Here is a 141,757-nt window from a genome sequence, read left to right as displayed (position 1 = left end):
TTGTCCCGGCTCTGGTTGGGGTTGTGTGGGTGGCAACAATTCGATGTGTCTCCCTCACACCAATGTTTCTCTCTCTCTCTTCCTCCTTCTCTCCCTCCCGCTCTATCTGCAAAAAATGCAAAAAAAAAAAAAACAATGTCCTAGGGTGAGGATTAAAAAAACAAAAGAACACAAACATCCACTAAACGTGGTCTTTTGGGCGTAACATTTGGGAGATGCAGGAGCAGATGTCTGGTTGGAGTCGAGAATGATCAGGGAGATACATTCAAGAGTGAATGACAGGAGCATAATAAACTCTTTCAAAGCGTTTCGCTGAAAAGGGGATGGGGAGCAAGAGGGAAATTTGGAATCAAAGAAGGGTTTTGTTTCAGATGGGAAATTTCATAGCATGTTTGTCTGTGGATGCGAAGGAGCCAGGGTTTAGAAGGAAAGTTGACGCTGCAGGACAGAGAACGAGTTGCTACAGTGTGTCTACTGCAGAGAGGAGGTGGTGGCCTTGGAAGGGACAGCTCATCAACTGCACCAGGAAGGAAGCAGGTCTGGACAGACCCGGCCTCGCACACCTGGGATGTTCCATGTACGTGCAAATGGCACTCTGCCGCCACCTGATCCCAGAGAGGCTCAGCTGCTGCTGTGCCGTCTTCTGGCCCAGACCGCTCTGCTGACTCACGGCAGACCTGCGGCGTGCACGTGCGTCTCCGTCCCTCCCAGGCTGCCTCCCAGCCTGCTGCCCACCTGGCCTTTCCCTCGCTGGCCTCCATTCTCCGCACTCCCATCCCTGAGACGTCCAGCAAGGTGCCAACACGTGGGGCAGGCACTGAAGGGCAGGACGGCGAGGCCATGCCCGTGGGGACACGGGGACGCTTCAGGAAGCCAGCAGCCTGGGAACTGGCCGCCTGCACAGCCACACAAAGGCAGGCGCCTCTTGCCAAAGGTTAATAATTGTCTGAATAAAAAATTAAAACACTGCGAGTCCCATCCTCCGCTTCCTCTCGTCTTTGGAGCAAGCCCCTGCCACTGCTATGTCCCCAGAAACCAGAGGAGCGAGGCCGAGCCAGAGACAGGGGCAGTGATTCCATCTTTTTTCTTTTTCTTTATTGGTTTTATAGAGAGGAAGGGAGAGGGAGAGAGAGAGAGAAATGGCGAGAGAGAACATCACTTGGCCGCCTCCTGCATGCCCCTCACTGGGGATCGGGCCCACAACCTGGGCATGTGTCCTGACCGGCAATCGAACTGGCGACTCCTGGCGCATGGGTCACACTCAGCCACTGAGCCACACCGGCCACGCTGGTTTCGTCTTCTTAAGACGAACTGCCACACGCAGAGCTCAGCTGGCTGGGGAGCCCGGACAAGGAAAAGCCTCAGCCAGCGCTGCGTCTCCCGCCACCAGGGACTGTCCTGTCTGCCACTGTCCAACAGCCCATGTCCCGGCGGGACGCGACAGTCACCGCAGTTAGCCGGAAAGCAGTTGCTCACTGGCTGGTAACTGTTTCTGAGCAGTGGGAGACAATGTGACGTCCCCACCTGTAATGAGGCAGAAAGAGCGAGACGTCTGACTTCTCACCAAAACCTAGTGGCTGTGTCCCTCGCTCCTCCTCTGCTCGCCCTCCGGTTTTCCCTTCCTCTCCGCCTCGGGCTACCTTCCTTTGCTGCTTCCTCGGACCCTCTGCCTCGGACTAATTCTCTCTCTTCGCTGCCTTTCATGCTTTCTCTGCTCACCCCTCTTTCTTCTAAGATGAGATGAGACTGTAGGCATCACTATTTGCTAATTAGCCTCTATAGTATAGAGACTATACTGTAAAAGTTAGAATCAAGCCTTGAGCAGAAATCATTGGATAACACTATAGAGAGATGATACATAGACAGGCGGACTGATATACACATAGGTTTATATATAAGCCATATAATATGCCCAGAGTAATAATTAAATAATAGGATAATGTGCTATGTACGTACTGTGTGCCAGATGTTTTTCAAAGCACTTTCGCAAGCATTAAAACACATTTAATCCTCAGAATAACCCTAAAGCCAGGCGCTATTATGATCCCTTGTTTACAGATTAAAGAAATAGAGGCACAGGTAAGTGGCCCAAAGTCACACCGTTTTGTGTTTTGCAGAGTCAGAATTCAAATTGAAGTAGTCTGGATCCAAAACCTGGGCCGCTGAGACAGAGAGGCTGCGTGACTTGCCTAAAGTCACAGAGCGGAGACTTTGGAGGGCCAGGATACAAGCTCAGGAAGGTCTGATCCCAAAGCCAACTCCTGCCTCCGTCAGAGGGCAGTCCCCATGGTCCCTGCTCCGAACTCGGAACGCAAAAGAGATGGGCACCCTACACTCTACTGTGTGAGTCCTTGTCAAATTTTCTGTTTCTTTATAGGTGACCCTTGATGAATCATGTTCTCCCTGTAGATCCCCGACGTCACTAGGAATTTTTAAATTCCCCACCCCTTTGCCTACCTGAATCACCTCTCTTCAAAGAATACATACAATTGAGTACACTTCCAACTAAAGTTGCCATGATCCAGTACTAATGTGTTTTGTCCTTCGAAGATTCCTTAGTGCCAGTGAGTCACATGTGTAGATCACTGAACCAACACATTTGCGTGCCCACGGGGCAGAGATAAAGTGCTCTCCAGCCCCCAGGAGGCACGCGCCTGGCCGGGCAGCCAAGGCAGGGCTCTTACCTCTCAGTCAAGGTGAAAAAGTAATAGGAGCCTCACAGCTGGAATACTGCCATGGGAGCTCGGGGAGTAGAAGGGTCCTGGAAGACTTCCTAGGAGAGGAGGCACAGAGGTGAGATCCTAAGATGCACTGGCCTTGGATTCTTCCTTTCTTGTGGAGGCTCAGCACTGCCTTTGGCCACCCTGCAGACAGGAGGCGATAGAAGGCTGTGGAGACTGCACAGGCTCCATGCTGTGCCTGGATTTTTATTACTGTGAATCTCTCTGTGCCCACCTGACCTGTGTTATTTTGTTTAAGATAGTTGAAGAAAAACATGTTAATAGTTTCTGTGTGTTTTTTTTCTGGTGGGTTTTCGTTTTTTTTTGTTTTTTTTTAATTTCCTACTTGTCTCAATACTAGAAAAATAAGGCAGGTCTCTTAAAACAACATTTTTTATCACATCTCTCCTAGACTTAAAACTCAGTGCCTCCCCACCCCTCATGCCTGCAGGATCCTATCCAAACACATCAGCTTGGCCGTGAGGTCATCTGTGAGCTGGCTCCGAAGGACTGTCTGGCCTGAGCGCCCAGAGGACTGCACCCCCATCACCCCAGGTACACTGCGGGGGACCGCGCCCAGGGGACTGCACCCCCACTCACCCCAGGTACACTGCGGGGGACCACGCCCAGAGGACTGCACCCCACTCCCTCCAGGTACACTGCGGGGGACCACGCCCAGGGGACTGCACCCCCACCCCCTCCAGGTACACTGCGGGGGACCACGCCCAGGGGACTGCACCCCCACTCCCTCCAGGTACACTGCGGGGGACCGCGCCCAGGGGACTGCACCCCCACTCACCCCAGGTACACTGCGGGGGACCACGCCCAGGGGACTGCACCCCCATCACCCCAGGTACACTGCGGGGGACCGCGCCCAGGGGACTGCACCCCCACTCACCCCAGGTACACTGCGGGGGACCACGCCCAGGGGACTGCACCCCCACTCCCTCCAGGTACACTGCGGGAGTGACCGCATGCTGAACACAGAATGTTCAGAGGTTTGATGAAGGAAGAGAGTAAAAGAAACACCCCAGGTAGCGGAGGAGGAAATTTTTAAAGCATAATGCATTCTTGCCCATATACTGCGTAGAGACTTTATGTGGTGACTTAATCAAAGCTTCAGTTTTTTTTGTTTTTTGTTTTTTTATCCTCACCGGAGAACATTTTTCCATATTTTATTCAGATAGAGTGGGAGGGAGAGAGAGAGAGAGAGAGAGAAACATCGACGTGAAAGGGACACATCGAGTGGCTGCCACCCGCACAACCAACCAGGGCCGGGGACAAACTGCAACCGAGGTACGTGCCCTTAGCGGGAACCGAACCCGGGTCTCTCAGGACCGCAGGCCAATGCTCTAACCGCTGAGCCAAACCGGCCAGGGCAAAGCTTCAGTTTTTTAAAACTTCGTTTTAAACTTCATCTCTATATGAAATTCAAGTTTTCTATTTTAGAGCCACACATCCAGTAAGAACAGTGAACCCCAAGCAGAATAAATATAAATAAATCCTTATCCAAACACATCATAGTCAAACTGCTGAAAAGATAGAGAAAATATCTGTAAAGTGTCGAGAGAAAAATGCCACCTCATATATGGAAGGGACAATAACAAGAACGATAGCTGGTGTGTCAGCGGAAACCAGGGTGGCCAGAAAGCAAAGGAACAGCATCTTTGAATTGCTGGAGGGGAATCAGTTACCAAGGTGTTTCTATCCAGTGAAAATATCCTTCCAAAGTGAAAGTGAAAGAAAAACATTTTCAGACCACAAAAGCTAAGAGAATCTGTCTCCAGCAGACTTCACTACAAGAACTGCTCCACCAAGTTCTTCAAGCAGAAGCGCAACAGAATCAGATGGAAACCTAAACCTGTGGGAAGAAATAAGAATGATAATGATAACTGTGAGGGTAGGTATTTATGTCATTTTAGTCATCTTTGTATTTTATTTATATATTTTAAAAGACTATTGAAAGTACAATAAATACAATTTATTGTGAGGTTTAGAACATACATAGAAAGATAATCTGTAACAACAAGATACACAAGGCAAGAAGAAGGTAAAAGGAAAACCACTGTTTCGAATTTCTTGCATGTGAAAGTATTATTTGAAGGTACAGTGATGAACTAAAGATACATGCTATAAATTCTAGAACAATCACTAAAAATAGCACACACACACAAAATGTAGCTAAAAATAATAATGATATTCTATTGAATACTAAAAGTTACTTGAGTCACCCCAGAAAACAGTCAAGAAAGGAGGAACAGAGGAACAAAAATAGATGAGACCAATAAAAAACATATACCAAGATGGAAGATCAATACTTTCATTAAATGTAAATGGACTGAGAACTGCAATTCTAAACCAGAGAGTTTTGAGTAAAAGTTTTATAAGATCTAACTATATGCTATCTGTGTAAGAACACTTTCAATATCAAAACTGACAGATTAAAAATAAAAGTATTTTTTAAAAAGATAAAGCCAGTAGACACTAAGCGCAAGAAAGCTGTTGTGTCTGTATTAATATTAGACAAAAAAGATAAAGTGGACCAATTTCTTGAGAAACACAACTTACTAAAACCAACACAAGAAAACATAGAAAGTCCAAATAGCCTTATATTTGTTAAATAAATTGAATTCTTAATCAATAACCTTCCCACAAAGATGATTCCAGGTCAAGATTGTTTAATGAATTGTAACACTTAAAAATATAAATAAAACCAGCCCGGCTAGTTTGAGTCAGTAGTTAGGCATCTTCCCAGGCACCACAAGGTTGCCAGTTTGATTCCTGGTCAGGGCACATGCCTGGGTTATGGGTTTGATCCCTAGTAGGGGATGTGCAGGAGGCACCAATTGATGTTTTGCTTTCACATCAACGTTTCTCTCTCTCTCTCTCTCTCTCTCTCTCTCTCTCTCTCAAAAAATCAATAAAAAATCTTAAGCCTGGCCAGTGTGGCTCAGTGGCTGAGCATTGACCCATGCACCAAGAGGTCACAGATTCAATTCCAAGTCAAGGCACATGCCCAGGTTGTTAGCCAAACCCCCAGTGGGGGGCATGCAGGAGGCAGCCAATCAATGATCTCTCTCATCAATGTTTCTATCTCTCTCTCCCTCTCCCTTCCTCTCTCTCTAAAATCAATAAATAAATCAGGAAAATAATAAATAAAACCAGTTTTAGAGAAATTCTGTCATAAGTTGAGCTCCCCAAGAAATGGGCCTTGAGAAGTGGTTCATTGGAGGATGCTCTTGGGGACAACACCTATAATGGAGCAGAGGAAGAAAGACTGAGAAGGAGACGTTGAACCGAGAAGGAGAAGTTGAACAAGGAAGTTGAAAAAGACTGAGAAGGAGAAGTTGAACAAGGATGGAAGTTGAACAAGAACAAGAAGGAGGAGTTGCAGCAGAGGTTTCAGCCTCCTTAAAATTGTCCCAAACAGAGGAGGGGTCCAGACCCACTGTAGTCTATATCAACCTAGTCACTCGGTGCAGACTAGGCAAGAGGGCTGCGTTTGTCCAAGGGCAATTCCTGGGGAGGGATCAATAGCAGGCGCCATTCCCAGAAGCTGGAAAATGAATCCTTCATTTTCAAAAAGGGGTATCTGGAATAGATGGGGGTACCACAGGATCTATTATAAACTTTTTCAGAAAGTAGGAAAGGAAGAAACATTTTGCAACTTATTCTGAGGCCAGCAAAAATTCAATAACAAAAACTGAAAAATACATGACAAGAAAGAAAATTACAGGCCAATATTCCCCTTGAGCATACATGCAAAATTCCTTAATAAAATGTTAGCTACTTAAATCTGCAATATAGTAAAGGATAATACATCATGACCAAGTACTATTTATCCCAGGCATTTGAAATTGATTTAATATAAAAAAGAAAGCAATGCAATTCACCATACTAGAAGAATAAAAGATAAAAATCACATAATCATCAAAAAAGATGCAGAAAAGGCATTTGACAAAACTCAGTTTCCATTCATAATTTCTTTTAGTCCTCAGAAAACTAGAAATAGAAAGGAGATTTCTCAATCTGATAAAGGGCATCTGTGAAAAATCTACAGCTAACATCCACTTAATAGTGAAACACTGAATGTTTTCTCCCAAAGATCGAGAACAAGTCAAGGATGTCTGCTCTCACTATTCCCATTTAGCATTGTACTGGAAGTCTTATCCACTGCAGTAAAGCAATTAAAGGAAATAAAAAGCACAAAGATTGGAAAGAAAGACAAAAAGATATCTTTATACACAAATAAAATTATTGTTTATATAGAAAACTCTAAGGAATCTACAGAAACACTAATAAAACCAATAGGTGAATGTAACAAGATCACAGGAAGCAAGACCAGTACATAAAAATTAATTGTATTTCTATGTACTAGAAAGGAACAACTGGCATATTAAATTTTTTAAAACAACATAATTAAAAACAGCATCAAAAATTAATTATCAAAGAATGAATCTAACAAAAGATGTGCAAGACCTCTCTATTAAAAATTAAAGATCTAAATAAATGAGGAGATACCATGTCCATTCTCTCAAATTTATTTATAATTCAACACAATCTTAATTAAAAACTCAGCAGGCTGTTTTGAGGAAACTGCTATGCTGATTTTAAAATACATGGACATGTGGAGAGATTCCAAAATGGTGGTAGAGTTAATGGAAGGTACACAGACCATCTCCCAGGACCAAACTAGAATCACAACTAAAATAAAGACAAATCATCAGAGAAAAGCAACAGAAAAGAAGCTGGAGAGGACCCATATAACCAGGAACAGAAAAAGGACACTAAATTGAGCCTGGTAGAAATTTCAGAGGCACAAGACGGTGGGCTGAGAGCCCACAGACAGAAGCTGTTTAGCTGTGAGCAGCTCCCTTGAGGTTAAAATCCCAAGCTGGCTTGACAGCACAGAGGGCCAAGACAGAGCACTAAATTAGCTACAGTCACTCGCCTTGGGCTCTGGCAGAGGGAGGGCGGACTGGACTGGAACTGTGCAGAGACTCAGGAGCTTGGAGAGGGGAGTTTTTTGCTGAATCACTCCCTCACAGGACAGTAGCCATATTACTCAAAGGACCCCTTCCCAGAGCCCTGGGGAGAAGCAACAGCCCCTCCCTCAAGAATTTAACACCCCCAGATGAGGCCATACAAAAACAAATTGAGGTACATTAACAGCCAGCATCTACCCCACTCTCTGAAAATCCTCTTACCCTGAACACCTGAGGGAGTTTTTTATTCAGTTGAGGGTTATGACCAAAGACTCATCAAATAACTGAGACTAATAGGCTCCAGGCAAAAAGCTAGAGGATAACAACTTTTCCTGGGTTTGCAAATCAACCTAGGAAAGTAAGACTTGACAGTGGTGTTTAACATGGGTCCTCCCAAACTCATCCAAACCCAGTAGAGGAAGACACAAACAGCAGAACACCAACACCCACAGGGAATATTTTTCAGGCTCCAAAACCCACCGAGACAGCCAAAATAGTGAAACACAGAAACAAATCCCACATGAAAAAAAAAAACAAGAGAACTCTACCAAAGAAGAGATAAATGAAATGCAGTTAAGCAAGTTATCAGAGGTAGAGTTCAGAGTGATGATAATGAGGAAGCTCAAGAGCATGAGTAAAGAGCTTGACAGCATGAGTAAAGATAAAGAAACATTAAAAAACAACCAATTGGAAATGAAGAATGACATAGCAGAAATAAAGAACACAAGGGAAGGAATAACCAGTAGAGTAGAGGAAGCTGAAGACCAAATCAGTGAATTAGACGACAGGGTAGAAAATATCACCCAATCGGAAAACCAAAAGGAAAAAAACATTAAAAAACAGGGAGACAGCTTAAGAGAACTGTGAGACAGCTTAAGAGAACTGTGAGACAACTGGAAATGTAACAATATTCACATCATAGGAGTTGCAGAAGAAGAAAAAAGTAAGCAAGTGGTTAGAGAATATATTTGAAGAAACTGTGACAGAAAACGTCCCTAACTTGATGAAGGAAAAAGGCATTCAACTTCAAGAAGCACAGAGAGCCTCAAGTAAGAAGAACCCAAACAGCCCACCCAGTGTGGCTCAGTGGATTGAGCATCTTCCCATGGACTGAGAGGTCTTGGTTCAATTCCTAGTAGGGGCACATGCCTGGGTTGAGGGGTTTGATCCCCAGTGGGGAGGCATGTAGGAGTGCAGATGATTGATGTTTCTATCTCTCTTTCCCTTCCTCTCTCTCTCTAAAAAAATCAATAAGAACATATTAAGAAGAACCCAAACAGACACACACCAAGACACATAATAATCAAAATACAAAAAATTAAAGGCAAAGAGAGAATCCTAAAGGCAGCAAGAGAAAAGCAACAGGTTACCTACAAAGAAACCCCCATAAGGCTATGAGCAGACTTCTCAACAGAAACAATACAGGCTAGAAGGGAATGACATGAAGTAATCAAGGTAATGAAAAGCAAAGATCTGAATCCAAAACTACTCTATCTAACAAGGCTATCATTCAAAATAGAAGGTGAAATAAAGAGCCCCCCCCCCAAAAAAAAAAGCTGGAGTAGCAATGTTCATATCTGATAAAATTGATTTCAAAATGAAGGCCATAACTAGAGACAAAGAAGGCCACTACATAATATTGAAAGGATCTATCCAACAGGAAGATATAACCTTGGTAAACATATATGCACCCAACATAGGAGCACCAACATATATTAAAAATCTTCTGGAGGACCTCAAAGGAGAAATCGACAGCAATACAAACATAGCAGGGGACTTCAACACCCCGCTGACATCACTGGATGATCCTCCAGACAAAAAATTAACAAGGAAACAGAGACTCTAAATGATGCACTAGATCAAATGGATTTAATAGATATCTACAGAGAATTACACTCCAAAACTACAGAATTCACATTCTTCTCAAGTGCACATGGGACATTTCAAAGATAAACTATATGTTAGGACATGAACTAAGTCTCTACAAGTTCAAGAAGATTAAAATCATATCAAGCTTCTTCTCAGATCACAATGGCATGAAACTAGAAATCAATTACAGCAAAGACATTTGAACACATAGAGGCTAAATAGCATGTTATTAAACAATAAATGGGTTACCAAGGAGATCACAGAAGAAATTTAAAACTTCCTGGAAACCATCAAAAATGAACATACAACAACACAAGATCTATGGGACGCAGCAAAAGCAGGTCTGAGAGGGAAGTTCATAGCACCACAGGCCTACCTCAAGAAACAAAAACGATTTCTAATTGACTATCTAACCTCACAACTTAAAGAACAAGAAAGCAAATAAAAAAGAAAAACCCACAGCAAGTAGAAGGAAAGAAATAGTAAAGATCAGAGCAGAAATAAATGACATAGAAACCAAAAAACAATTCAAAAGATCAATGAACCAAAGAGCTGGTTCTTTGACAAGATAAACAAGATTGATGGACCCTTAGCTGGACTTACAAAGAAACAAAGAGAGAGAACCCAAATAAACAAAATCAAAAATGAAAGAGGAGAAGTAACAACTGACACCACAGAAATACAAAGGATCATTAACAAATACTACGAACAATTATACAGCAACAAATTGGACAATCTAAGCAAAATGGACAAATTTTTATAAACATAGCCTCCCAAAACTGAACGAGGAAAAGACAGAAAACTTGAGCAGACCAATAACAGCTAAGGAAATTGAAGATGTAATCAAGACTCTCCAAGCAAACAAAACCCCGGGCCCGGACAGCTTTATGGGGCAGTTTTACTGAACATTCAAAGAAGAACTAACACCCATTTTCCTCAAACTATTCCCAAAAATTCAAGAAGAAGGAAAACTTCCAAACTCGTTTTATGAGGCCAGCATAATTCTAATTCCAAAACCAAATAAAGACACTACAAAGAAAGAAAACTACAGGCCAATATCCCTGATAAACATAGATCCTGAACAAAATATTAGAAAATCGAATCCAGCAATACATTAAAAAATTATTCACTATGACCAAGTGGAATTCATCCCAGGGATGCAAGGCTAGTACAATATTCACAGATCAATGAATGTGATACACCACATAAGCAAAATAAAAGAAAAAAAACCATATGATCATGTCAATACACAATGAAAAAGCATTCGACAAAATACGGCACCCATTTCTGATAAAAACGCTCAGCAATGTGGGAATACAGGGACCATATCTCGACATAATAAAGGCCATATATGAAAAATCTACAGCCTACATCATACTCAAGAGGCAAAAACCAAAAGCAGTTCCCTTAAGAACAGGAACAAGACAGGGACGTCCACTTTCGCCACTCTTATTTAACATAGTACTGGAAGTCTTAGCCACAGCCATCAGACAGGAAGAAAAAATAAAAGGGATCCAAATTGGAAAGGAGGAAGTGAAACTGTCATTATTCGCAGATGTCATGATATTGTACATAGAAAACCCTAAAGACTCCATCAGAAATCTGCTAGATTTAATTAACAGATTTGGCAAAGTAGCAGGATAAAAAATTAACATCAAGAAATCAACAGCATTCTTATACACCAGTAATGAATTCACAAAAAGAGAAAATAAAAAAACAATCCCAGTTACCATTGCGGCAAAAAGATTAAGATACCCAGAAATAAACTTAACCAAAGAAGTAAAGGATCTATTTACAGAAAACTACAAGACATAAAAAATAAAATAAAATAAAGGAAGATATGAAAAAGTAGAAGCATATACCTTGTTCATGGATTGGAAGAATTAACATCATTAAAGTATCCATACGACCCAAAACAATCTATAGATTCAATGCAATCCTTATTTAAAAACCAATGGCATATTTCACAGAACTAGAACCAATACTTCAGAAGTTTATATGGAACCAAAAAAGACCCCAAATAGCCACAGCAATCTTGAAGAAGAAGGACAAAGTAGGAGGGATCACAATACCAGACATCAGGTTATACTACAAAGCCATTGTAATCAATACAGCCTGGTACTGTCACACAAACAGTCATATAGATCAAAGGAACAGAACAGAGAACCTGGAAATTGACCAAAGACATTATGTTCAATTAATATTTGACAAAGGTGACAAGAGCATACAGTAGAGTAAAGACAGCCTCTTTAATAAATGGTGTTGGGAAAACTGGACAGTTACACACACAAAAATGAAACTAGACTATCAACTTACACCATACACAAGAATAAACTCGCCCTGGCCGGTTTGGCGCAGCGGAAAGAGCGTCAGCCTGTGGTCCAGAGAGACCCGGGTTCGGTTCCCGCTAAGGGCATGTACCTCGGTTGCAGTTTGTCCCCGGCCCTGGTTGGTCGAGCAGGTGGCAGCCACTCGATGTGTCCCTTTCACGTCGATGTTTCTCTCTCTCTCTCTTCCTCTCTCTCCCTCCCACTCTATCTGAACAAAAAAATGGAAAAATGTCCTCGGGTGAGGATAAAAAAAAAAAAAAAAAAAAGAATAAACTCAAAATGGATAAAAGACTTATATGTGACTCATGAATCCATAAAAATCTTGGAAGAAAATGTAGGCAACAAAATTTCAGACATCACACGCAGCAGAATTTTCATTCATACAATGCCTAGGCATGAGAAACAAAGGAAAACATTAATACATAGAACTATATCAAACTAAAAAACTTCTGCACAGCGAAAGAAACAACCATCAAAATGAAAAGGGAACCCACTATATGGGAGAGCATAATTGCCAATGATACATCAGATAAGGTGTTAATGTCCAAAATATATAGAGTGCTCATACAACTCAACAAAAGGAAGACAAAGTACCCAATTTTAAAATGGATAGAGGACTTAAATAAACACCTCTCCTAAAAGGACATACAAATGGCCAAGAGACATATGAAAAAATGCTCAACGTCACTAATCATCAGAGAGAATCAAATTAAAACTATGAGATATTACCTCACACCTGTCAGAATGGCTGCTGTCAATAAATCATCAAACAGCAAGTGCTGGCGAGGGTGTGGAGAAAAGGGGACTCTAGTACACTGCTGGTGGGAATGCAGATTGGTGCAGCCACTATGGAAAACAATATAGTTTCCTAAAAAAAAAAAATTTAATTAAAAATTGATCTGCCATTTGACCCAGTGATCTCACTTCTAGGAATATATCCTAAGAAACCTGAAACACCAATCAGAAAGAATATATTTACCCCTATGTTCATAGCAGCACTATTTACAACTGCTAAGATCTGGAAACAGCCCAAGTGTCCATCAATAGATGAGTGGATAAAAAAGCTGTGGTACATGTACACAATGGAGTACTATGCAGCTGTAAGAAAGAGAGATCTCTTATCCTTTGTGAAGACATGGAGGGACCTGGAGAGCATTATGCTAAGCGAAATAAGCCAATCAGAGAAAGACAAATACAACATGATCTCACTTATTTGTGGAATATAATAAATAAAATAAACTGATGAACAAAATAGACCCAGAGACATAGAAAGGAGTACGGTTCAGACTAACAAACCTCAGAGGAAGGAGGCAAGGGGGGTGGATAGATAAACCAAAGAACTTATATGCATGTATGCGTAACGAATGGACATAGACAACAATGCTGGGGGTGGGGCAGAATGGGGAGGAGGGTGTCTGGTGGGGGGGGGAACATCTGTAACAAAAATAAATTAATAAAAATTGAAATAAAATAAAATATATGAACATGTGCCAGGCTGGTGTGGCTCAGTGGTTGAGCACTGATCCATGAACCAAGAGGTTGCAGGTTCGAATCCTGGTCAGGGCACATGCCCGGGTTGTGAGCCAAATCCCCAGTGGGAAGCATGCAGGAGGCGGCCAATAGATGTTCTCTCATCGATGCTTCTATCTCTCTCTCCCTCTCCCTTCCTCTCTCTCTCTCTAAAATCAATAAAGAAAAAAAAGTTTTTAATTTAAAATATATGGACATGTAAAGAGCTAAGGAGGCCAGAAAAGTCTTGAAAAGGAACCAGGCTGAAGGACTTTCACTGCGTGATTCTAAGGCTTACCATGACACTGCAGTAATCAAGACAGTATGGATCAGTGTAAGGCAAGGCTACAGGGAACTTAAAGTGAGACAGATAAATGAGAGACAATCAAGATTACCAGGCATATTTTTAAAATAGATTATAAAAATAAAAATACAATTTAAATTGAAAACTCAGTAGATAGATTAAATTAGAAACAGCTAAAAGGATGATCAGTGAAACAGAAAAGACTTGAAGAAAATGTCCAAAATATCCATGAGATACAAATGGAAGTAGGAAAAACAAAAAGGAAAAGTGAACAGTAATAGAGAATAGAAAATACTGAACATATGCTAATTAGAATTTGAAGTGAGAGAACAGAGTGAGTGATGAAGCGGCTATATTCGAAGAGATAAAAAGGAAAAGGCTAAGATTCTACCAAAACTGATGAAAGACATAAAACTAAAAATTTAAGAAAGCCCAAGCAGGATAATTTTTTTTAAATCCCTGTCTTGATACATCAAAGACACATTTCAGAATACCCAAGATCCTAGGATGTTGGCTCCATGGTGGGAGGGAGCACCACCCACGTAATAACCATTAGCAAATACTTGTGCAGTGAATGAATTAAACAGAAAACGTTCAAAGTCCGAGAAAAGGGATCCATTACCTACAAAGAAATATTTAGATTGATAACTGACTTTGTAGCAACAATGTAAGCCACAGGAAAGTGAATTAATATTTTCAAAAGTGCTGAACTAACTGCCAACCTAGAAATCCGTGCCAAGAAAAAACTATATTTAAATAAATAAAGGTAACATAAAGGCATTTGTGGAGAGAGAGAGAGGCTATTAACCAACAGACTTCGACAAAGTAAACGTTTAAAGGACGCACTTCGCAAGAACAGGAACTGGCTCCAGAGGAAGGCTTCAGATGCAAGAATAGGAAAAAATAAATAGTAAATATAAACAAAAACTGATTTTATTAAACACATTAATGTCTAATACGTGGGGTTTACAAAAACAAGAACTAAAATACTGAAAAATGACAAATAAGCCTGGAGACATGTAATAATATTCTCAGAACCTTGCTTTCTTCAAGAGGCAGGTAAAGATGTTAACTTTAAAATACTGTCCGATATATATTATATTTGTATATGTTGTAGTCTTATATCTTGTAGAATTATAAAATATTACATATTATTATTTATATTTCTATGGAAATCAAAAATAGAAACAAGTTTAGTGTGATGTCTAAACAAGCGAAGGTACAGCCCTGGTCAGTTTGGCTCAGCAGTTAAGCGTCAGCCTGCGGACCAGAGAGTCCTGGGTTCAGTTCCCGCTAGGGGCACATACCACAAAAAAAAAAAAAAAAAAGGTAAACAAGCAAAGGTACAAAGGAAATAAGAATAAAAATATCTCATGGCAAAATAAAATAGGAACAGAAAGGAGGAAAAACTAGAAAAACTGAAATGCATAAAAAGTTTAATTTGATGGCAGAAATGAATCTAAATATATAAATCCTAATAAACCTAAATGGGTTAAACTCTCCGGTTAAAAGACAGAGACTGTAACAATAGATTAAAATCCAATTCTATAGGTTGGGAAAGGGTTCTGTTCTGGTACAATCTCTTGGGTCAGGATGGGGTGGGACGAGAAGATGGATGAATATTCACCGATATCCTACTTGATATTCAAAAGGAATTAATGTGGCTTACAAAGATGCATGCAGCGAAACAGAATTTTTACGATGAAATCAAAACTAAAGAAAAATAGGGTGAAAATGTAAGATGAAGTCAGATTAGCTCACAATGCACCCATAAGGCCTTGCTGGAAGTTGGTTGGTGAGCTAACTCTGAGACTTCTAAAGCAAACGCAGAGGAAAACATGGGCGTTATTTTTACAGTCCCAATGTCCAAAGCATTAAATACAAACCAGTCAGGAGAATGGCCGCTTTCCCTGGTGCAGAGACCTGGGAGAAATTATAGGGAAAGTATGCAAAGACATAAACACCACTTTCAACATATCCCTATAATAAATCCAAGGATCTATTTTTCTGTTCTAGTTTCTTATAATGTCCTTCAATGAAAGCCAATATGAAAGCAATTTTACAAGGTCCAACAAAGTAAAATCCAAATACACAGCTCTCTAGTGTCCCACTTGATCAAAGGACAAAACCGGTAAGAAGTGGATAACTGTTTGGGGTTGTGGGCCACTAAGAACCCAGTGAAGACACACGGGTGTCAGGAACATTTGCTGTCTCAGTGCCCTGCCCACGAGGTCTCACTGGTTTGTTACCCTTGGATCCCATTAGAGCTGCAGAACAGCAGCAACAGTAACAATAACAGCAGCAGGCAAATGCTTACCCAGTACCATGTATCAGGCACTTTTTTAAGCACTCGGCCAAGTTTTGTAAATCCCTCCCTCACGCACACACGTCTCCTCAGCAAGCGTGTATAGGTTTTCTTTCCTTAGACAAAGAGTAGGCTTTAACAGGCCAAGCAGTAGGTTTTTTAAGAAGTGGAATAAGACAGAGATGCCCTGTTTCCTCTTAGGAAGCTAAGCAGCCTGGAAGGAAAGGGACCAGAAGCAGAAAGGCCAGTGGGCAGAGGCTGCGGCAACCTGAGCGCGAGGCAGTAGAGAAACCTGGAGAGTCAAGGATGTCAGACCAGTGTGACGAAAGGGGCCTTGCACAGGTTGCTTTCTTCTTCTGTCCTGGGTCTCCCCTTCTGTAATTGCAGGGCCGTCTCTGATCCTCTGATCGTGTGAGCGGCACCTGGGCACAGCAGCGGTGCACGGTGGGCAATGCTTATGATGTGTGTTGATCGGTTTAAACCATGGTCTTGAGGCACTGCCCAGCCTTCTGCACAGAGGAAAGATTAAATTACAGCCACCGCAGCTGTGCTCTTGGGTGGCTTTTCTTCATCTGTCCAGAAGTTTTAGAGAGGCTACCGGGTGCCATACACTGAGCTGGGGACCCTGAAATAAGAGGCACAGCCCCGAGCCTGGAAGAACACCCAGTCTGCAGCCCCCGGCCTGGGAAGGAGCCTCTCCTCCAGACGCTCACGGGCCAGCCTGAGACACAGAACTACCGAAGCAGGGAAGACCCGCTGAGGGCGTGCTGCCTGGAGACTCCCGGGAGGGCCGGTGGATTCCGGTGCTGCCGCTTAGAAACAGATTGTTAATCACTGGAAAGCCCACCGAGATGATTTTGTTCTCGAAAACAAGCAAATCGTGAAACCTTATTACACGGGGAGAAAAATGTCAGAGGGATTTGAATGCCATTAAAATATAATCAGGACTCTTAAGCACATGGGTTTTTTTTTTTCATTGCCTATGAAAACATAAGCTTTTGTCAAAAAAGAACTAAATAGCTAAATGCCAATGTCACCCATGAGAAGTGGCCTGGTGGGACAGAAAGGACCGTGGAGAAGGACTTTATCGCCTGTCCTACCGAAGTGACAACATCTCTGCAGAATGTTCATTTTCCCACGTCTAAAACACCTGTAACGGTTTCTGCCCTGCTTTTTCCCACGAACTCCAGAGCAGCCGGTCATTGAACACCTGCAATGTGCCAGACATGCCACTAGGAGGTCCAACTGCATTGATCACCTCCATTCACAAGGACAGGGCATTATTATTTCACTGTGAGCGAGACCACAGGGAGTTGACTTCGCTCCCTGAGTTCAGAGGACCGCGTGGGGCGGAGCTACGTTCTGCACCCAGACCTGTCTTGCTTTAAAACCTGTGCAGTCGAAGTCGTGTCCAGGAGTCCAGGACTCCGAGGAAATAAACCTGGTAGACACACACCTGAGGGGCAAGTCGACACCATCCAGTCTTTTGAACAATGTCCTCTCCTGACCCAGGCAACTCTGCAGCCAATATTAAGGATCCAGATGTCAGAAGAAAGACATTGGTTCTTAGCGCTCACCACTCAGTTGGCAGGTGCTCATGCAGAAACAGTCACGAGTGATAAAGTTGTCTAAATTAAAACCTTACCTCCCGGCCTCCGGTGCCCTCTCTTGCCTCAATCCCCCCCAAGAGCTTTCCACCCCACCCCCATCTCCACGGAGCCAAGCACGCACACAGACCCACACAGGATCCCAAATTAGCTCAACCTGCCTCCCAGCTGCCGGATGAGCCTAATTAGACCAAATTAATAATTTATTCAAGCAAAATGAGACATGCCAAGAATCTCCGGGGAGGCTATAAAATGATAATGCCGTCTTATTAGAGAAATGTGTCAACAGCCCATGCAGACACTGATTCTGGGACAGAAACAGGAGGCCGGCAAGTTTGACATCATTCACCCTCTGAGGCCAGCACCTGGGTCCTCCCACCTGCACGCTTCAGGCAGGACATCACCTGTCCCAGGAACGCACCTCCGCTCCCCCTCCTCCTGCCCCTCCTCTCCCTCCCTCCCTGTCCCTTCCTTCCCCTGACACTTCATTAACCCAAACTCCCCAGATCACTCTCCCTCACCAGAAAGGGAGGCTGATGACAAGCTAATATTTCCATGTCACACACTGAGTGATTCTTACATAAAAATTAACCAGCACTTGACAAAGTCATAATTACTAACTAATGATGCATTATGCAATTTCCATAATTAGCCGTGTTATTGATATTTCCTTCCGACCACAGAGCCAGTGGGGCCACCTTTATTTATAGCGAGAGAAAAGGCTAGTCTGTGTGTAGGCTGAGAACTTTTGGGAAACATTTTCCTTGGAACACCCTCGGGGGCCCAGCTCACAGCCCTGTGGCCCGTCCCCTCCGGAGCTGCTTCCTCTTGACGAGCAACAGGGACACACCGATCAGTGAGCACAAGGGTCCGTTTGAGGACACTGAATTTCTCACATGTCCCAGCTGTCTGAGGCATGTCACGTAAGATGTGGACGTTGAAGACTTTTATAGAACTTTGCAAGCAGCCTTCTTCACTGACCATGCGCACAGCATCCCTCCTGGGAGCTGTGTCTGTTAATCCATTTCCCAGGTGACAGGACTGAGGCCTGGAGAGGTGAACCGATGTGCCAAGCGCACAGTGAACATGCAAAGCTGGGATGCAAATTCCCATCTTCTGATGAAAACCTGGGAGTTTGCCCTGGCCGGCTGGCTCAGTGGGTTGCAGCGTTGTCTCATACACCAAAAGGTTGCATGTTCGATCCCCAGTCAGGGCATGTGCGGGAGGCAACCAGCCGAGCAATGTTTTTCTCTCGCATCGATGTTTCTCTCTCTCCTTCCTCTTTCTCTAAAATGAATAGATGTATATCCTCGGGTGAAGATTGGAAAGAAAAGAAAAGCCTGGGGTGCTGCGGTGTCTCGTGGGGTCAGACAGCCGACTGTTGTGAGGATTAAATAAATCCCTACTCATATGATGAATTATATTATCATGTGTTACATTATGTGACCTTGCACTGTCCTTAGAGTGCCCTACACTTCACCTGTGCCAGCTCCTGTCACCCTTATCAGGTCCAGACATCACACCTGACTCCCCCACCAAAACACAAAGCCCATGGGAGCAAGACATCGCCGAAAACCCCCCAATCCAGGGAGCAGCGTGACACACCCCCTCCGGCCACGGGTCTCCCTGAAGGCGACCTCCTTGGAGAGCCTCCCCTGACAGCCTCTCCATAGCCCCGCCCACGACACTACTCCAGGCCACCTGGCTTCCCCTTGAGTATCCATCCTGTCTCTGTAACTGTCGATAGGTTTTCGTTAGCTTATTCTCTATCTCCTCGGGAGAATGGAACCGAATGGAGCTCCCCTGGAGCAGGGCTTGTTTCCCGGGTTCTCCCCCAAGGCAGGGGGCCTGGCCCAGTGCAGACCAGGGACTACGGCGAGTGAGTGAACAGCGCTGGCGGGAATCAGATGAGATCGGGGATGCACCCAGCGTAGCAAAGCGCCTTGTTAGGGGCCAGGGCTCAGGAACTGCTCATGGCTCTTTCTACCACCACGTCCACTGTAACTGCTCTTCCTGAGCATGACCTGCACCAGCTCTGTGCCTGGCACAGTGCGTGGCACAGCTCACACAGTCAGAGCCAGAGCCAAAGCTTTACACACAGTTTTCACACGAGCTTCACGAAGACCCCAGGAGGTAAGTATTATGATTATGTCCAGTTTACAGATAAAAAAAACTGAGGCACAGAGAGGTAAATTAACTTGTCCAAGGTAACACAGCTAAGTGGCAGAGCCAGGACTAGAACCCAGGATCCATCACGTTGTCACTAACTAAACAGCTTCCGCCTTGTGGAGACAAGTAAGGCAGAGGCTCTGCCCCCAGAAAGTGGACCAGATACACAAAATAAGGTTAGAGCGCCACACGTGATGCTAACCTATCAAGTAAGTACTGATGCATCGCAGGAGTGGGGAGCCGGGGTCAGCCTGGATTCACCCTCATGTAAGCTAAGAGGTCATTTAAGTCATAATTACAACTTCCTGCCACTCCAGATAAAAAAAATGTTTAAAGGCAACCTTACCTAAGATCTTTTCCTTAAAAGATGGTGGGGGGAGAGGTAGACATGCAGGGCAGGGCAGAGGGGGACTCTGGCCCTCACATGGCCATTTCTCTTCCACCCATGAGAGGTGTTCTCGCTTCCCTCTCCTCCTCCCACCTCCGAGCAGAGTCCAGGCATCCCGGAGGGGCCAAGAATTGAATCAAAATTACATTTCTCTGATCGTTGCTTGGGCCAGTGAAACGTTCGCTCTCATTGGCGCCTGGAGGCTCAGGGTCCAGGGGCGGGTTCACAATAATAGTGCTACGTATTCATAGCCCGCTGTTCAGCAAGAGGCGCCTGCCAACATTACCTTGCAGCGCCCATACTCTTCACTGGTAGCTGAGTCCTCAGACACAAACTGGAACGAGGCCCCCGAGCCTCATGAGAACTGAAAGAAGCTTCTAAAACTTTCTTGATCAAAGGATTAGGGCTCTGTATCAGCAGCAGCATTTCCTTGACCCTCACCCTCCTGTCTGAAGGTCTCAGCGCCTTCACCCATGAGATGGAGCTCAACGAGGGGAAGGCAGAGGGGCTCTGTCAGCCAGGGATGCTTTCAGCGGCCAGTAACAGAGCGTCAGACCAATATAAACAAACAAGGGGCTGCCAGAATCAAGTCAGCATCTCAGTGATGTCAAGATTGCGTCCCCGCAATCCTCCAGCCCAGTGGTTCCCAGCCTTCCTGATGCTGCGACCCTTTCATACAGCTCCTCCTGTTGTGGTGACCCCAACCATAAAATCATGTTCGTTGCTACTTCATAACTGTAATTTTGCTGCTGTTACATCTTAGGCGACCCCTGTGAAAGGGTTGTTGACCCCCAAATGGGTCGCGACCCACAGGTTGAGAACCGCTGCTCCAGTTGTTTCCCTCATGGTTATAAAACAGCTGCTGCAGCTCAAGGCATTGTGCTCACATTCCAGGTAGGACAAAAGGCAGAGGAGAGCAAAGACAACTCTATCTGTCCCTTTCACCAATAAAGCAAAAGCTTTCTCAGGAGCCCTACCCCCACACCCAGCAGATGTCCACTTACAACTCATTGGCTAAAATGGGATCACACACCTAGCTCTACTTAGATTAATCATCAAGGGGAAAAATGTTCAGAGTGGGTGCTGGGTTAACCAGCTAACAGTGCAGGCAGTGAAAAGAGCATTGTCGAGTTGGACAACTGAGTTCTTTTGTCATCTGGGTCTGAGGTCTTGGTTTCGCACCTGTAAAATGGGGAGCATTGACCAGATGATCTCTACTCTGACACTAAGTCAGCTTATGACTTCTACAGAAATGCCCGGCACTGGCGCAGAAGAGCAGTGGGCTGTGACCCCCAGCTCATCGCCCCACGCTGCAGCTGTCAGTCCCGAGCAGTGGGCGCCGGGAGCCTAGACCGAGAGGGGAAAATCCAGGCCATTGCGAAATCGGAGGCACTGGGGAGTCAAGGCTCCTGGGTTCCCTTTCATTCTTCATACTGCTCACTCCCCAAGGCTTTGGATGTACCCAGTGCAGAGTCTTCCAATCAAAAGTCATGTAACCTGCAATAATAATGTCAAACATTGAATGAAACTTCACTATTCACCTTCCCCTGGGTTATCTTATCAAATCCGAACAATCCCATCATGCAGGTGTTACTAATACACCCATTTGATAGATGAGTAAACTGAGGCTCCAAGGCCTGCCCTTGCCCGAATTCACAGAGCGAGGGAGTGGAGGGGCTGGGGTTCGAACCCAGAGAGTCTTGCCAAGAGCCCAGGCTCTTAACACAACATAAACTTTCTCCCCTACCCATTTGTTACCTTGTCGTTGCCATGACAACCCCACAGGGTTTGCATAGTCCTCGCCTTCCACAGGTGAGAAAGCAAGTCTCTGAAGCATCACATGACTATCCTAGAGTGACCGGCTGTGGAGGGCAAATGGGAATGGGGCGCTCGCTCTGAGCCAGGCTCTTGCCACAACGCCATGCTGTGCGGGAACCTGCCTGGGAGGCTCCTTGCCTTTGGGGTGGCCCCGTGTCAGCCCTGCCAGCGTGGAAGCCTCCAGATGCAGGGTCAGCATCGACTGTCAGGATGCTAACTCCAGAGCATCCTGCTAACTCTGAAGTTTCCAGCCAGTAATAGCCTGCGGAGGGCCATCCTGAGCAGGCTTTGCTCCTTTGGGGGTTCCTGTGGAAGGCAGGGGTGTCGGAAGAGCGACTTTATGACTAGAGGTTGACTGTCACCACGGATCAACCCCTGCCTCAACCAGTGTGCTGGGGCCCAGGTGAGCGGCGATGGGGTACAGGAAGGGAGCTCCCTCTGTGACCCTCAGTTTCGACAGGAGCAGAAAACACACTGGACGATACATCCTGGGAGGTAAAACCCCACAGGCTGGTCTGAGGCGTTCTGGAAGCTGGACCCTTCAGGGCCACCATGGACAGCTGTGCAGTCCCTCCAAATGCCGTGGCCCTGGCGCCCCCTGGCTCCACAGCAGACCGCGTCTGGCCTCACGCAGCCCTGGGGGAGGGACGGGCACTTCCTTCCTGGAGGCTTCGGGACCATGGGGAACTCCTTCCCGTGGAGAGGACGCTCAGGAGACCACAGCTCCTGTCAGCACCGCCTGCCTCCTTCCAGCTGCACATCCCTAGGGGCAAATAACGAGGATGTCCCGGAACCAGGTGGGCTCCTGGCAAGGCCCCTCCCCCCTGCCCCGGCCCAGCACTCACCACCTCACAGCTGCCAACCTCTGGAGATGCCCAAGGCCAGGGCATCTGCCCTTTATCTCATTTGCATTGGTCCCCAGAGCAGCCCAGGATACCCTGGTCTTCTGGTCTCCCCCTCGTTAGCCCTTCAGGTGGAGATGTTACCTCCCCCCCCCCCCGCCCCCGTTCCTGCTTTACTTCCTCCACGGCTCTCGCCCCCTTGAGATTCTGTTTCACTCATGGACGTGTCCACCCCCGAGGGCAGGGGTCTCAGTGCCTTAACCCCCGCGCCTAGCAGGTTACTGAGACCTGTGCGGCCCGCGGGCAGTGGTGGACCCGATGCACCAGCGGGTGAGTGTGGATGAGTGTGGTCATGGGACCTGACAGAATCGCGGGGCCTTTCTTACTCCGCTTCGCAAGGACAGAGACACCCCGCCTCCCGGTTTGGGCTGCTCCAGGACACGGGGGTCCAGTCGGTTTCTCCGCGGCCCTCTGCAATTTCCCATCAGGCCTGCGAGAGGGCTGCCAGCCCAGAGCCTCGGGCTCGGGTGACAGTGTCCAGAGACAGGAGGGGGCAGCCTCTGCCTTCCGCCCCTTTTCCAGGAGGAGGAGATGTTTCCGAGTCGCCCCAGCGGCTTCACTACCTAGCGTGCCGGCCACGCGGCCACCCACCCCTGGCCGGAGGGGATGGTGTCCAGCCCACACCAGTGAGCACCCACTGCCCATCCCCCCGGTGGGGAGGGGCCTCCGGGCTACCTGGGCCCCCATTACCTGAGGAAGCCTGGACGCTGGCAGAAAGGAGGGGGAAGGAACTACCTGTGAGGGAGGCTGCGCGTGGAGGCCTTAATGTTAAAAGCATCCGCGCTTTGCACGTGGGCAGCACGGCTCATGGCCCCGGCTTCCCTGCCCCTTCCTCTGGGCCTCCTGCGGCAGGGCGGGCCGCAGTGTCGCCAGCTCTACGGGAGGAAACCAACATCACCAGGTAGCGACAAAGCCAGAACTGACCGCCACGCGTGGCAGACACCCAGTCAGGGCCCTGTCCACGGTGTTCCAGTCTCCTTGGCGAGGGTTACTTTGTGAAGAAAGCTCCTTTCCTTGGGAGAACCTGAAGTCAGTCCCTCTCCCCCTCCCCCCTCCCCCTCCCCCTCCCCCTCCCCTTCCCCCTCCTCCCTCTCTCTCTCTGTCTCTCTCTCTCTCTGTCTCTCTCTCTCTCTCTCTCTCTCTCTCTCTCGACCTGCCACATCATTGCTTTTATTCCACTAACCCCTATAAATCCGAGCTGCCCTGGGGCCTTGCCCTCACACAGCACTGTGTTTGAGAAAGTGTATTCAAACTAAGAGTGTCTCCAGTGTGTTTTTTTCTTCTGAGAAGCAACATCCATCCTAACTTGAAGTCTCTCGCAAAACTTCTGGTAAAGGACATTCTATTTGTTTTGTTTTTTTATTTTTTTTCTTTATTGATTTTAGAGAGAGAGGAAGGGAAAGGGAGAGAGAAACATCAGTGAGAGAGAACACCGATTGGCCGCCTCCTGCATGCCGCCCACCGGGGATTTAGCCCACATCCTGGGGATGTGTCCTGACCAGGAATCGAACCAGCGACCTCTTGGTGCATGGGTCGAGGCTCAACCACTGAGCCACACCAGCCGAGCAAAGGACTTTCTATTTGTAACACACAACGAACATCTTACAATCCTCTTTCCCCAATTCTCTCAACATCTCCCATGAACCCCCCCCCCAAAAAATCCTCTTCCCCTTTCTCCAAACCTCCCCAAATTCTTACCCTACCACAGCTCGTTTTCACGCTTGTCTTTCTCCCATCTTCTCTCAACTCTCAGATGCATTCTCTGCTTGGAGCGGTATCTCTTCCCTCTCTTCCCGACATAAATCAAGCCAGCAGCCTGTGCCTGCCCTGACACATTGCCGCAGCCCTGCACCAGGGCCTGGGCACCGACCAGACAAAGACAGCGCCCCTGGGAGGGAGGGAGGCGCCGTGACAGGTGCTGATGGATTTCTTGTCCCAGTCACAAGTCACAGGTTCAAGAGCTCCTCCCGCCAGAGCTGCCTCTCGGAGCCCCTGGTGAGGAAGGACACCGCGAAGGAGAAAACCTCCACGTGCCTTTTCAGGGCCTAAAAGGCAGTTCCCTCCCGGCCGGTGTGGCTCAGCAGTTAGAGCGTCGCCCGCGGACCAAAGAGCCCCAGGTTCGATTCCGGCCAAGGGCATGTACCTCGGTTGTGGTTAGTCTCTGGCCCCAGTTGAGGTTGTGTGGGTGGCAGCCAATCGATGTCTCTCTCTCTCCCTCTCTCTCTCCCCCTTCCTGCCTCCCTCCCACTCTGTCTGAAGATAAATGTAAAAATATCCTCGGGCGAAGATTAAAAAATAAATAAATAAATAAAGGGCAGCTCCCTGCAGATTTTCTCACCTAACCCTCACAGCAAGCCCGTGAGGTGACTGTCACGCCCGCCCCCATTTTACATGAAGAATCCGAGAACCAGCCTGGTGTCTCCCTAGGACAGAGCCAGAGGAGGCCTGGAACAACTCTGGCACGTAGCTGCTGCATCAGCCCGTGCCCGCTGGTGTGCACGCACCATGGAGGGGAGGGCGGCGGGGTGAAGGACCCCAAAACCCACACGTCTCACCCATCACGTTGTCCCCAAGACAGCCGCACTTCAGAAACTTCCCCAAAGATCTCTCCTCTGAATTTCCGTCTCAGGTCACCGTTCCCTGGCTGAGATGTGGGACCAGGATGAAAGGTGATTTCCCGACAGGAACTCCAGAGTCCATTTGACAGTGGCCCTGGGTTCAGCTGGTAATCCCACCGTCAGGTCCCACCTGTGCCCCTGCAGAGTGAGCACTGAGCCCCGGCGGGGTGGATCTAAGCACTTGACGCTCACAGCACCGGTACCCCCTGGAAGCCTGCTCAAAATGCAGACTCCCGAGTCTCTTTCCCTACCACTAACCCTGGGTTTGACCACATGACTGGCCTTGGCCAGTGGACCGCGAGTGGACGAGAAATGGGCGGAGACCCTACATGTGCTTACCTGGTTTGACTTGCTCCTTGAGCTCCATCACTGCCCAGAGGGGAGCTGGGATGGATGCTGGTCCCAGACACTGGAGCAGACCTGAGCCTGGAGCCACGCCCACCACCCCCAAACCCGGAAGAGCCCTCCAGAAGCACAGCTGGCCCACAGGCCCAGGCCAGAGAGGCAAGTGCCTGTTGCTCCATGGCACGAGTGTGGGGTGCCTCAGAGACACCTGACCACACCCGAGTGACTGACGCAGGAAGCACCCCCTCGGCTGCTTAGCATGGTCTTCTCCTGGAACCCTCACAACAGACCTGCCAGGTAGACATCGGGGTGCTTTTCACAGATAAGGCGACGGAAGCTCACAGAGGCTGTGCTCCCAGATTAACATGACCGATAGCGACAGAGTGACAAGACCAGATGTTGATACTTACTGGCTCATTACATCGTGATGCACAGTCCTCTTAGGATACGTGTATATTTTTTTAGTTAGAAAAAATAAAATCTTTAGCCCGGCCGGTGTGGCTCGGTGGATTGAGCGTCATCCCACGGACTGAGAGGTCCCAGTTCAATTCCCAGTCAGGGCACATGCCCAGATTTCGGGCTCGGTCCCCAGTGAGGGGCGTGCAGGAGGCAGCCGATCGGAGTTTCTCTCTCACTTCGATTTTCTATCTCTCTCCCTTCCTTTATCTCTAAAAAATCAATAAAAATATATTTAAAAGAAAGAAAACCTTTCAAGGGGCCCAGCTCTGGCGGTTGGAGGGCTGTCATCGTAGATCCATTGTGGCACAGTGCGGTGCACGGTGGGCTGCGGCTTCAGCCAGGGGGAGACAAAGGCACTTCAGCTCCCGCCAGGCTGCGGGGAGCCCTGATGTCAGGGTCGATGTATGGGAAAGGTCATACATGCACCCCCATTGCTAATCAGCATTGTTCCAGGCAGATCCCAAAGGTGGCCTGTCCAGATGCCATCCCTCCCCTCCCCCCGGTTAGTAACACACCAGTTTCATTCAGGGGGACAATTGCCCAGCTCAGGGGATGAACCGCTACTGATTGGCCCCAGCTAGTCACGCAATCTTACTTCCCTTTGCTAGGTTCAGGTGTAGGCATTTGACCTCCGCTCTGGAAACGATGCTCAGGGAAGTCTACAGTTATTTCTGGAAAAGCTGTTTCTCCCTAACAAGAGAGGGACGCGCTCTCGCTTACTGCGGTGTCATTGTGGCGAGAACCCGATGCTCAACGCTGAAGCAACCATATCTCAATCATGACACGAGACATCGCCCAACACGCCGGGAAGGACAGAGAAGACAGACAGAGAGATCTGGCTCCACGATGACATCGCTGAGTTGTTTTGTTTTGTTTTTATCCTCACCTGAGGACATTTTTTCCATTTTTTATTCAGATAGAGTGGGAGGGAGAGAGACAGAGAGAGAGAAACATCGACGTGAAGGGACACATCGAGTGGCTGCCACCCGCACGACCAACCAGGGCCGGGGACAAACTGCAACCGAGGTACGTGCCCTTAGCTGGAACCGAACCCAGGTCTCTCTGTGCCGATGCTCCAACTGCTGAGCCAAACCGGCCAGGGCCGCTGAGTTGTTTAAACAGCCATGTGAGCACCTAATTTCCCGTCCCTCAAACAATTCTTCCTAGCTTCGAGCGGCCAGCCGTGGGGTTCTCTATCACCAGCAGCGCACGCGTCTGTTCAGTCGCCTACGGCCACGTGAAATGACCCGGGCTGGCCGTCGCAAACATGCACGCTTGTCTCAGCGCTTCTGGGGGCCAGGAATCTGGACGCGGCACAGCTGGCCCTGGGCTTCAGGATGATGCAGAGGCTGCAGTCAAGGTACCTGCCAGGCCTGGGGTCTCATCGCAAAGGACTCTGGTTGTGGCGGGTTTGGTTCCCTGCCAGGTGGGCCTCTCCTCGGGGCAGCTTACAACGGCAGCTGCACCATCCAAGCCGTGAAAACAACCAAGTCAGAATCGTCCACACTCTGTTCGCAAAAGTCACAGCCCTTCACTTTGCCGTATCCCATTGGTCAGAAGCAAGTCACAGGTCCCACCCACGCACATGGGAGGAGTTAGACACAGTCCTGACTACCAGGAGGGGGCGATTATTAGAATCTTCCTAGAGCCTCCCACAGCAACACCCTTACTGACACATCCATGAACCAAATTCACATTACAATTCTCCCTGTTGGCCAGTTTGGCTCAGCGGTTGAGCTTCAGCCGGAAGACCATAGAGTCCTGGGTTCGGTTCCCATTAGGGGCACATACCACACACACACAGAAATTCTCCTTGCCTGAATCCTGAGTCAAACAACCCAACTCCTAAAATATGCTTTTGAGGCACTCAGGAAATTCTGAATATATTAGATGATCTGAAGACAAGAGTGTAGATTTTGTTAGGTGTGCTAATGGCATTGTGTTGTGTAAGAAAATGGGCGTTTTTTCAGAAATACGTGCATGGTAAAGCATGTTGGGAGGCAGTGATACCTGAGGTTTGCTTTCAGGCATTTCAGTCGGGAGAGAGAAAGAAAGAATTGGCAGAACAAGGATGGTCATTGTTGAATCTGAGTGATGAACATGGGAAAATTCATTGCACAATATCTCAACTTCTGAGTTTGGTTTGGTTCCCACTAAGGGCATGTACCTCGGTTGCAGTTTGTCCCCGGATCTGTTTGGGGTTTTGTGGGTGGCAGCCAGTGATGTGTCTCTCACATCAATGTTTCTCTCTCTCTCTTCCTCCCTCTCTCCCTCCCACTCTGTCTGAGGATAAATGCAGAAATGTCCTCAGGTGAGGATTTAAAAAAAAAAAAACAATATATTGCAGATCTGAATCCCCCACCAAGCTAAGAGCTTCTTGAGGGGGAAAAAATGGTTTCTCATCCATTTCAGTATCCACAGTAACTAACACAGGCCTTGGCACAGGTAAGTGCTAAATAAATGTTTGTTGAATAAATAAATGGTTGAATGGATAAAGAAATGAATGAAAAACATCTAGTGCCTTGCAGCAATATCTGTGCACCCAATTTCGATCTGCCGATCAGCTAGAGATGAGTCTTGGAAGGGCTCCAGCTTACTAAGTAATTTCTGCAACCCAGCCACTCCCTGCTCTGCCATCCAAGTCTTCCTTGGTCCAAATATGGGATCATCACAAATCCCAACACAGAAGCGACCCCAGGACAGTGAAATTAAGACAAACCACCAAGTGCAATTACGGTGTGTGGCTCAGAAATAAGCACCAAAAACAATTCCTAAGGAGCAGCTTCAGAAAGAACCGTTCCTTTTATGTTTTGTTTTGTTTTTCTAATCTTCATCTGAGGACATTTTTGCATTCATCTTCAGATAGAGTGGGAAGGAGAGAGGGAGGAAGAGAGAGAAACATCGACGTAAGAGAGACACATCAACTGGCTGCCACCCACACGACCCCAACCGGGGCTGGGGACAAACTGCAACTGAGGTACGTGCCCTTAATGGGAACCGAGCTCGGGTCTCTCTGGACCACAGGCCGATGCTCTAACCGCTGAAACCAATCGGCCAGGGCCAGAAAGGTCCATTTCTTAGACAGAACAACAGGGCTCTGTGATAGGAAGGTAAATCTGGGCTCACTAGCAATAGGAATTCTCTTTCATGTCTCTGGACCTATTCTATTCTTCAGTTTATTTTGTTCATTAGATTCCACATATACGTGAGACCGTGAGATATTTGTCTTTCTCTGACTGGTTTATTTTGTTTAGCATAATACTCTCCAGGTCCATTCATGCTGTCGCAAAGGGTAAGAGATCCTTCTTTTTTACAGCCGCATAGTATTTCATTGCATAAATGTACCACAGCTTTTTTTATCCACTCATCAGCAATAAAAATAAATTTTCTTATCCCGGCCAGTGTGGCTCAGCAGTTGAGCACTGACCCATGCACCAAGAGGTCACCAGTTTGATTCCCAGTCAGGACACATGCCCAGGTTGTGGGCCAAATCCCCAGTGGGGGGCATGCAGGAGGGAGCCAATCAATGTTCTCTCTCATCAATGTTTCTACCTCTTTCCCTCTCCCCTCCTCTCTCTCTAAAATCAATAAAGAAAAAAAATTTTTTTAATAAAATTTTTTTTTAAAAGGAAGGCTTTTCTTTAAAAGTTAGAGTTGTTATGCCCTGGCCGGTTTGGCTCAGCGGTTAGAGCATTGGCCTGCGGTCTGGAGAGACCCGAGTTCAGTTCCCACTAAGGGCATGTACCTCGGTTGCAGTTTGTCCCCAGCCCTGGTTGGGTTGTGTGGGTGGCAGCCACTCGATGTGTCCCTTTCACTTCCATGTTTCTCTCTCTCTCTCTCTCTCTCTCCCCCCTCCCTCATTCCCTCCCTCCCACTCTATCTGAACAAAATATCAAAAAATGTCCTCAGGTGAGAATAAAAAAAAAAAGTTAGAGTTGTATGATATTGGAACAGGCTGCCTCATAGAATCAAGAGTCCCCTTTCATCCCAAAGGTCACAGTCATTTACTGAGCACCTGCTGATCCTGGAGTTGGATTAGTATGGGCCAGAGTATGGAAAGGAAACTACCCCCTGGGGATGACATACTGGGTAAGCCACGGCAAAGTCTAGGCGAGTCCCAGCGCTGCAGATGGGTCCCCTTGATCTACACTCCCAGACGTCGAGCCAGATGACTTTAAATATAAGACTTTTTAACCCTGATGATCCTTCTCCAGTTAATTTCATGTAGGGCTGGTGGCTTCCAGGGAGAGACTGGAGAAGGTACTAGCTATCCCCTGTCAAAGGACAGCCGGTAACGTCAGTAAACTAAATATATCACAAGAAAACTGGGGTGGGGGGGACATAGACCTGAACCTTTGCTCACCCTCCTTCCCCCGCACCGAGGCCCCTTTCCCGGCTCAGGGGCACCAGCACCGCTCACCCTGCGAGCCAGCGTCACCCCTCCGTCACAGCGTCCCTGGCCCTCCTGACGTTGGCCTGTACAGCACTCAGTGATCGTGGGAACAACAGCGCACATCAGGCACTCCGCTGTGCATGTGGTCCTCCCGGGCACTGCTATCTCCACTTTACAGAAAAGGAAACTGAGGTAAGGCATCTTGCCCGAGGAGGCGGCAGGGCCCAAATTCCAAGCCTGGCCGTCTGACCCCAGAGCTCGCGACCTTGCCACTCTCACGGCACGTTGACACTCCATCACCTGAACTGCCTGTTGCTTTGTCTCCCCCCAGCAGACTCTGCGCTCTGCAGGGCTGGACTCTGTCTGGTCTGTGCGTCCGTCTCCGCATCTTGTGCTCCCAATGCCGAGCTCAGCGCCTGGCGCGTCCTGGGCCTCACAAAGACTTGGGGAATGAACGAACGAACGAACGAACGAACGAACGAATGCCTCAGCCTCACACCGGCAGCCACCTGGCACGGTGATCGGAAAATCTGCAGCCCCTTTGCCTACGGTTATTAACAAAGAATCTCCGTGTGGGATCATGAAAGTTACAGCATGTGCCGTCTGTCCACACAGCCTCCCTCTGTCTCCGTACCTGCCCCTCTGAGTGAACAGACAACGCACACTGAGATTTACTAAAAAGGCATTTAATTCAGCTCACACGTCTGCCGCCCAAGCCTGTTACTTGCGGTAATCTATTCCGTGCGTTACCATTCTGAGTTCCAGTGCAGGGAGACGCTGGTGGCTTGGTACGACGTTCCCCCCTCTCACCAGCTGAGTTACTGTCTGCTTTTGTAGAATAAATTGCTATAAATTGAGTTACCAGCACTCTAAAATGGGGAAATATATTCTCAATGCTATACGGGCAGCTGACAACATTATGGAAATACACAAAGTGTGTCCAGGCTGTTGCGGATGGTGATGAGTTGTGATGGATGGGGGGATGGAGCCGGCCGCAGGCAGAAAGCCACGCTGCGTCTTCTCCTCCACGGCGACGGCGGCCTCTCCCAAGGGAGCTCGAGAGGAGAGGTGCACACTAGGAAGATTGGAGCTATGAGGATAGCCTGACCCTGCGGCCCAGGGGTTGAGCGCTGACCAGGAGCATGCCCAGGAGGTCGCAGGTTCGATTCCCCATCAGGGCACATGCCCAGGTTGTGGGCCCGATCCCCAGTGGGGGGCGTGCAGGCGGTGGCCAATCGATGCTCTCTCTCATCAATGTTTCTGTCTCTCTCTCCCTCTCCCTTCCTCTCTCTCCAAAAATCAATAAAGAAAAAAAAGTAAAAAAAAAAAAAAAAAGCTATGAAGACAAACAAGGGGGCTGATCACTGGGGAAACCAGCTTGGGAAATCAAATGAGAGCAGCCCAGCTCTGGCTGGTTTCTCCGTGCTGAGAGCCTCGGCCTGTGGACTGAAAGGTTGCAGGTTTGATTCCCGGTCAAGGGTTGAAAAACAGCGACCCAAAGGGGAGACCGAGGAAAAGGTCAGGGCAGTGGCTGCCGGTGCTCACCCCTCACCCGTTCGTTTAGCCTCCGTTTACCATCAGCTCACCGTGAGCTACAGACCAGGGGTCACGGTCAGAGAGAGCAGAGTCCATAGCCCATAGCCAAAGGGGAGGCACCCATGTCCCATGAAAATGTACTCTCTGTACTGCACAGGACTGTCAGTGTCCCAGGCTCCCAACACCGAGTTACTCAAGTGTTTGCGTGAGCCAGGGTGAACACAGATTTTGGAGGACCTGAAGCTTATTTAGAGAGCCCTGTTACGTAAAAATAATGCAAAATTTACTCTCTCTATATATACACATATATTTTAGAGGGTTCCCAAGCAAATGAGAGACCCTGAAGCTTCTTTTTTGGCTTTTATGGCAATTCTTCCTCTGGCCACTCTTAAGACGGGAAACTACTTCTAAACTGGGTCAGCAGCACCCTCTAGTGGACACATGGAGGAAGGCCTCAAAGAAACCAGCCCCTCTCTGAGACACCTACCTGCACATCCTCAAACCAGGCAGGTCCACTTGGCCATCTGCTTCCAGGACATTTCTCGTCAGCCTGCAGCCCCGCCCTCCCAATCCCAGATTGTATAATCATGATTAGAGACAGAGATCAGCATCTAGATGGACAGCTATTCGTAGTCGGATGTGAGGCAAGGAAGTACCCTTCTGAGTTTCGATTTCCTTTTCTGTAAGTACGAGGTGTCTGCAGACCCATCTCTACCCTTAGACGCCACTGGCACCTACTTCAGAGCCAGGTTCCAAGGATTTCATCAGCTGACTCCCATGAAAGTGCTTTGTGCAAGGGGCGTTTTGATATGTAAGTTATTTTTCAGGGAAATGTTGTTGCCGTTGACATATTTTTCCACCCTTCTGAAGAAATCATCTCTACTGCGTACTTGAGGCCCCAATTAAACTGAGTAGGTTAGAGAGTGTGAGTGTACCTCATGCACCGCTCTGCAGAGCCCCGAAGAGTGAGGAGGAGTTTAGTCACCTCCAGAGCACCCCCGCCAGCATTTCCCTGTCTCCTGGGCCATCACAGGCTTTTTTTTTTTTTTATCCTCACCCAAGGACATTCTTGCATTCATTTTTCCAGATAGAGCAGGAGGGAGAGAGGGAGGAAGAGAGAGGGAGAAACATCGAAGTGAGAGAGACACATCGAGAGGCTGCCACCCACACGACCCCAACCGGGGCCGGGGACAAACTGCAACCAAGGTACGTGCCCTTAGCAGAAACCGAACCCTCGACTCCGACTCTCTGGTCCACAGCCGATCCTCCCACCACTGAGCTAATCTGGCCAGGGCCATCACAGGCTCTTCTAAGAGTCAGGGTGAGTGAGCAAATGGCTGGAGAGGGGCTCTACACAGATGCGAAATGAATAAAGCTAAGTGAGCATTTTCTTTCTTTCTTCTGACTGTATTTTGACATAATTTCAGATTTAGATAAAAGTTCCAAGAACAGCACAAAGACTTACCAGGTACCCTTCACCCGAATACCCCCCTCACCCAGGTGCATATGTACCTCCCGTGCCTTCCCTTCTCTCTGCCCCCCTCTCTCCACAGAGATGAGTGAGTCCCAGGTGTCTGCCGAACCATCTGGGGCACGCTGCAGGCATGATGCTCTGCCCCCAAGTCTTCAGTGCATATTTCCTCCGAGCAAGGACATTCTCTTACATAACCACAGCCCAGTTTTCAAAATCAGGCAATTATCCTAAATACAATACTACTGTCCACAGCATGCGCCTTAGATTTCACCAGTTGTCCCAATAATGTCATCTATACAAAAGAAAATCCAGGACCACGCATTGCATTCAGCTGGTATGTCTTTTTGGTCTCCATTAATTTGCCAACAGTTCTCCAGTCTGTGCGTGCGCGCGCGCGCGCATGCACACTCCCAATGCCTACACACATATCATGACATTTTAAAAGACTTTTTATGCCCTGACTGGTTTGGCTAAGCGGTTAGAGCACCAGCACTGGTCTTCAGACCAAAGGGTCTCGGGTTCGATTCTGGTCAAGGGCACATACGTGGTTGCCATTTCAATCCCCAGCCCCAGGCAGGGTCATGCTGCAGGAGGCAACCAATCTAATGTGTGTCTCTCACATCAATGTTCTCTCTCTCTCTCTCTCTCTCTCTCTCTCTCTCCCCTCTTCCCCCCACTCTCTCTAAGAAAAAAGTCAATGAAAAAATATCCTCAGGTGAAGATTAACAAAAAATAATAATAAATAAAATAGACTGTTTAAAGAGCAGTTTTGAGGGGGCAGTACAGAGATTTCCCATACATCCACTGGCATTGACATTTTTTAAGAGTACAAGCCAATCATATGGTAGAATGTTCTTCATCTTGGATTTGTCTGATGTTTTTTTCATTATAGATTCAGATTAAGCATCTTTGGTAAGAATAGCAAAAATGTGTAGTGCCATCACTTTACTGTGTGACCTTGGGCATAACTTAACCCTTCTGGATGGCACTCTCCTCGTCTGAAAAGTCAATAGGATGAGGCCAACCAGGTACCAAAAGGAGACTGTGTATCTCAAGCTACCAAGGTAATGAATTGGCGTCCGTAAACATGTTCTTCAGTTTGCTGGGTAGCATGGAAAATTGCCAGATACATCCACCACATTGATTTCTCTTACACTGGACTTCACCAGGAGATTGCAACTTTGAGAATATTTTGAATACACTAATAAAATCAAGAGGTTATTAGTGTTATTTGGGGAAGTCTGGGTGAAAGAGGTACCACTGTCTCCATCATCTAGGATCAACCTTAATTAGCCATCTCATAGATAGGCGGGATGGAGAGGAGAGAGAGAGATGGAAGTCCCCAAATCAGACCCAGAATAGAACTCAGGAAACCAAGGGTACAAAAATGCAGAAGTCCACTCAACCACTTTGAAAAGCAACTTCGCAATATCTGGCAAAGGTGAAGTTGTGCCCTTGGGTACAGCATTTCCACTCCTAGGAGTCTTCTCAAGGGAATTCTCACACCGTTGCACAGGAGACATCAACCTGATTGTTGTGCTGAATGGATACAATGTAAAGGCCCAGAGTGGCCCTGGCCAGTGTGGCTCAGTTGGTTGAGCATCCTCCCATGCACTGAGAGGTCACAGGTTCGATTCTCTGTCAGAGCACATGCCGGGGTTGCGGGCTCAATCCCCAGTAGGGGGCGTGCAGGAAGAAACCGATTGATGTTTCCCTCTCCCTCTCCCTTCCTCTCTCTCTAAAATCAATCAAAAACATATTTAAAATAATAAATAAATAAAGGCCCAGAGTGATAAAAATGAATCACTAATATCTGGTACATTGCCACAATAGAACACTACATGCTATGAACATAAGTTGCCTGGATGCACATGGCAACACAGAGCAGAGACATAACTGTGTGTGTCTCACAGTTTGTTTCTGATGGTGGTGTCGTATGCCTTTTCTTTCCCGGTCAACCACAGACTTATCCATGTGGCCCATCTCCTCCAAGTATGACCTTTTGAAAAATAAACCTTTTATTTGGAATAACATTAGACTTACAAAGATAGTAGAGAAAGTTCTCACATCCCCCTCCACACAGTTTCAGATCCCTCTGGTGTCTGTTATCTCACATTACTGCTGTTCATTTGTCAAGTCTAAGAAACCCACATCAGTAAATTACTATTAACGAAACTCTAGACTTGCGATTTCACCCTGCAGACACCTAATGGATGATAAGGGAACACAAGAACAATTCTCTACATATCTGTACGCGTCTACTTTGGTTTGGTTTGGTTTTGCATTTGACAGACCTAAAATTGTACATATTTAAGGGGTTCAACATGTTTTGGTATATATACATTTATATTTATATACATTGATTGTGAAATGATCAATCAAACTAATCCACATATCTATCACCAAGCATAGTTAGCCTTTGATCAATGTGTTCCCTTTTCCTCACTCCCCAGCCTCTGGTAACCACCCATTCTACTCTCTGTTACTGTAAATGTGAGGCTTTTATTTTTTGTTTTGTGGACATTTTTAGGTTCCACATATAACATCATGTGGTTTTGCTTTCTGTGTCTAGTTTATTTCACTCCGCATACTGTCCTCCAGGTTCACTTCCTGCTTTTATATGGTTGAATGATACTCCGTTGTATTTTTTTTTATCCACTCATCTGTCAACAGACACTTAAGTAGCTTGCATGTCTTGACTATTGTGAATTATGCTGCAATGAACATGAGAAGGCAGATATCTCTGCAAGATACTGATTTTGGAACTTCCGGTCAGGATGGCGGGTAGGTAAACGCGGTGTCGCGTCCCCCACAACCATATCCAAGTTACAACTAAACTACAGAGCAACCATCATTCAGAACCGCCTGAAATCAAGCTGAATTAACTACGGAATTAAAGCAGCAGCCACATGGAGACTGGGAGGAGGGCGGAGGGGACGGGCTGGTCCCACACCCACGTGTGGTGGATAAAAATCAGGAGGACACCTCGGCTGGGAAGGTCCTCCCTGAGGACTGAGGGGTCCCCGTCCCACACCAGGCTCCCCGCTCAGGGTTCCAGTGCCAGGAAGAGAATCCCCATCACTTCTGGCTGGAAAACGAGTGGGAACTGAGGCTCAGGGAGGCTGATGCGGCCGGAGCCCCAGGCAGCTCCTTAAAGGGCCCGCGCACGGACTTATCGGACTCTCTCCCTCTAAGCTTGGAGGGGAGGCAGCTCGAGGGGCACCAGAGACATACAGGGAAGAACTGAGCTGTTTGGCATTGGAGCGAGGACTGGAGAGGGAGCCTTCTCGGACACAAACGTGCTGTCAGAGGCCTTTGTTCCTTTGGTGAGCCCTTCCCTGGGGTGGCAGACAGAAGCTATATCTGGGACTCCAGCAACCTGGCTCACACTGGTAGCCCCGCCCTGGTGATTCCCTGAGGCCCCGCCCCACCCAACTTTCAGGCCCACCCAAGCTGTTGCCAATTGCTTAACCATAGGATTGGCCTGTCTTGGATCCTGCTTCAGGTTTTCCTAAATTGTTTCAAACAAGCAGCATCTGGTCTCAGCTAGCCCTATACCTCTTGTTAAGTAATACACTGAAACAAACACAGGGAGGCAGCCAAAATTAGGAGACAAAGAAACAAATAAAAGAACAGAACAAAATTCCAGGAAAAGAACTAAGCGAAATGGAGATAAGCAACCTAACAGATGCTGAGTTTAAAATACTGCTTATAAGGATGCTCAGTGAACTTAGTGAGAACTTCAGTGAACTTAGTGAACTTAGTGAGAACTTCAGTGAACTTAGTGAGGGACTCAAGAGCATAAAAAAGGACCAGTCAGAAATGAAGGAGGCACTAACTGAAATAAAGAATAATTTACACAGATTCAATAGTAGAGTAGGTAAAGCCAAGAAGCAAACCATCGATTTGATATATAAGGAAGCAAAAATCACCCAATCAGAACAGCAAAAAGAAAAAGAATCCAAAAAAAATGAGGATAGTGTAAGGAGCCTCTGGGACAACTTCAAGCGTGCCAACATTCGCATCTTGGGGGTGCCAGAAGGAAAGAGAGAACAAGAAATCGAAAACCTATTTGAAACAATAATGGCAAAAAACTTCCCTAACTTGGTGAAGGAAACAGACATACAAGTCCAAGAAGCACAGAGAGTCCCAAACAAGATGAACCCCAAGAGGCCCACACCAAGACACATCATCATCAAAATGCAAAAGTTCAAGACAAAGAGAGAATCTTAAAAGCAGCAAGAGAAAAGCAGTTAGTTACCTACAAGGGAGTTCCCATTAGACTATCAGCTGATTTCTCAACAGAAACTTTTCAGGCCAGAGGGAAAGGCAAGAAATATTCAGAGTGATGAAAAGCAAGAACCTACAACCAAGATTACTCTATCCTGCAAAGCTGTCATTTAGAATCTATGGCCATATAAAGAGTTTCCCAGACAAGGAAAAGTTAAAGGAGTTCATCACCACCAAACTGTTATTATATGAAATGTTGAAGGGTCTTTTTGAAGAAAAAGATAAAATATATGAACAAACAAAATGGCAATGAATACGTATCTATCGACAATTGAATCTACAAACAAAATGAACAAGCAGAACAGACACATTCTCATAGATTCAGAGAACATTTTGTTGGTTACCAGATGGGAGAGGGGTTGGGAGAATGGGTGAAAAAGGTGAATGGATTAAGAAGTACAAATGGGTTGCTAGAATGACAAACCTCAAAGGGAAAGGGGTTGAGGGGGTAGGAAGAAATAAACAAAGAGCTCATATGCATAACCAATGGACACAGACAACAGTGTGGGGAAAGGCAGGAGGGGGGCGGGAATACGGAGGAGGGAGTCAATGGGGGGAAAATGAGGAACATCTGTAATAAATTAAACAATAAAGATAAAAAAAATAAATTAAAAAAAAAAAAGATACTGATTTTGCTTTCTTCGGACATATACCCGGAAGTGGGATCGCTGGATCATGTCGTAGTTTTAGTTTCCTTTTTTTTTTTTAGGAACCTTTACTGTTGTCCACAGCGGCTGCACCAATTTACGTTTCCACCAACAGTGCACAAGGGTTCCCTTTTCTCCACACCCTCGCCAACATCTGTTATCTTCTGACGTTCTGATGATCGCTGTTGCGAGGGGACAGCTCACTGTGGTTTTGATGTGCATTTCCCTGATGGTGAGCGACACTGAGCACCTGCTCTCTTACCTGTTGGCCTTCTTTGGGAAAACGTCTATAAAAGGTCCTTTGCCCACTTTTAAATCAGGTTGCTTGCTTTTTTGCTACTATGTTGTATGAGTTCTTTATATATTTGGGATATTAACCCCTTTTTAGACATAGGGTTTGCCAATATTTTCTCCAGTTCAGTAGGTTGCCTTTTCACTGTGATCTTTCCTTTGCTGTGCTGAAGTTTTGAGTTGGATGCTGTCCCGCCTGTTTAGTTTTGCTTTTGTTGCCTGAGCTTTTGGTGTCAGATCCCATCCGCCCTCCAAAAAAAATCCTCCCAAGACCAGTGTCAAGGAGCTCACCCGTTTTCTCCTGGAAGTTTTTTGGTTTCAAGTCTTACAGTTAAGTCTTGAATCAATTTTGAGTCTGTTTTTGTGTGTGGTGTAAGAGAAGGGGAAGGCACCCGCTTTGGGTTCCAAGGTCCCTCTTCCCCCCAACTTTCAATATCTTCTTACATTTCTTTTACATATAATGTCAGTTTATAGTTGTAATTAGCAGGAGGAATAGAGAAAAGTAAGTATATCTACATCTTCCCAGGTGACTTCTTGAGTTTCTTTTATATCTTTCATGTGTCTGCTTAACAGGCTTAATCTTTCCTCTGCCTTCCTGATCATGTGGAATGTAATTACTGTTTTTAACATCCTTGTCTACTAATTCTATCATCTGTCTTTTCTGAGTCTGTATATTGATTTTTCTTCTCCTTATGGGTCATGTTGTTTTGCTTCTTTGTATGCCTGGTAATGTTGACCGAATGCCAGTTATTGTGAGAGTTACCATGTTGGGTACTGGACATTTTGTAGTCCTATAGATGGTCTTATACTTTGATACAGTTAAGCTGCTTGGAAACAGTTTGATCCTCTCAAGGTTTATGTTTAAGCTTTGCTAGGTGGGGTCACAGCAGCCTTTATTCTAGGGCTAAGGTTCCCCCACTACTGAGTGTTCTAGCAAATAGCTCATGGATGATGAGGTTTTTCCATTCTGGCCAGTGAGAACCCAAACTATTCTCAGCCCTGCATGGACTACAGAGACTATTCCCTCTGGTTTTTGAGCAGTTCTTCCCTGGGCCTTAGCTAGTTTCTTTGCACACATGCGCTGTTCAGTCCTTAGCTGACCATTCAAGGGCAATGCTCTGAAGGTGCGGTGGACTGAGCAAACCAAACCCATACACCGTCTAAACTCTCCCAAGCAGTTTCCACTTCTGAGTCCCGAGTCCCAAGAAAAATGATCTGTCCCAGTCTTCATTCAACAACTTCTAATCAAAAGGAGTCCTCGAGGAACAGGGCAATGAGGTATGGAAAGGGACTGTTGCGATGCACCATGGGAAGTCAGTAGCTGAAGCATGTTTCCACGTGTGTGGAAACCCCAGAGCGTGACTGGGAGAGGAGGCACCGAGCTACTGTAATAACCCAATGAGAGATGAGGTCATCTATTGGGGATCATCTTTTTCCCCATTCGTATCATGGTTTTTATGGACTTGTTTTACATTTCCCACAAAACACACACACCAAACACACACACACACACACACAAATAGTAAGCTCCTCAAAAGCAGGAACGGAGTGTTACTTGCCTCACTACAGGGGATTTATTATTTGTCTTTCCAGATTAGAGTCCTCCATTCTTTTGTGGAACTACTCCTGCCCCATTCCAACCTCATGGTTCTGCCAGGAACAACAGTCCATCATAATACTGGATGATCACATGACCCTGAGCTAACCAATCAGAGTTCTTCCCTGGGATTTTTTTTTTCTCCCATAAGGCTGGTGTGGGAAAGCCTTTCCTCTCTGGCCAGGAGACTATCAGGATGTAAGCCTGGGCTACCTGTGGCCATGATTCCGGGCCCATGGGGACTGCCAGCTGAGAGAATAGAGCCAAGGGAGAGGGATTTGATTACCTGGACCCAGTCATCATGAGGCGAGCTTCTCTCTGGCTGTTAGTGTTATTTAACATAAATTTCTTCTTGTCTCTTAAGGTAGTTTTCATTAGGTCCCATCACCACCAAAGGGCCCTGACTAATGTACTAATGCCCATCACTGCACCATCATCCGTCAGGCATGGTATAAAGAAGCTGTTCAAAACACAGCTGAAAAGGGCAAAGCATGAAAAAAATGGCCTAAAGAAGAGAACGTTCAAATTAAGCACAACTGGATGGGCCATCCCCTGCTACTGCCATGCACTGGGCAGTGTTACTTGGGTCAGGTGGACCAGAGAACAACTCCAGCCCTGGGGACACCCAGGCTTCACACATCTCAGATGCCATCCTCACTCACCACAGGGCAAGGCATCCTACTCACAAAACCCACTCTGACCAAGTCCCTCTCCATCTTGGGCTACCATGAGGATCCTCCTTTCCCTCTTTCCCAGTTTCAGAAACAAAAGAACCCTGGTAGGATGTTCAACAGAGAATATTTTTCCACTGAGGTTCAGAGAAAGGCCTTGCATCTGCTCCAGGAGCTATGACCTCCTGGCTCCCACCACCCATCCCTGCTGGCTGAGCTAGCCTGCAGCATACTTCTCATCAGAGAAGCCTCCTCTGGTCACTATTTTAAAGAACAACCCTTGCTCGGCCGGTGTGGCTCATTGGTTGAGCATCAACCCATGCACCAAGAGGTCGCGGTTCGATTCCTGGTCAGGGCACATGCCCGGGTTGTGAGCCAAATTCCCAGTGGGGGGCATGCAAATTCCCAGTGGGGGGCCAATCAATGTTCTCTCTCATCGATATTTCTATCTCTCTCTCCCTCTCCCTTCTTCTCTCTCTAAAATCGATAAAGGGAAAAAAATTGTTTAAAAAAAATAAAGAACAACTCTTCCCACCTCCAATCCCTCTGGCATTTTTCTCCACCTTTGATCATCACCCAACATGGTATCTATTTATTTTCTAACCTGCAACCCAACTAGAATACAAGCTCCAGGGGGTCAAAGACTCTCGATTTTGTTCACTGTCCTATTCTCAACACCTACGACAGTGCCTAATGTTGTTTTCCATAAATATTTGTTGGATGAATGGATGAATGCACATGCAGTGATACAAGACCAGAAGCAAGTCAACAGAGCAGGATGAAGTGATCTGCCTTCAGGTCTACAGGAGGTTAAGCTGAGCAATAACATGACAGGTCCACCCTCAGGTGGGATAAAAGGAAGAATAGGACAAATGGAACTCAGGAGGTTTTGGATTCAAGCTAGTGATATAGTTGAATGGAAAGCTATTATTCTTGCCTACCTAGCACCCATTCACCCTTCGGACAATAATCCTTGATTTTCCTTGAGTCCACCCTACTTTGGCCACTGAGCATGTGATCTGATCTGGCCAACCACATACCCCACACCTTTGCTCATAGTGACTGCTTTCTGTTTGGAAACATGATCCAATTCAGCAAGAAGAAGAATACTATGACATCTACTGAACAAACAGGAAAAAGAAACTTTCTCTCCAGTGACACTGCTAGTAGTAAAGTCTCAAGCTGTGAGTCACCACCTGGAACCTGAGCATAAGCCAACTCAGAAGAAAGCACCCTAGAGAGATGTCGAGAGACCTGAGTCCCTCCTTGGGACCTAGCCACGCCCGAAGGTACTGGACATTTCAATAATGTCAGCCAATACAACTCATTTTCTGGAGAATTACTTTGCATTGGGTTTCTGTCACTTATAACCGAAAACATTCTGACCAATACTTAAGAACAAGAGGAAAACATTGTTTTTATCCTCACCCAAGGATATATTTTTCCATTTATTTTCAGACAGAGTGGGAGAGAGAGAGAAAGAGGAGAGAGAGAGAGAGAGAAGAAAAACATCAATGTGAGAGAGACACATTGATTGGTTGCCTCCCACACAACCCCGACCAGGACCAGGGACCAAACCACAACTGAGGTACGTGCCCTTAACCAGAATCGAACTCTGGCCCAAGGGCTTATGCTCTAACTGCTGAGCCAAACCTACCAGGGCGAAAATATATTCTTAAGACTGTTAAACAGCTCACAGGGAAGCTTAAGGCCAGGCAAGGTGTCCCAGAAGTACAACCCCGTACCTTTTGGTGAAACTCACTGCCTGTCTTTAGTGAGGAGGATGGAGGTTGAGAAAAAGGCGGTAATGGTGCTAGATTTATTTATTATTTGCATTTACATTTTGGTAATAAATTCAACAACTTTGTCTTGGGTGTATTAACATCTCAGCATCTCACAGTTACAAGAGCAGTGGTTAAACAGAATCCAATATTCTACCCAGTGCAGAGGGAGAGAGACTATGGTGTGGTGAAGATAGCACTGAATCAAGAGTCCAATAATCTGGCTTCTTTTTAATCCTTATCTGATCACTAATTGGCAGTGTGGTCTGAGATTAATCATCTTGCTTCTCTTGGTCTCAATTCCTAAGTATGTAACATGAGCAGTATGACTACAACACCTTTAGGCACGTGTCCAATTCTGGAATGGCAAGCTTACTAGAACAAGGGTTCCTAATCTTTGATGGGGTCTAAGCACCAGAAAAATACTTATGTGCATGAACACATAATATTGCATAGAGTTCCATGGAATTCACAACTCTAGAAGCCAATCTACATCTCTGATCTCTCTGCTCTATAGTAACTAGGACACTCCTGCTTGGATTCCTCTGGTAACAGGAAGCTCACCACTTCACAAAGTAGCCAAAAACAGTTGAACTGCTCTAGAAAAACAACCTCATCTTCATATTGAACCAAGATCTGCACACTTGGTCCACATTCTCTAGAGGAAATCAGAAAGCCCCAACTCTTTTCTGTGTATGACATCTCTCCGTTTCTCCAAAGACCATTTCTAACTTTTAAATGCAAATAACTTATGAGGATAAATACAGATGATTTGTCAAGCCAAGTATTTTACCCTGCACTGTTATAAAGATGAGTTCTCCCACCCCCACCCCAAATACGCCAAACACCCAAATGTAGGTGACCCATTCCAAATAGGCACCACTGCTATTAATACGCGCGGATCTAGCTTTTGCAAAGAGGGGAAACATCTGGAAGGAAACAGTAAGAGCACTGCATTAAGAATCAGAAGACTCGGGCGGTATCCTGCCTCCCACTCCAACTACCTGTGTAGTTAGGCAAGTCACGTAACCTCTCTGAGCCCGTCCCTCGTTTGCAAACTGTGACAAACCTACACCAGAAGGATGCGGGGAGGATTCTCGCAAATGCTCGGTCTACACCGCCCCGGCTCGGCCAGCGCCGCGCTCCATTCGATGCGCTCGGCGCTCCGTCGGCAGCGGGATTCCCCTCCGCCGGCCGAGCCTGCGCTCTGGGCTCGACTGAGGCGCCCTGGCCGCTCGCGCTCCACTCTCCTCTCCAAGATGGCGGCGGGCGGCGGCGCGGAGGCGGGATCCGGCCGAGCGGAGTGAAGGTAGCGGCGAGCGGAGCCCCCGCGAGGCCGGGCCGGGCCCCCACCCCGAGGCGGCGGCGGCCCCGCCCCGCCGCCACCCGCCTCCTGGGGCCCGCGACACCGCTCCGGGGGCGCCCCAGGCCCGTCGCGGCCTAGCCCGGGGGCCGAGCCGGGGACTGGAGTAGCGGCCGCAGTCCGCCCCCGGGAAGGGGCTGGAGCGGGCCGAAGGAGGAGGGCGGGCGGGAGCTGTTCAAACGGGGAAGGCGGGAAAGCTGCGGGGCCGGGAGGGGGCGTGCGGCCGCCCCGGGGGCCTCGGGCCGGGGCCGCCCCTCCCCCTGCCCGGGCCGTCTCCGCCCTCGGGGGCGCCGGGAGGCCGCCGGGGCCGCGGGAACCCGGGTTGGGGCCGCGCTGGGGCCCCGGGCCGTGGGGTCCCCGGGAATGTCACGGCGAAAGGGCCACGGAACCGGGGCGCCGGGAGGCGGGGTCCTCGGCTGCAGGAGCGGAGGCGGGAGCTTCTTTTCCTCTTCCCAGAGCTTTGTTGAAGTGCTGGGGGAACCCCGTCGGCTCGTCGCGGGGGCCGCGGAAGTGGGGGTTCTGGGGGCTGTCAGTGTAGGTCCCGGGTGCGGGGGTGCTCTCCGCTTGGGACCCTTCCGGAGCGCGCCTCTTAGAGGGTCTCCTCCCGAAGGGCCCAGTCCCCGCAGCTAGCACCTGTGGAGTCGCTGGAGTCGCCCTCCTGCAGAAGAGGAGGAACATCTGCCGCCTTCTCGCCGATGGTGAAGCTGGGCTGGTTCTGTGCTCCTCAGGGCAGAAGAAAGAAAACAGTCCACAGGAAAGCCTGTTGATTGGAGGAGGCTTGTCAAAATCTGTCTTGCTGGTGGTGTGGAAATGTGTGTTGTCGGCCTGTCCGTGGTCGTGGCTGTTTCCCGGCCCCGCGAGGAGAGGATTCGACCCCCACCCGGGCTGTGAGCATCTCCGCGGTTTCCAGAGCTGGCAGGGGCTGTGAGTGCTGCATAGGTAGGTTCTTGGAGAAGGGAGTGGCAAGAACTCAGAGTCGCACTGTGCAGAGATTGGAGGAAATCTCGACAGAAAATGAGAGGACATCACCTGCTGGTACCCTAGAAGTCACAACAACGAAAATTCAGAAACTGGCCACACCTGGATGTGCATCTTCCTGTCCCTGCACTGACTGGCAGCTTCAGTTCCCGAAAGGTGTTCTGCAAGAAGAGAACAGCCTTGGCTCTCATCCTGGACTGGACCTGGATTTCAGGACTTCGCTTGCTGCCCGGTTTCAGGGGCTTCTTTTGTCCCCTCTTTCAATATTCATTTGCATTCTGGGATGAAGAGGCTTGGTAGTGATTGCTGGGGCAGCTCAGGTTACCACAAAAGAAATCACCTGAAACTTTTTTTTTCTCCCAGTATAATTTCAAAATGACAAAGTACTATTGAGGATTTTTGGTTTTTCCCTAATTACTTTGGTGATACAGAAAGCTATGCCTGAACATGACGGAAGTACTTATCAACAAGAAGAAAAGTTCTGCCTCTGCTTTTTTTATATCCTGAAAGTTCCAACAGAGCCATTTAACAAGTTGCACATTTCATATGTAGACATTTTTTATGATGGCATATTTCTTCCATAAGCAATATATTAAATAATGAACTTTCACATATGTTGTCATTTCATAGCACACTAAGAGGAACAGAGTTGTAAAATTATGCCTGCCTCTTGAAGTTGACAACATTTAATTTTAGAAACTCCAAAATTGTAGATTTCAGGAGAAGAATGGGTTTTAACACCTGTTTTACATTTGCCAACACTTAATGTCATTCTGGCCTCTATTTTCTAATGTAAAAATCAAACCTGATATTTTTCATTTTTATTAATCCTCACAATCTGCTGCCTAACCCTGAACTGTGAATTTATCCTGGATAATATTCAAGACCGGGAAGGAATATCGGGAGTCACCTGATCTTATATATATGTTGCCCTAAGTCTGCCTTTCTTCCGCACTGTTGCTTGAGACTTCTTTATCTGGTTTCATCTTTCTTTTGTGAGTCAGCAACCAAAACTAACCCCTAAGCTGCAATAATATTCTGATTTTAAAGTACCTAGAAATTCAAGGTCCATCGGTTCCCTGACTGTGTGACATAGTCCATTGTGGCTAATTTTAGTTTTTTAAGCTCCTGGCTGTCCCAGATTTTTAGTGAATTGGACTTGCCTTCAGGCCTCGTTCATATTTTCTTTTTTTAACAGGTTATTTAATCCTGTAATTTATAAAATGTTCTTCAGTGTTGTTGTGTTTTTTTTTAATGAAAAGTTAAGTAGTAACAGGCCTAATTCTAAGGCATAATGCTAAAACTAGCACATGCTTTTTGGTTTGGCCTGTGGATCAACTCTGTTTTATGTTAGTTTTGATGTTACCAAAGGGAAGACCTGGCTATAAGGCTCAGAACCTGCCCCTGTTTCGTGTAGTAATGCATTTGTTGTTGACAACAGATGGTAGCCATACTGATGATGTAGATTAATTAAGGTCCCCCCCCCCCTCCAATTCTCAAACATTCTTTGCCAAAATTCATTTGGCAGGGGAAACATCGGGTGGAAAAGGGAGGACAGTAATTTTTGTTTGAGAAAGTTTAATGCTTAAGGCTAAACATGAAAAACTGGCTGCATTGTATACATGAGACCTGACTTTATATTGCCTTCATTTCCTATGAAAAGGCCTTTCAGCAAGCAGTTTTTCAGTTTATCTTTAAAATAATTCAGTTCATTTTCTTTCTTTTCTTCACTCTAGCTTCTCTTACCTTGATCAAGTCTTCATTCCACTTCTTAGAGAAGTAAAGAAATGCTTTTTTATGTTTCTTAATCTTACTTGTAAATCATTCTGGGTAATACTTTTTTCTTTCTCCTTTCAAATTAGGCATATCTGTGCATTGTATTTTATCTGACTTGTGCAATTAAGTCTTTCATTTATTTTAAATGTAACTCTCATGGAGTTTTCCTTATTCATGTTTTCTTTTACGAAAGTTTCATATTTCATTATTATCCATACCTACATGAAGGGATTGGTAATGTCTCGTTGAAGTATCCTTCAGCATTTCTAAATTTCATTATAGTAATGAAGTCAAAATTTAAGTAAATGATCAATCAGATCAACTTTTAAGCATTTTTCTAACTGGATGAGAACATTTTCAATATATTTACAATATAATTTTGTAATTTCCTAAAAAGACTTTTCCTGCAGGAATGATGACACTGCCTGTCCTTAAAGTATTTGAATAACTTTACCATAGAGTATAGTTCATGGCTTGTCATCTTCAAAGTCAAAATGGACATGTAAACTTGAATGCCAAAAAAATAACGTTAACAAATTCAAGACGAAACGTAAAGCATGTATGTTACAGTAATTCTTCAAATTAGTGAAAATCTTAATCATATTTCATCACCAGTGGACAAATGATCATTCTTCCTTTGATCTAGTCTTTAAAAGGCTTGATGGTGTTGAAAGCTGTCACAGGGCCAACTAATATAAGAAGTGTACCTACTTTTACACTTCTGTGATTTGGGCAAATTCATATAGCCCAACCAGATGCATACAAAAATATGCTTTCAAGGTCTTTAATATTCCCTATAATGTCTTCATTATGTCTGCCTAAATGGCAGTGCAATAGATTTTAGCCTGTTACCAATCCAAATGGTAGGATTTTGTGGTCTCGAATGTGTGGTATAATCTGTCTTCCTCTGCATCCTGCTTTATCTGCATTTTGTAACCATGATTGAACCTATCCCTCTGACTTAATGTCGGTTTTTACTCTGTCTCAGTGTTGTCAATCTTGTTGGCATTTCAGAAATTCTCATTAATTTTGAAGTAATTTTTATGTGGGAGGTATTTTATATACTTCCCCCAACAATAACTTTAATTCATGAATCAAATCAAATTAAGTCCAGTGCACTTCATGCAGTTTCAACCCCAGTATATTTACAAACAGAATGAGGAGGTGACAAGACACTCCTTTATTACTTGCTGCCCTTCCAGTCTGCCCTTGGATCACTGCGTATTTCCATCTGGAAGGTTGCATCTCCACAGTGATTTCGCATTACAGGAAGGTTTTCCTTCTTTGTTTCTCAGACCTGGTCCTGTAGACGGAAAGGAGCCTGGACACAGTGACACATTCTCAAAGGCCCTGCAGGATCACCATGGCTTATGATGACGCTGTGAAGAAAGAAGGTATGACCCCTTAATCTGAGAAGCATTTCAAAGGGGGTATCCTCTTCAATCCTTGCAGCCCATGGACATAGAGACCAGGACTGGCCATCACAGCCTGGACTCCCAAGTGATGATCCAGAGCACTGTTAAGCCTCCGCATCATCCCCAGACTGGGCCCATGGAAACGAACACCAAGACAGGGTTCCAACACAAGAGTCTGAAAAATAGTAGTCTATTGGGGCGATCCCTTGCAGCACTCGTGGTCCTTGCCAGCTCCAGGGTGCAGGAGTCTGGGGATAGGAATCACATATTGGACTCCCACAGAGCAGCACAGCACGTGAATCCTTATTCTTTTCAGCCTTACCTCTGCAAGTCTGTGTCCACCTGCCAGATCACAACTAAGAAACTATGTCTGAGGATGCACATTGGGTCTTTGCATAGCATAGAAGCCTTGCTTCTTCAGGTTTGACTCTTGTATTTGCAGCCAAGTCATCAGAAAGATTCTTGTCCCCTTGGATCTGGCCTTGTGTTCCAGTGGACTTACTGAAACATTATTTTAATTTGGAAATGGAGGGACTGTTGCATTACACATGTAGTGGTTTAGTTGTTACTTACTTGACTTTCTCATTTCCTTTTCTTGCCCAAATGAACCTGTGCTTCTCAGATTGCTTTGATGGTGATCACAGCTTTGAGGACATAGGACTAGCAGCTGGCCGAAGCCAACGAGAAAAGAAACGTTCTTACAAAGATTTTTTAAGAGAAGAGGAAGAAATCGCTGCTCAGGTCAGGAATTCTTCCAAGAAGAAGTTAAAGGTAAATTCTAAACATTTGAGTCAGGAAAGTTTTATTTATTTATTTATTTTTTAAAATTTTTTTATCCTCACCCGAGGACATTTTTCCATTTTTTTATTCAGACAAAGCGGGAGGGAGAGAGAGGAAGAGAGAGAAACATCGACGTGAAAGGGACACATCGAGTGGCTGCCACCCGCACAACCCAACCAGGGCCGGGGACAAACTGCAACCGAAGTACATGCCCTTAGCGGGAACCAAACCCGGGTCTCTCTGGACCACAGGCCGATGCTCTAACCGCTGAGCAAAACTGGCCAGGGCGAGTCAGGAAAGTTTTAAATTATCACATATCATCTCCTAATATTTGAAGAAAGAAGTTTCTTTTAAAAATGTTTTTAAAAGAAAAATGAACAACATTCGTGTTTATTTTTATTTTGTTTTATTTTGTTTTCCAAAGTCAGAGATAATCAAAAAACAAGATTAGTTTCAAGCTGCTTTTGCCTAATCCTCTTATTCATTGGCCAATTGTTCCTCTTTAATTCCAGGATAGTGAACTTTACTTCTTGGGGACGGACACGCACAAGAAGAAGAGGAAGCACTCCTCTGATGATTACTACTATGGAGGTGAGGATGGGAAAGGGCAACAGGTGGGATAAACTCATCACTGGTTCTTGGAGTCGGGGTAGGGGAAAGGGATCCAGATGTTGCTGACTCAGTGGCCTATTTAACAGGACAGTGGTTCTTGTTCTGAGTGCCGATAAACCAGTGTGAAGGAGGAGAGAGGTGGAGGGCTGGTATTTTGGAGGATTCAGCATAGAAGAACAGTCTTCATTTGTGATACACCAGGTACCAGGTTCCTTCTCTCCCCAATCATCCACTTATCTTGTGCCCATTGTTATCTAGCATTCCTTTGCCATATGTAGTCCTGGGGCCTCTGGCCTGCACCTGTGGGTTAAGTCTCAGTCCAGTGCACATCCACTCACAGACCAGCTTTTCTTAGCTATGCTGTGCACATAGCTGACAAGACTAACTCTTTACTAGAATAGGTTTGTCTTGAAGACAGAAACAAACAATATTCTGTCTGGAGTATAATCTAAATTGTAACTCTAATTGACCCTTGAACAACGTGGGGGTTTGGAGTACTGACCCCTGCACAATTGAAAATCCACATATAGCATTGACTTCCCCAAAATTTAACTGCTAATAGCCTGTTATTGACCAGAAGCCTTACCAATAACATAAACAGTTGACACATATTTTGTATGTTATATGTATTGTATACTTTATTCTTACAGTAAACTAGAGAAAAGAATGTTATTTAAAAATCATAAGCAAGAGTAAGTACATTTATTGTATTTATTGAAAAAAATCTGCATGTAAGTGGACCTGTGCAGTTCACACTCATGTTGTTCAAGGGTCAACTGTACTCGTAATCCTACAGCTATAGTCCATTCTTCTGGGTATGCTCTCTTTGGTTGCTTGTGAAGACTCTGAAGAAAAACAACTCTAGTGGTGAGAACTGTCTCCAGGGTCAGAGGCAGGATCTACCAGGCCAAGAAGCATGGGCATCATCTCTGAATGTTAGAAACCAGTTGAAGGGCCTTCCTTTAAATCACTCCTGTTAGCTTCTTCCTCGTCTTAGTTGGGTGTTTGGGGTGAGAGAGGAAACTTGGTGGAAGTTGCTTTGTCATGTGGACACTACTTCTCTTTATTATTTCTAGATATTTCGTCTTTGGAATCGTCACAGAAGAAAAAGAAAAGGTCCAGCCCACAAGCTGCTGATACAGCTATGGACCTGTTGAAAGCTATCACTTCCCCCCTGGCAACAGGCTCCAAGCCCTCCAAAAAGACGGGAGAAAAGTCCTCTAGTTCTTCAAGCCATTCAGAGAGTAGAAAGGAACACCACAGGAAGAAAGTAAGTGGAAGCAGTGGGGAACTATCCCTGGAGGACAGTGGTTCCCACAAATCCAAAAAAATGAAACCGCTCTATGTGAACACTGAGACACTGACCCTTCGTGAGCCAGATGGTTTAAAGATGAAACTTATTCTCTCACCAAAGGAGAAGGGAAACAGTTCAGTTGATGAGGAGTCTTTTCAGTACCCCTCTCAGCAAGCAACTGCAAAAAAGTCCTCTAAGAAATCAGCTCGGGATGAGCAAGGTGCTTTACTCCTAGGACACGAGTTACAGAGCTTTCTGAAAACAGCCCGGAAGAAGCACAAGTCATCCTCAGACCCACATTCGTCTCCTGGCCCTGAAGGCTGTGCGTCAGATACCTCCCAGTTCCCAGAATCCCACAGTGCTAACCTGGATCTTTCAGTGCTTGAACCTATCCTAGTAGAATCAGACTCATCCTCTGGAGGGGAGCTAGAGGCTGGCGAGTTGGTGATAGATGATTCTTACCGGGAAATCAAAAAGAAAAAGAAGTCAAAGAAGAGCAAAAAGAAGAAGGACAAGGAGAAGCATAAAGAGAAACGCCACTCCAAGTCCAAGAGAAGTTCAGGACTTTCTGCTGCAGCAGTGGGAGAGATCACAATGACACCTGGCCCTCCTCCCAGCATCCCCTACCCTGGAGCAGCTGCCACTCCCCCGCCGCTTCCTGGCCTCCACACAGATGGGCATAGTGAGAAAAAAAAGAAAAAAGAGGAGAAGGATAAAGAGAGAGAAAGAGGAGAAAAGGTAAAACATTTTTTAAAGTGTGGTGGGGTTAGATGAAGCAGGGTGTGGCTCAGTTGGTTGGATCATCATCCCATACACCCAAAGGTCACTGGTTCAATTCCTGCTCAGGGTACATACCCAGGTTGCAGGTTTGATCCCCATTCAAGGCATGTATGGGAAGCTACTGATTGATATTTCTCTCTGTCTCTCTTCCTCTCCCTTTCTTTCTCTAAAATCAATTTTAGAAAAACATCCTGGGGTAAGGATTTAAACAAGAGAGAGAAGAAGCAGGTTTTTCCTTGATAGTAGTATGTGAATGTGGAGTGACACAAAGTATCAAATATTACCAATGGCTGAGTCTGGTACAAAATAGCAATGTTAATTATTCATGGATTTTCTATTTTAATAGAGTTGTCTCGTTGTGTCAAGTATAGGTGGGGCGGAGAAAGCTTAATAGGAAGTAGCATTGCAAAACAACTGAATTCGAGTCCTATGTTTCTAGCTGACAGTACATCTTTCTACCTGGATGCCTTGGGTACCTCACACCCCCAAACCTACATCTGCTCCTTTTTCTCCTTCTGTATTCCCCAATTCCTATCAATCAACCCGAACTCAAAACTATGTGCTTACATACACTGTGTGGGAACTGACCTTGTTCCCGTGCATTCTTACCACCATCCCTCTGCCCGTTTTCTTCAGTGCCCTTCGTCCCTTCTCGCATATTGAAGCTGTGCCTTCCCTTCAAGACCTAATCAAGTGCCGCCTCTTCTAAGACATCCTGACCCTCTGGTCAGAATTGGCTTCTTTTTTATTTAAATTGATTTGAGGGGGAAATCTATTTGTTCCACTTATTCATGTATTCATTGATTGCTTCTTGTATGTGCCCTGACCGGAGATCGAACCCGCAACCTTGGCGTACCAGGACAACGCTCTAACCAATTCACCGACCCAGTCAGGACCAGAATTAACTTCTGAACTCTCATAACAGCTTGCTGTCTCTCTCATTGCACTTACTGTCTTCCTAAGTGGAGTTATCTTTGTACACATTCCATTTCCCCTGTTAAAGACTATAAACTTCTTACAGGTGTTCCAACTCCTTAGGGACTGTTTTAGCACCTCACTAGTGCCTTCAGTTCCTCTATGTATGTCCTTGGCAAGCATTTTGTGATATATGTCAAATGAGTGAATATATGGATGGAAACAGGTATTGAAAAAAACAGATTGGGAGCAAACTGTAAAGAATTTTAAACTCCAGCCTGGCCAGTTTGGTTCAGCGGTTAGAGCATCGACCTGCAGTCCAAAGAGACCCGGGTTCGGTTCCCGCTAAGGTCATGTACCTCGGTTGCAGTTTGTCCCCGGCCCTGGTTGGGTTGTGCGGGTGGCAGCCACTCGATGTGTCCCTTTCACGTCGATATTTCTCTCTCTCTCTCTCTCTCTTCCTCTTCCTCTTCCTCTCCCTCCCTCCCACTCTGTCTGACCAAAAAACGAAAAAATGTCCTCGGGTGAGGATTTAAAAAAAAAAAAAATTTTAAAGAATTTTAAATTCCAAAATAAAGGATTTGGTAGTGGGCACTGTGAGGTTGTGAGCAGGGTTTAGATATGCTCTAAATGATCATTTAAGAATAAAATGATAGAGCTGTACCAGGTAGATTAGACTGAGAAGATACTTGATACATAACCAAGAAGCTTATTCTAGTCAAGGTCAGTCATAAAGGCCTGATAGAAATAAAGTTCAAGAGAGACTCTGAAGGAAAAACTGATATGATCTGGCAACTGGGCTCGAGCTGGGAAGCCAGCAACAAAAATGAGCATAAAGAAGTCCCTTAAGGTTTTGAACCTGATTACTTTTGGAAATAAAATTATAATCTCCTCAGGAGTAGGGTCTTATTTATAATTCCCCCATGTGGCTAGCAGCTGCTACTGAAAAAGAATTATAGTTTAGGGCAAAAACCTTATTATGAATCAGTATTTAATTGTGACTGTCTAAACCCCAAGTAGTTGTAATTCGAATGTAGTCATTTATCCAACAAAAACACACTGTACTTTTATTTTATTTTTTTAATCCTCACCTGAGGACATTTTTCTATTTATCATCAGATAGAGTGGGAGGGAGGGTGGGAGGGAGAGAGGGAAACATCAGTGTGAGAGGGACACATTGATTGGTTGCCTCCTGCACTACCCGACCAGTGCCGGGAGACAAACCACAACCAAGGTACGTGCCCTTAACTGAATCGAACCCATGACTCATTGGTGCGCAGGCCAACTCTTTAACCACTGAACCAAACTGGCCGGGACACACACTGCTTTTTTAACTTCCTGTGACACTTTAAACAAATACCCTTTTCTGGGTTTTGTTTCAGTATAAAAAAGAGCTACCTAAAAGTCCACCTCGAGGTAGAAAGGAACGTTTCAGGAATCGTGTTCCCTCAGCCTACAGTGAGCAGAGACTGGAGAACCAACTGGTAGAAACGCTGAAGGCCTCTGTACCCTTTCTGCTTTAGACGCTATATGAACAGGACTGTCATAAAAATAGGAAGCACGAAGAAGGGCTGGTTTGGGAGAAGAAGCTAAGTTAGGGTCTGAGTTGAACATATAGGCATCAAGAGATTCTGCATGTCTAAGTGGTTAAGATAGTGAGCTGTGGGGCCAGACAGACCACTTGGGTTCAGATCCTAGCTGTGCACAGACAGGCTCTGGTGTGCAAGTTGCACAGCTTCTCCGTCTGTAAGCTGAGGGTGAAGCCCTCCTGATGGCCCACCTGATGGGGCCCTTAAGGGTTGAACGAGGTAACACTTATAAATGTGTTTAGGGCTTCAGTGTGGCAAGACCTTCTGGGTGCCGCAGCAACTCCAAGGAGCACCATTAGATATTTTAAATATAATAAATTTTCAGAAGAAACAGCAGCACTTGACATCTGTCAGATACCTTATGAACTACCAGCTCAAAGTAATTCAGTTTTAACATCGTGTACATTCCTTTCCGTAAAGCCATGTCTTTTTTTTTTTTTCCTTTATTTATTTTAGAGAGAGAGAGGGAGAGAGAGAAACATGGATGAGAGAGAACATCAATTGGCCACCTCCTGCATGCCCCCGGCTAGGGATCAGGCCCACAACCTGGGCATGTGCCCTGTCCGGGAATTGATCCGGCGACTTTTTGGTGCATGGGTCGACACTCAACCACTGAGCCACACTGGCCAGACTAAAGCCATGTCTTTTCAAAGCTGGGTTTCTGTGATTGCTCTGATCAAAAGCAAGTACCACAAGAAAACCCACATGGGCACCGTGAGCCAACAGCATTTGGGAACTTTGGCTTTACACAGTACTCAGCACGTTCGTGAACATCTCTTTTTTTTTTTTTATCCTCACCCGAGGACATTTTTCCTTTTTCGTTCAGGTAGAGTGGGGGGGAGAGACAGGAACAGAGAGAGAGAGAGAGAGAGAGAAACATCGACGTGAAGGGACACATCGAGTGGCTGCCACCCGCACGACCAACCAGGGCCGGGGACAAACTGCAACCGAGGTACGTGCCCTTAGCGGGAACCGAACCCGGGTCTCTCCGGACCGCAGGTCGACGCTCTAACCGCTGAGCCAAACTGGCCAGGGCTTGTGAACATCTCTTAAATGTTAGTTGTTATAGTCTCTCCCTAGAACTTCCAGAGAGCAATGGAAATGTGAGACCTAGAATTCAGTAGGACAGTCGAATCTGGGGTTAGAAGCTGGGTGTTCCTGTGCAGTGAATGAAATATGTGAGTGGATGAGAGGGAATAGAGCCCAGAGCAGAACCTTGTAGAACGCTCACCTTGGGGCTCTGGCGAAAGAAGAGGAGGCAGTCGTGTTGAAGGAAAACCAGAGGGGTCGGTGTCATGGAAGTGAGGGGACAGAGCCTCAGGAATAGATGGTCTCGTGCTAGAGAGGATGAGTTGAGTGTAGTGGGGAAGAAGAGAAGCCAGATTGGCAGAGTTCAGAGAATAGTGAGAAGTGAAGGCAGCAGGGGGTGGAATTCTTACTGGAGAATTTTGACTGATACAAAGAAGGGAAATTGGACTATCACCCTGGTGAAAGGTAATATTTTTAGTGTTGAGTTTTGTTTGGAAAGTGGGGTTTTTTTGCTTGCATGTTTGTTTGTTTGTTGAATCCTATTTTCTAAGCAGGAGCAGAGAAATCACATGGATGGATATACACACACACATACATATGTATGTATATTTTTTAGCATAATAATTTTTAATTAGAGGGAAAATTTTACATATACCAAGTAAGAAAAATGAAAACAATCAAATTTTAAGATTAAGAAGGTACAAATTTTTTATGTCAAAAACAAGAAAGGTGCCCAGTCAGTGTTGCTCAGTGGTTGAGCATCAACCCATGCACCAAGAGGTCACCGGTTTGATTCCTGGTCAGAGCACCTGCCCAAGCTTTGGGCCCAGTCCCCAGTGAGGGGCATGCAGGAGGCAGCCAGTCAATGTTCTCTCACATCGGTATTTCTATCTCTCTCCCTTCCCCTTCCTCTCTCTCTAAAAATTAATAAAGGGAAAAAAATGTTTTATAAGTCCCTATTTTTTAAAAAAAGCAAAACAAGAAAGGATCCCCTCAAACATGACTTTTCTACAAAGCTAATAGTGGAAGAGTCAAAAAGCATAATCTTACTTTCCTGAATGTGTTTTATTAAGTACAAAAAGGAGATTATATGCTCACTATTTACTAACATTCAGCTAAACTCACAGGGCAGCCTTGAGTATTTCTTAAGTTCTTTATCATGGTTATTTAATACATGACTTCCTCTGGCCATTTATACTTATCTGTTTGCTCATTTGTAATGATTTCCATTTATTCAGGAAATGCAAGTGGCTGATGAAACCGTGAAACATGGTCACTGATCATAACTATTGAGTAAAAGAGTTCACTGCAAATGTGAGCAGGGTTATTATTTTTTGCAAGATCCATCCCATGGTAATATCTTGATGATCCCCTTAAAGATTATCCCATTGGAGTGGAAATTCTTGTGTATATAAGCAGAGCAGGACATGGTAACATTTCCAAGGTGCCTTAATTTAGATTTTCCTAAATCAACAAAAGTCTGTCCACTGCCACTCAAAATAATGTCCCTGATGCTGCCACTTCAGAGGCACGCCCTGCAGTTACCTGTATGTTTCCAGAGTGCTCGCATTTCCTCTGAGCGAACTAAGGCTAGCCACGTGGCCCAGTGCTGGGCACACCCAGACATCGTTGCCAGTCTGGGATTAAGCTAAAATCTGAGCTGCAACTAGACTCGTGATGGTATTCCATAGGTTCTCTCGTCAGGCTGAAGTTGAAGAACGACAGCCATAAGTGGTCAAAGCTAGTGACTACATCGAGTGCCAGCTATGTGCCAGGCTGTCCGAGGCATTTTGCAGGCACAGCAGTCTTCTCTGAGAGGTAGCATTAGCCCCATTTGGCAGAGGAGGAAGCTGAGAAAAGACGTGGAGCCGGAATTTTAACATAGTTTCTTTAACTCCAAGCCTGTACTCTTTCTGCTCTACCACATGCCTCTCTAAAACCTGAAGAGAGCCCTGGCCAGTTTGGCTCAGCGGTTAGAGCGTCGGCCTGTGGTCCGGAGAGACCCGGGTTCGGTCCCCGCTAAGGGCACGTACCTTGGTTGCAGTTTGTCCCCGGCCCTGGTTGATCGTGCGGGTGGCAGCCACTCGATGTGTCCCTTCACATCGATGTTTCTCTCTCTCTCTCTCCCTTCCTCTCTCTCCCTCCCACTCTATCTGTATAAAAAATGGAAAAACATCCTCGGGTGAGGAAAAAAAAAAATCAAAACCTGAAGAGAGAGTTGACCGCCCGGTGCCATGATACACCGTTGACAGCTAAAAGTAGGTTCTAGGTCAGAGGAAATCAATGCAGTGTGCTGCTGTCTGAGATGAGTCCCTCTGGGACATATGTATAGGTGTTTTTAAATTAAAGAGGCAGTAGATAGCCCTGGCCGATTTGGCTCAGCGGTTAGAGCATCGGCCTGTGGTCCAGAGAGACCTGGGTTCGGTTCCCGCTAAGGGCACGTACCTCGGTTGCGGTTAGTCCCCAGCCCTGGTTGGTTGTGCGGTGGCAGCCACTCGATGTGTCCCTTTCACGTTGATGTTTCTCTCTCCCTCCCTCTCTCTCTCTTCCTCCCACTCTATCTGAACAAAAAATGGAGAAATGTCCTCGGGTGAGGATAAAATAAATAAATAAATAAATAAATAAATAAATAAATAAATAAATAAATAAATAAATAGGCAGAGGATAAATGCAAGCTTGGACTCAAATTCGGCAGACATAGATTCTTGTTCTGCTACTTACTAGTTTCATTCTCTTGGCATTGCTTCCTCACTTCACTAAATTTGGTGGTACGTGTAATACACATAGCATAAGGCCCAGTGAACAGCTGTTGTTACAATTACTGTTGCTTTCATCCTAAATTCTTCAAAAGCATAAAATGAAATCATCTTTTTAAAACCATTTTTCAACCACTCATTTCACATTAGACTAAGCAAGGAAACTATGCTTTTATGGTTTTTGTTTTTTTGTTTGGGGGTTTTCTTGCTTTGCTTTTTAATATAACACCCACCTTTTAGGAAGCAAACTCTGCACTTATCTCACCTGTTTGGAAAATAGTTAAGAACCAAAGAAAATGGTCTCTAAGGAGCAAACATGTTATAAAGCAAGTTTCCTACAGCTCCTGGAAGCACTTCGGGGCCCCGAGGGAAGGAGCATTGGCTAGAGATGAAGCACATGACCTCTCTGAGCCTGTTCTTTGTGGAATAGTGAACTGCAAGTGTGTGGAAATCGGTTGAGGTAGTAATACAAATGAGTGCACACTGGCCTTTTCACGTGCACAACTCTGAGTCTTCCTGACTCATCCGGTACATACTTACTCTCACTTGCCAAGTGCCGTGGACAAAGATGAATAGGGGAGTCCAGCCTTGGGTGTCATAAGAGGCTGGCAAGTGTTCGGGTGGTGAACCTCAGCAGAGGCAGGTGCGAGGGAGCGTGAGGAGAGCCTGGGAGTGTCAGGTTTCCTGGGGGAGCCCCATCTGAACTGAACCTGGAGGCCAAAGGGAAGTGAGGAAGAGACTAGAGCTGAGTGAGATTTAGTAAGTTACCATGATACTGACTATATTTATAGAGGTTTTACTGTACAGAGTGTTCTCAGCACTCCACTAAGTTCTTTACCTATGATATATCAGTGAATTTTCACAAGAACCCGGGAGGTGTAGGTATTATCTCCATTTCACAGAAATAAGCTCAAAGAAGTGAATTACCTGCCCCAGAACACACACCTGTTTAGTGGCAGAGCAGGAATTTGAACCCGGGTTTTTCTGATGACCACATCCATTTTCTTTCCTTTATAAAAAGTATGTAAGTTATATTCAGTGTATTATGAGAGGTGGAAGTATAGAAAATTTTAGAAAAAATTTTTATTCACAATGGTTAAAATAAAAGCTTTGATGTGAAAATCTTTCTTGCCACCCCCTCCTTTAGCCAGATCAGATTTTGGGATCTCAGTCCAGTTCATTCACAAGAGCATCAGATGTAATGGTTATGAGTACGAGCTCCCAAGCCAGACTGTCTGAGTTCAGGTGCTGGCCCTAGTAATATGACTGTGGATCTCGGTTTCCTCATCTTTAGAATGGCAGTAATGATGGCACTACCTAATAGGGTTGTTAAATGTATAATTTCTATAGGTACAGCTTTTATAATAGTGTCTTCTACACTGTATTAATACTAATGAAGTGATCAGATCCTGTCAGCAGAAGAAAGCCAAGTTTTATTTTTAAGATTCTTAAGTTATGTTTTGACTTAACCCCCAGATATTTTTTTCTTTAAAACACATTTTTAAACTAGCGTCATGGACAGGCTTGAAGAGGAATTTCTGTCAGATTTTCTAAGCGTTCTAAGATCCCAGAGAGTCAAGCAGGACTGCTTTATAAAGAGCATTAAGAAGTAGCTCTTTGAAAGATCTTGATACTGTGACAAATGTCATCAAACATTTAAAAGGATGTTCTGGTTGTAAAATTACAACATTGTGAGTCACGCTTAGTAAGTGGACTTGTTACAAGTCATTTGCTACAATAATACTAATGTATCCAAGTTTTCAAAATATTGACATTTTATTAAATCATCGGGGAGTCCTTCTAGATGTAACCACTGTGGTTCACCTGCACGGGAAGGTCTAGATTGGAGCTACTGGCCTGGCATTTAGAATCACATTTAAAGGTTTTGTATGTGTAGAGATTATCCATGTTTATTTCTAACTACTGCTTTAGAAAAACGTCTGTGCCTGGAAAATTTTTAACCATTCAGTTTAATTTTGAACTTTGGGTGCACAGACTGAAGTTGCATCTTGCACAATGGTTAGCTAAGGTCAGCACAGAGGGTGAAAATTAGTAGTCTGGGTTTTCCTTGAAAATGCCCTAGGAAGGCTCCTCAATGAAGTCCAACAGCATGTCAGCCCAATGCAGCTAGATTTTTCTGCCTTCCACACCAGATGAAGTCATTGGCATATTTGCAGGAGCCATAATTTTATTATTTTTAATGTTAGCTACAAACAGAATCATACTTGATTAGTAGTGAATCACACACCTTGAGAGAGACTTCTAGGAACTAGCTGGGGAAAGCAGATGTATCCTCTGTCACACTCTAAGAGATAGGTTCTTAGAGCAGACTCACCCAGACTAATCAATCCAGTACACACACATATTCTCTCTTGCTCTCTCTCAGCTAAATGTAGAACTTAGGTGAACTTGATGTGTCTAAGTGTTTGTAGTGCCACTCCAATTGTATCTTGTTAGAACACACACAGCATTTGGGGATGTGAAGTTGCTACAAAGTTAATGAAGGGGATGCAGCACCCAGAACTCTAGCCTCTCTAAAGGTGACTTGGCTTCACCAACAGAAGATGAAATGTATAAAGTAAAGGCCTTGTTGCTGTTTTCTTTGATTTAGGACAAATGATTTCACTCTTTCCTCCTTCACCAGCATTTCTGTGTGTGAAAAAGCTTGCATTGGCATTTTGGATGCCACAAGTTCTATTTTGAAAAAGAGAATAGAAAAGAACTCGTAGCAGTTTTCTATTGTAGCAGAACAAATTCTCACCAACTTAGCAGTTTAAAACAGCATGCATTTATTACCTCACAATTCTGATGAGATAATAAATATCAGAAGTAGATCAGAAGTCCAGATAGGACTCAACTGGGCTCTCTGCTCAGGTTCTCACAAGACTGAGCCAGAGGTCCTCGTCCAGGTCTCACCTGAGGCTAGAGGTTCTCTTCCAGGTTGGCGGCAGCATTCAGTTTCTTGCAGTTGTAGAACTCATAGCAACTTGCTGTCTTCAAGTTCAAGGCCAGCAGAAGAGTGTCTGTGTTGCATCTTGTTTCCTTTAAGGGCTCACCTAATAAGGTCAGGCCCACATAGGATAATCTCCTTTATGAAGAGGGCATTAGAAGGGCTTGTAAACCAGGAGGCATCTTGGATTTCTGCCTACTACATAAATAATATTGAGTACCTACTGGGTGCCAAACACTGTTTGATTAATTGCTACTATCCAAGTTTGACCTATAGGGAAACTAAAGCTCGGGGATGGAGTAATCTGTGTGACTAGTGAAGAGTGTGATCAGGCTGCTGGCCTGCAAAGCCCAGCTCTCTCCATTTTGCCAAGCTACCTCTGATAAATCCTGTCACTTCTCCCTCCTTTCCAACGTACTCGCTTTTCTCCAGCCTCACTGTCTTGGCTGTAGGCCGTCATCACCCATCCCTGCACTGCTGCAGCAGCCCTTGAGTGGTCTGTTCTCCACCACCCTAAAGTGCAACTTGACCGTGTCACTTCCTGCTTCAAATACTTGAATCACTTCTTTTGGTTGGAGTTCATACTCTAATACGCACTTACAAGGCATCAGTCTGTAGGCTCTGCTTGCAACTCTAACATCTCTCACCTCTGTCCGATGAGTGAACCCACACGCGGCTCCCTCTGTCTACAACACTCTTGACCGCTCCTCGTCTGGCTAATTCCACCTGGCTTTCAGGTCTGGATTAAATGTCACCTCATCCAGAGGCTTGCTTTGACTCCCAAATTAGGTGAGGTGTTCCTGTTACCTGTTCTGTAGCATCTGGTACTTCCTCTATAATATCATCGCATTTTGTTGTCACGACATATTTATGTCTGTGTGTGTGCTTCTTGGCTGTATTCCCAATGTCTGGCAAATAGTGGATACTCTAATAAATATTTATTCATAAGTGAATGGCAGAGTACTTTGATAGGTTACTTTTTTGTGTTACTATTGAAATCTTTCCTAAAGTCTCTGCTTTTCTTTGTCATTAAAATACTTTTAATATCACATATCAGAAGAGCTATCCACTTCTCATGTTTTATTCAGGATCAAATAATTAGTATAAGGTAAAGCTGGGAAAACATGGTGGGCCTTTAAACTCTAAATTTTATGTGTTTTTTACTATTTTGTGCTGCTGAACTGCCTTAGAATGCTAGTTCATCCTCTTAACTACCCACTTTACCCAGTACAGGTACTCAGTAAATGCTAACTTATTTTCCACCTAATTGAATAAATTCTTTTATAAGAGGTATAAGAGGAACCCTTTCTTCAGTGAGTGGATTTGGATCTAATATACTGGCCAGGAGTTGTGATTAATTTTGTCAAGTTTCTTCTACAGCTATAAGATAGCCTTGTGGAATAGGGAGCATTAAACCTTTCACACTATTATATCGTGTTTGAGAAACATTGTTAAAACTCCTTGTATGTTTAATAATATGACCAAATGAGCTATGAACTCTCTCAAGCACATATTCTTTCTATTGTTCTCAATATTTAGTAGTGCGATGTGGCTATGTATAGACTTCCACAAATTACTCTTTCATCACATACTCCAGTAAATGTCGGGCTTTTGGATAAGCTGTTTAAAAAGGTTAGTTTAAAATTTTTGAAGTTGAATTTGTAACAAACATGACACTTTTTTTTTTTTTTTAATCCTCACCCGAGGACACTTTTCCATTTTTTGTTCAGATAGAGTGGGAGGGAGAGAAAGGAAGAGAGAGAGAGAGAGAGAGAGAGAGAGAGAAACATCGACGTGAAAGGGACACATCGAGTGGCTGCCACCCGCACGACCAACCAGGGCCGGGGACAAACTGCAACTGAGGTACACGCCCTTAGCGGGAACCGAACCCGGGTCTCTCTGGACCGCAGGCCAACGCTCTAACCACTGAGCCAAACCGGCCAGGGCCATGCCACATTTTTTATATCCAAGGAAGTGCTATCTCATTGAAAGCACTTACTTTGAAAGTTATCGTGAATGTTTTCATTTCTCAAAATGGTTTGGGAGTTAAGAATGTTTCCATTTCAAATTAAAATGTTTTAATTTTTCGCCCTGGCCGGTTTAGCGCAGCGGTTAGAGCATCAGCCTGCAGTCCAGAGAGACTCGGGTTCAGTCCCACTAAGGGCACGTACCTCGGTTGCAGTTTGTCCCTGGCCCAGGTTGGGTTACGCAGGAGGCAGCCGATGTGTCCCTTTCACATTGATGTTTCTCTTCCTCCCTCCCTTTCTACCTTCCTCCCTCCCTCCCACTCTGTCTGAACAAAAAAAAAAGGAAAAATGTCCTCGGGTGAGGATAAATAAAAAAAAAAGTAAAATAAAATGTTTAAATTTTTGTATTGCAGTTGACATATAATTTAGCAGTAATATTATATTAGTACAACATAGTGATTAGACATTTATGTAATTTACAAAGTGACCCCCTGGATAAATCTAGGACCCATCTAATATCATACATAGTTATTACAGTATTATTGACTAGATTCCTTCTGCTGTACTTTACATCCTGTGACTGTTTTTATAACCAGCAATTTGAACTTTTTAATCCCTTCCCCTTTTTCATCTATTCTCCAATGCCCCTACCATTGGTCACCCTTCAAAAATCAGAATTCCGTTTGGAATTCAAGTCAGAGCCATCACACAAGCTTTTTTATTGTCATCAGTCTCCGCCAGTCTTTGGCCTTTGAGGGTAGTTATTTTATGAAAACAACATTAAGAACTAAGGTGAATGAAGTGTGCACTCAGGTTGAAAACAATATGCAACTCTGAAGTCAAGAGACAGGACTTTGTTGTTTGTAGGTTTGTTTTTGGTCATAAAATCTGACATGTAAGGCAAACAAAAGTTCCCAGTAACTTAAATCACCAAACATTCATGTCTTAATAACTGCAGGACCAGAAAGGACTGTCTTGGGAGGAGATGGGGGACTGATCAGCGTATTGTGATGCTTACAGATGAGATCTTAAAGGAAAGCCACCCTGAACACATCTCGGTTTATTAGATAAGGATTATAAAGGGATGCTCTTTTCTTTTTAAATAGTAACTTCTTCTGCAAGGAAGCAACATACTTTCTTTCTTTGGCTCATAATGTATAGCCCAGGCTACATAGGTTGTAGTCATTCTGGTGTTATCACTCAGCTTAGTTGTAGGATCGAAGCAAGTCACTATTTTCTGAGTTTCCTTTCTCTCATCCTCAAATAAAAGGTTTGAATAGTGCTATGTAATATATATTTTCATGTAGGAAAACTTAACTTTTTTTCTCTTGGTCTATGGATAGTTGTAAAATGGAACGCATAGCAATGTATAATATAATCTTTTGTTTTAAATATCCCTCATTAAACTGGCTGTTCTCAAAAATTATGCTTTGCTCTTGGAATTGTCAAAATACAGGGAAGAACAAACATGTTGTAAGTAGTGGAGAGTGGTTTGCAGGAACGAAAGAGGTTCATCTTACATTGACTACTGAAGAATCGTCTTCAGTTACTTATTTACCTCACCTCAAACCATAGAATGTGAACAACAAAATAATGCTAAACTACAAGTGACAGTAAAAGCAGGATCAGGGAAATTATAAGATTAGAAATCAAACACAGGAACAAAAAGAATATAGATTTGGCTCTTGGCTTTCAAAGTTTAAAGGGAAATTAATTATGTGGTTGTTATTTCAAAGATGAGACAAGTGACATCCCAGGAGAGAGGATTTTCTTAGCACTTATTTCTGGAAGAATACATAACACGGGATTGTGTACAGGAAAAATGAGGGCTTTACAAGTAGTGATCACGCAGCTACAAAAGTCTGAAACATATAAACATGAGTTAGCATGTGTTTCTTACCTTCGAAAAGCGAGACTGATAGTCATCTCTGAGTGAGAAGTGACGGAGTAAATGGATTATCCTGTCCAGAATGCTGGTTAGTCGTGTAGACACTTTCTTTGATGAAAAAGGGGGTATCGTTCCTATTTTGTGACCATAGGTTCAGGGTTACTCAAGTTGTGTTCTAATCAAGTCTTACCCTGTTCTGTTCTTATGTGGCACCAGCCAAAAAAGAAGAACATGTCAGCCTACCAGGTGTTCTGTAAAGAGTACCGTGTGACCATTGTGGCCGACCACCCCGGCATAGGTAAGAGCGTTTCTGACCCTTCGCCCTTTGACTTTCCATCCGTGCCTCTGACGCAGGGCAGCTATTTCAGTCCGGAGGCGGCGGCTTCCCGTAGTATTAAAGGAACCCAAGTCTCAGTTTTCTCCTCAGTTCTGCAGGTCACTTTAGATTTTTATCTTAGTTCACCCCAGCCGTAAAAGTGATAGCTTTTTGTTGATATCTCTTAAATTGAAAAAATGGAAACTAGTAAAATTAAATGTTATGAAGCTCAGTACATAAATATGCAGTTGCTTATTTCCAAGAGTCTGCAGTTGATTTTTCCTTAGACTGCCCTCAGGTGCGTAGTTGGGCGATGACTTACATCGTTCACCTCTGTGCTAGAGTGAGCGAGGTGAGGAAAACACTGCGCCGCGGACCTTGGACAAGGCACTCAATAATCCCATTTTCCCGAGAGGTAAATAGCTTCCCGAACTTCTCACCACGTTGTTGGGAGGCAGGGGTGAAGTCACGTCCCGACTGGGGCGTGCTGCCCGAAGCCTGACCTTGGTGCGATGGAAGGGCGGCCGCCCCGGACTCTCAGGACTGCGGGGCCCCTCTTCCCACTGCGTTCTCAGGGCTCCCGGAAAATCCCATCTTTTCTCAGATTCTGCACCACATATTGTCTTTACACTAAGTTGATAAGCCCTGTATTGTGGGATCAAATTAAAAGACACCAGAAAGGTGCTTAAGGAATGAATCCCTGGAGAGGGGATGCGTGAGGATTTGAGCCTACATCACCACCATCCAAACAGCCCCTGCCCTATAGAAAAGAAGACGACCAGTGGGGTTTGGGTTGAGCTGGTTTGGTTTTCTGAAAGAATCTTGTGCTGTTTAAATCTGATTCTCAGAATCTTTTTCCAGTTTTTGCTCTCATCAATCTTCTGCTTTGTCAATAGTTAAACCTTTATTTTATTGAGTTTTTTACTCTTTTATGCCAGATTTTGGGGAACTTAGTAAAAAGCTGGCTGAGGTGTGGAAGCAACTGCCAGAAAAGGACAAACTGGTAAGTACACTTTCTTACAAACACCTTTTTTATTGTTTTATGCCTTCCAATATGCGTGCTTCTCCTATAGACCACCCAGCCAACAATGACAAGTTAATGGAAAATGGTTTTGTAAAGGGCATTAACACTAGCTGGTGCCAGCCTCTTCTCATTTTTTCCAGTAGCCTTATATTTGAGCCAAAAGATGGCCTAACTTGGGCAGTGATTAGAGTGTTAAAAGAAAAAGTCCCTTTTTCTACTAGTCAGCCATGGTCTGAGAAGTGAGACAAGTCATCCACTTAATAGTCACTAAATAAGAAAACCAGGATACTGTGATTACTAGGGAACCAGGTTCCAGGCCATCATCCTCATCAGCCACTACCAAATAGTGTCCCCTGCTGTGAAGAAGCTGGTAAGACCGTGATAACTAGTCATGTGTGAGTCATAGGCACTTTCCAGTGGGATGGCACAATGGTGGTCTGGGAACTGGACTTACCATCTTGCTCTAAGGCAGTGGTTCTCAACCTTCCTAATGCCACAACCCTTAGTACAGTTCCTCATGTTGTGGTGACCCCCAACCATAAAATTATTTTTGTTGCCACTTCATAATTGTAATTTTACTGTTGTTATGAATCGCCATCGGAAATATGTGTTTTCTGATGGTCTTAGGCGACCCCTGTGAATGGGTCATTCGATCCCCAAAGTGGTCGCAACCCACAGGTTGAGAACTGTTGTTCTAAGGTATAGCTCATCTGGGTAAAACAACTAAAATATTTTTCACCCAGGTAGCTTATTTTTAGTTTCTGTTTTACATGTCACTGTTACCCTGCTGTTGGTATTGCCAACCAGCAGGTTAGAAAAAATATTTAAATCACATGGACATTATACTGAGCCAGATGTTAGTTTACTCCAGGATTTACATTTTGATCTTAGAGAAATCTAAAATCAGTGCTGACGTCTGACCATTCGCGTTGAGGACTGTTGTAGTCCTCTACCAAGACCTGACGCCATCGCTGTCTGAAGCCTGCTCAGTGCCCCTGGGCCTGAAAGTTAGCATTGACTTCTTTTCTTCATTGACTGCTTAACCTTTCACTTTCTTTTCCTTTTTAATTGATTTTATTTTGCCTCAATCTGATGCAGATTTGGAAGCAAAAAGCTCAGTATTTGCAACACAAACAGAACAAAGCAGAAGCTACAACGGTGAAAAGAAAAGCATCCAGCTCAGAAGGCTCCATGAAAGTAAAAGGTAGTGGCCACATCCCTCTGCAGCTTTGCTTTTCCCTAGAGCTCTGTGAATTCTGCCTAACTGAGAAGTTAAGAGAACAGCCTGTATTGGAAGCAGATCTTGATACCCCGGTCTGTTACAGAGCATGATAGGTTGAAAGGGGCATTTAGAAAATATAAATCAGAAGTCAGCACTTTTTCAGTAAAAGAGTGAGAATGAGTATTTCAGGCCTTTCAAGCCATGTGCTTTTTCTGTCACATATTCTTTGTTTCTTCTAAACCATTTAAAAATGTAAAATTATTCTGACCTTACAAAAATAGGTCATGAGCCAGATATGGCCCACAGTCCATAGTTTTGCCAATGCCTGGCATAGCTCATAAATGGAAAATCAGGAAGGACATTTTTGTGGTGTTCAAGGCCATAGATAGTTTGGTCTCTCTATTTCGTCTCTGTTCTCAGCTTGCTCGGTAGGGGTGCTGTCACCCCAAAAGAAGTCCCCGCCCACCACCATGTTATTACCTGCCTCACCGGCCAAAGCCCCTGAGACAGAGCCCATTGATGTTGCTGCTCATCTGCAGTTGTTGGGAGAGTCCCTCAGCCTCATCGGACACCGCCTGCAGGAAACAGAGGTGAGCACAGCTGTCTGCAGCACGACTCCAGTGTCTGACATCATTTGAATCCATTCACTCATTCCACAGACATGCATTGAGCAGCTACTCTATGCTAGATTAGGCAGGTGTTTAGGATGCAGTGATACAGAAGACATGGTAATAGAAACACCTAGAGATTTGGAATCAAAGTTTACACCAATAACACCCTATTGAAACAACAGCACAAAAAGAAATTAGAATACCCAGTAACTTTTTGCCCAGCTTTATTAAGATATAATTGACATATAACCCTGTAATTTGTTATTTTTTTAAATGCACTGAGAAAACTGAGTACACATCCCATGGAAGTTTTGATCACTTGTACTTCTAAGACAGTTTGAGTTTTTCTGCACATTTCCAGCAAAGTCTTCAGCAGACAGATTAGATTGTGTAGAGGATTAAGAGTTCCTCTACTTTTTTTTTTAGTCCTCACCTGAGGATATTTTTCCATTGATTTCTAGATAGAGTGGAAGGGAAAGAGGAACAGAGAAACACCGATGTGGTGTTGATTGGTTGCCTCCTGCACCACGTTGATTGGTTGCCTCCTGCACCACCCCAACTGGGGCCAGGGATTGAACCTGCAACCCAGGTATGTGCCCCTGACTGGGAATCGAATCCACGACACTTCAGTGTGCAGACTGACACTCTAACCTCTAAGTCAAACCAGCCAGGGCAGGAAATCCTCTACTTTTTTGAAAATAGATAGCAAATAGGGAAATTGAGGTTCTGAAGCTCTTCATTACTCTGCGCTGGACTTGAATTATACATGCAGTGTGCCCTAGAGAGATCTTTGTACTTTTCAGCTTCTAAATCACTTAACCTGCAAAGCTGTCATGTTCCATTTCTATTACCATATTCAATTTCTAATTGTATTGCCCCCTTGGCTAACTCAGTTGCATAGTGTTTCATTTTTCCACTGGGTTCTAATAGGACATTTCAGCAAAGAACTCAGTCTCAGCCCTGGCTCAGTGTGGCTCGGTTGGGTGTCGTCCCATGCACCAAAAGGTTGCTGGTTCAATTCCCCATCAGGGCACATGCCTGAGTTATGGGCTTGATCTCCAAGTAGAGGGTGTGCAGGAGGCAGCTGATCAATGTTGTGCTCTCATCTCTTTCTCTCGCCCTCTCCCTTTCTCTTTCTCTTTAAAAATCAATAAAAATATTGGGGGGATAGAAATCAGTCTCAGCTGCCCTGGCCAGTTTGGCTCAGCGGTTGGGGTGTTGGTCCAGAGAGACCCGGGTTCAGTTCCTGCTAGAGGCGCGTACCTCAGTTGCGGTTTGTCCCCAGCCCTGGTTGGGTTGAGCAGGTGGCAGCCACTTGATGTGTCCCTTTCACGCCTGTCTCTCTCTCCCTCCCTCCCACTCTATCTAAACAAAATATGGAAAAATGTCCTCGCCTGAGGATAAAAAAAAAAGAAATCCGTCTCAGCTAGTAAAGCCATTTTAAGCTGAAAAATTATGGTAGGAATATAAAACCATTCATTTGCTTCTCTGTGGAAGTTGAATTATTATTCAGTAAATAAGATGCCAATGGCCAGAGACGAAGTTATATCTAAATTCTTTGACTAGTTTAAAAAATTTAGCAGTTATCACAGTTGTCTAGTCTAGATACATCAAAACCACTGGAGCACTTTATGTGGGCTGATGTTTGAATGGATATAGATATTTCCAGAATAAAATATTCTGAAATCCTTGGTTATTTTTTTATATTTAGACATTGTTATGTTTCCTAAAAAGTTAGAATTTAAATGATTTGTTTTATGCACTATCCATATTCCAGATTTTTCCTCATATTTCTATTTGTTGAGTATAAGACATTATTCCAAAACATTGGAGGTTGAGAAAATCTGAATAGCTTCCTTATTATTTCCTGTCATCAGAAAACTTACAGTCTAATTGGAGAGAGAGAATAGATACATAATTAGCAAATTACAAGAAGCCTGCTTCTGTGAGCAGTTGCTATGAGTTACATTTGCAGAGTGACCAAAAAGGAAAAGAATTTTGCAGAATCTCTAGTCTGCTGTTTTTATATAAGTCTTACTGAGATGTAATTCACATACCATAAAGTCTCCTCTTTTAAAATATAGAATGTAATGGGTTTTAGTATATTCACAGAATTATTGACCCATTTCTACTATCTAATTCAAGAACATCGTCATAATCCTCAAAAGAAACCCATACCCATTAGCAGTCTTTCCCATTTCCCCCTCTACTCCACTTTTTCCAAGACTTTAACATTTGCATATATCCTTGCAATTTCCATGTACCACTTATACTGTTATTTACTTGATAGTTTTATTTAAATAAGTCTGTCCATGCTTTCACAATGATATCCTCAATTTCATGTGTGTGATATTCCTTTTTCCTGATATACATCAAAATGGATGTCTATCAGAGTAATTAATGTTCACCTGTGTGCCACCTGAAATTACGTACTGCACTTTAAGGAACACTGATTTTATATAATTTTCTCATTTAAAGATTGAATACCTGGCCTAGCCGGTGTGGCTGAGGTCCTGCTTCAATTCCTGGTCAGGGCACATGCCCAGTTTGCAGGCTTGATTCCAGTAGGGGGCGCCCAGGAGGCAGCCAATCAATGTTTCTCTTTCACATCAGTGTTTCTCTCTCTCTCTCCCTTCCCCTCTCTCTAAAAAGTCAATCAAAACATATATTTTAAAAAGAAGCAGCAGTGACTAGTACAAGTTTACACGACGATTCGTGACAGAGCCCAGCTGTCTCACTTCAGACCTATCCTCCTTCCATTGCCCTGTGCCAGCAGAGGCAGAGTAGTGGTCAGGAACAGAGAGAGCACCCGGCCGGTGTGGCTCAGTGGCTGAGCGTCGACCCTTGCACCGAGAGGTTGCTGGTTCAATTCCTGGTCAAGGCACATGCCTAGGTTGTGGGCCCGATCCCCAGTGCGGGGGCTAGGAGGCAGCCAATCAGTGTTTTTTCTTATCGATGTTTCTATCTCTCTCCCCCTCTCCCTCTAAAATCAATAAAGAAAATAATGTCTTTTTAATAATAATAAATAAAATCCATTTAAAGAAAAGAACAGCGAGAGTCAGGGGAGTCAGGCTGTGAGAGGGAGGTGCTGTGCACCTGGAGCTGGAAGGATAGGTAAGCAGTGGTTTGTCTCATGGAGATGTTGGAGAGAGACAGCAAGCAGGAAAACCAAGTACCTCAGTTCTCAACCTCGGGGACTTCTGTAGAAACAGGTCAAAGGAAGCCCAGTAAGAACCCACTCCCACTTTAACCAGATCTTTTAGCTCTTTTGTATATTGGGGTCCACTTAAGGTCTTATTTGAAAAAGGGTTTTACAGCTAAAATAGTGAAAAACTGGAACATCCAATGTATAAGGTGGAAGAAGACTGAACAGTAAGGCTACAGCCCGGATTACAGAGGGTCCTCCGGGGCCCCCTGGCGTGTCTGTGTCTGGTCGTTCGAGCTGCGGGCAGTTGTGTGGGAAGGGATGTGATCAGAGCTCTCGTTTGGCTTTCTCTGAGCATAGCTTCTATTTAGTGAGTGAAGAGAGACCAGAACTGGGGAGAAGTTGTAACAATAGTTTGGTTTAGAGATGACAAAGATTTGAATTAATCTGGTCAGTGTATATGGGTACCACCACTAGTTATTGGGAGGCTGTAAAAAGAAATAGGACATGATTCCTGCCCTCAAATTGCTTATAATCCATTAGGAGAGTCAAACATAAAGATGAGCTGTAATTAACTGTAAGGCAAAAGTAATGGAATAACATTACTAATTCGCTAATATTCTTTGAATGGTTACTGAGCCAGCTTTGGTTCTGAGTGCTTTATAAGGATTCTATTGTTTAATTCACACTGCAGCTTCGTGAGGCAGAATTTTTGTTCCTCCAATTTTACAGAAGAAAAACCCAGACTTAGAGGATAATTAACTAGCTCTGAAGTTCAGTTTCTAGGTGCTGAAATGGAGGCTTGAATTCGGCGGCTCAAGGTCCATGCTCTTGACCCCTTCCCGCACTGCCTCCTGTGAAGTGGGAGAGGAGACATTAGACAGGGAGGGTGAGGGGACGGGAAAGTCAGTGATGGCGAGGCCTTGACACTAAGCGGCTGTGTGAATGCTGGTGACTTCAGTGGGAAGGGGTGCTAGGAGGAGGGGTCGGTTATTTCTCATTATAGCACGTTGAGGTTGAGCAATACCAAAATGAGAGACCTAACAGGTAGCCAGAAATGCAGTTTTGGAGATTAAGATGTTGGTAACAGTAATAATTACTGATACTTTTGAGCACGTACCATGTACCAGGCTCCATGCCAAGTACTTCCTGTCTGTTCTCTCACTAATCCCCTGTGCTACAGACGCTGTTAGTGGTCTGTTTTACAGGCACAGCCCAGGGAGCAGCCTGCCCCAGCACAGACACGGAGTGGACTAGCCAGCTCCTGGCCCCAGCAGGCGTGACCCAGAGCTCTGTCTCTGAAGGACTCTGCTCGGCGGCTCGAGGTGGTGTGGCCTCAGCACTTCCAGTTGAAGCGGACTGGACAAGAGCTGGGCAGCGGTATTTGCAGTCAGCAATCTTATTTCTTTTTTCTTTTTTTTTTTTTTTTGGACGTGCCCCTAGCGGGAACCAAACCCGGGACTCTCTAGTCCACAGACCAACAGTCCAACCGCTGAGCCAAACCGGCCAGGGCTTTTTTCTTTTTTTTTTTTTAGCAATCTTATTTCTTATCTCGGGATCACAGAGATATAGACAATATGAATTGTATAAGATGTTAAAATTTGGAAGGAACCATACTTTCTTCTTTTTGAGAGTGAACAAAGCAATCCAGAAAAGTGCATGTTTATATTAAATATTAACGTGTAGGGCTGTAGAATTCTCACAGTTGTTGCATGAGCTGTATTTGTGGCCTTCATAAAAAAATGATCTCCACAAATCTTCCCAGCAGCTCTCCAGAGTAGGGAAGGCATTTTTACTATTCCTAAGTATAGGCACTTTTTTCTTTCTATTTGTGACTAACCCAAGGTCGCATAGAGGGTAAAATGGGCAAGGAATATAGCAAAGAAATCTAGGACTGTGTTGTAAAAGTTTTCTTTTAAACAACTTACAGAGTTATCAAAGCAGATACCTTCCATTTCTGCTGCAAGTTTCCTAGAACTGCCTAAGACTTACAGAATGTGAGGAAGTCCACCACATCATGGAGGGAGCGTCTGGAGTGTGACTCCAGTTTCAACCGACCCCCTTTCATGCTCTCCTTTCAGGGCATGGTGGCTGTGTCCGGCAGCTTGTCAGTGCTTCTGGATTCCATCATCTGTGCGCTCGGCCCCTTGGCATGTCTGACCACACAACTACCTGAACTGAATGGCTGTCCCAAACAGGTCTTGGTGAGTTTTCCTTGTTTTCCTTGGAGTTTGGGAGCCAGAACCCTTGCGAGCCAGAGAGGCCGTCTTAAAGATCTCTGTCAGGCACAAGCTCATAAGGCTGCCTGGCATTTAGCATGTAGGATCCCTTCATGTATTGGCCCAAGAACATGCCATCAGTGAAACAAAACATGCCATCCCCTGAAATAGTCCTGTGGAGGGAAGCATTCGAGCCCTGGAGGCACCGTGACGCCTGTGTCTCCTGTTTGTCCTACATGCTAAGCAAGTGCAGGAGTCCTCTGCCTCTTTTTTCCTGGGATCAGTGGGAGAAGTCAGCAGAAAATCTTCTAGCATAACAGACAACAAGATGTCATTTTCATTCCCCCTGTTTTCTTAAATTCTGGTTTTTCTTTCTCATCTCTCTCCCCTAAACAAAGAAGTATGTGTCAAGGAACTAAGGTCTAGTACTCTTTAGTTGAACCTTTTCCCCTTGTTTTGCAGTCAAATACACTAGACAACATTGCTTACATCATGCCTGGACTGTGACAGCAGAGAATCCTGGGACAGAAACCTTATCCTACCCCGTTGCTGGTTTGTGTATATATGACCGTTCCAGATCCCTTCACTGGCCACTGGGTGTAGGTTTTAAATTTTTATATACATATACATAAAGTATATATATATATACATATATATATAATGTACAATATATAGATAGGGCTGTAACTACTTCGCTTTTAATAATTTTATGAAATGGCAAAGGTTTAGCCAAGAGGAAACCTTGGCATGAATATGGGCTTGGTATTCTTTTTTCTCCTGTGGTGGACAAATCTGCCTTAAAAATCAATGAAACCTGGGGGCTGGGGGCTTGTTCTGGGTGCCAAGTGCATCTCTTTATGGACAGCTAAAATGTGATTTTTTTCCCCAAGCTCAGTTGTACCTCCAGACCCATCACTGACCATTTGCCTTACCTGTCTCACAGTCCGAAGTGTAACAGGACAGATTATGGGAAGATGCCAGTTGGCTGAAAGTGCAAAAAGCCTTTCACCTTGAAGTGTCTTAGGTGGGAGGTGATCTAATCGTTCCCATCTGACAGTTCCTGCGGTGGCGTAGGTGAGCCTAGTAGGGAGTTCATTCCAGTTCCTGCTATACAGGTGTCCACGTCTCAGAATGTGTCGTAATCATTGGCAGCCTCAGCAAGGGCCGAGGAGTTTTGTGAGTCCCGGCAGCATGAACACCTTGAGAAGGGTCCAGCTGTCAGTGCCACCAGGTGAACCGCGTACATTGTGAGCTGATCCAGAATCTCTGGCCTGCAGAACGAAGAGCTGGCATCTTCCATTGGCTCAGCCCCAAGTCCTCCCAGGTTCTGCTTAGTTGCTTGGTGGCTGTAAAGATGAACTGTGCCCCGTGGGATTTTTGGGTTCATCTTATTGGCTCCCCTGGTGGGCAAATACAGTGTTCTGCATTCCACACATAAGTGAATTGCAAAAAAGTAACTGATTCTCATGTAGGTTTATTTATGTGCGCGTGTGAATATGTTTTAATTATGTGTATTTAACTCTTTAAAATCTCTTAGATTTTAATTTATCCTGTAAATTTCTGTATATATAATTTAATAACAAAAGCCTCCACCAGCAACAGCATGTGGAAGTTACAGATTTGTTATTTCTCCCTCCCTTCCTTCCTCTGACCTCCTCTGAAAACTCGAAATCATCTACATTTTAAGGTATTGTGCCTCACAAAGGAATCATTATGTCAGGATTCTAATTCTTTATAGTTCAATAATGTCAAGAAAGTAAATAAAAAGGAATGTTTCCATTCCCAGCTGCCCTTATTTCCAAAGAACCAGACTGTTGTTTCCTAGTTCCAAAGAAGACAGTTGAGCACTTCAGGGTTGTTTTTAAACGTGTGCGATCCCTGCCCAACGCCAGCTCTGAGGTACCTGCCTTCTTCCCAGGCTAGATGGAGCTCCCGGCGTCCAAGTGGAGGCTGAGGACAGTGCAGCCAGCGAGTCCTGTTTAATGCCTTCCCTTCTCCCACCAGTGTGGTCACGGGGCTGTTTCTTAGAAGGTATTCTGGCTGCTGAATGCCTTTCTCAGCTCGGAGCAGTTTTGAGATGTAATTGGGGAAGCAGAAGGAAACGGGAATAGTTGGGAACCAAAATCAAGAACAGAAATCTTGTTTTGATTTTGTGTGTTAGAACCTGTACCATGCCTCATCTGTACCCATGCAAGTTTCCTGTTTGACACAGGGTATCAAGGAGGGAGGGGTCTTGAAGACACGGCTTAGTACCGAAAGGAGTCAGTCCTACCATTGTCATGTGTACACATTAATGAAATCCTGATGAGGACCTGCTTTTTGTTTGTTTTCCTTTCAAATCCAGTCCTGTTGTATTTGTATTTAAAATTTGTACACATTTGTATAATAACCTGTACCTGTGGTATTTGGTACTATTAGAGGGAAAACTTTGGATTCAGACCTTCTTGCAGTTTTTATATCATTGTTTTATTTTGTTTTTAAAATAAATCCTAGTGGTTTGATCCAAATTCTATTACAGTTGTATAAAGAAATAAAAATTTTGTACTTATATTATTAAAAATCACATTTTTAATATTTATAGTACAGTCTCAGCTATCTTTTCCCTGCTGCCAACCAAAGTTGCTCTGAAATTATTAAATCTGTTTTTCACACTATATCCTACCATAATTTTCTTTAAAAAAAAAATCCATCTGGAATAAAGGTCAAGTTTCTGATTTTAGCCATTTTTCTATCATACATCTTTACTCTGTTTCTGTTAACTTTTACATTGTGGAGTCTCACATTCTCTTGTTTGCAAATTACAAACCCAATTACTGATAAGTGTAGCTCTGCTCATTGACAAATAAAATTGTATGTACATTATTGTGTAACCCTAACTCAAGAAAACATCAGCCTTGTGTAAGGTTCACATCTGAGTCATGTGTTTAAATATATCTCATGCTGTTTCAGTACTGTCCTAACTCAGTGATACTGAATAAGTCACTTAGTCTTTATAGGCATCAAAGTCCCATCCGTAAAACAGTGTTAATGTCACTTCCCTGTCTGTAAGCCAGCAGCCAACCAGCCTGACATGAATGTTTAGTAATGTTGTGAACAATTAATATATGGAGATTTGACCTTTCAAGGTGTAAAAATTTCAATGCAAACACAAGGCGTTAATAGTCATAAATAGTGAAATACTATGATTGAAAGGCTAACTTCTTATGGAGAGGCAGCAAGAAAGAAATCATCATATTGCTGAATGACTATTATAGACAGTAATTTTCCTATTTTATCTAACTTAACCCTCCCAAAAGCCTTATTCCCCTTTACAAATGAGGAAGGCAAATGCAGAAAAGTACTTTTCCTGAGGTTATACAGCTAGTAGATAGATGGCAAAGCCAGAATAAGCACACTGGTACAGCCAACCCCAAAGCCTCGCTCTCTGCCATCCCAAAGCCACTTTCAAAGTCAGACTGTGTGTGTGACTCATCAGAATCCTTCTACACTATTATTTACAGTATTGTGCAAATGTAGGAACACCTCTGAGACCTTTTCATTGTTCAAATGTCCTTTTGTCCTAGCTGAATTTTATGATACCTCATTTTTCTTGTCATACTATTGCCTTTAAACTTTGTAGGCAAAGTATCTTGATTTTTGTCTAACAGTACTTAAAGGATATAATAGATTACATTACATTTATGCAATATGTCAATCTTCAGGGACCTAAACATTTTTACCTTCAGAAAGGCATTTGATGTTAATAGTGCTAAAACATGTAAAAGGAAAAATTAAAACAGACTTTTTAATAAAAGTTTGTTTTCTGTTAGCAAACATTTAAAACCGTTTTAATCAGTTTTGTACTACACTTAATATTTGCCGCTTATATTCCTATCTGTTGGGTTGACAAAATCCATACACTTCCATTTCTCATTGAAAAGCTATGTAGTATTCTGTTTACATGGAGTTAATATGATTTCACTCCCTGTTTGGGGGGGTACATGGTTTTTCTGCTCTTTTACTATGAAGGATACACCTTATGGCTGTTTTGTTCTTGGCAGCAAAGCCAAGATCTTCTGCCCATAATCACTTTAAACCAGAGTGATGCAGGAAGGCAAGAACTTCAGATAAGTCATCCCACACAAACTAGTGGAAGAATCCAAAGGAAGCTCATGCTAAATAGACCCCACACAACCAAGCAGTATTCTTAAATGAAGAAAAATATGGATGGTACCTGACATGAAGTTCATCTAATGTGCATTCTCCCCTTGTCCAAAAACCACTATTGAAAAGTAGATTGATTTAAATTTTCATGTGTGCTGGACAACAGTGGTGAGCAAACTAGACAGTATTCCAGCCCTCGTGGAGCATCTAGACTAGTAGGGGGAAGGACATATAAGTCTCACGTGCATTGTTAAAACACTTCAAAGCACAGTCATAACTTCCATAAAGTTTTTATATTGTACAGTAGCGATGTCAGCTCTTAAACAGGTTAACACAGAAGTGATTAAGTTCACATTAGGTTTTCCATCATCCTAAATTTGTGCGATTTACTATCCTTTCAAATTTAAGAATCACACACAAACAATTTGATCAATAAATTACTAAAGCCCCAAACTACCAAAGCAGTGGTTACTGTATCCTGGAGTCTTTAGAAGAAAAAAACATAACCAATAGACCAGATATCAAATGCAGATGACATATTTGAAACCTGGCCCAGACTGGCCCTGGCTGGTTTGGCTCAGCGGTTAGAGCATCGGCCCACCATCCAATAAGTCATGGGTTCGATTCTGGTCAAGGGCACGTACCTCAGTTGTGGTTCCATCCGGCCCTGGTCGGGTCTTGCAGGAGGCATCCAGTAGATGTGTCTCTCACATTGATGTTTCTCTCCCCCCGCCCCCACCTCCCACTATCTGAAGATAAATAGGAAAATATCCACAGTAAGGATTTTTTAAAAAATGGTCCAGACTGGAAGCCTGAAGAAGATATAACTACAAAGCTGGGAAAGGCCTTTGAGAGTCAATTCTTAACTTGGGGTCAACAGCTGTACTTCAGGGACCCCAGAAACTCCCTGAAGTTATATTAGAATTCTGCCTTTTCTCTTCAGAAAGGCTCGTGGCTTCAAATTCTCAAAGGCACCTATGACCTAAAAAAAGAAGTCGATTGTCCTTGAACTAATTCCAGCATCCAGAGAAAATGGGAAGCCGTTTGAATCACACAATAAATTAATGGGACCCAGGCACCACTCGCGACACCTGTGTGCTTTCTGCTATCCTGAGCTCTAGCCTGTTCCAAGCCGAATTCACTGAGTTGGCTCTCTGTCAAGCGAGTTCAAACTCCTGGCTCTTCTTGTCTCCTACTTGAGAAAAGTGAATCTGGGCTGCAAGCAGGACTCAACTTGCAGCTGGGAGACCTCGACCTCAAATAGGAAGAGTCCTGTTAGGGCAGGGAGACAACAGGCCACAGAGGATGTCTACGCCCGCGGTGGGGATGTAGTCACAGCGAGGTCCCAGGGGCTGAGACAGTTGAAAGAGCGCTGTAGTCTGAGCATGCTCTGTAACCTTACCCAGTCACTTCTCCGGTCTGAGGCCGGGTTTCCCAGGTGTGTTAGGAGAACGTCAGGCCACGCCCCTAAGCCAGTAAATAGCCGGAGGGCGTGGCTTAGAGAGTCCCACGCCCCCGGGTCCCCTACCGCCCGACGTCGTGCGTGACGTCCGTCGAGGGCCAGTAAGCCTCAGTGAGGTCACTGCCCTCCCCCTCCGAGTGCCGACCCTCCTCGTCGGGGGCGGGGCCTGTGGTCAAGTTCCAGACTCCCTCCGCACCGCCCCCACTGGCGCCTCCTCGCGGACCATCCGGCGTGTCACGTGACGGGTCGGCGGCGCTGGCGGTTGCTGTCAGCTGATATCACGGGTTGGTGGAAGCGGCAGCCGTGGCAATGGACTTTCTCCTGGGGAACCCGTTCAGCTCTCCGGTGGGACAGCGCATCGGTGAGTCCCCGAAGCCTCGCCCAGCCCTGTCGCAGGGCTCCGCGCCCGGCCTTAGCCCCCTCGGGGCGCCCGAGGTCCCCAGCCACACACCGGCGGGAGGCAGGGAGGGGAACGAGGCTGGCGCGTCTCTCGCGGATTTGGCCCCGCCCAGCCTCCCGCCCACCTTGATTGACAAAAACCGTGGTCCATTAGGGAGCCTCGGCTTGTGATGGATGCTTACGGCAGCCAATAAGTAAAGATAGAGGGAGAGTCCGCTGTCGGCTCAGCCAATGTGCGGCTGCTGGGGTCGCGAATCCAGGGAGAAAGTTTGGAGGGTTAAAGGGACTACGTGGATTCTCAGTGGTTGAGTTCCTCTGCGTTTTCGTGCTCCGCTTCCCAGCCCGGGTCGCGCCGCCTGGGCTCTGTCGTCGCTTTCCTGGTTCGGCGGGCTCTCCAGACACAGATACCTGAGAAGGGCTAGAAGTCCATTCTCCCAGGCAGCCCTGCCTCCCCCGGGCCCGGGCCCCCGCCGGACGAGGCGGCCAGCCCCGGAGGTCGCAGGACGTACCTGCCTTGGCGCCCTCGCCCACCAGCATCAGCTCGGCGCATGGAGTCGCCGCTGTGAGCGGGAGCGATCTTAGAAAGCCCTGGCCTGGCCTCCCTGTTCCTCGGTGAGGGGGACACCGGCCTGCTCGGAGCCCAGCTCTCCTGCCCCTCTTAACTCCCTGTTGACGAGACTGACCAGGTCTGCGACGTGACCTCCCCGGGCGAGGTTTCCACGGCTGTAATTAGGGGATAATGATGGCCCCTGTCTCCGTGGGGTGGTTGGGGAGATTGAACTCGTTAATAAACGTAAAGCGCTTGGAACGGTGCCTGGCACGTTGCCGATGCTGTATAAAAGAAAGAGGCCATATTTATTATCACTGTTACCAAGATACCACCAAGTGAGGCTCGGGAGCCCCTGGAAATGGCTGGACAGTGGGTCTCACACCGTGGGGAGGGGGGCCCAGGCCAGGCCCCCAGCGACGCTTGCCCAACACGGCCTGGCTGTACCTCCTTGCATGAGGAAGCCGCAGGCAGTTCGTGAAATTCTCTCTTCATCTTTTTGATGGTTTTTAGCCTGAAATCCAGGCTGGGAAAATTCTGCCTTTGCGATGAGACATTCTTTCCATTCTTACTGTCTTGGAAGCCAAACCTAACTTAAGGAGCTCTGTATTGTGATGGCCACTGGGGCTGTTAGTGGCTCCTCCCAGGTTTTGTAATCGCATCCTCCAGGAGGGAGAGGCAGTAGAGAATTTATACATCAGGAAGTCCTGGACCAGAGAGGGGTACCAGCCCTCTGAGGACCACCACCCCACTTCCCACACAACTCACACACCCAGTGAGTCATTGTCTGGGAGCTGAAAGGAGAAGGCAGCTCTCTTTCATCTGTATTTCTCCAGCTACAGATATGACTGCTTTCATCACATGCCAGGTGGTGTGAGGCTTACTACTTTAAAAAATCTGTCCAAGTCAGCCTCATTGTTCCTGAGGCTTTCTAGAAAAGCTCACCTCGACTCTGGACCTTAGATGGTCCAAGAAAACAGCTTCTCCTCTTACCCTGAAGGGTTGCCTGCCTCCAGCATGAAATATTCTGTGCAAAGAATGCTGCTAAAACTAATACCTTCGAGCACTAACCAAGTTTTGCTGCTGGAAGGTCCTTACCCTGGGACTCTTTTTTTTTTATCCTCACCGAGGACATTTTTTGATATTTTGTTCAGATAGAGTGGGAGGGAGAGAGAGAGAAACATGGATGTGAAAGGGACACACCGAGTGGTCGCCACCCGCGGGAACCGAACCCGGGTCTCTCCAGACCGCAGGCTGATGCTCTAACCGCTGAGCCAAACAGGCCAGGGCACCCTGGGGCTCTTCTAACCCAGGGCTCTAGTCTAAAGCCTTTGGAGGTCTTAATGAAAGTAGCACAGGCTGGGCCCCACCCCCCAGAGATTCCTGCTCTGTAGGTCTAGGTTAGAGCCCCAGAATTGGTGTTTCTAACAAGTTCCCAGGGGATGCTAATACCACTGGATTGGAAACCATATGTTGAAAACCTCTGTTCCAGCCCATTGCCTTCATCTTACACAGGAGACTGAGGCCCAGAGAGGGGAAACTGGAGAATGTGACTCACGCAGGACCACCAGAAAAATGATGGGAAAGCTGAGATGAATTCCCCAGAGCCACTAAGATTTGAACCAAAGCAGAAGAGGCTGTAAAAGTAAATGAAGAGTATCTGCCATTTGAGTTAATGCCCTCAGTATTCCATATTTTTTCTTTTAGATGAAGAGGCAGAAATACCACTGATTTCTATGATTTTTGGTGACCTAGTTTTAGCTGCTTGTATTTCTGTAAACTGCAGGAGTAAAATAATTTCTTCTCAAGTCTACCAGCTCCATCCTTATTGAGAGTAGAGCCTCATAGAGTTGGTGTCCCTGAGCACAGTGGCTTCTAATGCTGTTCATCTGGGTGCCATTCAGAGTGCTGATGCTGTTCCCTCAGCCTACTCCTGTGTGCATCCTTCAAAGCCCCGGGCACCATCACCTCATCCATGAGGTCTTCTCAGACCCATTCAACAGGTGCGCTTCCCTGGGGCAGCAGGCGGTGGCTGAAAGCAGCCCAGAGAACTGGTATTGGGCAGTGTTGACAGCCATCTTCTCCCAAGGATTTCAAAACCCTTTCAAGGTATTATCTGAGGACACATCTTACTGGCCACATTTTATAGATGTCGGAAGGCAACCCAGCAATCCATTTTCCATTTCTAGCTGTCAGCTCACCCCTGGCTCTTTGAGCCAGAGACCCAACTGACTCATGAAAGCAAGCTGCAAACCAGCAGAGACTATAATTATGGGCAGCCCTGGGGACCAGCCCCCAGTAATTGGGGGCAGGGGGTAGCTGGATGTGATAGGAGAAGATCTCAGAGCCTAAGGCTGAGCCCTGAGTGGATAAGAGAGGGGGAAAGTCAGGGAGAGCTGCCCTTGGAGCCACAAAAGCTGAGCCCCAAGAAGGAATCATGGACGAGAGACCACAGATATCCACTAGGGAGAGAACACCTTGGGCCCTATGGGGTGCCATTTTGGGAGTGATGAGCTACAAACCAAACTAGACACTCAAGCAGTGTCCAGCTCTGTTCCTCACTGTCCGGTTCCCTCCACATTGCCCATGCCTGTCTGTAACGTAGCAATGCCTCTGTCTCCCTCTCCTTCCCAGAGGCTCAGTGAGGAACGGCTGAGGGGACAGGAGAGGACTGATACTAGGGGGAAAAGAGAAACTGGTGGCCACTGGGGGGGGGGGGGGTGGTAGAACCGATTCCACCGGGCTTGGAGGGTAGTGTGATGTGACAGCAGACAGAGTTGAGCACCAACATAGACAGCCGTCCCTGCCACCTTTCAGAGATGGAACTGGCTTCCTTGTTTGGTAGTGAGTGCCCCATCACTGGAGGTGTGAAAGCAGAGGCCAGAGGGGAGGGAGGCTATAAAGAGGATTCGTTCACTGGCTGGCGGGGTAGACTAGACCAGTCTCTGCAGACTTTTCTATAAAGGGCCATATAGTAAATACTTCTGGTTTGGGGACCACATGGCCTCTGTGGCAACTGCCCAGCTCTGCCATTATATCGCAGAAGCAGAAGCAGCCTCGTGTGTCCATGGGTGTGCGTGACTGTTCCCCTCTAACCTTGTTTATAGACGCTGAAATTTGAATTTTGTGTAATTTTCATGTCATGAAATCTTCTTCTTTGGGTTTTGTTTTTTTTCCCCCCAACCATTTAGAGGTGTTAAGACCATTCTTAGCTTGGTGGGCCCTACTAAAACACACTGCATTTGGCACATAGGTTCTGAGTTTGCTGGTCTCTGAGTCAGAACAGCTGGCCAGAGGCAGAATGTTGGAGGGCAGTGTCTTCAAAGTGGGATCCCAGATCAGCCATGCCAGGGATGCTTGCCCTGGGCACCCTGAGCCAGAATCTCTACCACTTCCCACAGTGCCCTGGGAGCCCCCCATGGAGAGAGCCCCCCATGGAGAAGCTCTGTCCTCCGTCAATCTGTACGTGCTGGAGCCAGGTTAGAGCCCAAGTCTCTCCTGAGACCCGCGGGGAATGGTGTTGAGAAAGGGCTTTGAGTCCAAGAGCCACATACTACACGTCGTAAGGCGTAAGACGTCCCGGATGAGCTCTTTAGTCTGAGCCCCTGGTTCAGCCTGCACTGGCTTTGTTACCTGGGACAAGTTACTTAACCTCTCTCTGCTTCGGTTTCCTGTCTGTAACATAAGGATAACAATAGCATGTTATCAGTTGGGGTTGTTGTGAAGCATTGGGCTTGGTGCCTGCCAGACAGTGGGTTGCGCGACTGTTGGCCATGGTGATTTTTCACTGTGGACCATCATTGCTGGGGCCAACCCAGGGCCCTGACTCTCGTGCAGCCTGTGTTGGTCTTGGCATCGCTGGGAATGAGCAGGCGCTGGCTGGGTGGCGGCCACATTCACAGACAGGTCAGGTTTCGGGGTGTGGGGGAGAACCGATTCTCACTTGGGAATTAGAGCCTTTGACTGTCCCTGTGGATGGAGCTGATGAATAGGTTTTGTTCCCTCGCTGAGCTCAAAAGAAATAGGAGTCAAGTGCCGGGTTTCCGGTCTTCTGGTTTTAGGGGGTGAAAAAAGACAAAAACCCTCAGTGTCTTCTAATGAGCTTGAGGCCATCAGCCCTGAGAAGTAGGGGATTGAGCACCAGTTAACTCTTTACCTGCTCGGCCAGGAGGCGTCAGTCTAGGCTAGCGCGCTCCAGGCCCTGTGCTCAGGCACCGCCCTCATGGTGTGGGTCCGCCCATGCTGCCTGCAGTTTTATTTTCATGGTGGTTCTTTTTGTTGGCTCGTCTTTTTAAATTTGGCCACATCCTGTGTAATTATATCCATGAAACCATTACTTTGATGAGCTAGTTCATGTTTTTTTCCTATTTCACATTAAATTAAATTTGTAACTCTAAAAATGTCTTTACATTTGCCCATGAGCCCATTTGACATGATCCCAGGTAGCACATTTCAGATGTAAGCAGTCTGAATAGGGTCAGAACTTGGACTTCTACGTCAGAAGATCCAGGTTCGAATGCCAGCCCCACCCCTTCCCTGCTGTGTCCCCTGGGCAAGTGACAGAACCTCAAGGGCCTTACATCGTGATGGACACAGGAAACTTGGCAGCATTGAAAAGTGCCGTGGAGAGCCACACTGCGCGCAGGCCCAGACGGGGCTCGGCTTCGCGCCTGGGGGGGGGGGGGGCGGAGCAGGAGGGGACGGAGGAGCTGGCCAGACCACATAGGCTGAGCCTGGGAGAACTGAAGGAGGCACAGAGTTATCCCCTGTTGGATGGGAACCTGTTTGCATTGGTTAATGTAAACCCTTGGGCTAACTTTGTGTGTCAACATGGCTAGGCCATGGGACCCAGATATTTGGTCAAACTTTATTCTAGATGTTTCTTGAAGGTATTTTTTAGATGAGATTCATATTGAGTGGAGCAGATTGCTCTCTATAGTGTGGGTCGGCCTCAGCCAGTCAGTTGAAAGCCTTAATAGAAGAAAGACTGGCCTTTGCCAGAGGAAAGTCTGCCAGCAGATGACCTTCAGACCTGAGCTGCACCTGTTCCCTGAGTCTCCAGCCTGCAGGCCTACTTGTAGATTTTGGACTTGACCACACGAGCCAGCCCCTGAGAGAGAGAGGGAGAGAGAGAGGGAGAGAGAGGGAGAGAGGGATGGAGGGATCGCGATCTTGAGACCAGTAACGTCTTTGCACTTACAGGTTGGCGGAGGAGGGAAGCCTGTCTCATGCTCCTGGGTCAGCCACTTCGAGTCTCTGCTTTCAGTTTGCTCCCTGTTACCTGGATAGGTTTTTAAAACCCTTTTTCCCTCCCCTGGCCGGTGTGACAACCTCCCCTGTTGGTTGGGTGTCACCCTGAGCACTGAAGGTTGCTGGTTCAATTCCCAGTCAGGGCATGTGCCCGGGTTGGGGGCTCAATCCGCAGTGGGGGACATGCGGGAGAAAGCCAGTCAGTGTCCTGATCTTGCATCGATGTTTCTCTCTCCCTCCCCCTATGTCTTCCTTTCTCTATAAAAACGAATGTTTAAAAAATCTTTAAAAAAACAAAAACCCTTCTTCACCTAACTGAACTATTCTTCAGTTGGGCCACTCTAGCTGTTACATCAGCTGGGACATGAGGGTTGTCTTCTGTGGAGTATTTTAGGAGTTCCTCTGTGACCTGTGGTTACAAAATGACAGGGGAGAGGCAGGCAGGGTTTTGAAGAAAGACTGCTCAGCAACCTAGGAAACTGGTGCAACTTTCCAAGCTAGGTCTGGAAAGGGACGTTCGTTTGAAAAGTAGCCTTCAAGACAGCTCGCTGGCTGCGGGAGGTATTCTGCAATTGTGGTCCATAAAGTTTGGGTGCTTGCCGTGTACTAGGTAGGATACCGAGCACATAAAATGCATTCTTTCATTCGCTCTCACACAACCCTGCAAGGTGCGTGCTTTGGTTAGTCCCATTCCACGCAGGAGGAGGGAGGCCCAGAGCGTTCACTCACGGTCACACCCCTGGTGAGTGCTCAGGTGAGGACTTGACCTGGGATGTGTCTGCCCGATCGCACACTCCTCCCTTGTCTGCCCCGTTGCCTCCCTGAAAAGGACCTGCTGGATGTCCTCTGAGTGAAAATGGCTGGAATGAGTCTGTCTAGAATGAGTCTGGTCATGATGGTTCTTTCTCGGTTCTCCCCGCCCCCTCCTTTAGCACATGGGTTTCGTCCCTGTGCTTGCCCTCCCGGAGCAGGAAGCACAGAAGCCGCCAGCTGCAGCTGCCTCTGTGATCTACACAGCAAAGCCTTCCCCGGGAGCTGCCCAGGAGAATCCCGCTTAGGTCTCAGGGCCACTTCTAGCTGCAAGGGAGCCTAGAAGAGCCAAGCTCTGTGGGCCAGTGGAGAGACTCTTGGAGTCAGCTCCGTGCGGTAGAGCTAACAAATATCTGATGTAGCTCCAGATGCTTTCGTGCAAGTACTGTCCAGCGGGAGCAGGGAAGCGCGTCCCCACAGCGCACTTGCGGGTGGCCCAGCCGGCCTCTAAGGGACATGTCCAGGGTGGAGTGTTCACAGGAGCCCAGGGTGTTAGCAAGGGAGACAGAGGAAGGAGGGACATGACCCTTTCTAACAAGACCCACAGGGCTGCCAATGTGAAGAAAGATTGGTGTTTCTACACAGAAGCTACTAAGGAACCAATGGGGGCCAAAGGCTGGGGATATTTCATTTACACTGAAGTGTTATAAAGGTTTATTGCCCTGATGAATGTGGCCTCATCCTCCATTCAGTCACTCAGCAAACATTTACAGCGGGTTTGTCACACACCCGGTCCTGTCTGGGGTGGAGAATTTGATGATTCATGAGCTGTAACTTCCACTTGAGCTCACAGCATAATGGGAGAGAAAGACAAAGAAGTCACTTCTATAGAGTTAACAACTCCGCTAAACAGAGCTTATAGTGTGGTCTGTGCTGAATGCTGCTGCCCAGTGAACCCTCCGGGTCAGGGCAGGCTCCACAGGGAGCCCCGGTGGGGGAGGGGAGGAAGGGAGGGGCACTGCCGGTGGAGCCCAGGAGCCTGAAGGAGGACAGGACCGGCTGGAGGCCAGGGCTGGTGAGAAGAGGAAGTGGGGAGAAGGGCCGGGCCGGGCCTCCACCCAGCATCTTGACGACTTAGCACCTGCGAAGTGCAGGGCAGCTCTGGTTCCAGATCGGGCAGTCCCGTGGGGAGGGGAGGCCAGGGCAGCTCTGGTTCCAGATCGGGCGGTCCCGTGGGGAGGCCAGGGCAGCTCTGGTTCCAGATCGAGCGGTCCCGTGGGGAGGCCAGGGCAGCCCTGGTTCCAGATCGGGCAGTCCCGTGGGGAGGCCAGGGCAGCTCTGGTTCCAGATCGGGCAGTCCCGTGGGGAGGCCAGGGCAGCAGACCCCGCGCATCACAAGGGCTGTCGGGAGACCCAGCCCCCACAGGCTGAGCCCACCACCCTCATGCTTTGCTTCCTAACAAGAAATCTGAAGATCAGTGGTTTCAGGGTTGGTGCAACAGCTCGGTGATGACTTGAAACATCCAGGCCCTTTCTCTGTCCTTAGCACGTTGTTGTGTGTTCTGAGCTTATCACCTCCTAGGCTCAAGTTCCAGGCACCATGCTCCCATGCTCACCTCCCAAAAGAGAGCAGGAAGGGGAAGGGGTAAAAGGCTTTCCCCTTCCTGGACTGTGCCGTGTCCCCGGAGGGGCCTCCCAGCGGTGCTGCCCAGCAGCTAACCCCATACTCCCCAGGGGTCACAACCAGGTCGCTTGCCCACTTCTGGACCAGATACTGCAAAGGGAATGGGGTTGCTGCATCGGCGGGTGAGAAGGAAGGGACGGCCATTGGGTAGGCCAGGAAGGCGGCTACCACCATGGGGCTTGGTGCGGTTCTGTGCCTGGGTCCCTCTTTCCAGCATGAGCTTGGTCAGTCCCAAACCATCGGCACATCTCCCTCCCCCTCCACAGCCTCACTCCCTCCTGGGACCTTCAGCCTCCTTCAGGTCACTGCTCCCCAGTCCGAGACGGACCCTCCAGCCCTTCTCCTCCTCTCTTCTTCCCATCATCCTTGCTGATTCATCACCAGTTCATCCAGTCAGCCACTCCTTTACCGGAACAGCTCTCCTCCGCCTCCCGCCTGGCCTGGCAGCGCGTGCTCCATGCCCAGCGGGGAGGCACCTCCTCCCGAACCTGCCATTCTCTGTGGTGCTCGCCGCTTCTCGCAGCTCCACGGACCCGAACTGACTCGTCACCCCCTGTATCCCCTCCGCACTGAAAACGTTTGTCCAGCTGACCCCTGCCCACGCGAGCACCTCCTCAAGGGCAGGGTTCTCTTCCTCCCCTTTGAGTGATCTGAGAGGTACGAGGCTTGCAAGGTGGCCTTCAGTAACTGGTCTGGACGGGGTGGCCGTGCATGTGCCGGCGGGCGCCAGGCGCAGGGGAGGCCCTCAGAAGGGGCCTGTGGGGCGCCTAGAGCCGACGCAGCCCGGGACTGTCTTCTTGACTACGGTCACGAACCCCCATTCTGTCCCTAGCCCCTGGTGAGCAAACTGCTGGACTAGGTCTGCTCTCAGCGTTGGCCTCTCAGGAATTCCCTTTCTGTCCACACAGGCACAACCTTCATTGGCACAACCATTCTCTAAGACGCCATGGAAGAGCTGCCAGTTGAGCTCTGATAGGTCATATTTGTAAGAAGCATCCCAGCCCGGCCGGTGTGGCTCCATGGCTGAGCACCAGAGGTCGCTGGTTCAATTCCCGGTCAGGGCACATGCCCAGGTTGTGGGCCCGATCCCCAGTGGGGGGCGTGCAGGAGGCAGCCAGTCGATGTTCTCTCTCAGCGATGTTTCTATCTCTATCTCTCCCTCTCCCTTCCTCTCTCTCTAAAATCAATAAAGAAAAAATATATTATTTTTTAAATCCCAATATCAAGGGGTTCGGGAGTGGAAAAGGGGAGCTTAGGGTCAGTGACACAGTAAATGCGATGGGGGTTGGGGGTGCTCAGTATTGTCCTGGAGCAGCGAGGCCACCTGGAGACTCAGCGAGCCCTTCCCCTAACACTGGACGACCCTCTGCTCTCTGTCCCGCCAGAGCAGGGCGGAGCGATGGGGATGCCCCAGGAGCTCGGCGCCCGCTAAGGCGGAAGAGACGTCCTCGGGCCGAGCAGAGGGAGAGTGCGTGAGTTCAGAGCCACACGGGCCCACCTGGCCCTCCCCTCCCGGGCACTGGGCGTCAGCTGCCCCACATCGGTGGCGAGGACTGTGGGGACGGGACACAGGAGGTCCGCCAGGCACCCTGCACGGGCAGCCATTCAGTGAATGCTGGTCGGCTTGTCACTGTTCTTCACGATGTTGCTGTCCCAGTGCAGGATGACAGGTGTCACAGTCTGCCCAGTTGGCGGCAGCGCTGAGGAGCTGGCCCTGAGCTAGGGCCTAAAAGATGAGCGGGACCAGCGACGCACTTCCTCTTTCATTGGTGCGTCCAGGCCTCACCCCTGTGCTGTCTGCCTGGTCTGTTCTGTTGCAGCATTTGTGCCTTTTGCAGTGTCAGTGGTGGCCTCCCACTGGACTGTGACCCTCCTGAGGGCAGGACCCGGTCGGCGTTGCTCACCGGTGCCTCCTCGGCCTAGATGGCAAGTTTGAGTGTGTTTGGGAGGCACGTAACACAGTGGGGAAGAGGAGGGAGTTCAGCCAGACCTCTTTGGAGCAGGGGCGGGTCACTGGTGTCTCTGTGCCCCTCTGTGTATTCATCCTCGGTCTGAGGGCTGGGGTGAGGGGACAGACTGGTGTGAAGTGCCTGGTGGTGCACACTGAGTGCCAGCGTGTGTGCTGGTGGGTGTCGTCCTCGTTGTTGTCGGGGCGTCTGCAAACCAAAGCCTAACTGAAGGAAGACAGTCCAGCCTGCCCCGTGCGGCTCAGTTGGTTGGGGGTCATCCCGGGCACCAAAGGGTCGCCAGTTCAGTTCCCATTCGGCACATACCCAGGTTGCGGGTTTGGTCCCTGGTCAGGGTTCATATAGGAGGCAACCAATCGATGTTTCTCTCTCTCCCCGCTCCCTTCCTCTCTCTCTCTAAAATCAGTAAAAACATATTAAAAACGAGGTCTGCAAAGTGGGAAGAACACAGCTGATTGTGGCCGAGGTCAGCCCCAGTGTCTCTCCTAGCCCCTGACGGGTTCAGGTTTTGACCCTCAGGTGGGGGGTGGGGGTAGAAAAAGTACTGCTTGGATTTATGTTTGAGGAACATGGCCCAGGCCTGGGGCAGGTGACAGGCCCAGCCCGGAGCTGTCACCGTGACGATGGGTGGGGGTAGCTCAGATATGTTGAGCAGCTGGAACCCACAGAACTTGGGGGCTGTTTGAATGTGCAGGGCATGGAGAAGGTTCTAGGCTGCTCCCCTCCTGGCTGGCCTGGGGAGTAGGAGGTCAGTGTGGCTCGCGTCCATGCCACCGACCACGTCCCACCGAGCACCCACAGAAGTGGCCTCCTCCAGAGCAGCAGAAAGAGCAGGGCTTCCCCCAGGGACGGACAGGCTGGGACCAGAGGCCTGGGGCTGACATGTCTCCGGTGGCCACTCTTTTCTGCTCTCAGCCTAAGTCACGGTCATGGTGTACTTAGCAGTCAGTGGTCACTGCTCTTTCCCCGACATTGTCTGGCTGTACAGTCTCAATGTCCCTCGAAGCCGGCAGGCTTGTCTTGGTTTGACAAATGAGAAAATGGGCACTCAGAGGGCTTGGATCCTTGCCCATGGTCTCTAGTGCAGAGGTGGGCCAGACTCCAACCTGTGCCCCTGCCCAGCCCGACTGTGCCTGCCCCGGGCCCTCTGGAGCCCTCGGGGGGTGGCGTCTGCACCAGGCCCAACATGGAGAGGACACGCTGCTGAGCAGACAGACGGGCACCCAGCCAGCCCCAGACAACAGTTGGCCAGTGGCTGGCAGAGGTTTGCAGGCCTGGTGTCCTCGGAGCTGGACAAGAGCAGAACTGCAGCTGGGGCTGCAAGGTCACCGCCCACAGCCCAGAGGTCAGGGAGTCATTCTGTCGGAACCGGTAACCATCCACAGTGTTCTCATTCCCTTTCTTCAAACAGTACCTGAGTGCTTTTGTGGTTAAACACAGAAACAAAACAAATAGCCCCAGATTCCTGTGGGTTTAAATTCCTGCCCTTAATGGAACACACCTGCCCCATGGAAATCTTTAGTGAGAGAGTCTTATCCCCTCCCAGCCTGCAATCCACCCCCAGCCCTGAAGCAGGCAGCTGGCAAGTGATGGGGCGGGGGGGGGGGGGGGGGGGGGGGGGGGCTGACCTGATCCGGGCACCTGTCCTCTGCTGACACTGCAGGTGGGCCCTGTCTCTCCTCCTCCTCCCCCTTCCCGGTTAGTCTGACTGGAACTCCCCTTTTTCTCTCTCACCCCCAAAACCACTCCTCCCTCTGAATGGCTCCGCCCAGCGCCGGCACTGAGGACTAAAGAACTTGCCGGTGCTTAGACACGTGCCGCGGCCCTCTGCACCCGCCTCGAGTCCCCGGGACGGCGCTCCTGCCTGACCGGTAGCCCGCTGCCCCTCGGCAGCCTGCTTGCCTCCCAGCATGCCCACAGCCCCTTCCACGGCCTGTGCTCTGTCCCCAGGAGGACAGAGGTGTCCACCACTCTCAGGGGTCACGGGGGCATCGTAAGGGGCTCTGACAGAGGAACTTGGAGCCTTGCTGCTGGAGGCAGGGTCTGGGAGGAGGGGCAAGTGGCCTGCGTGGTCCGGAGCGCCTGTGTGGGCAAGCGAAGCTCCCAGACATCAGGGGCCGCCCCTGCCGCTCCGTGACGGCTCTGTACCTGTTTCCTTCGGCTGGGCGAGGGCGACTGTGCACCTCCTGTGCCTGTGAGGGTCAGCCACACCGTAGGGAGACAGGAACGATACTGAGTGTTGCACAGTGTATAACTTGGGAAGTTAAAGTGTTGCTGTTGTAGAAGGGCCTGGAGGCCTGGCTGAGGGCTGGGGGCCTTTGAAGAGTTGGGGCACAGAGGGACACAATCATGTTCAAGGTCAGAAAGTTTAGTCTGGGCAGGAGGGAGAAATGGGTGGGAGGAGCGAGGAAGGAGGAGCTGAGGCCGTGGTCCAGAGGCAGGGGGCGGTGGCCGGCTGGGGCAGTGGGGGAGGACCGGGTGGGAAGGGAACGGGGAAATGAGGGGGGAGTCTGGAGCGGGAATGTGCCAGCTAGAGAGGTCCAGGAGTCAGGGATGACTAACCTTCCTGGCCCAAGGGACGGAGTCACTGAGACGTGGCTTCTGAAGGAAGCAGGTTCTACATGGGTGATTAGCTACTGCCCCCTAACCCCCCGAGTAGGGCCCACCCCCTCTGCTCAGAGGGTGCTCTTCCAGCTCCCTTTGGTTCTTCCCAGGAAACTCAGTAAGTGTGTGAGTCCCCAAGGTGGAGAGACTAACACAAAGAAGACACACTCAGAACATCACTGTAGGGTGAACGCGTCCATCTTTCAACCCTTTAAAGGGAGCCCTCCTCCTCCCCTCCCCCAGCCACAATCTAGGGAATAAAGCAGACCACCCTGCTGCTGGGTCCTGAGCTGGACGCCTCAGCTGCCTGGCATGTGTCGGGCCATCCTGGCATCCATCTGGCTGCAGGTAGGACCCAGGGTGGAATGAAGTCAGGCCAATTTCAAAACCAAGGTCACAGAAGCCACAGTTCTGGGGAGCTGACAGGCCTGGGCTCAGAGCCTCGCCTCTTTGGGCGCCATAGGATTGGCACCATGCCCATCTGTCCTGCCTGCGCATCCCCAGTGCCCAGAGCAGAGCTGGCGCCCCTCAGCCTTCCCGACCCTTGTCGGCCGTGAACAGGTGACGAGTGCCTCCCTCGCAGGACGGCTGTGCCATCACACCACGCTCCGTGTGCCGGTCCATCGAGCTCTCTCGGTAGGTGGCAGATGGCTGACAGTGCTGTGCCAGCAGGTGTGTGCACCTGGAACCAGGGTCTGGAAGCCAAGGAGACAGCTATGGGGGAGGGGACATGCGTAGGCCCTGCCAGGACACCACGGTCTCACTGTCAACCTTAAAACGTCGATGAAATCCTGTCTTGTCACACACCTATGCCTGTAAAAGTGCGTGTGTGTGCCTGACATGCCAGCCGGGGGTCACGTGCGTGATGGAACGTGGCCTGAGAACAGCAGCGTAGGAAGTCGGCTGCGCGCTGCTGGGACTTAGAAACTGCTCTGTGTGCCGATGGGGTCGGGAAGGGGTCGGAGGTCCGTGAACGCAGCAGTGTGTTCGAGTGGAGGGACAGCACTTCGATTTTTAAAGAGCGTGTATGACTGCCCTCGCACGGTTCTACGCTCATCACTCACCTACCGCCTCCCCCACGACAGTGGGGGAAGGGCCAGCCTGGGCCCTGCACCAAGCAGATCTTCAGCAAACGGCCGTGAGCCGGCCTGGACAGAGGAGAACCTCATGGCTGACGCTCAGCTGGGAACCCTGTCCCAAGACAGCACCACCTAAACCCATGGAGGTGATGCGCACACAGCACTGAGTGCACCAGATGCCACTGGATTGCACACTTCGCTGTTTTTATAATTGTGATTTTTTTAATTGAATTTAATTGGGTGACATTGCTTAATAAAATTACATAGGTTTCAGTTGTACAATTCTGTAATACATAATCTGTACGTTTTATTGTGTTCGCCTCCCAATGAATTGTACACTTTAAAATGATTAATTTTAGCCTGGCTGGTGTGGCTCAGTGGATTGAGCATTGTCCCAAGAGGTCGCTGGTTCCATTCCCGGTCAGGGCACATGCCCAGGTTTGGGGCCAAATCCCCAGTGGGGGGCATGCAGGAGGCAGCCAGTTGATGTTTCTCTCACATCGATGTTTCCATCTCTCCCTCTAAATAATCAATTTTAAAAATAAAATGGTTTGCCCAACCGATGGGGCTCAGTGTTTGGGCGTCGACCCATGAACCAAGAGGTCACCGGTTCTATTCCCAGTCAGGCACATGACTTGGGCCCTGGTTTTGGGCCAAATCCCCAGTGGGGGACATGCAAGAGGTAGCCAATTGATGTTGTCTCTCATCGATATTTCTATACCTCTTTCTCTCCCCCCTCCTCTCTCCCTAAAATCAAGAGAAAAAAATTAAAAGGAAAAAAATAATAAAATGGTTAATTTTATATTATGTGACCTTCACCTTGATTTAAAAAAAACAAAGAACGAACTGTCACCCCCCTTACTGAGCACCTGCTCTGTGCCAGGTTCCATCTGGGTGGCTTCTCTGCATCACCACCGCTCAGGGCGGTTCTCAGGGTCTGCAGACAGGACCTGGCTCAAAGGGGCAGGCCAAGGCCAGGCCTGTCGGTAACGGTAACGGGTCTGGACCTTCCTGGGGCTGAGGGCTGTCTCTGGGGGAGTGGAGAAAGCTGTCGCAGCGGGGCCTCTGGGGCGTGGGGGCGGGGGAGGCAGACGGAGTTACTCTCCACTGCTTGCCACTTCGGAACTTTCTGAACATGTGAGCGCTTCCAAGTCAAAGGGAATACTTTATTTACAAGAACAAAACAAAACACATATTGTCGTGTCAAAGGCAAGCACCGTGAAGCCGCCCTCCTGATGTATGTGCCTGCTCGTGCTTTCGGTCCCCCGAGCCACGCTTCCCCGGCGGTCACAGGACAGCGGCACTCCCAGCCCAGTGCGGCCGCTGATGAGAACTGGGGCAGTTTAGGCAGCCTTGTTGACACAGCGCCTGGCCCAGCTTTGCTGCCCAGGGGCATCCATTGCCCTCCCTCCTCCCCCCTCTTCCCACCCTACCCCATCACCACACACCCCCACCCCACTGTTGGAGTTTGTTGTCTGGGACCCCACACGCCTTAGTGACTTGTGGTTCCCTCTTCTTAGAGAAAGCTACAGATGGCTCCCTGCAGAGCGAGGACTGGGCCCTCAACATGGAGATCTGCGACATCATCAACGAGACGGAGGAAGGGTAAGTGGCACAGGCGGGACAGCTGCGCCGTGCGGCGTGGACTCTGCCGCAGCCTGCCTCCTGCCGGGGAGCCCCCACTGGTGACCCTCAGTGCCAGGAGGGGCTGCAGAGGTCGTCTGAGCCCCGCCCCAGTCGGGAACGTGGCATTTTGGAACCACGATTCCGTCAACCCTCTCATCAGAGGGATAAGGGGCCCAGAGGTGCCGGTGTGCAGCTGGCCCCTGGGGCCACCCGCCTGCACAGCCTGCACAGCAGCCGGCCGACCAGACCTCCTGGGACAAGGCCAGCTGGCAAGGCGGAGTGAGGGCGGCCCGCAGCACCTTTCGCATGCTGGGCAGGAACGTGTGTGGGACTCCCGCCTTCTCAGTGAGCAAGAGCGGGCTCCCACTTCCTCGTCGTGCGAGGCCAGAGGGCGTGTCGGGGGTCAGGGGCCGTGACAGTGAAGCAGAGCTGAGTGGCCTTTGCTGAGCATTTTCACGCAGGGACCTCAGAGTCCGCGGTGCCGAGGAGCCCTGCCACGTCCCCACTCGGGTGGGGAGGCATGCTGCCCCACTCCTGGTCTCTGACTCGCCATCGCTGACCACTGTGGACCTTGGGCAAGCCGCTCCACCGCTCCAGGTCTTCGTCCATAAAGGCAAAACTCTTCTCAGTCCTTCTAGCCGTGAGCCCAAGGCCCCGAGGGGGCGGAGGGTTGCTGCGTCCACTGTGCTCAGGGAAGACCCAGGGGGGTGGGGAGGCGAGGGATGACCTTCAGCAGGAAGTGCAGCCAGACGAGGCCTCGGTTCTGGGAAATCAAGATCAACAGGTGCCCTGGCCGGTTTGGCTCAGCGGTTAGAGCATCATCAGCCTGCGGTCTGGAGAGACCCGGGTTCAGTTCCCTCTAAGGGCACGTACCTCGGTTGTAGCTTGTCCCCGGCCTTGGTTGGGTCGGGTGGGTGGCAGCCACTCGATGTGTCCCTTTCACATCAATGTTTCTCTCTCTCTCCTTCCCGCTCTATCTGAACAAAATATCAAAAAATGTCCTCGGATGAGGATTTTAAAAAAAAAGATCAACAGGTGGAGCAGGGTCTCGTTTCCCTCTCCTTTTCCAGTGGGATGGCCAGTGGTCTTGTGAGGGGTCCTCAGCCAAGCCATGCCTGTGTAGAGGGGCAGGCCGGGCGCAGGCAGCAGGGGGCACCAGATCGGAGCCCGGGGGAGGCTGTGGGCGGTTGCGTTGCTCAGTCGTGGCCAATCAGGAGAGCTGCTGCGCACCTCGTGTGTCCCCCGCGGGGCTCGTGGGCTTGCCAAGGAGCTAGAGGGGACACTCGCACCTACGTCTGGACCCTAAGAGTGGGGCTGAGAGTTGGGGGCAGATGTCAGGGCCACCAAGAGGGAAGACAGGAGGAGGACACCTCACAGGGCCTCTGCAAAGGTCCGGGGTGCGTGAAGGGGGCAGAGGTCGCTGCGGGTCCTTGTAAGCCTGACAGAGCTGGGGCTCCCATGCTCAGGTGCGCGCTGTTGGTTCGTGTGCCTGTGCCCCAGGCATGTCACTGCGGGCGCAGCAGCGGGCAGAGCAGACGTGGCCCTCGCCCACTGCGCCCGTCTAAGCCTTAGTCTCTTGTCCCTCTTCCACTGGGGCAGGGCCTCCTTGTCATCCGCTCTGGGTTCCTGGCAGAGTGTTAGGCACACACACCAGGTCCTCTGATGCCCAGTGCTGGGCCCACCACTCTGAGAGAAGTGGAGACAGGTCCCTTTGCAGCTGAAGTGGCCACAGGTGAGCGGCCCAGCCGGCAGCAGAATCCACTTCCCCCAGGGAGCCTGGAGGCGAGGAGCTGCCCCAGGGTATTGCATTGAAAACTTCCTCGCACCTCTGGGATGTCCCTCCCATCAGGGTCCAGGGTCTCACCCTGAGTGTCCTCCCCAGCTCGGCCCCTCACGGAGTACGCTCCCAGGAAGGCTTTCCTGCCCCCCTCTTGTGTTGGGTGACCTGTGTCAGGGCCCGCCTCTCCTGACTTGCCCTGGACTGGCCGGTACTGACAGGCAGACAGACGCCCAGGCAGACAGCAGGACAGGCCCCACAGCCCTCGCTGGCCCAGGGAGCGTGCTCATGCTCCCCGCAGCACGTTGGGCCGGGAAGGCAAGTCGTCCCCTAGGATGTGTCCCCGCCCTCGAGGAGGCGCCTGTGGCCGGCGGGCCCCTGGTGCCACAGGGCAGGGCACGCAGGGAGATGGAGGACGGGGACAGCATCGTGGGCTAGGACATGGAGGTTGGGGGTCACAAAGGCTCTTAGGCAAGAGCGGTCAGTCTGGGCGACGTTATCGATGTCACCTGTCAGGGCAGAGGGGCAGGGGGCAGGGGTGAGGTGTGGGGGTGGCAGTCAGGTTACAGATGGGACAGGGAGAGCAGGCTGCCACCGCGGCCTTCAGGCCCCCTCTGCCCTGCACAGAGGCTCATCCACCCCTAGTGTTCCAGCCCCTCCCTCCACCCTCCCCACGCCGTGTGGCCGTCTTCGGTGCCTCCCACCCCAGGGCCCTAGTCCAGGCTCTCGTCTCTACCTCACCACTGCCCCTGCCCCCACAGGGGCTCCGTCTCCTCCCAGTCACTCACCTGCGCTGCCACCTCCTGGGAGAAGACTTCCCTGCCCCCCCCCCATCACTTACACAGGACCCTCGTTTCCCTCTTCACTGGCTCCTGGGAACACTGACCTCTGAGAGCAGGGCGGTGTGGTCTCATCCACCAGTGTGTCCCGGCAGGCGGCCAGCACATGTGGGCACATACAGACGAGGGAAAGGGTGGGCGGGCAGAGGAGCTGGCAGGACAAGGCATTAGGACTCTACCTACAGTCCGGGCTCGTGAACATCCGTCTGCACAGGGTGTCCCTGGGCCGTGCTGGGCTTGCAGATCCCCGAGAGTTTGGCTCAGCAGGTTGAGGGGGTCAGGGTTCTGTGTTTTTGAGAAACACTCATACCTCCTCCCCAAGGTGTTCTGGCGCAGGGATTCTGGGGACCACATACTGAGAATCCCTGCCAGGTACTACTCAAGTTCCACCCGAGAATTTTGGTGGGGTAGGCAGTGTGTGGCGTGTTCAGAACCTGGATGTACAGGAAACAGACAGGACGGCTAGGAAGAGCACCCCATTCCCAGAGCCCCGATCTTAGGCAGGAGCCTGCGTGCCGGATCAGGAGGCCCATGCCTCCGCCCAGCCTTCCTTTTGTCCTCCGCCCAGGCCCAAAGATGCCTTTCGAGCGATAAAGAAGAGAATCACCGGGAACAAGAACTTCCATGAGGTGATGCTGGCCCTCACGGTGAGTGCCCTGGTCTGGCGTCTGGCCGTGGCAGGGCCGAGCCCCCTGGGGATGCCCCTCTTCCGGGGCTGGGAAGGAGAGGTCGGTGGGCAGAGCGCTGCTGGCAGCCGAGCGCCCGGAGAGGCCTCAGGGTCCAGTTCTCTCCCCCTTCTGGCTGTGAGCAGGCACACTGAGGCCCGCGTCCCCGCAGAACCGTCACGAGAGCCTGGGCCACAGGGCCTGCGGTGAGCCCGCTCCTCGCGGGCAGGGAGCCTGGCAGGCCCAGCGGGGTGTCCTCGGCGCTTGGACGCCCTGCCTGAAAAATGAACAGAAAACACATGCCGGTGGCTGAAGACACCCCTCGCCCGCACAGGCCGAGCTAGGGACGAGTGGCACCCTGGCTGTCGGGGCGGGTCTGGCGGGGAGCGCGGCGGGAGCTCCGTGCCCGCCTGCCCGCAGCAGCCTTACGTCCAGGGGACAGGCAGCTGCTGCGGGGACAGGAACAGGTGGCGAGGGGAGCTCACTGCCTTTTCCTGGGCCACGGGGTCTCTGCTCGATTGACGTTCTCTCTGGTTTCCACCTGGACAGCCCCCTCCCTTCCATCAGGACAGGGTTCTGTGGGCACTGAGGCCACTTCGTGAGGGCCCCTAGCCAGCACGCCGCCCTCTGCCACCCCAGCCCGGACCCCAGCGCTGTCCCTGCTTCTCCATGTTCGGGTCTCACCTCAGGGAGCCCCGTCTCTCAGCTGTCCCCTGGGACATAAGCAGAGTGTGAGGGTGGGGGCCCTGGGCGCTCCCCTCCCCTGATGGGTGCTCTTGGGCGCCTCCCGGATGCCAGGTCTTGGAAACCTGTGTCAAGAACTGTGGGCACCGCTTCCACGTGCTGGTGGCCAGCCAGGACTTTGTGGAGGGCGTGCTGGTGAGGACCATCCTGCCCAAGAACAACCCCCCCACCATCGTGCACGACAAAGTGCTCACCCTCATCCAGGTGAGGCGGGGTGGGCGGGGCGGGCGGGGCAAGGTGCCCACGCGGCTGCTGCAGTTGGCTTCCTGTTGGGCCGTCTTGTCTGCTGAGCGATGTCTCAGCGGGAGACCTGTCAGCCATGGGCCTTGCTGTGCAGTGGGCTGTCTGGGTGAGGCAGTCCAAGGACCAGCGGGGGGGGCTGCTGTCTCGGGCTGGGTAGGTGAGCACTAAAGGGCTTCAGTGAGCAGTGGTCACCGGCCATGCCTGTCCCCTCCCAGTCCTGGGCTGACGCGTTCCGCAGCTCGCCCGACTTGACAGGTGTCGTCGCTGTCTACGAGGACCTGCGGAGGAAGGGTCTGGAGTTCCCCATGACCGACCTCGATATGCTGTCGCCCATCCACACGCCCCAGAGGGTGAGGGGACTCACGGGGGGAGCGTTGGGAAGGGGAGGCCGGAGCAGTCACCGCAAGGGTTTCTGCAGCTCCCTCCTGGGCCCTGCCAGCTTCGCTGACCACTCGCTTGCCTTCTAGACCGTGTTCAGCTCGGAGACCCCATCGGGACAGAGTTCTGTGGGCACTGACGCCAGCCATCGGGGGGACCCCAGTCAGCACACGGCTCCTCTGCCCACCCCAGCTGTCCTCTCTAGCGACACACCCATAGCACCAACCCCTGAGCAGGTAAATGGGCCTGGGTCAGAGCCGAGAGGGTCAGGGTGGGGGCTGAGTCCTCACAGCAGCCTCACAGGTGTGTGGTCCTCTCCCGGTTTGGAAGACGCGGCTCAGAGACAGAAATTCATTGGCCCAGAACCACACAGCCCATCAGAGACAGAGCTGGGATTCAAGCTCAAGTCTGTCCAGCTCCAAGCCTCCCTGCCTCTGTCCTGGCGGCAGGCTGTGTCCTGTACGTCAGCCATTCTCCAGATTTCTCCGCGGAGCCCTCAGGCAGGGAGCGAAGTGCCTGCGGGCAGCCCGTGTCCGTAGCAGCCCCGCGCTCTTTGTGGTTTCTTGTGTGCTCACATAGGTGTCATTCGAGCAGAGGTTCCAGCTGAAACAGTTCTAAAGCATCCACACCAAAAATAGTTCTAAAACCCTCGCATTGCACGCTGATGCTTCCTGTGGAGCCCCGAGAAGATTTGAGGCGCAGTGTGAGATTCCAGGGGTCGGCTGGCTTCCCCAGGGCCCTGTGAGGAGCTGTGGAAGGTCACCCTCCTCAGACTGGGTCTTAGTCAGCCTTTGTCCCTCAGTTTCTCCTTCCCGAAGCTGGAGGCCAGGTGCCCTGCCCGCCGGCAGGAGCAGGTCGTGGCGTGCGGAAGCTCTCTCCCTGCGAGGGATGTCCTCAGCCAGGACCAGCGTCAGCTGGTGCTCGGTCATTTGGCTGCGGGCGTGGGTCAAGGCTTGCACTGTCGGGGTGCCCCTGGAGTGTCTTACAAACAGCCCCGTCACATCCGCTGAGTGTAAAAGCTGAGCTGCCGACAGTGCTGGTGGGAAAGATACGGGCATGTGAGGGGAGCGACGCGAGGCTGGTCGCTGGCACGGTGCCCTGGGCTTGCAGACAGACTTACCAGACAGCCCTCCACACTCCGACCTCTGAGATCTCACCACGTCACCTCCCCGAGTTACACATGTCACTAGGAAAGTTTTCCTAACTAGACAAATAATTGAAGGTACATAAAAATTCTGACATCAGCCCGGCCAGTGTGGCTCAGTGGTTGAGCACCGACCCATGCACCAAGAGGTCGCCGGTTTGGTTCCCATCCTGGTCTGGGCACATGCCCAGGTTGTGGGCCCAAACCCCAGTGGGGGGCATGCAGGAGGCGGCCAGTCGATGTTCTCTCTCGTCCTCTCTCTCTGAAAAAATTAAGAAAAAAAGTATGTGACATCACCCTGTGATCCAACATTTATCTAACCCAGTGAGGAATTGAACCAGTTTGCCTGAAGTCTAGCATCTCTCTGGATTAAGTCTCTGACCACGTCTAGTGCAGCAGGCTCTCACTGAACAAAACTGCATGGTCTGTTCGTTTCAGAGCCCCATTGTCTCCTGGGACATGTAAGACTGAGACACTCGGTGATGTAACTGACTCGTAATTGGGTCCCATCTGACCGGGGCAGTTTTTCCATTCACTTGCACCAGGCGTGCTCGTTAAGTAGGCCAGATGGATCCAGCGCGCTCGGTGCGCAAGGCGTCAGACCGTAGAGGCCGCACCGCCCGTGTCTGCGCTCACGTCTTCCTCTGTAAAGGCGGCGCCTTGTGAGACGGTGGTCACGTTTCACTAGCACAGACGTGATGTGCTGGGCACTTCTCCTGTGGTCAAGAAAAAGCCACTGTCACAGGTGTCGTAATTTACATAGTGACACTCAGATTCTGAAATCCACTAGGTCACCCGATTCCGAATGCATGAGCGTTTCCCAGGGTGTACGCCACTTAATACTAGACCCTTGAGATGTTCCGTGATCCAGGGGTTCTTCAGCCAGGTCACTTGGAAATTCATACTGACCCTGCCCGCCGTCCACAGTGCGCACTGTGCTCGTGAGGGGACTCCACCCCGCAGAGCCCACAGCAGGAGACACCCCACCCAGGGGAAGAGACTGATAGATTTACCACAGCCCCCCCAGCCAAGACCTTCACCCTTTGATCACGGGAAAGCTGCTCACCCCCCTTAATAAGTACTAAATCTGAGTCTTGTGCTCAGACTGGGGGCGGCACTGGGATTCATCCCCGGAAGAGCCCAGAGCACCAGCGCAGACCCGGGACCACACACAGACTAGGAGCAAGACAAAAAGCCCGTCAGCCTAGGAGAGGAGAGAGGGTGACTCCCACCACCCGAGACGGGAAGCAGGCCTCTGGCTCCCTCCTCTCTCCTTGGGGGACTGCCCTTCGGGGCCTTGTTAGCTGCCTGCACCCAGGGGATGCTGAGCCTGCCGGCACGCCCTGCGGCGCAGTCGCCTCTGCTGCTTTCCTCTCGGCCTCTCCCCGCACCGGCTCCCCAGTCTGGAGATGATAACGGTTGGTAGAGCCTCTGTGAAGGGCCTGTGGCCTGGAGGTCAGCTCCTCTGGGCACCACACCCGCGGCTGGTGGCGCCAGGCTGTCCCTGGGAGCTGCGTTGGCTCCAGACCCCGGGCCCCTCACCCGGGCGACGGTGTGTTTCAGGTTGGGAAGCTGCGCAGCGAGCTGGAGATGGTGAGCGGGAACGTGAGGGTGATGTCGGAGATGCTGACGGAGCTGGTGCCCACCCAGGCGGAGCCCGCAGACCTGGAGCTGCTGCAGGTGAGCACATGCGCCCTCCCCGGCCACGTCTCGCTCCTCCGGCCCACGCGTTCCTTCCCCACCCACGCCGCACTTCCTGTGCTGACCGCGCTCCTGGTCACCTGAGTGCTGAAACCAGGGACTGCGACTCTGGCGGATTGGAACGCAGACCAGCCCCTCTGCCGCAGCGCCAACGTAGCCTTCATGGCACAAGTCTGGCCTGAGAGTCGGGTTAGGTTTTGCCTGGTTCAGAGTAAGCTCCCAAAAACCGGTGCTGAGAAAGGGTGGGCGGGCGTAGCCTCAGAGTGCGAGCTCGGCGGGCGCGAAAGCGCCGGGCACTGAGGCAAGTGGGAGTGTGGGCCTCCTGTGTCCCGAGATCGGCCCCAGCTGGTGAGAGCGTGGGGTTACTGGAGCAGCAGGGGCTGGGTTAGGGGAAAAGCACCTTCCCCTCGGAGGTGTGTTTGTCGAGTCACCAAGAAAGCTGGGGGACCCCAAGGCGCAGGAGTGGCCAGAACCCCTGGGGGCGCAGTGCTCGGTGGTGGCCTCTTTGAGTCTGTGCCCGCGAGACCCGCTCCTGGAGGCTGTGTCTGCCTGGGCAGGGCCCTTCCCTCGGCGGCAGGACGTAGTGTCGGCGTGGGAGAACACGGTGCGGGGACGGTGCGGGCTGTGAGGGCCGCTCGAGGAAGTCAGGAGGCAGCAGGGTCACTCGAGTGCAGTTAATTTTGTGTGTCCCCAGCCAGGGTCTGAGGCCTGAGTGACTGCTGGGCGGGCGGACTGGGTGACAGGGCAGCTCCCATGCACGAAGCATGTCCGCGTGCCAGGTTCTGATGTCGACGCTTAATACACATTCATTTATTTAATCTTCACCCTCTCCTATGAGGCAGGGTTCACCCCCATTTTCCAGGTCAGCAAACTGAGGCAGAGAGGCCATGTGGTGTGTCCAGGGTCCCATGGCTGGTGAGCAGCAGAGCTGGGACCTGGGGCCTGGCTCCACCTGCTGCTCTTGAGAAGACAAGGAAGTAAGGACAGAGCCACAAGTGTGCTTGGTCATGGGAGGAAGAGGGCGGAGACCCACCGGACGTTGAAAGTCACATGAAAGGCAGATAAGGGAACCCCAGGAGGAGAAGGCCTGACCTAGGAGGGGGCGGGTAGCAGGGTCCAGAAAGAACCGAAATCAGTGTCGGGCAGCGTGGGAAAGCGCTGGTTGTGGCCACGGCACCAGTGCCCGTCCACAGTCTGTCTGGACCTCAGGACCGTGGCCCAGGCGCCTGAGCAAAGGAGCGCTCAGCCTACAAGTGGATGCTCACGGGCTGTGGCTTTTCCTTTCTCTTCCCAGCAAGTTTACCGTGTGACACTTGCTGATGGAAAGTCCGCCAGCGAGCCCTGGCCAGTGGGCTCGGTGGTTTGGTCGGCATCCCATGCACCGAAAGGTTGTGGGTTCGATTCCCAGTCAGGGCACATACCCAGGTTGCGGGTTTGATCCCCGATCAGGGTGCATATGGGAGGCAAGTGATTGATGTTTCTCTTTTTCCTCTCTCTCTCCCTTTTCTTTCCTCTCTAAAGCCATTAAAAAGCATATCCTTGGATGAGGAAAAAAATAATAAACGGGGGGGGAAAAGCCAAACTATTTTTTAAGTCCACCAATGCCATGGCGACCGTGTGCAGTGTGGGGTCCTGGACAGAAAGGGCGTCAGTGGGAGGACGGAGCCTGCGTGGACCTGCGGTCTCGTTAGTAGCCTGCACCGTGTTCCTGTCTTAGTTCGACAGACACCAGACTAAGGAGGAGAGAGGGGAAGGCTCATAGGAGCTCTCTGGACTGTCTTGGCAACTTTTCTGCGAATCCAAAAGTATTCCTAAATAAAAGTATTTTTTTTAGGCTCACAGGAAAGTAAGTAGTGAGAACAATGAGGCAAAAATTCAAAATCGGGGTTTGTGGGTAGTGGTTGGAATTGGAGTTATCTAGCTCGCGCTTGTGTGTTGGTTACAAAAAGGAACACCAGTACACCCAGAGAAGTGGCAGCCTCAGTGTCCAGCGAAGCAAAGGTGGCAGGGACTTCCTTCCGAGGTCTGCGCAGAGCAGCAGCCTTGACCATGCTGGCTGAGGACAGCGCGGAGCCTCAGGCGCGAGACTCGGAGGCTCACTCGCAGACCCTGAGCTGTTCTGTGGAGCCTGACGTCCAGTCTGGGAACCTCGTTCTCCGAGGCGCACCAGGGGCCAGAGCCCATCCTTGAAAGATGGCCTCCCTCTGGGTCCAGTGGCCACGGATGTCTTCCTCACTTCCTGCAGGAGCTCAACCGGACGTGCCGAGCCATGCAGCAGCGGGTGCTGGAGCTCATCCCCCGGATCTCCAACGAGCAGCTGACGGAGGAGCTGCTCATTGTCAACGACAATCTCAACAATGTGTTCCTGCGCCACGAACGGTAGCCCACCCTCCCGGCATCTGGCCAGCGGCCCCCCCTTTCGCCTGCCCTCCCACCTGTGCTCCTGGTCTCCCCATGCTGGCTGACGTTTTATTTCCCTCTCCAACACCAGGCCTGCCACCCAGTGCACGTGTCCTCAGCTGTGTTCTTCAGCATGGGCGTGCACACCCAGCCTTCCCCCACCCTCACCTCCTGCCAGAGTGCGCCCTGCACCTCTGTCCCTGCGTCCGGCCCCCGAGAGGATGGCCTGGTCTGTGCTCGCTCGCTCCACACTGCCTGGCGCCGGGGCCTTGGGCCACATACTTGACTTAGTTAGGGCTCTTTGACTGCAAGCTACACAAAGCTTTTCTGGCTGACTTAGAAAAAGAGTGGATGAGATGAACAGCCTCTATTAAATGCGTAGCTTTTAGACTCTGAAGAGTGAGTGAGCTGGGCCCGTGTGGCTCAGTGGACTGAGCTCGTCCCACGGCCTGAGAGGCCCCTGTTCGGTCCTGGTCAGGGCACGTGCCCGGGTTTCAGCTTCCGTCCTCAGTAGGGGGCGTGCAGGAGGCAGCAGATAGATCGCTCTCACATCGATGTTTCTCGCTCTCTCTCCCGTCCTCTTTTTCTAAAAATTTAATTTACTTTAAAAAGGAAAAAAGAGTGAAATAGCGAGGCAGACAGATCCTAGGGTGGCCCAGGGGTCCCTGGGGCAGAAGCTTCTAGGCCATGTCCCCAGGGTGTCCCCAGCAGTAAACGGGTCCAAGCGCTTCCCTTGTATCATCCTGCTCAGGGGTCAGAGCCCAGAGAGAAAGTCTGGCTCAGCTCTGTTGTCCCCCAGGCTGGGCGACAGGAGGGCCCCTTGATGGCAGCCCCTCCAGGCTCACAGGAAGGGGGGAAGCAGTTCCCCAGAGAAACACTCAGGCGCTACTACAAAAGAACAGAGAATGGGGGCTGGGCTGCAGAAACCATCCCCCACACTTGTCCAGATCTGTAAAACGGGGCGCAGGGTGGCTCCTGCCCTGTAGGGTGACGGAGCCCGTGCCGTCGGGTCTGCAACACGGTGTTGGGTCAGGACACGCTGCCCAGCCTCCTCTTCGTCCGTCACAGACTCTCGCTCAGTGAGTCTGGACCAGTTGAGAGAGGGGTGGGCTCTGCAGGCCGCATCTGCCCCTCTCCTGCACGCTGGCCCAGTGCCATTTCAGGGGGTGGGCTGTGAGGTGGTCCAAGGGCCTGACCTGGGGGTGACTGGGACCCCTCTGCACCCACTGTCATCAGTCCTGGCATTTGCCTGATGTGCTTCCCTGTTCCCACTCAGTGTCTCTGCTTGAGCCTCATGTCTGGGAGGCAGATTCCACTGTCACCCCGTCTCTTAGACAAGGAGACGACGTGCAGAAGTGATGGGGTTTACCCACGGTCACACAGGTGACAGGGCCAGGACTTGCACAGACCCCAGGCCACAGTCTCCTCGGTCCCCCTCCCACCGCCTGGCCCGGTGCAGTGTAGGGATGCCTGTCTTCCTGGCCACACAGGGAGCTGCTGGCGCGCACACAAGCGTGTGTCCCAGCACGGTCCACGGGACGGCCCTCCCCTCTGCCCTGTGCCGTGCTCCCCGTCTCCTCTGTCTCTTTTTTTTTTTTTGGTACGTGCCCCTAGAGGGAACCGAACCCGGGACTCTCTGGTCCGTAGGCCGATGCTCCAGCCGCTGAGCCAGACCGGCCAGGGCTCCTCTGTCTCTTCCCACTCCCCGGTCTAATGCCTGTCCTGACTGGCATGGCCCGACAATTGATCGTCCATATTGGGACACTTTCGAAGTGAAAGAAGCACTGTTAGTTCCCTGGGGACATCGGGCATCACTGGGTCTGACCAGGACAAGTGACGTGTCGTCACCCTCGCTGACCTGCAGTGTGGGGACTCTGCCGGGGCTGTGCCCAGGGCCTTCTGTCTGCCTCCCTGACTCGGCTCTTTGTCTCGCAGGTTTGAGCGGTTCCGGACGGGCCAGACCACCAAGGTACGCAGCTGCTTTCCCGGGACTCGGTCCTGCCCTTGTCGACAGAGAAGGGCTGTGCTCACCTCCCCCTGCCCCCATATCCTGGGCGGGATGTGCCTTCTTACCTAGGCTCCTGGCAAAGTCCCCTTCCTACTTTCTGTGTCACTGTCCCTTTAAGGCTCTGCCACCAGCTGATGCCCAGGGGTCTTCCCGCCCTCCCAGAGGGAGCAGCAGAGCTAGAGACAAGGGGAGAAAGGAAAACTGCGAGGTCATAGCTGCCAGGGCCCAGGCAGGCGCCAGGGCTCAGGGGCGAGGGCGGTGAGGCCACGGCGGGGTGACGGCGCGTCTCCCTTCCCCAGGCCCCAAGTGAGGCTGAGGCGGCTGCTGACCTCATCGACATGGGCCCTGACCCGGCAGCCACTGGCGGCCTCTCGTCCCAGCTGGCAGGGATGCGTAAGTGCGGGGCGCCCCGGGCGCTGTCCTGTGATGCCATTGGAGCTGGGGTGCCAGCGGCAGGGTGTCAGCCCAGACCCCACCTCACCGGGTCCCGAGCTCAATCTCGCCACAAGGGACAAAACACGTGGGACTCTCCCTCACAGCCCCACAGCGGCTGAGCCTCAGAAGCCCACTGTTCTGAGACTGCCCCTCGACCCTGAACTCTCATGGCGGAATCATGAGAGTTCATGATCCCGTGAGTGTGGGCAAGTCTCTGCTGCTCTGTGATGGGCAGGACTGGCCCTTCCTCACAGGTGGTCATGGAGACCAAATGAGCTCGGCATGAACCAGGCGCAGACCGGTGCCAGGCCCAGAGTGTGCCCCCAGCACACGTTAGCCATCGCTGGCACGTCACTGTGATTAGTTTAATATTATTGCCTGCCTGCTTCCTGCCAAGCCCTTGGAGGTCATTCCGAGTGAGGAAGTGACTGTGCCCACGGTCCCTCAGCCAACAGGTGGCCTGCCCCATCCATACGTCCTGCCCTTGTCCACCCCCCTCCGTGCTGCTTATCCAGAGCCAGCCCTGGCCTGACGGAGCAGCGTGGCCATCGCGTGTACAAGGACAGTGGGTGGAGTCTTAGGTGGCCTTTCTGTCCTGCAGACTTGGGCTCCGGCAGCGTGAGAGCTGGCCTGCAGTCTCTGGAGACCCCTGGCCAGCTGGAAGACGAGTTTGACATGTTCGCGCTGACACGGGGCAGCTCGCTGGCTGACCAGCGGAAAGAGTGAGTGGCCGGCCCACCTGATCCCTGCAGTTTGGGTCGCTTCTTATCCGAGGAGACTCTCCAGGCCCCTGAACCCGCTTGTGGGTGGGCACACCCTGTGGAAAAGCACATAGCCCCCTGCCCATGCCCCCTCGGGATGGCACACTTCCTTCCTCCTAAGTCCCACGTGGCCCAGAGAGCCCATGGCCCGGCGGCAGACTGACTGGCCCCCGGGCAGAGCTGGATGGGGAAGGCCCACCTGTAGGTCGGTGACCAGCTGTGTGCCAGGATCTTATGTCATGTGATCAGATGAGGAAACAGGCACCGAGAGCCTGTCATTTGCCCCAGGTCAGGGAGCTAATTGGCTTCTTGGGTTGGGAGCCTGGGTCTGTCTGTGCGTGAACAGTGTCTCCAGCCCGACTCGGGCGCCTGCGCCGTGCGTGGTGCACGTGCCCTCTGGGGTAGGGAAGCTCCTGAGCCGTCCTCGGGGGCTTGCGCAGACATTCCGTCGTTCCATTGCCCCGTCACCCTACTGGGGCCTGCCCACTGCCCCAGAGCTGGGCTTCTGCCCTTCCGTGGGCCTCTCCACATCCAGGGAGATGCTTTCAGCAGCCAGGGCACGTGGCCAGCCCCTTGCCTCGACTTCCCACGGTGGAGATTCCGTGTAGGTGTCGGAAGCAGTGTGCCGAGGCTTGCTGTCAGCCCCTTGCTTATGAACTCTGGTCTGAGCTGGGGCTAGCCAGACGGACAGTCAGGAGAGCTATGGACTAAGGAAGCTTCCCAGTGGACCCCCAGCTCCCTAGTGGTCATTCTGGCGTCTTTGGAGGCCCCAGAGCTACCCTCTCCACCTGGCTCCACGGCCATGCCCGCCTCTGGGAAAAGGAGGGCTGATGAGCCATGAGCCGCATCACTGTTCGGGGACATCTGCAGTCCCAACCCCGAGGGCTCTGGGGCCGGGGCCCACAGGTGCCATGGAGTCAGGGCCCTGAGGCTGCTGTGCAGGCGCAAGCTAGTGAGTCTGGTGGGACGTCAGAGCCAGGAGGGTGGCCCACCCCAGCAGGCCCAGGCGGGTGGCGCACTGGCCGTCCCAAAGCCCCTGGCACCAGGCCCTCCACTGCTGCAGGCGTGACCCCCAGGGATGGCGGGGCCTCAGGCTGTGCAGGGGTGTGTGGCAGGGAGGAAGAGAGGCATGGGAGTAATTAGGAAAGAACTTTCTTCGAGGGAAGGGACACATCGGTTTCGGTTTGTTCCTAGGGCCAGACCTGCCTTATTCTGGCTTTGTCCACAAGGCACCTGCCGTGTCTCAGGCACAGGGACAGCAGCATGACTGCTTCCGCACCGAGCGAGCAGGCCGCCGGGGTCAGGGCGCACTGCGCAGCCTTTGGCATCTCTTCCTCCCTGCTGGCGCCCGCGGCCCAGATTTAGCAGGGGTACTGCGCCGCGCTCCAGAAGGGCATGAGCACACGCCCGCCCTTCCCCGCTCCCAGGCTGGCTCCAGCGAGGCCCTGCAGATGGTCCCCAGAACGAGAGCCTGCGTCCAGGGCGAACCGGCGCGTGCCAGCGCTCTGCTGCTGCGGCCGTGGGCGGGCGTGGCCAGCGCCGCTCTTCAGAATAGCCGCATGGGAATGTGGGGGCTTATCCAAGAGGCCCCTGCCGTGCCAGCCGCCCGTTCCCTGGAGGGTGGATGGGCAGTGCAGGAAGGAGTTCAGTGGAACAGGGTTCCAATTCCCAAAGCCGGGAGCTAGTGCAGCCCCGGCCTCAGCAGAGTGCGGGTGCTCCCCACCCCAGGCCCCACCCACAGCTGGAGGAAGCTCCCTGTCCCCACCCGTGCAGCTGGGATTCTGGGGCTCACTTCTGCCTAGTGCTGGCTGACCTGGTGCTACGGTGCCATGTCCTCGCTGCTGCCGGCTCAGAGGGAGAAAAAGCATCTTTCCAAGCATCAGGGCTGCCTCCCCTGGGCCTCCCCTGCCTCCCGGCTCCTCTGTAGCAGCTAGGGGAGGCACCCCAGCCCCCACTAGCCTGGGTTTTCTTCCTGCTCCTGGCTTATTTTCTTGCTCCCTTGAGACTTCACCTCAGATCCACCAAACACCTCCTTCCCTGTCCTCTGCCTGGGAAAGTGCAGTGTCAGCCCCGCCCCACCCGTCACCCCACCTTCCTCCCCACTATTGCCGGGATGGCTGGCGTCCCCAGAGGACGGTTAGAATCAGCCTCCTCCGCTGCCAGACTGGGGGTGGGGGTGTTCACGCGGGAGCCAGCGCAGATGGCGCCTCACCCAGCAGTTGCCGCACTGGCCGCGGGCTGGAGTCCCCCCTGCAAACGCAGCCTTGTGCGGTCTTGCGGTTTGTAAAGGTAGCGGACGGGAGCTGCTCAGAAAGGGCTGAAGACGGGACCTCTTCCTGAGTGTGGGGTCATTGCCCTATTTCTCATTCCTGGAGTTTAGCCAAATCTGGCGACAGCCTTTGGCGATCTTGTTCCGTCTTTGGCCAGCAACCCCCTCCCTCCCTCCCTCCTGCAGCCATGTACCCACCATGCAGTCACCCCTGACCCCAGTCCCAGAGGCAGGAAGTGGGGTCCTCTCCATCCCAGGCAGGCCTGCAGGTCTGAGCCCTCAGTCGGGGCTCAGGGTTGGAGCCCTGCCCGGGCCCGACCGACCCAGGTCCACACGGGATGTGAGTCCAGCTCATCCCTGCCCGTCCCCCCAGTGTCACATCAGCTGGCACGCCTGGTTCGGCAGGGCAGCACCTGACAGCCATGGCGGCCTCTGTGTTTCAGGGTAAAATACGAAGACCCCCAAGCTACGGACGGGCTGGCGGGAGCCCTCGACGCCCGGCAGCAGAGCACCGGAACGGTGAGCAGAGGGCCCAGGAGGACGCGGGCGTGCTTGCCCCCACCCTTTCCTCGCTTGGTTTTCCCGTGGGCCCTTTGTGGCTGACGTGAGGATTCCCAGCCAGAGGTTCAGTCACCTGCCCCAGTTCATGTGGCGGGAGGGTTAGAGCGAAGACTCGGTCCTGAGTCAGACGGAGTGGAGCCCAGCAGCCAGGGTCCCAGGCAGGCGCCTGTCGCGCCTGACGCTCCGTCCCTCACCTGCAGCTGGAGCTTACAGTGTGTCTGCTTGGTTTACGCGGTGCATGAGAGCGTGTTCAAGGTGCGTGAGAGCGTGTTCAAGGTGCTTGGCACGGACGGAGCTCAGGCAGTGTTCCGCCTCGGCCTCTTAGAGACCTGTGACTTTCAGGAGTGTGGACAGAGGGGACAGGGGGACAGAACAGGAGCTGCAGCATCAGCCCCTGCCCCTCCCAGCCCATCAGCCTCAGGGAGCCACCTGGGCACCTGTCAGTTCCATTGAACTGCTGACTGTTCTGCGTGACAGCCAGGGGCAGCACTGAGCACGCCCTGCCGTGACCCCTCCCGCTGACCAGAACTCCAGGCACACTTCTCATACCTGAGAGCAGGGTCTGGACGCCGTCTGACAGTGAGGACTCTGTCCCCGGGAGCGGACAGAGGTGCTCCTCAGGAGGTGGCTGGGAGCTGCGGGCCGGGGCTGGAGGGGCTGGAGGGGCAGGCGCGGAGGCGAGGCTGGCGGAGGAGGGGTGGTGACGGGCGTCGGGCAGCGGGGAGGGCTGTGGGATTGTGCCGTGCGAGGGAGCGGTGGGCAGGCTTGCGCAGAGGGGCATCTGCCTGACTCGTTCGGAAGGCCCGGCGGGGAAGCTGGGGGAGCAGTGAGGGGCTGTGGACCCGCTGGTGCCCGGGGTGCGCGGCTGGTGGCGCCCGCTCCTTCCCCGAGGCAGCCCCAGCGTCTCAGGGGTCATTCCCCAGCCAGGACGGGGAGGGACCTGGCACGCTGGAGGCAGGGCCAGCGAGGATCAGGTTTCCTGGGTGCGTTGTGTGGCCTGTCGCCCCCGAGCCTCCGCCTGTTTCTGTGAGCGGTGGTCTGTCGAGTCTGACCTGAGCCTGGCCTGCGCTCAGCTGTCTACATCGCCCCTACTGAGGCACCACACAGACCCTAAGATGTGATGTGACCCCCTTCACCGAAGGGAGACTGAGCCCAGCAGGTCCAGGCAGCCCACAGATGTGCCTGGGTGGTGCTGGCCCTGGGGAGGCAGGTCGTCTCCTGCTGCTGTGCGGCTTCTCTCTCGGGAGCGCGAGGCCCAGGGCCCCTCCCCTCTCCGTGTGTCTGGCCCAAAGCCAGTGCTGGGGACAAGAGCCCCGGAGGGCCTGCAGGACTCCAAGGGCAGAGGCCGTCACTCTGGCTCCAGGAGTCCTGGCTTCGGACCTGGAAGCCGGCCAGAGCACTTTCCTCTCGGGCCACCTGGCCTGTGGCAGCGAGCAGCCATCCCAGCCAGCCGTTCCTGTTACACACCAGGGCGCCGCAGCCCAGGGACAGGTGTCACTTGCCCAGGGGCACACGGCAGCTGGGGACACGGAGGACTAGAACCAGGCCCCCGGCTGCTGCACCACCTTGCAGTCAGCCACAGGGAAGAACGACACAAGAACTGATAAGGATGGTTCATTCATTTCTGATAACTGGAGAGGTTTAAGCCACCTCCTCTGGGTCAGGGTGACTCTTAAAAGCCTGTCAGTAACACCTGTGCCCCAGGTGCTTCAGTCTGGCTGGAGGTGGACTTGCCCCCCCCCCGACCCGTCCGACGGGATTCCAAGCAGCCAGTACGGCGTGGGATCGAGCGCCAGCCCCGTGGCAGCCAGTGCCCGCCCCCCAGTTCACGTGCTGACGTGTGGACGTGTGTGCCCGGCCCCACGTGGGTCAGGCCATCATGGGGAGGCAGGACTCTCGTCTCCCAGTCCCACCAGTGTGCTCCAGGGCCCAAGGAGCCTCGGTGCCATCAGTAAACGCGAGGCGACTGGGTAACCAGTGTCCAAGCCTGAGGTGCCCATCAGAATCCCCTGAAGGGCAGCTGCCGCCTCTGCCTTCCTGGATCGCTCAGGACCCCTCCGGGCTCTGTGGGAAGGGTGAAGCTTTGCCCAGCCCATTCAGGGCTCTGGGGGCCCAGGCCTTTGAGGTTCACCCCACAGTGAGACACCCTCTGCTGCTTCCTGTCCATTCGCCTTCCGCCACACCCACACGCGTGCACACGCATGCACAGGCACACGCACAGGCCCAAGGCGGCAGCAGGTGTGCTGACGAAGGGCGCGCCCTGTTGGAGGAGGCTGCCGGCACACCAGGGGCCCCGGCCCGTCCTTCCCGCCTCCCTCAGTGCGGCCCTTTCTCCCCAGATGGGAGGCGGCAGTGCGAAGACCCTCAGTGACTGGATGATGAGACAAGGCATGGTGAGGAGGGGCCGCCGGAGAGCTGCGCTGGCACCGCAGCGCCCCCCCGGGGCGGACTTGTCGCCCGGGGTGAACCAGGGCACCATGGGCACCTGGGCAGCCAGGGGCCTGCTGGGCCTAGTCCAGCACTCGGTGCGGCCCTGCGCCTTCCACTCCTGGGTCCCTGGTGCCCACTTCTGGCTCCTGACTGGGGAGCAGGGCGCAGCATCCCCTCTGGTAGCCGGGTGGCTGGGGCTTGCCCGCTTCCGAGCAGAGAGCCAGCAGGTCGCTGAGTGGGAGAGGGCGCCGGTGGGGGCAGCCGAGCTCTGGCTGCTGCGGGCGCCCAGTGTGCCAGGAAGGGGCGGCTGCCTCCTGGCTCCTGCTGCGCGCGGGCTCGGCTGCTGGAGGCAGCTCGGGCATCGGGCATCAAGTAGGCTTGGTGGGAGAAGGACGCCCTCCGCCTCTCCCGCTGCCTCTCCCTCCGCCTCTCCCGCTGACTGACTGGTAGCTAGGGTCTCTTGGGCATCTGCTCTGTGCCGGGGTCTGTGCTAAGCTCTTCATATCCATCACCTCACTCAGTCCTCTCCGCAGCCTGGACGGTAGGTACCGTTACCCTCTGGCAACACGAGCAGTGTGAGGTTCAAGGAAATTAAGTCACATCGCAGTACGGACGGGGCTGCGCCAATTTCAGTCTCCGACTCCAGAGTCTGCCCAGAACTCCCGCCGGCCAGGCTCTCCCACTGAAGGAGCTGTCAGGGAAGGGAGTCCGCCCCGCCCCCGCCCCCCCCCCCCGCGCAGCCTTTGCGGCAGAGCCAAAGGGAAGCGTCCCTGTGCGCAGCCCCAGCCCCCCTGGGTCCCCAGCCTGGCCTCTTCAGGTCATGCGGCTCCTCCCTCCACTTGGGCCCTTCCACCATGAACTCTGAGTCGGTGGACACGCAGGGAGACAACCTGGCAGCCCCTTGCCCTCAGTGGTGCCCCCACCCCAACCCCAGTGGCTCGCCCTCCGAGTCTGTCAGAGGCCCTCCCCCTGCACTGGAGCGCACACACCCTCAGTGTGTGGACGCCGGGTGTCCGTTTCCTCCTGGCTTTGTTTCAGCTGTTAGGAGCCCCCTCCCCGGCCCCCGCTTAGCCCACTGGCCCTGCATCCCCCTTGCCCACAGCCTGGCATTATGGACAGAATTTTAGGTCCCAGGCAGGTGGGCAAGAGCCATCTTGAAGGGGGTGCCAGGGTCTCGACTCTCAGAAGGGAGCGGGGCAAGTCTGGCCCATTTCGTGAGGAGGCTTGGGTTGGTGTCTGCCCCCGGCCACCCAGCCAGTAGGCCCCAGCGGGGGGCTTGTGCACCTCCCTGCCTCACTCTGCCCCTCCCTTCCAGATCCCTGTCACCCAGGCCTGCCTCATGGAGGACATCGAGCAGTGGCTGTCCACCGACGTGGTAAGTCACCCTGCCCAGCCCAGAAGCAATGCTCAGACCCACTCTGAATGGCTGGTCATGGGAGCAGGGTGGACAGCTAGTGGGTGACAAGGGGAGCGTTACTGTGGGACACCTCAGCAGCTGGAAGTGTCCCGTCTGCCAGCCGCCCGCCTCCTGGGCACCGCACCCCTCAAAGGTGCTGGAGCTTACCCTCCGCGAGCATGCTGCCACTGTGAGGTCCCGCTTGGGTGCCAGCTGAGGGCAGCCAAGGAGACGTGGCAGCTGAGCGGGGTGCTGTGTCCTGGAGGAGGGGCAGGGAGCGTCCTCCCCTTCATCTGCCACCCCTGGGGGCCGACAGCCAAGTGCCTGGGCACTTCCAGGCCCCAGAGGCTGCCTTCTGCAAGCCACCAGCCCCACGTTTCTGCCCCGGCCAGGCGAGGGCGCATCTGTTGTCAGGCAGAGGCTTCACCCCTCCCGGCCCCCGACTTGAGTGTGCCTGGCCTCAGTCTGTCAGCCTCTCCCCCCGCAGGGGTGAGGGCATCCACCCCTCTGGACACCGGAAGGAAAGGAAGTGGCGTTCATGGGGACCCGCAGGCACCGCGCCGTGTGCGGGGCTCTGCCGTGGCTCCCTCCGTCCCAGCTCCCGGCAGCCTGTGGGGGGGCTCTGCCGTGGCGCCCTCCGTCCCAGCTCCCGGCAGCCTGTGCGGGGGCTCTGCCGTGGCGCCCTCCGTCCCAGCTCCCGGCAGCCTGTGCGGGGGCTCTGCCGTGGCGCCCTCCGTCCCAGCTCCCGGCAGCCTGTGCGGGGGGGGCTCTGCCGTGGCGCCCTCCGTCCCAGCTCCCGGCAGCCTGTGGGGGGGGGCGGGGCTCTGCCGTGGCTCCCTCCGTCCCAGCTCCCGGCAGCCTGTGGGGGGGCTCTGCCGTGGCTCCCTCCGTCCCAGCTCCCGGCAGCCTGTGCGGGGGGGGCTCTGCCGTGGCGCCCTCCGTCCCAGCTCCCGGCAGCCTGTGGGGGGGGGCTCTGCCGTGGCTCCCTCCGTCCCAGCTCCCGGCAGCCTGTGGGGGGGGGTGGGGGGGCTCTGCCCGTGGCTCCCTCCGTCCCAGCTCCCGGCAGCCTGTGCGGGGGGGGGCTCTGCCGTGGCTCCCTCCGTCCCAGCTCCCGGCAGCCTGTGCGGGGGGGGGCTCTGCCGTGGCGCCCTCTGTCCCAGCTCCCGGCAGCCTGTGGGGGGGCGGGGCTCTGCCGTGGCTCCCTCCGTCCCAGCTCCCGGCAGCCTGTGGGGGGGGCTCTGCCGTGGCTCCCCTCCGTCCCAGCTCCCGGCAGCCTGTGGGGGGGGCGGGGCTCTGCCGTGGCGCCCTCCGTCCCAGCTCCCGGCAGCTGTGCGGGGGGGGGGGGGCTCTGCCGTGGCGCCCTCCGTCCCAGCTCCCGGCAGCCTGTGGGAGGGCTCTGCCGTGGCGCCCTCCGTCCCAGCTCCCGGCAGCCTGTGGGAGGGCTCTGCCGTGGCGCCCTCCGTCCCAGCTCCCGGCAGCCTGTGCGGGGGGGGCTCTGCCGTGGCGCCCTCCGTCCCAGCTCCCGGCAGCCTGTGCGGGGGGGGGGGCTCTGCCGTGGCTCCCTCCGTCCCAGCTCCCGGCAGCCTGTGGGAGGGCTCTGCCGTGGCGCCCTCCGTCCCAGCTCCCGGCAGCCTGTGGGAGGGCTCTGCCGTGGCTCCCTCCGTCCCAGCTCCCCGCAGCCTGTGAGCTCTGCCAGCAGAAAGTCCAGGCCAGAGCCCAGGCGACACCCAGGGCTGCGCGGCTGGGGAGGGGCTCCAGGTCCGCGGGCCTCAGAGCCCAGCCCCCTCCAGCTGCCCTCTGCCTTGCTAACCTCTGCCCTCTGCTTTCTCAGGGGAACAAACCCGAGGAGTCCAAGGGCGTCACCAGTGAAGGTAGGAGGCCTGGCCCTGCTCGCGCCCACACCCCCCGGCCCAGGCCTCAGAGCCCACCCAGCCTCTCTCTCGTTCCTCTAGAGTTTGACAAGTTCCTGGAAGAACGGGCCAAAGTGGCTGATCGGTTGCCCAACCTCTCCAGTCCCTCGGCTGAGAGACCCCCGGGGCCCCGAGCCGGCAGCGCCCCTCTGAAGAACCAAGAGAAAGAAGAGGACGTGCTGTTCGCTCTATGAGGGGGCTGGCACCCTGCGGCCCGAGCCCTGCTGCTCCCACCCCCTTGGCTGGGGCCCCTCCCCCTCGGTGTTCAGGCTGCTTTGGGGTGGCTTGTTACCCCGTCTCCTTCTCGAGGCTAGGCACGTTGTTTGGGATTGCGGGAAGGCAACAGATAAATCGGGTGAACAGATCAGGTCTTGGTTGGGATCCTGGCCACTCCTGCCTCCTTCCCCACCCAGCTGACCACTGTGACTCTGCTGAGACCCGGAGGGCCTGCGACAGACAGGCTGGCTGCTTGGTTGCCCAGGGTGACTCTCCTGCCCCGGGTGATCCCATCCCTGGGCCCACGCTCAGGGAGCCCTCTTCAGAGCCCACACTGCCAGCCGAGGCCTGGCTGGAAGCTGGAGACAGAAGCTTCTGTTGCATCTGCTGGTCCCTCCCCAGCCCCTGCCCCGTGGAGCCCGCAGGCCTGGCCAGCTGCTGAGAGCAGGGGTGGCGCTGTGCTGAGCCGCGCACTGTCCGGTACGGAGCCGCACCTGGTGGGGCCAGAGCACCTGGCCGGGCTGCGGAGGCTTCGGGCGAGCTGGAGCACCTGCCGTCCACGGCCTCCACTGCCGCCGCCTCCACCCCCTTCCTGCGGCACGGGCCCCGCCTGTGGTTGATCCTCTTGTACTGGGAGAGGTCCCTTTGAGGTCCCCAATTAAACGTAGAAAATCACTCTGCTAGCAGCTTTCAGTCTCCAAGTGGGAAGTGACTTCTTGGTCTCACCGGTGGCAGGGACCACGTTGGCACTCTGGGCTGGGGCCACCCAGGGCATGGCGTCTGCAGATGATCCAGGAGCAGGGCGGGGCACCCAGCAACACCTGTCACCCGGTGCAGGCAGGGGTGCCCCTCGCACCTCACACAGGCTGGTCCCCTCGGGGTGCCATCCCCACAGGCCCCGGGCCCGCTCCTCCCTGCAGCAGCTCGGCAGCCACAGGTGGAGCACAGTGTGGGGAGCTGCTGCCGCAGGGAGGGGCCACCATCCTGCTGGAGCCAGTGCGAGGGCTCCTGGAACCATCACAGCCCTGGGCGGAGCAGAAGGCCAGCTCGGCTGAGACCGCAGCGCCGTCCTTGTGTGAGCTGCCCAGCTGGGAAGGAGTGCAGGTGGTTGTCATGCGCTGGCACCTGGTGCGGCAGTGCAGTCCCCACTGGTCAGGAGCTGGGTCAGGTCATGCAGGGCGTCAGGTCTGGTCTCGCTCCCGGCAGCCAGGGGGCCCAGGTACAGCCTCTTCCTGTCCGAAGTTTCCGCGAGTTACCGCTGGAGGCATGTTGGCCCCGCCTGGACAGCCCTGTGGGGGACGGGAAGGGGACTGTGGGGCTGGGCTATTGACCTGCCCGAAAGGTCAACCCATAGCGGAGGGCAGAAGTCGACAAGCCTGGGGGGGTCCAGGGGTCCAGGCAGGAGTGTGGCCTGGGGCCTCTCTGAGCAGTGGGCAGGGGGACAGGTGTGGCCTGGAGCTGGGCACCCAGGAGACCTGCGCTGGCAGCCCTCCAGGGGGTCGGGGCAAGGAAACAGCTCGGGCTGGTGCGGCAGGACCTTCGGCTTGTCCGTCCCCTGAATGGAGGAAGGGGCCCAGGTCAAAGCTTGCGGGTGAGCTGGGCCTGGAGGAAGGCAGCGGCTGGATCTCTGACCATGTTCCCAACCTCAGCCACCTTTTGTGCAAGGAGAGCAGCCGTCCCTCTCCCCTGAGCAGCCACCATGAGCCTGGTCCGACCGCTCCTGAGATGTGGCACCCTGGGCCCTGGCCCTCCAGTCATGCCACACTCCGTCCGTCCAGACGAGGTCCCCTGCGTCCTGTGTCAGCTGTGTGTAAGTGTCCCCTGGACGAGATGCAGCCTTGCTCGGTTACTGGAGGCGACCCTGTGCTGAGGGTGGAGGCTTACACCCTGCCCAAGGCTGCTGCTCCTCAGTATCTGGAAGAAGCCAAAGTGCACGTGCCATGCTGTCCCGGGGCCCCTCCGCTGGTGCCCCCTGCCCCCCCCCCCCGGACACCAGCACCCCTCCGTCTTACCCTGCTCAGATCACGCAGAGGAGGCCAGGTGCTGGGACTTTGTCCCTGGTCTGAATGTCCGCTGGTTTTATCTGGCCCTGCTGCCCCTCCAGTTGGCACTGACAGCAGGTGGGACCGAGGCCCCTTCTGGGCCACTGCTGGCTGGCTGCCAGCAACAGCACCCGGGACCCAGGGTCTGGACAAGCTGGATTCTGCGCTTCGTCCGGCGTGTTGGAGGAAGGCAGGGCAGCATGAGGTGGTCAGATAGCGCTTCGGCAGTAATCGCTCAGTTACTCCCTCCCTCCTGGCTTGGCTGGACTGCCGGGCATGCACATGCACACGTGTGCACACATGCACACGTGTGCACACATGCACACATGCACACGTGTGCACACATGCACACGCACAGGGCACGCTGTCCTGGGGCACTCTGGCTCACAAAGGCATTACAGGCAGCTGTCCCGGCCTGGCCTGGGACGCGGGGCCATCTCACAGGACAGCAGAGGGGCTCCCTGAGCTCCCTGCCCTTGCCCTGCAGCCCGCCCTCCCCACCACGCCCAGCGGAGCGGCTGGGCACCTGGCAGCAGCCCGGGGAGTGGGCAGACTGCTTCCGGCAGGGAAATGGGGGCTGGGAGGTGAGCGCCGGCCCAGTCACACACTGAGTGTGGGGGAGGGGCCCCGGCCTTGACGCGCTGCCTGCCAGAAGCCCAGGGAACCGGCACGTGGCTTCAGGCACTGGTGGCCCTGCTCACGGCTGACACGGCCACGTGGGTGAGTCCTGGAGTGGTGTCCACCGAGCGCCAGCCCTGCTGGGTCACATGGGAGGAAAGTGGCAATAAAGACAGCTGTAAATTGAGAAGGTGTTCCTCTGAAACGAAGCGAAGGGATGGAGGTGAGGGAGGGCCTCTGCCGGGGGCCCAAGGCTGGAGAGGTAAGGTGGGCCAGGCAGGAGGGGACCAGGAAGGCCACCAAACCTCCCCTGGGCGGGGTAGCACTGGGCATCCCCCCTGCAGGGCCCTCCTCCAGAGAGAAGGCTGCTGGGGCTGACGCAGGCGAAGGAGCATGGGCAGGCGCTCCGGGCGCTGGCCGGGCTGATCCCGCAACAGCTGCAGGAAGTCTCTCGCCCCCCATAAAAGGGGACCAGATGCTGGTGGGGTATTGGTCTGTGTGCCCACAGAACAGGGTTAATGAGGCACCAGCAGCTTCTACTGGGCCCAGCTGCCTCAGAAGGTGGCACATGACCAGGGGCGTGGGGAGTGGAGTGGCCCGGCCGGCCGGAGGGTGAGGCCTGCAAGGGCGTGCTCACCAGAGCGCGCGGGGAACCTCGAGGCGGAGCCTCCATGCCTTCCTGGCCTCCCTGGGCCGCCAGAACCCCCAAGGTCAGCATCCAGCCTCTCCAGTTGTCTATAACAGCAAATCCTGGCATGGCCGCCTCCGAGCTGTGTGACCTTAGGCAGATTACTTAACCTCACGGTGCCCGTTTTCTCGCTTGTAAACTGAGCTACAGCAGGGCTGTTGACAGGGTTGACCGGAAGGGCAGGAGCACAGCACAGGTCAGACAGCACGGCCACCCGTCGGGGAGGGTGCCCTCCATCCAGACCGGCCTCTGCTCCAGACACCCGGCCAGAGCCCTGCCTCTGGCGCCAGGTACTTTCGGGGACTCTGCTCGCTGCCGTCAGAATAACCTCAATCCCCGTGACAGTGCCTTTGCGCCCCTCTCCTGGGCCCGGGCTGCTGCCCCTAAGGGGGGCCACGGGAGCCAGCAGGGTCCGGCCATGTTTCCTGGATCAGGCTCCACAGACTGAGTGGATACTTCTGGAAGCCCCTCTGCAGGTGGCACAGGCTCAGGTCAGTGTTCCACAGTGACCACAAGATGGCAGCAGAGCCGCACGGTGTGGGGGGGGGCAGCAGTTCCTCTCCCCAGCACCGACCTGGGGAGGGGTGGTTTCTGCCAGCCAGCTCCTGCACTGCCCCTCTCTGTCCTCAATGCCACTGCACAAGGGTCTTTGTCCCCAAACCCAAGCCTCGCGTAACCTGCCTTTTTCCTCCCCATCACACACACACCACACACACACTTCTCTGACTGCTGGAGCTGGGAGCTCAAGCGGGAAGCATCTGTAGGAAGACTGGACAGGACACCAGCCTGATTTACACCTCCCAACCCACAGGGTTCTGGGGAGGCTTCGATGAGACGATCTGGGGGCCAGCAAACAGGCCAGCCCTGTCCCCTCTGGGCCCCCGAGCTGTGGGCACCACACACACAAACATGCCTTCTCAGTGGGCACCTTAGCTCTGTGCGCATTTCTAGATCTACCTACGTTTGTAGGAAGCAGAGGTCGCTCCAATAACTCCAGTGTCACTCCAGCACCAGACTCCTTCCAGCGTGGCCCTCCCATGTGTGTGACTTCCTTCTCCAACAGGGAGAAGCCTGGGTGCCCTTTCCCGGCGTGTACGGATTGCCTGCTGACGCCCTCCTCTCCTTGCTTGGGTCTCCACATGCCGGGTGCACCACCAGAGCCCCTGCCCAGACCCTCCTCACCCATCCCCGGCTCCAACACCCCCCTCAGGGCCACTGCTGCACCTGCCCTGCCTGGTCTGGGACAGGTGGTGAAAGAGGAAGCGGAGGTTTCAGTTTACGAATGATCAGAGTAAACTCAGAAGTGATTTCTCAGTCCCTTTGCCCACACACCATCCAAACATGTACAGTTCTGGCATTGACCCCTGCAAACTACCCCTGCCCAGCCTTTGCATCAGAAAGCACCACAGTGCTCAGTGTGTCAGTTACCTGGGGCGGCCACAAGGGGCGCCACAGAGTGGGGCTTAAACAGCAGAAATGTTTGGTCTCACAGTTCCGGGGTGAAAGCCAAGGGGCAAGCAGGGTGTTTTCTTCTCCTTGTCTTGCAGATGGCTGTCTTCCCCCTATGTCTGTGACCTAATCCCCTCCTCTTATGAGGACACCAGTCCGATTGGGTTAGGACCCTGCTTACCCTAATAACCTCATCTAGCCTCAATCACCTCTTTAAGGCCCTGTCTCCAAACCCTGTGGGATTCTGAGGGCCTGAGCACTAGGACTTCAACAGCCGGAAGCAGGAGGGCACACTCAGTCCATGACGGGCCCTCTGGCCGCTCTCCCGGGCACCCTGCTCGGCACCACCCGACCCACTTCCAGGCCCCTGCCTCCTCTCCCGGCACTGGCGTGAGGGGAGCTTGTAGCTCCATCCTTGGGCCACCTGGTCTTCGGAACCCAAGGAGCACCAGCCATCGCGGCCAAAGGCCACCAGAGTGGGGAGAGATGGAGGGAAGGCCCAGGCATGGGATCCTGGGCTGGGGGCCGGCCTCCGGGTCCCCACCCGCCGTGTTTAGAGCAGGTCCAAGGCAGTGAGCTGGCAGGGTTCACTTCTGCCCTCCCCAGGGCAGGACCATGGTGGGAAGAAGTCCCCTGGGCCTGACTTCTCCCCTTGCCTGTGACTCAGGACTCAGCCTCTCCCTGCCTGCCCTAGGACAGCCTGCACCCTCCCCCACCATCCGGCTGCTCGAGGCTGCGACTGCACTTCCAGGCTTGGCCGACAGAGGGGAGGAGCCCACACCCACTGGGGCCCAATTCCCGGCGTCTGAGTCAGGTTGGCAGGGCCACTGCAATACAGACAGGGAAACTGAGGCCCAGGGGCGGGTGCTGCCTACCCGCCCAGTGCTGGGAGGCCCCGTGTTCCGGCCTGGCCCGGGGAAGGGGCAGTCCCACCGGCCCGAGAGCTCAGGGAGGGCGGTGGGAAGGCTCTGTGGGGCCCAAGCCCTGGCTGGGAGTCAGGGGCCCAGCGCCTGGCCCACACAGCCCCTGACTCCCTGTTGGGTCTGGGCCCTTCCTTCCTCTGGGCCTCAGTTCCCACCGTCCCCGAGGGGAGGGATGAAGTCATCCTGGGGCCTCTCCGCGCACTGCCGTTCTGCCCACCAGCCTCCAATTCCAGTCCTCGCTGCGGAAAAGCAAGAACCGAAGTGAGAGGCCCTAAGAGCAGAGGCGGGGACGCGGGGCCAGCTCTTCCCCACTCCAGGGCCCACGGCGGGGAGCACCGCCGCGCCGCTCCTCTGGACAGTGCGGGCTACAGGGCCCGGTGGCCTGGCTCGGGTGCTGGGTACCCCCCGGGGAGCAGGCGGCCCAGGGGGAAGTGAAACCCCAGCTAGGAACATCCTGCACTCGCCCCACCCCAGCCCCCAGAAACGGGAAGCAGACTACTGAGGAGGAGGGCAAGGGGCAGGCAGGTCCCTGCCCGCAGATGCCCGGGGGGGGGGGGGGGCACCCTGTGCTGCTGCTCCTGAGCTGAAAAGGAATCTCCATCTCACGGAGGAGAGAAGCGAGGCTCAGAAAGGTTGGCTGACCAATCCGAGGCAGCTGGGAAGTGGACAGGCCTCGCTGAGTCCTCTCTGCTTGAAGAAAGGGCCCTGAAGGGGGTGGGGTCAGATGCATTTTATCCTGGTTTGAGGCTGCTTGGGGCCAGAAAAGTCACCGTGTGTGTGTACGTCTGTAAAGTGTGTGTGTACACGTGTGTGCAGACACATGTATGTGTACACGTCTGGCGGGCTAGAAGGCACCGTTTCGTCTGCAGAAGCCTCTGGCCGCCCGCAGGCAGGAGGCTGGCAGGGACGGCAGGGCGGGGTCCCTTCTCGGGCCCAGAGTGGTGAGGGACTTGGCGAGAGCCACACAGCGATGTGTGGCAGATCCCCGATGGAGTCCAGGTCTCCCACAGAACCTGCCCCAGGAGGTGGGGTGCAGGGCGGCTGGCAGTCCCTCTGCAGAGACACCCCCTGGCACCCCCACCGGCTCCACCCCCACAGGACCTCAGAGACACCTGGTCCCGTTCACCTCCTCCGCCCAAGGACCCTGGGTTCGGAAGTGGTTGGTTTGTTTCGGTGTCTGCCCGCTTCGGGGCGCACTGAGGGTTAGCGTCACCCCCGGGTAGGTTCTCAGTCAGTCCCGCAGCTGGGCCCTGGGGACTCCCCGCACAGCCTCTGAGTCCAGCCCTCTGGGCCGACCCCCACATGCCAGGGCAGGGCCTGAGGACAGCTGTGCTCACCAGGCCTGCCTCCGCCTTCACCGGCATCGCGCCCACCCTTCCGGCCCCCGTTTCTGCACCAGTCCGGGGGTGCCGCTCTGCTTCCTGCGCCCGGGCCCCCCGCAAACCCAGCCTCAGGGCCGGCTCCTTGGCTCTTAGATAGGCTACCTGTTTCCCTCCCATCTGTCCCACCCTCCCTGGCACGTGGGCGTCTTGGCTGTTAGACCCCGACTTCGGGTGAGAAGCCCTATCCTGTCTCCCTCGCCCCGCCCCCGTTGCTCTCCCCCCAGGAGTTTCACCCATTGCCCCAGCTGAAGGTCAAGGGCAGACCCCGCTGAGCTCTCACATGCTGCCACCAGCAGGAGGCCCCAGGGAGGCCTGGTCAGAGGCCCCCAGGTTGAGAAGCTGGCCCCTCCTCCATCCCCCTCATCCCTTTCCTCCCATCCACTCACCCTGGTCCATCCACCGTCCTGCCACTCATTCACCCCACACATGTGCCAACCAGCCGTCCTGTCTTCCACCACCCCCTACCCAGAGCACAGACACCTGCCTGCCACACAGGACGTCAAGGGCCATCACACAGCAAGGACCACAGTGGCACCAACGGACGAGAGACCAGGTCCTTTCTGTCTCCCTGCACCCACCGCAGCCCATCAGAGAAGAAAGAGACCAAGTTAGAGGGAAGGGGAGCCCCTTCCAAGTCCCCCCAGAAAATCCCTCAAGTGCTGAGGAGAGGGGAGGAGGCGGGAGTCAATCAGCTCTGAGACTAGACATTGAGACTGGACCTTGTCATGCTCAAAGGGACAAGGATGTTAGCTGAACTGCCGGGTGCCCAAGGCTGCAGCGGCGGGCTGGGCTTGGCCAAGGCTGCGGCGGGACAACGAAGCCCGTCTCCATGTCAGTCAGGTTTGCGCAGAGACTTCGGGTCTGTGAGCTTGGGGAGGGGCCTGGGGGAGCGGAATTGTTCCACAGGAAAGAGGGAGATGGGTCCTGGGTTCCACCTGGGAGAGGAGGGCAGCTGAAGACAGCAGAGGGGAGGGCTGGAGAGAGGAGCCAGGCCAGGTGAGCCCACCCCGGCCAGGTGAGCAGGTGGAGGGTTCCCTGGAGGGGGGCACAGTGTATCCTGAAAGGTTTGCAAGAACAGAACTAAGGTACCATGTGAACGTGTCTTCTGTGTGGGGCCTAATGTCACCCGAGATCCTTGGCAAAGGCTCTGCTCACAAGTAGGGTAAGGTCTGTGGAAATGGAGAAGGGGTGAGGTTTCAGGTCTGAGTCAGCACGGGGCCAGCAGACCTGCTCAGGAAAAAGCGGATCAGCGGGGGGTGGTTTGCAAGTAGCCCCAGGATCTCCGAACTCAGCAGGAGGACTCTGAACTTCCGCTGGACATGAAGTTGGGGGGTTAAGCATTAACTCTGCCTCCCCCCCACCACTGTCTTTCTCACACATGGCCAGGGTGAATTTCAAAAGGCTAATCTGACCATGTCTTACAGATCTGCACCCCAAATCCCAACACACAGCCCTAAAACCCTTCACTGGCTCCCAGGTTAGAGACCCACTTGCCGGCCTGGGCTCCAAGGCTGTGGGGTCGGGCCCCCCCAGGCTCTCCATGTCCAGACACACAGGCTGTCCTTACACCTCCAAGCTTCACACCTGATCACAGGCCTTTGTACCGGCTGCTCCCTCCAGAGCGGCCCCTCCCCCCTGGTTAACTTACCTCTCAAGACCAGCTCAGGCCAGTGACTCCTGATGTCCTGCCCAGGTCACCCATCCACCTGGGAGTGCACCTGGGCGACTGCACTGGCAGAGGGGGGTGGCATGACCACGAGACTGCTGAGTCCACGCCCGAGACCACACGCATCCACGCCTGGCACTGGCCCACTCTCACCGAACATTCCTTCCGAACAAGCGGGTCTGTCGTGGGGGAGCTGTTAGGTAGACAGCCAACAGTGCGCACCGTATTCCCGGACACCGCGCGCTCACCCACTCGCCCTCCTTGCAGACGTTTCTGGAAGGGCATGGCATGGGCATGGATGAACTCGCCACGTCAGTGGGCCGGCCAGACCGGGGGCTGTGTGAGGTATGATGGAGCCTCACTGCACAGCTGTTGTTCTGTTGTTGTTGTAAACACTTTTTTTTTTTAATTTCTTAGAGAGAGAGGAAGGAAGTGGAAGGGAGAGGGAGAGAGAGATAGAAACATTGATGAGAAGGAAACATCCACCCGCTGCCTCCTGCACGCCCCCTACTGGAGATCAAGCTGGGGACGGAGCCCACCACCCCGGCATGTGCCCTGAACTGGCGACTGACCTCTTGGTGCATGGGTTGAGGCTCAACCACTGAGCACACCAGCTGGGTACACAGCTGTTTGTTTTTTAATTTTTTTTTCTTTATTGAGAGAGACTTAGAGAGAGGAAGGGTGAGGGAGAAAGAGATAGAAACATCGATGAGAGAGAACATCGATTGGCCGCCTCCTGCATGCCCCCCGCATTTTAAAAGGTCACATAAAAATATTTAATTGGCTCCCTGGCTGGTTTGGCTCAGCGATTAGTGTCGGCCCGAGGACCGGAGTCTCGGGTTCGATTCCAGTCAAGGGCACGTTCCTCGGTTGTGGCTCGGTCCCCAGCCCTGGTCAGGGTCTTGTGGGAGGCAACCAGTTGATGCGTCTCTATCACATCGACGTTTCTCTCCCCCCCCCAGCCCCCGCCCGAACCCCAGGAATCACAGCCCCGCCAAACAGGCAGAGATCCAGATGGAGAGAAGGAACAGAAAACCCAGCTCACCCATTTATCTTCTATCTGAAGATAAATGGAAAAGTATCCTCTGGTGAGGATTAAAAACAAATCTCATTGGCAGTCTGTGGCAAAGTCTCAGGTGCCCCCGGTTTGCTCTCCTTCAGTCTTGTCCCCCAGCTTGGAAGTCTGGGCGCGGGTGTCCAGCCTCAGACCCGCCTCTGTCCCTGCAGGCGGAGTCACGGCGGCCCTCCCCTGCCACGAGCCCATATGTGCCAAGTTCTGAGGATGCTTTGGAGAACGAGTCGCCGTCCTTGTCCTCCCAGACACACAGGGAACAATCGATGTTCTGGGAGAAACCCGCAGGCATTCAGTCTCCATGAAACGGGGCCCGGCTGCTAAGCTCCCGTGGGACTGGCCCGTGGTGACCGGTCCCTGCAGACCTCACTTGGTGGAATGATGACAGCACAGAATGCCACTGGTCCGAGCTCTCAGCACACCGGCTATTTGTGGGTGCAGCCTGCGTCCTCCTGGGAATGGGTGCCATGGGGCAGCAAGGGTTATGCTAAAGAACAGGAGGTGGGCATCACCACCTCTGAAATCCCATCTGGATCAACCCCACCCGAACCCCAGGAATCACAGCCCCGCCAAACAGGCAGAGATCCAGATGGAGAGAAGGAACAGAAAACCCAGCTCACCCAGAGGTCCCACTTTGGCAGCTCACCGGCCAAGTCAAGCCTTGCAGCATGATTTTTTTTTTTTTTAGTTTATTGCCAAAACTTGAAACTTATATCTCTTTAAAAATAAAAATAAAAGAGGATGCCCCACGCGGGAAGAGTTGGATGGAGCTCAGTTCCAACTGCCCCCTTTAAAAGGGGCCGGGGGCCCCAACGGCCACAGTCCCCACGTGGCAGCTTCACTCACACACCCCTGTCGGCTCCTGGAGGCCTCTGGGTTCGAGATTCGTTATCTAATCTAAAATCTGTGTCACAGGGGAGTTCGATGTGGCCCAGAGGGCGAGCGACTTTTCCACAAGTAACTCAACCGGGAACAAAGAGATCTAGCATCTCAGCAGGGCCACCCAGCACCCACGTCAGTCCCCCAAAGAACCTGCGAGGTGGCTCTGTGGCAGGCGACAAGGTGGGCTCACCGGTGTGGAGAAGTGGCCGAGGCTGACCCGGAAATCGGAGACAGCCCTGCCCTCTCCAGGGCACGCGGTCAGATGACGCGCGGTCAGATGACGCGTGGTCCCCACGCCTTGCCCCAGCCCTGTCTCCCCGGTCTCGTCTGGACTCCATCTCCCACCAGCTCTAGGGCCCTGCTTCTGGATCTGGAAAATGGGGGTCCTCGTGGTGGCAGGCAGAACTGAGGTTCCCGGGGTACGTTTATGAAACAGCGGCTGGGCTGTTTCGCTGGCCAGGGGTGTACGTTGAAAGGCCTCTGGGGGAGAGCACGAAGAGGGGGAGGAGAGAGGAGGCAGCCCCGAGAGGCGCCCGGGAAACGAGCAGAGATGGACATGGAGCCATCGGTCAGGACAGGCGACAGCCTCCCCTCAGCGACTCCCAAGGACACGGCACTGTTTCTTTGTTTTCCCGTTTTGTTGGGGTGCACTGAGACATAGCACCACATTGGTTTACGGTGTACAACATGATGACTTGCTATGTGGATATAAGGTGAAACAACCCCCCCCCCCCAGCCTAGTTAACACCCATCGCCTCCATAGTTACAAACCTTTTTCTTGGGACGAGCATGTTTAAGATCTGCTCTTAGCAACTCTCAAATCTCCAGCACAGTCTTGTTAACCCAGTCACCATGGTGTGCATCTCAGCCGTGGAAGGTGTTTCCTGTGCACGCCCAAGGAGGGCTGGCTGGCAGGGCGAGGCACGGAGGGACCTGGAGCTGGAGATGCCACCGTCTGGGGCCAGAGGGAAAGAGGTTTGGGGGGGGCCACACCAGCCAGGGAACGCTGGGGCCGGAACATGACAAGAATCCCTCCCAGCCCTGAGACACTGGCCTCGGCCGGTCACACAGCCTCCCCCGCCCCCCGAGGGGTCGGGAAGCACGATCCCACCATTTCCCGGTGAGACTGGCCCCCACCAAGGGCTCTGGGTTCCTCAGCAACCTCCTCAGGCCGTCCCTGGTCCACATGTTCCACAGTGAGGACAGCTCCCTGGACGTGTGCAGCCGGCGTCCCTGAGTCCCGTGCCCTGCGGAGAATCCTGTCACACCGGCTTCAGGCCACATCTTTCCTCCTGGGCGGGGCTCAGGTCCAAGCGACACACCTGTCCCCCTCTTCGACCTCTACCTCACTTCTGCTCGCTCACGTCAGGGACTGGGGAAGGAGGCGGGTGGCAGGGCCAGCGCACGCTTGTCAGTCATCACAGTGACAAAAGCATGCCCAGAATCATCATCACTTTTTATTGCGCAATTATAAGCCAGGTGCGATGCTGAATATTTGACATGGATAATTTCATTTCATACAAACCTAGGAGGTAGGTACCATTCTTATCCCCATCTGACAGATAAGAAAACTGAGGTCCAGAGACATTTAAAGCCTCGGTCAGGTCACAGGGCTCATTCCCAATGGCCTCAAAGCCAGGTCCTGGGATGTGCTTGACCACCAGGCTTGATGAGGAAGAACAGCATCATGTAAGTTCATAGATCCCGTTTCCCTTCGGCCAGCGACCACATCCCATCTGACAAAGGCACGTTTTCTCTCCTACATAATCAGTCACAGACCTGACAAAAGCATATAAAAAAGCTGGTACTGCCCTGGACAGTTTGGCTCAGCGGTTAGAGTGTCAGCCCGCAGACCAGAGAGACCCAGGTTTGGTTCCCACTAAGAGCACGTACCCCGGTTGCAGTTTGTCCCCGGCCCCGGTTGGGGTCGTGTGGGTGGCTGCCAGTTGATGTGTTTCTCTCACATCAATGTTTCTCTCTCTCTCTTCCTCCCTCTGCCTCCCTCCTGCTCTATGTGAAGATAAATGCAAAAATGTCCTCGGGTGAGGATAAAAAATAAAGCTGGTACTGAAATGCATCTAAACTCTGCTACCGACTAGCTGGGTGGGACTCAGTTTCCCTATCCCCCTCGTGAGGAGCTACAACATGACCACACAGTATTCTTGCCAGAAATGTTTAGCCAGAGTCACCTAATCACAAGTAAAGGGACGAATCCAGAACATGGGACATTTTCAGTGTAACTGATCTGTCTCTTCATGACAATTCTTCACGAGTCTGTGACATGAAGGACGCTGACTAGCCATGACAACCTTGGATGGATCGCGGTGGGCAGTCCTCTGAAGAACCCCTGGAGGTCGCCGGGAACGGTGGATGGGGGCTGACACTAAGGGACGTGACAGGTGAGCGTTCTCTTTCTCTGGTACGATAGTGACAACGTGTGGATTGCGTCCTCGCTCTTCTGGGTGAAGGGTCATGATGTCTGCGACGTGCTCTCAAACGGTTCTGGGAGAAAACTAATAAGTGAGAAAAGGGGAGACGGAAACACAGGCGGCAATGTGCCAGCGGTGCGTGGTCCGAGGGAGGGTGCCCGGGTGTCCCTGTGCTCCTCGCTCCGGCTCCTGCTGGGTCTGAGCCGTGTTCTGGACGAAGAGGGACAGAGAGAAGCGGGGAGGAAAGCGAAGGTGCATGAACCTGATCATTCAGAGCCCCTTCCGGTTTTAGAGTCCGGGGCCCTGCACTAGCGATGGGAAGGTCATGAACAAGTCCCACCGACTGGGTGGCTGCGACCGTGAAAATTCCCTTCCTCGCAGTCCCAGGGCTGACAGTCCCAGGTCAGCAGGCTCAGCTTCCTCTGGGGCCTGTCTCTGTGGCTCAGTGTCCTCCCCTGTCCGTGGATCACTCCTCTTCTGCGAGGACACCAGTGACCGTGGGTCAGGGCCCAGCCTCAGGGCCTCACTGTAACTTCATCTCTAAAGGCCCTGTCGCCAAATACAGTCACCCTTGGAGGTCCTGGGGGTTAGGGCTTCGACATATGGATTTAGGGGGCCACATTTCTGACCATAACAGACCTAAGGCTACCTTGAGCTTCACCCCAAACTCCACAAGGGCACAAAGAGGCTTTTTCAGTTCACCTGCTTCTCCTTCCGGTGGAGCCCCGAGCCCCGGGGCTGAGCTTCTGCTGGGGTGGGGGGTGTTCCTCCCTTCACCTTCCACCTTCTCCGGGCACAGTGCCACCTCCCCCAGCACCTCTCTACCCCACAGGCCCATGACACAGACACCCAGCTGCCAGCCAGCTGCTCAGGGTCAAAGTCCTGCCACACAACCTGTGACGAGGCTCCTCCCCGGATGCAGACAGAGGGCCTCTCCCGGGAGCCCTCGGGGCCTCCACTCCCAGCCCAACAGAACACACGTGGTCCTCCCTTCCAGCTGTCACTCAGACTAAAGTCAATCGGCCCCACCCTCAGCCCCAATGATAAAAGTTATTTTTACTATAGAAATGTAAGAAATAGTTAAAGTTATAAAAATGAATAATTTACTTTTACCTATAATTAGATAAAACACTCCAGCCCTGGCCAGTTTGGCTCAGTGGTTGAGCATCGGCCTGCGGACCAGAGAGTCCCAGGTTCAGTTCTTGCTAAGGGCACGTACCACAAAAAAAAAACAACACTCCAGAAGCCTTAAACATACATATACATTTGACCCAGTAATTCTGCCTTTGGGGTTCTAGCTAAACCCATCATCAAAAAAACATGAAACATTTTTTTGCCTGAAGATGTTCCTTTGGTTGTTATTTACAACAAAATGTAGCCTCGTGTGTACCTCCCTGGCACCCCAAGTTCTTGAAGGAAACACCCTGTCCTTGAATTTTCGAAGGCAGAGGTCTCGCCCCCACCCCGGGGCACCTCCTGCAGGGAGCTCACAGTCCCACAGGCTGCTCCTCTCTCACATCCGACTTCGGAAACCTCATCTCTTCTCTGGGAACCCAGGTCTTCATTCCCACGGACCCTCATTCCAGCCTTTGCTTCAGGGCAGATTTTGATGGAGGGTTCAGGGTGGTAGTCCATAAAGTTTAACATTGGCCACCTCTGTCCGCAAGCCCAGGAGTCATCTCTCACCCGGGCCGGACCACTTCCTCACCCTAGACCCCAGCCTCCCAGCAGGGCTGCATTCCGACTTCCGCGGGCCCACGCACCTTGGTCTTTGAAGGCCCTTTCTTCCATGGGGAAAAAAAAACAAACACTTTTAAAATTACATTTGAGGACTGAAGCAGTATGAAGATTAATATATTTCAGGCCGGCTTTATTATTGTATATTTATTATTATTGCATTCTCTCTTTTTTTCCTTCTGATTTTAAGAGAAATTTAAATGAAAACACTCCTGTGAAGCTGTGGGCACACGCCTCTTTGCTTACGTGCTTTCCCAGGCTTGCCCAAGGCCCTGGCCAGGCCCCTCCCCTCCCCTTCTTCCTCTTCTGCCCCATCTTCCCTTCCAGACCTTGGTGGGGAGGGCAAGGCAAGCAATGTATTTTTAAAAATGAAAAAGATAATTCTCTGATATGAATTATGTCCTCCCCCTCGTGTGTGAAAGTCACTGAGATTGTTTCTTTGTTTGTTTTAAATACTCCTTATCTTTGACTTTCAATAGGAAACAAAATAGGAAGCAACGCTTTAACAGGAGGGGCGGAGCACTCAGGGTACTACGTGCTGAATGACTCTGTCCCCTCAATGGACTTTTGTGTGGCCTTTGAAATGGTGCTTACTTGCAAGGGGTTTGTAATACTTTGGAAAACAGTAATGTTAAGCAAAAGGGAGGAAAAGGTACAAAATAGACATTATAATGGCAGCCATGAAATTGGCACAGAAAAAGACTGAAGAAAGACCTATTTCTTAAGCCGTGTTCCTGTTATTGCTCTTTACATATAATCAATGTGTATATACGGCTTTGCGAGTATGATAGTTTATCATTTTTTAATCCTAAAAAATACTCTAGAATATTAATGGTTGTTTCCCAGTATGGGATTATTAGTCTTACATGTTGTCAGGTGGCCATGCAGTGTGTCATAACTGGTGGATAAAATGGATTATTTAAAAATTTTGTTTAAAAGTCAAGGATGAGTCCAGCCAGTGTGGCTCAGTGGTTGAGCATCGACCCACGCACCAAGAGGTCGCCGGTTCGATCCCCAGTCAGGACACATGCCCAGGTTGGGGCCTGATCCCCAGTAGGGGGCATGCAGGAGGCGGCCAATCTATGTTCTCTCTCATCGATGTTTCTCTCTCTTTTCCTCTCACTTCCTCTCTCTCTCTAAAATCAATAAAGGGGAAAAAACTAAAAAATAAATAAATAAAAGTCAAAGACCCATGGGCTGTCATTAAGTGAAGGGAGCTTATCTTTTCCCCACAGTTTTAAGATGGGGAAACTGAGGCCACACAGAGATACTAAGTGTGTCTTAAATTGGGCAGAAGGACGTCGTCCCATCATTCAATAGTGCCAATACCCTCCCTGGCGGCTACAGCGGTTCCCACGTTGCTGGTGAGGCTGTGAGTGGCAGTCACTTGCTCCGGGTCATTTGTTAAGGTTCCCAATTAGTGTCTGCCACTCCTGGGCCCCCTTAAGCCTCCTAACAGCCCTGCATGGAGCTTAGAGACAGGGCGTAAAGAGGAGCACAGGATCAGGATCCCCGTTGCAGATCCTGCTGAGTAATCCTTTCCTCTGGAAGCAGGGGGAGGGGGAGCTGTGCCTTTCCTGCTGAGTCACGGTCACCAGCAGCTTTTCGCTGAGTCACGGTCCCGAGTTCTGTTTTCGCTGAATCACGGTTCCAGCTGCTCTGGGTTTAATCCCTAGGGCCATGGGCGGGCAGAGGCGGAGACTCCCTGGGCTGCAGGTCCCGGCAAAGCCAAGCCTCCCCTCCTCCCTCCTCCAGCAGATCCTCAGCCTGTTGTCCTCTCTCTCCTTGTTTTAGGAAACTAATATTTCTCAGTAGCCTCCCACCGGCCAGGGGACTTCAATACATCGCAGAGCCCAGTGGGGTGGGCGTTGCATCCCAGTTACATGTGGGGATCTACTCAAACGCTGGGAAAACAGCCAAACAGCCTGCCTGAACTTTCCCAAAATAACAAGATCTTGAAACGCAGGCTGCCAAGAGCAAAGAAGCAAGACAAGGAAACGTGAGGCAGGATCTGGGCTGGAACCCCATGGGCAGTAGGTGGCATGTGAATATAGGCTGAAGATAATAAATCCGTGTGGAAGTCAAGTTTCCCGATGTTTATCATTGTGCTGAGGTTACAAAAGACTACTCTGCTGAAGGGTTTGGGGGCAGCCCGGCTGGTCTGTCTCAGTGCTAAGAGCCTCGACCTTCAGACCGAAAGGTCTCTGGTTGGATTCCTGGTCAAGGGCATGTACCCAGATGGCAGGGTCCATCCCCAGCCTGGTCAGGGTCGTGCAGGAGGCAACCAATCAAAGTGTCTCTCACACATGTCTCTCTCTCTCTCTCTCTCTCTCACACACACACACTCCCTCCCTCCCTCTCTCCCTCCCTCCCTTTCACTCTATCTAAAAATCAATGGAACTATATCCTCGGGTGAGGATTAACAACAACAACAACAAAAAGAATTTAGGTGTAAAGGTGTAAAGGAACATATCTGCAATTTACTGTCAAGTTAGCCAGAAAAAAACGTGTGTGTGTGTGTGTGTGTGTGTGTGTGTAATGGAGAGAGAATGGGCGATAAAAACAAATATGACAGAATACTAACTGGTGAATCTAGGTGACGATAGACAGGGCTCTGCTTTACTTTTTATTCTTGCAGCTTCCCCTGGACATTTGAAATTATTTTAAATACGTTTACTGTTTGAGAAAAAAAGTAAAGATGAAGCATCTGAAATTCTAATGAGAACAAGGTTGGTCAGATGTTAGTGACCCCGCCCTACTGAGCACCGTCCAGAAGCTCTGAGCTAGGAACAGGTCCGTGAAAGGGGAACTGGCCGCCGCTCTGTGGCCGAACCTGACAGCGAACGCTCACTGAGGCCCCTTGGTGCCAGGCCCCCTCCAGAGCTCCTTCCGGATATTACACCCACTTAATCCTCACCGCAGCCCCTGCAGCTGACCTTGTAGACGAGAAAGTGAAAGCTGAGAGGGTTCAAGTGCACACATGTAAGTCACAGACTCCAGATTTGCTGAGAAGCCATTGCTTTCATCAGTCTGCACCACCTAGAAGTGACTCGGTCAGGTTGAACCAGGCCCGGGGGCCGCAGTCAGGCTCCATACCGGCCAGGCCACCCCAGCAGTCTGAGCTCCCAAACCCTGTACGCTGCCTGGTCTGGCGCAAGTCTTCAGTCACCAGCTGGACAATGTTGGGGAAAGTGTTGCTTTTTTACACCCTCTCACTGCCTCAGGTCAGGGTCTCTGGACAGCTGATCGTTGTTGACCTTGAGTGTGTATGAGACAGATGCACCTGACCTTGAGTCCCAGGTGAGCTGTTTGAACATAGGCAAGGATTTAACTCTGCTAAGCCTCATTCATTAAATATGTAGGGATTGGCTGCCTTGTGCCAGGCTCTGGGTGTAGGATGGTCCTTGCTGCCCTCATGGAGCTCACCTTCAGGGTGGGTGCACCCGAGGCACAGGGAGCTCAGGGTGGGGCCCCAGAAGGTGAAGGGAAACACTGCAGGAGAACTGGGAAGCTCAGCCTCGGCTGAGTCTATGTCGCGTTATTAAGATATAATTGCCCGGCTGAGGAGGAGGGCCGTCCGGGTGTGCCAAGGTTGAGGATTCCACCCCAGGTCAGGCACCTGCAGGAGTCCACCCACGAATGCACGGAGAAGTGGACCAGAAGATCCATGTCTCTCTCTCTCGCTCATCAACAAACGGGAAAAAAAGATATAATTGACATATAAAAACTTGACATATTAAAAGTATATAATTTGTTGAGTCTTAATGAGTACACCTATGAAACCATCTCCGCAATCAGGATAAGGAACTTATTAACCGCTCCCCAAAGTTTCCTCATGGTCCTTTGTCATCCTCCCCCTGCCCCCATCTACCAGCTACGTAACCACGGGTCTCATTAGATTTTCTACAATTTTACATAATTTTATATACATTTCATATACAATTTTATATTAATGTAATTAGACAGTGAGCATCTCTCTCTCTCTCTCTTTTTTTTTTTTTTTTTTTGGTCTGGCTTTTTTTACTCAGCATAATTGCTTAGAGATCCATTCATGTGTGGATCAGTGGTTTATCCCTTTCTATTGCTGAGTATCCAGTGTCTGTTACACCACACAATATGCTAATCATTCACCTGCTGATAGACATATGGGTTGTTTCCAGTTTGGGACTATTATGAATCAAGCCACTGTGACCATTCATGGACAGGTTTTGTCTGCGCATGTGCTTTCATCCCTCGTAGGTAAATAAATACCTAAGAGTGGAATGGCGAGGTTGTATGGCAGGTGTCGGTCTGTGTCATAGGAAATTACCAAACTGTATTCCAAAGTGGTTGTACTGTAGGGGAGGGGAAAAAAAACGTGTTCCTCTATCCTCCTGGGTTCTCCAGCTGGGACCCTAGAAATTGACAGAAGACCAATTAACAAGAGAGAAACGAACAGTTTATTGAACACGGGCAGCTCCCGCTGGAGAGCAACAGGATGGGTAAATAGCAGGCGTGGTTAGAACGGAGGCTCATATAGTATCTTAACAAAGAACAATACATTGGTAGGAAAGTGGCAAGACAAAGGAGAGAGGGCAGGCTGCGGCAGGGTCAACACACGGGGAAAGGAATGGAAGATAAAGGTTAATTTGGGAAGGCTTGTTATGTGGGGTTCCTCTGGATGCCATCTCTGGGCTGACGAAGAGTCTAGAGTCGCCTCAGGTGATTAAGAACCTAAACCTGCTTCTAGGCAAAGGAGGGGAAGGCAGAGAGCCATTTTGGCATTTGCTGTTTCTCAACTGTCTGCAGCTCCAAATAACCCTCTGCCACAGTGGCATACTCTGACCCCCTACAGTATCATTTTATGTTCTCACCAGCAGTGAGGTTCCAGTAGGAAAAGACAGTCTTTTTAAATTTTTGTTTTTATTTTAGAGACAGAGGAAGGGGGTGTGGAAAGAAAGACATCAATTTGTTGTAAGTGCCCTGACCAGTGATCGAACCCACAACCTTGGCGTATTGGAACGATACTCTTGATAACTAAGCTACCCAGCCAGAGTGACAGTCTTTTCATTTTAGCCGTTCAAATAGGTGTGTAGTGGTATCTCATTGTGGTTTTAATTTGCATTTTCCTGAGGACCTGTGAACTTGAACCTATTTTCATGTGCTTAGTTATCCATACACTGTATCTTTTTTGGTGAACTATCTGTCCAAAAGCTTTTTACCCATTTTTTATTCACTTGTTTGCCACCTCATTTATTATTGAATTATACAAATTCTTTACATATTGTAGGGGCAAGTCCTTTGTTGGACATATGTTTGCAAATATTTTTTCCTATCTTTGGCTTGCCTCTTTTTTCATAATGCTGTCTTCTGAAGAGCAAAATGTTTGTTTGTTTGTTTGTTTGTTTGTTTGTTTTATCCTCACCCGAGGACATTTTTCCATTTTTTGTTCAGATAGAGTGGGAGGGAGGGAGAGGAAGAGAGAGAGAGAGAAACATCGACGTGAAAGGGACACATCGAGTGGCTGCCACCTGCACGACCCACCAGGGCCGGGGACAAACTACAACCGAGGCACGTGCCCTTAGCGGGAACCGAACCTGGGTCTCTCTGGACCGCAGGCTGATGCTCTAACCGCTGAGCCAAACTGGCCAGGGCGAGCAAAAGGTTTTTAAAAAAATTTTATAAGGTCCCATTGGTTGATCCCCCACCCCCGACATTTTGTGCTTTTTGTGTTGTATTTAAGAAATCTTTGCCAAATCTAAGATCACTAAGATTGTAATTTGCTTTATAGAATAAATCAAATAGGTTTAGTTTTAGTGAGTTCCGTAATCCCTTTCTGCGCTGAGGACTGAAAGATGACTAGGTTGGCAAAGGGGCCAGAGAAGGCATTTTAGGCCCGAGGGACCACCCAAGCAAAGACCCAGAAGGCTGGGCACCTTAATAGTTGAGGGAGGGAGTGTAAGGGATCTAGTGGGGTGAGATCCTCCTGCTGGTAAAGTGGTCAGGCTAAAGAGCTTGCACCTTATCCCAAGGGCAATGGGGAGCTACTGAAGGCTGTTGACCAAAGAGGTGGTGCAGTCACCTCAGTTGCCTTATCTGCCAAATTGGGGGCAAGAGGAGGAGTAAAGGAGGTAAAGAATGGAAAGGTGTTCCCCCAGCCAGCAGGCCTTCTCCTATTCTTTCTTGGCTCCCAGCCCTCCCAGGAGGCTCCTGATCAACAGCCAGTATTAAATGTTGGTTAACCTTTCCTGGTGACTGTTTGTCTTCTTTCAGGAGCTCTTTTATTAGGAATATTCATCTTCTGTCTGTTACATACATGACAGACAGTTTTTCCTGGTCTGTCGTGGGGTTTCAACATTGCTTACAGCCTAGACAGCTTCCGTGTCCAGTAGGGGGATGTGTTTTCTGACGTGGGCTTGTCTGCCTTGCTGAGGAAGGCTGTCTCCATTTAGGCTGCGTGTCGCCACTGGGGGCCCTGCCCTGCTGGGTCAAACGCATGTCCTCAAGGGTCTGTGTGGGGCATGGGTGGGGTCAGGAAACCCTGTGTAACCTTGTTTATTGGGGGGTGCTCTCTGCTTGAAGATACCCAGGAGAGGGGGGATGTCTCTCTATTTTCCTGGGACACTGTCCAGACTCCCCTGTGCAAGTCTGACCTTACCTGGGGCCTCTCCTCTGCTTTTCACAATTAGAATCTCAGGAGCCACAGCTCTGGCCCCTCCTTGCAGCCCAAACCACTTCTATATTTTCCAGGCTGCAGGCGGTGCCGCAGGAGTGCTGAGTCGAGATTTCCTCATTCCCCTCGTGCAGCTGCATTTCTGCTGTGTCATGGTTGGGAGGGGGGACTTGCGCAGACAGATGGCAGGCGGGTTTTGCTGAGTCACCAGCTGCTTCCTCAGCCTCCCCGGTGAGTGAAAGGGCAGCTTTCAAGGCAGGCAGGAGGAAGCGAAACTAGAAAAGGACAAAAGCCTCCTATTTATCACATTGTTTGCAAAGCCCCATCCCATACATCTCGAAATTGGTTTGTCCAACACTGCGCCACGGAGCTTCCCCCATCCAGTAAACTGGCAACTCTGTCTTCCCAGTTGGTTGAACCCAAAACTGTGGAGTTATCCTTGCCTGCAAATGTCTCTCACACTCACTCCCTAGTTTGAAATCCTTCTTCTTTTTTAAAAAAATCCTCACCCAAGGATATTTTTCCATTTATCTTCAGATAGAGTGGGAGAGAAAGAGAGAGAGATACATCGTTGTGAAAGAGACACACCCACAGGACCCCGACCAGGGCCGGAACCGAACTGCAACTGAGGTACGTGCCCTTGACCGGAATGGAACCCGCAGCTCTTCTATCCGTGGTCCGACCCTATAACTGCTGAGCCAAACCAGCCAGGGCTATTTTGAAATTCTCGATGCCTCTGCCTTTAACATACGGCTATCCTAGGCCACTTCTCATCCCATCTGTCTAAGCCACCATCATCTCTCCCCTGGATCACCGCAGTCGGTGGCCTCCTGCCCTTGGCCTTCCTCAGTGCAGCCGTGCCATTGATCCCAGCAGAACTGAAGCACTATCCCATCACTCCCTTCCAAACCCTGCAGTCTCCCTACTCACAGAAGGTCCTTGACACAGCCTGCGGGCCCTCATCTCCCACCTGTCCTCTCCCTCCCTCTGCTCTGGCCACACTGACCTCCACGCTGCTGTCACATTTGTCCCACCTGGGGGCCTTTAAAGGGGGGGGGCAAAACAATGCTCCTCCCACACCTCCCAGCCTGTGAGGTCTGCCCTGCGCTGACTGATTTAACACTGCAGTCACGGAGTCCTTGTCACACTTCCCATCTGACTTCTCCTGCCACGTTTCTTGGGCCTCTGCCAGAGAAAGTTCTGTACTTTTCTGTACTTTTAAGGACTCATGTGATTAGCCTGGGCCGACCCAGAAAATCCAGGGTGTATTTCCTAGTTTATTTTATTTTAAAAGTTTTTTTTTCACTATTGATTTTAGAGAGAGAGGAAGGGAGAGGGAGAGATAGAAACATCGATGAAAGACAACATCGATTGGCCATTTCCTGCATGCCCCCACTGGGGATTTGGCCCACAACCTGGGCATGTGTCCTGACTGGGAATCAAACCGGCGACCTCTTGGTGCATGGGTCGAGGATCAACCACTGAGCCACACTGGCCGGGCTGTCCTGCCGATTTTAAAGTCTGTAACCTTGCCCTGGCCGATGTGGCTCAGCAGTTGGAGTGTTGGCCTTCAGACCAAAGAGTCTCGGGTTCGATTCCAGTCAAGGGCATGTACCTCGTTTGTGGCTCGATCCCTGGCCCTGGTCGGGGTCATTCGGGAGGCAGTCAGTCGATGTGTCTCTCTCACGTTGATGTTTCTCTCTCCCTCCCTCCCACTCTATCTGAAGAGAAATGGAAAAATATCCTCAGGTGAGGATTTAAATAAATACATAAATAAAGTCTGTAACCTTGAATTCATCCGCAAAACCTAATTCACCTATTCAATGTTAATATAACATATTCACAGGTCCAGGTATTAGCACATGGACAGCTCTGCGGGGCCATGATTCTGTCCATCACGGATAAACTCCCACCTCTTGGTTTGATGAGGATGAAATGAAACCATGCTTGGAAGAATGCTGGTTCAGAGCAGACCTCCACCCACATTTGTCTTCTGTGCCCCCTGTCCCCTTACTGGATCATTTTCCCTACTTCCAGACAGCCTCCATTAGGATCCTGAACACGCATGTTCTGTCAAGATGGCTTCTAGCCTCTTCAACTTTGTATCTCCAGTGCTCATAAAATTAAAAAACACTGGCCCACAGCAGTGCTATTTACCATAGCCAAGATCTGGAAACAGCCCAACTGCCCATCAGGAGATGAGTGGATAAAAAAAGCTGTGGTAGCCCTGGCCGGTTTGGCTCAGCAGTTAGAGCGTCGGCCTGCGGTCCTGAGAGACCCGGGTTCGGTTCCCCCTAAGGGCACGTACCTCGGTTGCAGTTTGTCCCCGGCCCTGGTCGGTCGTGCGGGTGGCAGCCACTTGATGTGTTCCTTTCACATCGATGTTTCTCTCTCTCTCTTTCTCTCTCTCTCTCTCTCTGTTCCTCTCTCTCCCTCCCACTCTATTTGAACAAAAAATGGAAAAATGTCCTCGGGTGAGGATAAAAAAAAAAGCTGTGGTATATTTACACAATGGAATACTACAGGTGTGTAAAAAAGAAGGAACTCTTGCCCTGGCTGGTTTGGCTCAGATGTTGGAGCATTGACCTGCCGAACAAAGAGTCGCAGGTTCGATTCCGGGCAAAGGCTTTCTGTTTTTCTTGGCTGGTGGCCCCTAACTCCATCTTCAAAGCCAGCAGCGGAGCATCTTCTAGTCTCTGGCTCTGTCCTCTGCGTCCCTGTCATACCCCTTTCTGTATCTGTAACCTGTAGCTTCCCTCTTAAAGGACTTCTGTGGTTACACTGGGCTCACCTGGACAATCCAGTCTATACTCCTCTCAAGACTGTTAATTTCCTCACATCTGCAAAATCCCTTTTGCCCTGTAAGGTACCCTAGTCACAGGTTCTGGGGATCAGGATGTGGAAACCTTGGGGGGGGGCATTTAGCCCATCCCAGGAGAAGACCATCTGGACCATCCCCATTGCTTGAGGACAGGGAAGGGGAAGTCAGGAAGCTGAATCTGCAGGCTCAACGGTGGGGCAGCGAGAGAACCAGACCAGCTCTGCCCTGGCTGCCCCTGCCCTGGAACGGTTCGAGGTGCGAGGGTGTCTACACCAGCCGAGTCCGGGGCTTCCAGTGGAATGAGGGCTGGGAACCCTTGGTCACTGAAGGCTCTCATGTTGCCCACCAGCCTCCATCTGTGCTAAGTGCTT

At 51.0% G+C, this 141,757-nt stretch overlaps 2 protein-coding genes across 5 annotated transcripts; both read left to right on the top strand.

Moving 5' to 3' along the window:
• The first annotated feature begins 44,253 nt into the window (after positions 1-44,253).
• On the top strand, positions 44,254-76,217 carry HMGXB4 (HMG-box containing 4). Of its 4 annotated transcripts, XM_036252156.1 has the most exons (12): positions 44,254-44,317; positions 48,421-48,519; positions 49,163-49,311; positions 49,833-49,911; positions 50,019-50,133; positions 51,009-51,964; positions 65,317-65,398; positions 66,355-66,419; positions 67,539-67,644; positions 68,083-68,252; positions 73,500-73,622; positions 74,100-76,217. In XM_036252156.1, the coding sequence occupies exons 6-12, from the start codon at positions 51,077-51,079 to the stop codon at positions 74,142-74,144; spliced, it is 1,479 nt and encodes a 492-aa protein (XP_036108049.1). In that variant the 5' UTR covers positions 44,254-44,317; positions 48,421-48,519; positions 49,163-49,311; positions 49,833-49,911; positions 50,019-50,133; positions 51,009-51,076; the 3' UTR covers positions 74,145-76,217. The 4 variants fall into 4 exon arrangements, with proteins under 4 accessions (XP_036108049.1, XP_036108046.1, XP_036108048.1 ...); XM_036252153.1 differs by lacking the exon at positions 50,019-50,133; XM_036252155.1 differs by lacking the exon at positions 50,019-50,133 and having other exon boundaries at positions 44,282-44,317; positions 49,163-49,281; positions 74,100-76,080.
• Positions 76,218-79,351: 3,134 nt separating this feature from the next.
• On the top strand, positions 79,352-117,694 carry TOM1 (target of myb1 membrane trafficking protein). Its single transcript, XM_036252370.1, has 15 exons — positions 79,352-79,603; positions 95,043-95,127; positions 98,333-98,411; positions 99,228-99,377; positions 99,632-99,766; positions 99,884-100,030; positions 102,502-102,618; positions 104,885-105,018; positions 106,975-107,008; positions 107,347-107,440; positions 108,084-108,204; positions 110,956-111,031; positions 114,819-114,878; positions 116,731-116,770; positions 116,852-117,694. Exons 1-15 carry the CDS (start codon positions 79,552-79,554, stop codon positions 117,001-117,003), a joined length of 1,476 nt encoding a protein of 491 aa, XP_036108263.1. The 5' UTR covers positions 79,352-79,551; the 3' UTR covers positions 117,004-117,694.
• The last annotated feature ends 24,063 nt before the right edge of the window (positions 117,695-141,757 follow it).

Source organism: Molossus molossus, unplaced genomic scaffold (genome assembly GCF_014108415.1).
Source record: "Molossus molossus isolate mMolMol1 unplaced genomic scaffold, mMolMol1.p scaffold_m16_p_10, whole genome shotgun sequence".
NCBI lineage: Eukaryota > Metazoa > Chordata > Mammalia > Chiroptera > Molossidae > Molossus > Molossus molossus.
Note: the sequence above shows the minus strand (reverse complement) of the source record. Positions and strands in the feature narration are given on the sequence as shown.

Bases quoted from the DNA above. Each gene is read 5' to 3' on its own strand.
- HMGXB4 (XM_036252153.1), top strand. From the start codon at position 48,489: ATGGCTTATGATGACGCTGTGAAGAAAGAAG. The intron at 49,912-51,008 runs GTGAGGATGGGA...TATTATTTCTAG, and splicing joins TGATGATTACTACTATGGAG to ATATTTCGTCTTTGGAATCG. The intron at 65,399-66,354 runs GTAAGAGCGTTT...CTTTTATGCCAG, and splicing joins GGCCGACCACCCCGGCATAG to ATTTTGGGGAACTTAGTAAA.
- TOM1 (XM_036252370.1), top strand. From the start codon at position 79,552: ATGGACTTTCTCCTGGGGAACCCGTTCAGCTCTCCGGTGGGACAGCGC. The intron at 107,441-108,083 runs GTAAGTGCGGGG...TCTGTCCTGCAG, and splicing joins GTCCCAGCTGGCAGGGATGC to ACTTGGGCTCCGGCAGCGTG. The intron at 108,205-110,955 runs GTGAGTGGCCGG...TCTGTGTTTCAG, and splicing joins CTGGCTGACCAGCGGAAAGA to GGTAAAATACGAAGACCCCC.